The 144179-nt window shown below is 37.4% G+C and overlaps 1 protein-coding gene and 1 long non-coding RNA gene across 6 annotated transcripts; one reads left to right on the plus strand and one right to left on the minus strand.

The window, feature by feature from the left end:
• Nucleotides 1–253: 253 nt before the first annotated feature.
• Nucleotides 254–20543, minus strand: LOC121353342. Of its 5 annotated transcripts, XR_005955090.1 has the most exons (6): nt 20324–20543; nt 19110–19146; nt 11305–11396; nt 10130–10196; nt 3303–3405; nt 254–2523 (listed from the first exon to the last, which is right to left on the minus strand). It is a non-coding gene; the product is annotated as an uncharacterized LOC121353342 (long non-coding RNA). The 5 variants fall into 5 exon arrangements; XR_005955089.1 differs by having other exon boundaries at nt 254–3405; XR_005955092.1 differs by lacking the exons at nt 254–2523; nt 3303–3405 and adding an exon at nt 3842–4282.
• Nucleotides 20544–20600: 57 nt separating this feature from the next.
• On the plus strand, nt 20601–112777 carry TDRD3 (tudor domain containing 3). Its single transcript, XM_041466887.1, has 14 exons — nt 20601–20814; nt 62570–62654; nt 66407–66472; nt 69785–69945; nt 72016–72157; nt 77158–77229; nt 77707–77856; nt 78546–78686; nt 79626–79782; nt 80438–80563; nt 88631–89469; nt 91393–91518; nt 109011–109147; nt 112515–112777. The coding sequence occupies exons 1-13, from the start codon at nt 20774–20776 to the stop codon at nt 109128–109130; spliced, it is 2226 nt and encodes a 741-aa protein (XP_041322821.1). The 5' UTR covers nt 20601–20773; the 3' UTR covers nt 109131–109147; nt 112515–112777.
• The last annotated feature ends 31402 nt before the right edge of the window (nt 112778–144179 follow it).

Consider the following 144179-nt stretch of genomic DNA (forward strand, 5'->3'; position numbering starts at 1 on the left):
AGGCTTCCAGAACAGGAATGCTTACACTAAACTACACTTGTTTAAAAATACTAGCAACCTTCAGAGCAAGGACCAAAGCCTCCTCCCCATGTTCCAGCAGAATGCTCAGAACACTTCCTGTTTTAGCAGAAGAAGATTGGGCAGTTTGTGTTTTTTTCTTTTTGAATATGTTGTCTTCATAAGAACAGACATGTAAACTTTGAAAAGTTGTTTTATTTCTTTACCACTGACAGGATTATTTTTAACAGTTAAAAATAATAATGTAAGAAGAAATAACTGTATCACAGAATGATCAAAATAACTCTAACTGAAAAATATTCTATTTCTGTATGGCAAAATGGCTTTCTTATGACAAATCAGCATTGCTGTTTTGCTTGGGGATGTCACTTCTTAAGAAAAACATAACATTTAAATATAGAATGATTTACTTTTAAATTACAAACTGTATGTTTTAGCTTTAAATGAATGTGCAATAATCCTTCATTGCCTCACAAATATATTTTTGTTTTTCCTTCAGTTTGTAACTCATAAAATATAACATTTTGGAAATAACACTCTTCTTTTCTCTTACAGCTCTATAATAAGAAGAAGAGCAAGACACAATTCCACAGAGATATAGCTTGAGAAGTTAAGCAGTTTGAGACCTTTCAGATTGTTTTATTTTCCCCTGAAATTGATTTTGCAATCAGAAATGTCTTTGTTGTAATCTTGTTTATTTTTGAAAAATGTACATGGAATCCTATTTTCCTGAATATGGTGGAAAATAAGAAACAGGAGACACATCTTTCATCTGATAACATTTTACTCTGAATTCTCTTGTTTGGATTGCTCTCTGACTTAATTCTCTTGCTGTTTCCTGTGTTTTCCTTCTACACATGCACACACAGTAATTTCAACTCTGGTCATCTATTAACACTTAATCTGAACTTAGAATACAAGTCCTATGAGGAGCAGCTGAGGACTTTGGTTTTGCCTAGTTTGGAGTGAAGGAGGCTGAAAGGTGACCTCATTGCTCTCTGGAGCAGCTTCCTGCAGAGGGGAAGTGGAGAGGGATGTTCTGACCGCTTCTCCCTCTGACCCACTGATAGGACAGAAAGGAATAGTTTCAACCTGCACCACAGGAGGTTCAGACTGGATTAGGAAGCCTTTCCTCATAAGAGGGAGGTCAAACACTGGAACAGGCTTCCTAGAGAAGTGGTCCATGCTCTAAGCCTGTCAGTGTTTAAGAGGCATTTGTACAATGCCCTTAATAGCATGCTTTAACTTTTGGTCAGTCCTGACCTGGTCAGTCAGCTGGAATGGAACTCTGGATTATCCTATTCCAGGGTTCCATTGCTCTCTGCCATTAGTAAAACAGTCAGAAATTGTACTGCATCCTTGTTGGGCTTCAGTGAAATAGCTGGCCTTGCTAGCCACATAAGCTTTCTAAAATATCTGGTCCTGTATCAGCTCAAGACCTAAGAATTATAAGCCATTCAGCTTCATGCATAACAGCTGAATTGTGACAAAACATTAAATTTAAGCTTTTCGGTTGAGATATTTGCCTTCCTTTATGTTTTTATGGCACTTGGGGCAACCAATAAGATCAAGACTTGAGTGTGTACAATGCTGATTAATAACAAGTTATGTCGTGCCAAGTTTCAGAAAGAAAAGACTCTCACAGGCAAAAATGAGTTATTAAACATGAAATAAAAAGAAATGAGAGTACTCTAACTACAAATTCAGAACCTTTTTGAAGAAGCTCGTCTACAAACTTTAACTTCATTTTTAGCATTATGTTGAAATTTTTTGCTTCGGTTTGTAGCAATAGATGAGCCACTGTCATAAATATAGAGGAACTGTTTTTTAAAAAGAAATCTTATAAATGGCCACAGGCAATTTCAGAAGTATAATTCCCATCTGTTTTGATGAAAAACATCTTAGCAGATTTTCAGTTTCCAAGTATTTTTAATGCCATTCTGAAATTGGATAGAAGTTAGATTGAGTTGATTCTTCACTCAGAATAAAATTACAAATCTATAAGTACATTTTAGATCTGCTAGCTCAAATAATTAGGTGTCACAAGGCAAAACACAAGTCAGTGAGGAAGATGAGTTTTATGGATCAGATGTGTTCATAAGCTCTATGGGGGCAATCCACTTGACTGAACACTGCATGTGAATAAGATCCATTAGAAACACTTCCAGATACTGTAAATATATTTTGGAATTTTTAAAGGTACGTAATATTGATGTTGAAATGTCTAATTCCATTTGCAGTATTGTTTGAATTATACAGATACAGCTTATATTGGTTCCAAAGTTCAACCATACCACCTCTTACATACTGATTTCCAAATTTAAGAGCCCTGTTTATATTTGTCACTGATGTCTTGAATTGTCAGAATGCCAGTTGAAGCCATGTATGTATTCATGCTTGATTGGAGGAGATAATGGCAGAGAGTCTGAGCTTTAGAAAGAAAGAGGAAGGTACAGAAGGCTGCCTTGGCGCTGCTTGGCAAGTATGATGCTCCAGCAGGTACTCCTGGATAAGACATTAATGTCATTAGGGTTATGTATTCATATCTTGACAAATGCTACTTTGTGCATACATCTTACATGTAGGAAACTGTAAACATGTAGGAAGAACTGGAATTAGTTTTCAGATGTTATTTGGGGTAATTTGAATTAATTTCCAACCCTCTCTGTAATTAAAAATGAGAAATGAGGAAAACGACTAAGAATAACTTTTGAGAAATTAAAAAATTATAAGGCGTATATACATGTCTTTTTCTGGAATGTCCAGTTTTACCCACAAAGTGGCAGGAGAAATCTTTCATGTACCTAACTTGAGAACATGAAGTTACATGGCCATATTTTTCTAGAATTGTGACTTTTTGAATACTCTCATTTGATACAGATCAAATTAGAGACGCTACAAAGATGATACACTAGTATGGTAGATTAGCCATGGCTAACAATCTCCTACCCTGCTGCTTTCTCCCTGCTCCTCCTCAGTGGGACAGGATTAAAAAATAAGAAGAAAACAACCCATGGGTTAAGATGAGGACAAGGAGATTGCTCACCAATGGCTGTTGTGGGCAAAACAGACATGATTGAGAGAAAATTAGTTAATATTAACAATTAAAATAGAGTAGAATGATAAGAAAATTAAACAAAAACTAAAGCACTTTCCCACCACCCTCATACCCCCTTTTCTCAGTCTCCACATCATTATTTCATTCCAATCTTGCTTCTGCCCCTAGCCCGGTGCAGAAAGAATGGGGATTGCACCCAGGCCATAAGAGCTCCTCTTTCTCACACCTTCCTCCACTTAGATTTTCTCTGCTCCAGCATCTGCCCTTCCATGGACTGCAGTCCTTCAGGGTAAACTGCTTCTCCACAGACTCTTCAGGGGCTGCAGACTCTAAAGGGAATAAGATCTGAGGCTAATAGTTCTGCAAGGGTTTGAAGATAAAAACTCTCATATAACTTTTTATGTGAGCAAAGCTACAGATGGTGGTGCCATTTTGTGGCCATCTCCGTGGGTCTAGTTTTCAAGAGGGATATAATTTAATGGAGGTGGGAGAATTTTAACACATTGACTCACTGGTATAGTTGGCATTACTTATGGTGCTATGGTTTTATTTGCATACATGAAGTTTGTTCATTTGTTTTAAATAAATGAAGACAGAAATTATGGGCAATGAATGACTGTCTAACTCTAGTCTTGGGTAGACCTGTAACAAGGAAGGGTATTATGGAAACCCAGGAGGAAAGACACTTCTGCCTCTGAGAAAAGAAAATATGTTAAAAATTGGAAAAGGAGATGCTTACCAGCCAAAGGACTTACATAAATGCCCATGAGTAAACAGTTATTCACAGTCTCTAAAGATGGCCAATGCCAGAGCTCTGGAAGCACATGTTGTTCACATGTTGTGGGAGAGGATTTTTCTGCAAGATCAGCAATGGCCATTTGTTCAGTGTGGGATGGTTGTGACTATGCTGCTATTTTGTCTATCGACTTAGAAAAAGTTCAGTTTGGAGAAGTATTTTTACCAGTAATATGGTGGGACATAAGTGCCTAAGGATCAGAATCAGACTGAGATTTCTTTAGCTACAAGGAGAGATTGTATTTGTTGCTTGTCCATTCATTTCTTTTAATACATGATAGTGCCTCATGAAATCCATGCAATGGCCCTTGTGCAATATCAGTGTTATCCTTCCTTTCCTCTTTCAGAGTATGCAGGCATAACGTTGCCCCCACTGGGCACATGGCAAGGGATATCTTCTGTAGTTATATTCTACAAAAGAGAGGATGAGATGATATTGTAAGCTATCATCTGCCAGGTTGTAGAATTTAATTTGCAAGACCAAACTTCCACAATATTGTATTTATGTTGCAGTGCCATTTTCTGTTTAATAGAAACATTCAGAATGCTCCAGTTCCATCTGTTATAAATAGTGAAAGCTGATAAACACTCTGCAAACACAAGATGCAGCTTTGTGGCAAATTATGTTTAGTACAGCCCCCAAACATAAAGCAAGATTTATAATTTTTGCATTGCTCTTTTTTTCTTTTTTTTTTTTTTTAATTTACTCTACAGTAATTACTCCAGAGCTTTAAGTAGGTGCATAAATAACACTCAAAGTTTTACATTAAGTTATGGTGTGAGAAGATAGGGACAAGTATATGCGCACACACACACACACACACACACACACACACACATTTCTCACCTTCAGTTGTAATGCAGTTACAAGTCTTGTTATGGCTGCAGAGTCTTTGATAAAACTACTCGCAAATATATTTTTTATCATATCAATAGATTTGAAAGGCAAGTCCACACACTATTATGCATTGTATGGGAAAAACATCTCAGTTTTCAATTAAGAAAATGGAGATGAACCAGATGAGTAAGAATAGAATTGCAAAGGGCTCTGAGAGGAATAGCCAAAGATAAAACTACTGCTGTTCCCTGCTCCCAGAAGAAATTGTGTAACAACAGAGCGAGTGAGTCACTGAGTAAGACTGTTAGAATATGTGGGTGAGCTGTTGTAGCAAAAGAAGATTCCTGGTAATGCTATTTGGGTGTGATCACTTTATCATCTGCCAAGAATGAAAACCAAACTGTTATATACAGTTAAAGAAAAACTAACTTATAATGTGAAACATCTCACACAGTCTACAAAGACACTTGAAAAGACAGAGTTTAAGAAAGTTTATGTCTTCCTTTGCTCAGGCTGCATTCCAGCAGGTGGCTGATGCATCCTCTCAAAAAGTGGAAGAAAGATTTTTTCTTCGTTTTATTTTTGAAGCCAAGATATTTCAAAGAAATTAACTGGAGAAACCTCACTGCAGCCACTACTAGTCATTAAGACTAGTGAATATTTCATCTGCCGCAGAAAACATTTGTTTTTCCAGTCAAGTTGCCCAACTCTGACATAGCTGCCCTTTCCAGGACATATTCGCACCACTTAAAACTTCTGGCTGAGTGACCAGATGATCCTATAGACTGGACCTTTTGACAGCTGAGGTAAAACAGCTGCCTTTGGGAAGAGCAGTAAAAAGTTCAGAGATTAGTTTTACACATCCATCTCCTCAATTATAATTGATCTTGGAGTAACTAAATGGAGACATATTCTTTAAGGCAAGAAGTATATTTCAGAAAACAATTTTTTCCCAGGGTGGCATCTCTGTGCAAGACATTTCTTCCATATCCACAGCCTTAGCTGAGCAACACATACTGCACATGTATTCACAGTTTGATATTCTGTTTTCCCCACTGTTTGAAGTATTGACTTCTCCTGTCAATACAGGGACACGGCTTTGATGTGACCCTCAAACTGGAGAGGAAAACAGCAAAGAAAATGTGTATATTCACAATCTACTGGCCAGTGTAGTTGTTGTTTAAACCATTAACACGTTTCTCTCTTTTTCCTGCAATAGAGTATGTTTGGTTTCTGCAATAAAAGTGCAGCATTTTAGGAGTCACGTGAAGAGGGGAGATTTCCTTAACCCTTAATGTTTGTCTGTCAGTGCCCTAAGAAATTCAAGACCCTTGTGCCCAACCAGTCTGTCAGCATCCTGTTATGGGGACCCTTCACTGAGCAATCCTGCTGGATCTGAGGCTGGTTTGACTGACTTATTCAGGGACACACAGACACCATAATGGAGACTCCTCAGTGAGTCCTCCCCTCTGTTCCAGTGTTTCCCCTCTGCCAGTGATTGCCAGCACCCATGAAGGATTCACACCAACAGTTTACAGAATAATACACTTCATTAATATAAAACTGTGACAGGTTAAGGTTTGAGGATTGCCTGTGATGGCATTTGACTGCAGAGATATATTCAAAGCAATGCAGAGACAAACTCTAATCCCCAGTAAAAGTGTTCAGGTCACACAGAATGTGGTTCTTACCTGTCCCTATGAGTAAGAGGACAGGTTCAGCCCATCAACTGATGCCAACAGTTACTGTGGAGTCTACACTAACTTTTCCCCACTCTCAATGTATTTTTATAGTACTTCTTTGTGTTTTGGTGGAGTTTGAATAACTCTAGTCATACAGATGTTTGTTAGTGATTGGTAAAAAATCCCTTGCTTCACTCTTCAAGGTATAGTAAATAAAATTTAGATACTTGTTCTGTGAGAGGTGGTCATACCTTGTGGGCAGGTAGCTTTGGGATGGAGCTGTGTGTTGTATTTAATTATGCTGTAATGAACCAAGTTTATCTGAGGAGAATGAATTCTCCAGAGCTGCTGGCTTGGCAGCAAGACACCTTCTCCTCTCTCCCCTGACTGACAGCTGCTTTGGGGTTTATCAGCTGCAAAATGCCATCGAGTTCCCTTCCCTGTAAGGGTTTCCACTATGCTCCACCCTCCATTCCATCCCCCTCAGCAGGTGCTTATGGTTGCAAATTTGGTGTGTAGGGAATCTTGGTGGAATAGGTTTTGAGCATACTGATCATATTCCATCCAAGGAGTAGCAGCTGCACTTTGCCACATAATTTCTGTACCGTTACAACTTCTGTTAGGATGTGACTATAACTTCTCTGTTGCCTTTAATTTTACCCCCAGTCATCTTTCCATGTAAGGCATATCAAAGCAGAACATATAATCAGAAAGTGTCCTTAATCTGGAATACAGTAAAGTGTCAAGGAAAAAGATTTCTTTCAAACAGAAACCTACAAAAAACGCAGGCCACTTATCCCTCTGGCCATTATTTCTTTAAATTTTGGTTTGCATTCTTCTTATTCTTTCTTTGTGACCTTTCTCATAAGGACAGGCATTTTCTTATCTTCTTCTTCTTCTTCCTGGAGTTAAGTTAATTTAATTTACTGATCATATCAAAGGCCTTATTCTTATGTATGTGTATTTCACTGGATTAGTTTAACTGGGTGTAAAAGAATGTTAAGTAAAGATAATAGGATGATTCTTTTGAACACAACAGGTACAAATTAAGTTGTTAACTATATTATATACCTTGCATTGCTTATCATGTCTGATAAGCAAGCTCAATAACATTTAGCTTTGGCACAGCATGTAGCTTCATCAAGAACATTAGTCTTTGGACCAATTTTTAGTTGCAATGAAAAAACAAAAAAGAGGGCTGCTGATTCGAAATTGGTTTTGCGCATGGTTCTGCTTCTTCTCAATGATCTGCTCTACACCTGCTTTGGGGAAAGTCAGTGTTTTATGCAGGGGCTACTACTACATTGCTGGAAATTATGGCATGGTCTAGCATGAAGAACTTAAAGTTGTTTTGCAGGACTGTAATTCATGCTAGTTTATCATATCAGGCTGTGGTGTTAAGTGAAGTAGTTTAGTTCATGCAGGGGAGACACGGATGGCCAAGACAAGCACAGTGGATGGGTGGATGAGGTGGACATTCAGCTGTTGTCTGTTGAATAGCATTTTGTTTGTATGAACAAGCACCCTGACAAAAATCTCTGTTCCTGTCAAATACCATACAAGGTCTTGTGCAAAGAAAGGTCTGCACTTCCAGCCTAAATTACAGCATAGCTTCAGTTACACCACTGAGTTAGGCCAGCAGACCTAATTAATTAGTCATAGAGTTAGAGTCATGTAAACTGGAAAGAACCTTTCTCTGGAACAGATCTGCTCTGATTCACCCTTCAGAGTAGGTCTGGCAGGTTGATCGGAACACTCAGTTGAGCTTTGAGTATTTCTAAGGATGGTGGTTCCTAATGGTGGAGATACCTGTGGCTGCTTACCCTCAGTAGGAGTAATTGTTTTCTCCTCTTAATATTTCACCAGAAATTCCTCTTCCTCATGCTTTCACTCTGCACCTTCAAGGACAGTTCAGCTTCATCTTCCCTACATCCCCCAATGGGCTTTGTAGACAGTGACTTCCCAAGCCTGTTCCAGGCTAAACAAACTCAGTTCTTCTAAGCTTGTCCTCATAAGTCATGTACTTCAGGTTTTAATCACTGAGAGTAGATAAATGGTTTATCTAAATTTGTGCATTGAACACCGTATAGAGTTCATTCCTTGGAATTCAAGTCCTAGATATATAGCAAATTTATCTTTGTGTTCAGCAGACAAAGGAGCCAAAACAAATTACAAGATTTATCTTAGATGCATGTAAATTGGCAGGATAACCTAATATCTAAAGTGTCTGAATTAATTGCTGTGATCCTTAGATAAATTAACAAAGGTGCATTTCTATGCTTATATATGGCATTACTTCAGAGAGGAGTAAGGAATAACATTATTTTCTTCTGTCTAGTCTTTAAAAATATACACCAAATACTTTCAGTTTTTTCAGAATCTTTTTCAATTTGGTAAGGTTTGGAAATCCATACCTTAAAGCCAGAAGAAGTTAATGAGTTTTCATTTAATCAGTTTAGGCAACAGGAAAGTCAGGGGTTATTTGATTTGTTTGTACAGTGGGATGAGACAGATCAGAGAACTGTGGAATCAGTAAGACAACAAAAAAAAGTTTTGTAGCTGGAAGAAAAATTCAAGCTAATATAATGTACATCATTTTAGCATGATTTACAATCAAAGCAATTTACCTTGAGAATTAAGGAATTTAGCAATGTGAAGACTTTAAATTATGACTGAGTGTCTTTCTAAGAGACATTCTCCAGTCCAGTCAGAAATTATGGGTTAAGAATTACCAGGTGAAGTATTGTGACCTCTATTACGCAATAGCTCAGAGTAAACTGTCTGCATAGTTATTTCAAGTTTTAAGTCTGTGGACCTATAAAATGGAATCAATTATGTGCTCCAAGGTCAATCCCCAATGTCTTCCTAAACTGGAAGAAACCCTTTCCTTCTGTGTTCAGTACTGTCATCCTCTCCATTTTACAAATTTCTTATCACCTGCATTCATTATTGCAACATCTGTTCCAAAAGATGGATGTATTCTTTTGGTATAACAACTTGGGTTTTATCTCCTATTGCAATTAACTAGATTTATTTTAGGGCAGTTTCTGACCACTAAGCATAATGAAAATGAAACCCATTAAATAATCTTGGTGGATTAGAATCCTTAATAACATTTCACTTTCAGATCCTTTGAAATTACATGTTATTTCTCTAATCTACTGCATATGAAAATCTACAAAACAAACAAAACTGATACATATAGCTTCAAAAGAGAACAGTGTTCCAAATCTAGGAAATAATTTGTCTCTCTATTATTGGAGACTTGTGGAAGCAGAGAAACATTTAAATCACCCATAGAAAGCTCAAAGGGCAATTATGAGCTAAAACTTCTGCACTTCATCTTTCAGTTCCTAGTCAGAAAAGCATTAGGTTTCATTTTGACATGGTATTCTCTAGAAAGCCCTCTCTCCTCCTGCTTTGCAGGACTGGGCTCTTTGTTCCTGGAGCTGTTCCTTCACTGCTGGAGTACTGTACCATGTGCATTCTTCTACCTCCTTACACAACAGATAGCAGTAAGTCTCCAATCTATTATCCTAACCCACCCCCCGCCTTTTTTTTTTAAAAAAAAAAAAAAAAAGCACGGAAATAAGCTTTCCTTCAGTAAGTGATCCTTCCTCAGCTTTCCAAAAGCAACAACTAAGTTGAGAAACATAAAATAAATTGCATGCATGTTCTGTAGAAACCCTCCAAACAAATAAAACTGAGAGACACTTTATAGCAGTAATAATTTCTTACTTGCAAGTGTTTCAGAAGACTCCCACAGCAGCAGGTGTTAAGGAAGTATCCATCTGTTCTTGTTTCTCTGCACAGAAGTACATTGAATAGATAAGAGTTTCTAAATGTTCAGGGTTGTCATTAAAATGGGTTAGCTGTGATCGTCACTTAAGGCATTCCTGATATTGAAATTAAAATGAAGACAATCTCTGGTTCTGTTGCAATTTGAAAATGCGATCAATGGTTCCCTGAAGAAACATCCTGTCAACTGAGTGCTTTTTAAATGATCTTCTGAAAACCACTTCAGTATTCCTGTGACTGAACTGGAAATGCTGTATCAGCAACATTACTGTTCTCTGAAAATATGGATCAAACCCCAGCTGTTGCAGATATGTTAATTGATGAATAAAGTTAAGAGATCTGAAGCCTTTATACTACACTTGAAACTTATGTTTCTATTTAAATATTGAAGGCTTTTCAGCTTTCTCCTCCAAATGCAAAAAATTACTTGAGTCACTTCTAAGGAAGGCTTCAGAATCTCTAAACTTGAATGCTACAGTATAAAGACCAGAGGACTGAAGCTTCATCAACACAGCAGTGAAATCAGCATGAGAAAGGGGAGATGGCAAACAAGCTGTGAAAAACAACACATCACTTTTTCTGGAGTTCCTTTGGACAGAAAATATACTGGGCAATAGTATGAATGAATCTATGAAACAGCTATAAAACTTCTACACACTCCAAGGTGTTTTTATACCTTAAGGATTATATAAGCTACTACACTGTCCTATATTCATATCAGAAAACCGATCTTGGCAAGCAGTGTGAAAGTGTTAAGAATGAAAACTCCCTCTCTGTTCTTTCAGCATTGTACCCCACTCAACAGAAGGAAACAAAAGAAAGTTTTTGCATGTAATACACATAGCAATTACAATATCTTTATAATTAAAGCTAAAATAATACCAACTGAGGTATTACGGCTTTGCATTAGTTTGAGATTTGCAAAGTCTAGTAGCTTCCACCTAAGAAAATGCTAGCAGTACCTTGCTTGCCAAAGTTTGATCTGTTCATTATGTTTTGACTTTCTTTATTTCTCTGATGCTTTCTCCCCTCAAGAAGGCACATGCTTTAAGTCATTTTGCTATCTGTATGTGAATTACTTGGTCTGGATACTTGGTAGGCAAATATTCTCATACCTCGGTGGAGCAGTTCTGGTAGTCTCAACCACAACTGTTTACAGCTGAATCTATCTCCAAAGCTGCTGAATCTCAGCTTTGCAATCATCAGTCTAAAAAAAAAAAAAAAATCACACCTTTGCATTTCCCAAAAAATGCACTCAAACAAGTAATAGCTGGCCAGCCTTCAGCTGGCATGGGATCTTTCCAGATTTTTAGTCCAACCCTAAATGTAGTTATAAATATAAACTTTACATTGAATTTTTGTGATTTATGAATATTTTTTAATTCCTTGGTTGTTATCTTTACTGCAATTGTTGGATCTATAAAACTGTGAGTAGAGGAAAAAGGGTGTTTATTTTAGAAAATTGTTTGTTTGCAATGTTATAGCTGAAAAATGGTAAAATTTTGAGAACAGCATTGTTATTCAGAAAAAAAACCCCAACAAATGGCAAACAAGAAACAACCCACCCTACTACGATATGGACACCAGTGCATGTGATATACTAATTTGTTTGATGGAAAAGTATAGATTGTGTGCTAGGATTGCTTTGGCACTTGGCATCTTGCTAAGCCACCTGCCAGGTTAAGCCACTCTAATCACGTAACCATGGCAATACTGCTGGCGTCAGCGTGAAGAACTGATTTGTGCAGCCAGTAAGGACTGGGCACCTTAATGCGCTAACTGGAGCTGTTAGGAACTGTTTGGAAATAAATATGTAAAATAGGAATAAAAGGTTCTTTTAGATTGTTTAGTATTTTGCTTCAGGCAATATTTGTTAACAGCAGGCAGTCGTGTTTATCAGGCTAAGAGAACATGGTTGTGAGCACTGAAATAGATAACAAACTGCTGGTAAATAACTGCTGGTTGATTCTCCTCTGCTGCTTTGCTTTTTGTGCTTTGATGGGAAACAACAGTTTCAGTTTTAGCAGGAAGTGCTAGCCTATCCTTGTTCTCTGCTAAGGTAAACTGGCAACTTACAGCTGTAATCGCAGAAAATCTGAAAATAAGAGAAACCCAACAAATTCAAACATTCAAGAAATAGTCAAACCCCAAATTTGAATGTCTTAATTAGGTTCTATAAAGATGGTCAGAGAGTCGGTCAAAGTGTTGCTACCATGTATTACATCTCTTCTTCCTATCCCTCAGTTGTTTTCCAAATGCGTTTCCCACACACGTTTCCTGTCCCTCTCACATTTGCCTTTCATATGCCCCTCAGTTGTGTGTTTTCCTAACACCTTTAATTTGCAGCTACACTGCTCCACAAGTAATGGGTTTGTTTTGTTTTTTTTTTTTTTTTTCCAGAATGTTAGTGATCTGATGATATACTGTCTCCAGCATCAATGCTGGCTTAATTCATTTCTACCCCCATGTAAACAAGGTGCAGGACTGTAATGTGAATCAGACCAGAAAAGGAATCCACTTCAAAGTAAAAACTTCAGCATCCCTTCTCTCCAATTTCCCTTTTTTAGCCAGGTGCCTGGTTCACACAGCAGCCCCACAAGCATAAGCATATGTAAACATAATTAAAGGAATGCCTCAGTGAATTTTATAGAGGGTGGAACAGAGTACTGATTATTTCTGATTTTGTGTCCAGATGAGGGAAAAAGATAAACTCATAAAATCTGTATTCACTCTCCAAGCCAAAAGCCTCATTTGCAGGAGAAGAAAAAGGGAGTCCTTAGTGACCTCTCTACACATTTTTATGCTGTGTCTACTTCGGTTTGCTTACTAGTAGCATTACTTGATGTATTATTTTTGTGATAAATTATTTTCATTCACAGCATCTTATTTTACTGGTCTGAATCCCAGTTGACACAGGTAGCCCAAATTGTTGCTCTGTGCTGTGGCCCAGTTGTTGCCAATTTTTCTTCATTCTCTCAATTTTTTATGGTCCTCCTCCACAACTTTTTCTTCTAATCTCTCATTCCTCCATTTTTTCCCTTTTTGCTAATTTTTCATGGTGAGTGCCAGTTTTCAGTGGTTCACTAATCTGCCAAACAGCACTGTGCTTTCTGGAGTATATTTGTGTCCCTCAGACTGGCAACTGTTGGACTCTGTAAAGGACAGCTGCTTCATTAACACATATATTCACTTTTGTACTAAATCATGATTTTTTGTAGGCTGTGAAAAAAGTGAAGTTATGATTTTGTACTGAAATAAAGGAATGAAAACTTTTAAAACAACTGTGGCAAGCAGGAGCCCACTTGAGGATATGGGGCTATGAATCTTTTTTAGTCCCTGAAGCTCTTCACTTTGCTCTTATGGCCCCATTCCTGTATTGACTCCATTTGAAATGTCTTAGCTAGTTAGGATAAATATGCAAGCCAGGGAAGTTTCAAGTGTATTCCTGCAAATAGTGAGAAATTGTTCAGGGCTCTAGCATTTCTGTTTCTTTTCATCCTTCATCTTTGAGAACAGCAAAATTTAATCAAAAAGTTAGCTGAAACATAGTTGGAAAAAGAAGATGTTGCTTTTAATAACTTAAAATATGTAAGGCTGATTTAAGGATGATTCTGTAATTTTGTAATTTTCTTCATAATAATGCAGTTACTCAGAAAATAGGGCCCAGTTCTCTCTTGAAAGAAGATTAAAAACCTACCATGAAGATCAGATGATTCACATTCTTTTGGTTTGTTGTGTTTTGCTAATAGGCAGGAAAGAAGGAGCACAAAGGACAGAAAAAACAAAATCAACAGATACAGAAGAGATACATAAATAAATAAATAAGAATTAGAAAAGGAAGGAACTGAATCACTCATAAGTGAAGATCAGCAAACAGCATGCCCAGTTATTGCACTTTATTGTTAGAAGCATTGATTTTGCTGCTCCTTGGAAGTTCTTAAGAAATTTAGTTATCTGTCCAAACTGTACTGCTTTGGGCCTGCAGACTACAAGGGAAGAGCAGTAGTAGGCAGAAGCTGCCACATCTGAACAAGAAAGATGCCTAACACAGGATATTTTCACTGTCAGGAAATAATGAAGAAGCATTCTTGCCTGTTTAGTGGGTATTAAATCATGGATAGAAAGTCAACTGCTTATCTGGAGCCTGGCATAGATTTCCAATAACTCGATTTTCCTCAAGCATAAACATACGACAACACTTGAGGAAAACCACAGAGTGACTCTTTTATAATCCAAAAAGAATCTTTTTAGATTTCCATGAGAAAACAGCACTTATTTATTCAGTCTTTTTCTCTCACCTTGCAATTAAGTCAAGTGCTGACACAGATTACTGGGTAATTTATGCCCCAAACTGTTCAACAAAGATGATGCCTTCTAGTACTGTGGATATACAAAAGAAAACCTTTATGACTTTTAATAGCAAATCCAATTTATGGAATTCCTACACAGCCACATACACATGGTGTATAGGTAATAGGTAGTGCATGTAATAGGTGGTCATTGTAGTCACTGCTTTGCTGCACAGCTGTGCTCTCCAATCTAATCTGTGTTTATAGTTAAGGACATATCCTGTTTGTGTACTATGCAGGATAATGGTGTCTGTGCCCATGTGGCTCTGACAGGCTGATCTACAGCTTCCATTACCGTGGTGTTTGGGGTGTTGCTGTCCTACCCTAGAGAATTTGGCTTAGTTTTAACAGGGATGTCCATGTGGCTTGACAGGCAACACTATAATGTCCCACCCTGCAGGTTCTTAACACCCAGCTGAAAGCTCCCTGACACCGTGTGAGGTGTCCTCTTGCATGGCACTTACTCCACAAGGCCTTTAGCCTCCACACTAAAAGTGCTGTCCCTAACTTGTCTACTCACGTATAGGCCACAAATTCTCAGCATGCAGCCAGCCCCTCATGAGCAGCTCTGCCCAGCAGTGCTTGTAAGCACTGACCTTAATTTCACTGAGACAAGCTTTCAACTTGAAACCTGGGGGAAGCATGAGGGAAGCAGAGGCCTGCAGAGAGGACCACACATTCCCTGCCTGCTCTCTTCCTATTTGAGGGTGCTGTTCTGTCCTGTACATTGAGGGACTGTATGGCTGGCAGCTGGCCTCAGCAGTGTCTCCACTGTCAATGAGCTTTGTTCAGTTGCATCACATGTACTGATTTCAGACACCAGGCGACAGCCAATGGGCCACTAACTTCTCCATGTAACACCATGTTCATGGCTCTGGAATAGGAGCTCTCAGGAAGCAGCAAGCATGGGTTGTCCCACAATAGAAAGAAGCCAGGAGCTGAGGGCAATAGCAAGGCAGGTAAGGCAATGATCCCACCCAGGAGGGCACAATCCCACAGTACCTGAGCAGGTGCCATACTGGGGAGCAGGGTGAGGCAGTATTCAAGGTTACCAGACATGTCTGTAGTGGTGAAGCAGGTGAGAGGTCAAGTCAGCAAATCAACCCAGTGGTTCAGGATCAGCAAGGCACATGGACAGCACATGCAAACCAAAGACAAGTCTCAAGGATGGAAGCCTGAGCTTCAATGCAGCTCCCAAGCAAAGAGCAGGAGGCCCCCATGAGGCTTTCCATAGCTCCTCCTCACACAGCTCTGTCCCCAGCACCCTGATCCAAGGCTACAGCTGCACCATATCAGATCTGCAATGGAGGATGGGCAACCAAGCCCCAAGGAGTGGAGAAGAGGCTGCAGAGCCTCTTGGTGCACTCAAAACCCTGACAACAACAAGCTTATTTCCAGATTTTCATCCAATCCAGAAGGTATCAGTCTCTTAAAAGTAATCTTGTTAGAGACAAGGCACAGCTGTTCAGGGCCGGGATGTTTACTGCAGCCCAGTAAAGTCTGCAAAGCCATATGCTGTTTGATCCTCTGCTCCCTGGCTATTTACCAAGTCAGTGTCCAGAGGGGCAATAGGATGAGCTCTGCCAGAATGGCTGACAAACACCAGCCCTTCTGCTGGCCCATGAGGGGCCCTGAAAGCATCACAATTATATGGAATTACATTCTGCAGTACTTACTGAATCATCATACCCTAGTGATCATTGCAGTGGCTCATCTGCACTTTGAGGTCTGAACTGCTGAGATTTTGATAGGCAGCCATGCACAGAGCCAACAACAGCATCATTGTGTCATATATAAATGCCCCTATCCTGACAGCTACAGTGCCTCACCAAGTGTGATGCTGTCTTTTTGACTGACATAACGTGTGTGAACTATAACTTTAAGATGCCTGACACTTGGTGATTTGCACGAGAATGTGGGGAGTGTGGTCAAACTGAAGGGTTCCAGATGGAAAAAGTCAGGTGGCAAAATCAATTAGAATAGCCTGACAAAAATGTTAGCCTTGGCCTTTAGTGGAAATTGTCTCTCCTTGCAACACCATCTTAACTACAGTCTGTGGCTATAGGTGATGGTATTATGTCCAAGACTACAAAATCCTTTACCACTTCCGTGAAGGATATGTACTTGTTGTTTGTCTTTTCCTCCATCCTGCTCCCTTCCAAGTCTCTCTCCTTCCTCTCCCCCATGAAGAAAATCTTGACTTCTGTAATTTTCCCTTCTTCTCTTTAGTTTGTGGAAAGTCCATCTCTTCTCCAGCTGCCATGTAAGAAAGACTGAGTGCTGAGTACTATCCTTCAGATAAAACATACACAATATTTTAGCTGACATGCAACAATACATGTAGAAAAACTAATCCTTCTGACTGCAGTCAAATCAGTTCAGGACCCAGTCCATCACAGGACATGGAGAGGTAACCACTTTCCTTGAAACTCCAGCACACTCCTAGAAATACAGTGACTAGAAGGAAAGGCCTTTACATTCAGTGCCCAGTAACTTTCAGCTTCAGATCCAGGATAAGGATCATCTGCTTTTGTGTTCAGTAAGCAGGCCTGTTCCCTTCAGAAAATGTAATGAAGAAAGCATATTCTATGGAAGACAAAAATTAAAACCTTTCTGCTGCTGTGAGGATCTTCTATTAGACCTGGTCTTCAGGGTCTTCATCCCAATGTTGTTGCTTTCAGCACATCAGGCTGGGTTGAATGATGCCACAGCTCATGAGGAGTGTTACAGGTTTCTGCTCTTGCCTGTTTCTGGAAAGTGCGGTCAAAAGTTTCAGTTCCCCAGTTTTGTGAGCCTACTGCTAACCAAGAGGACTGAGCCTGGAACTGGCAGGAGATAAAGGGAGCAAGGAAGAATCAATCCAATGAATCAAGAAACCTGCAGGGCTGCTTGAAAAACTGGCTCTTGCTGTATTGTGCTGTGTGCTAGCTCTCTCTGTTAGAGCTGTCTCACCAGACATGCTCAAGTAGACCAATGCTTTCAGGTATTTAAAATTACAGAACATTGTGAAATAACCTCTTCTGGCATAGATTAAGTTGTCCCAGGGCATATGGGCAGCAGTCAAACAGAACTGCATTTTAGGCAGTTTGGAGAGAAGAAGTCCATGCGAATTTTGTAGACAGTGATGCACTGATTCATCCTGAGCAACAAGCATTTTCCAGAGAAAGCTCTGAAGGTACAGAGCCCTTGACAGGAGTGCAGGGGTTTAGGTCAGTCCCTGTACAGCCTGAGCTACTCTGGTGCTCATTACCTTCAGCAATGTCATTTATTTTAAAAGTGATCGATATAGAGAATATGCTCTAAGAATGTTTTATCACAAACAGCTGGTACAGAGAGTCTTATCTGTGGGTTTCTGACTGCCTGGCAGGCACTGCATCACCTTCTGTTTTACAGTGGAACTAATTGCTCACCTCGGTGCAGCACAGCCAACAGCAGCTACAATCGACAAAGCTCAGGCAGTGCCCTCTGTGAGCAGACAAACACCCACTAATGGGGACTTCTCCTGTACCAAAGGAGGCACATGTGAATACATATACACACACACACACATCTCAGCTTGCATATAATGAATTTGTTAGAGCAGAGGCCTGCAGACCTTTAAGAAGGACAGCACCTACATTTTCTTTATACTAGATGGCATTTAGTGCCATGAGGTGCAACAGCTAGCCCTATGCCAGTACAAACTGCTGGCATAATTGCCTGGTGATTTTAATGAAGATTTAAGTAAGCAAAACCTTCCATGTCTTAAACTAACACAAGGCAATGCATAAAGTCTATAATTCTCATTATCTTCTCCTAGGTCATACTCCATCCCTTACTAATTGGTTCTATGGGCATCCCATTTTGAGTTACAATGTTTACAACCTTTTCTTGCTAATCTAATGTGCAGACAGGTCAGACTCCAAATGCAAGGTGTTTTTATTCCCATTTCTTTTCCATAATAAGTTCTGAACTGAAACCACACTTATCCATTTTCCATGTCAATGGCTGCTACTGTTGCAAGACAGGTTTGACTTGGCCACTGATATTTCAGTGTGACTCCTCTGCTTTACGGTATTCCTCGTCACTAATTCAAGAGTTTCTTTGGTACAGACATACAGTAGGTCTGATTCAAGGCTCTTGGGTTAGTTAGTTCTCCTTGACATTATTCCTTTTGCAGATCATGTTCACCTGGAGCCTTGACATGACATAGGACTGCACAACCTCGGACAATCCACTTTCCCAATTAATAATGCTTCCTCTGCTAATTTTTTGTTGATGTTTAATGACCATCACAAGGATTAACACTTTCTTATGGCTATATTTATTATTTTGAGATTTTGCTGGCAGAAATCATATGTTAGTCTTGTATTTTCAAGCTGCCTTTTTTTTTTTTTTTTAGATTTTATTTTAGGTTTATGTTAAGACTCGTGACCAGGAAAGCTTCAAGGATATGCATAGCATTATGCATTGCTCAGCTGAACTTGAATAATATAGGTTTTGTTTCCTTCATCTGTGTCAACCTTTTAATAATTATCAGCTTAAAGATATACGTGCCTTCTTAAAATCAGCAGCCACATAGGACACCATACCTTCTTATGACAAAATCTTTGTCCTAGAGTATATAACCTATAGACACAAAAGAAAATATAATGAATGAGCAGCACAGAGTGTTATGTGCAAAAATCCCGAGTGATTTGTACTCAGTATAGCAAAGAGATGTTTTCAGGTGGATCAAACAATGAAACCAAAAAAAAAGCCAACCAAAAAACCCCCCCAACGAAAGCAAAATTGTAAGCTTTGACTCGAAGATGCTGCATAAAAACTGAAACATCTTAAGGATGAAAATAACCCAGGAGGAAAAGTCCACCTTTAATAGACAATCAAAGCAGGTAGACAAGTTTCAAAACCTCAGTGGTGAAAAAAACCATTTGGTATTGACAGGTTACAGAAGTAGCTGGATGTGATGCACTAATGCAAATGGTCAGTGTTTTCTGCAGAGCAGCTGACCTCACCTGCAGGCAGAAACCCTGAGCACCAAGGTCTTGATGAGCATTTTTTTTTTTAATTCCTGATCTGCTCATGTTCACCTTCTGGCCATTTCTCTGGATACTGGGAACACAGACTAAACAGGGGGACAGTGCTCTCACCTTACCCACCACTGGCACCCGAGGGCACTGGGCACTTGTAACAGCAATAATGAAATAGTGCTGTTCTGTTAAAGTATAATTCCCTTTAAAAAGGCAGATAAAAAAAATCCCCAAAACGTTCATATCGGTGCCCAGCATTTTAGAGCAAATAATTAAAGAAAAAACCCCAAACAACAAACTGCCAAATATAAAAGAAACACAGGAATGGTCTTTCACAAAGAATTGTTAACTTTGGGAAAGACTATTAACAACGAGCCCAATCATTAATGAGTGCTGCCAAGCCTACCACTAAACCATGCCCCTAAGGACCACATTACAGCTTTTCTGAACGCTGGCAGGACAGTGATTCCACCACTTCCCTGGGCAGCCTATTCTAATGCTTCACTCTTTCTGTGAAGAAGTTTTTCCTGATATCCCATCTAAACCTCCTGTGGCACAACTTGAGGCCGTTTTCTGACCATCTGCACTCGTCCTACCATTTGTGACTTGATAGAAGAGGCCGACCCCCACCTGGCAGTGGGCTCCTTTCAGGAAGGTGTCAAGAGCAGGAAGGTCCCCCTGAGCCTCCTCTTCTCCAGGCTAAACATCCCCAGCCCCATGCCCAGCCCCTCCTCATGTGACGTGCGCTCCAGACCCTTCTAAAAATCCCTCCTCACCCGCAACACGCGTTTTGAGGGCACGGAGGAGAGCCTTTTCCAGAACAACGCTGCTGTCAGTAATACTATTCATAGACGAAACGCGTTTAAACAAAGCCTTCCCCGACACTACACGGCGGCAGGGGCCGAGCCGCAGGAGCGGGGCCGGCGCCCCCCGGCTGCGCTGCCCTCACTCCTTCCCTTCCCCGCCATGGCGGCAGCAGCTTCCAGGCAGCCGCCGGTCGCGGGCTTTGTTCGTCTCTGCCTGCGCCGCCTCCGCCCCTTCCTTCCCTCCGCTCCCTCCCTCCCCCCTTCCCTCCCTCCCCCTGGCCGGCCCGAGCGCCCGGAGAGGCCCGCGGGGCGGGGGAACGAGCGGGCCCCGCGTCCCTCCTTCCCCTCCGAGCGAGTGCCGGGGGTCTCCGCAGCGCCCGCCGGCCTCGAGTGCTGCGGGCGAGCGGCGGGGGAGGCGCCATGGCCGACCGGGCGCGGGCGGCGCTCTCCGAGTCGGGCTGGTAAGTGGGGCCGAGCTCGGCCGCACCGCCGCCTCCGCCTCCGGGGGTAACTCCGAGCGGCGGGGCGGGGTGGGCAGTGCCCCGTGTTGGAGGCGTGCGGGGCGGGGGGGCGTCCCCGCCCCAGCTCCGCTCGGAGCCCGTCCGTGGCGGGCAGGGGGCTGTGCCGCTCCCGGTGCGCTCGGGGCCTGGCGCTGGCTCGCCCTGGAGAGGAGCTCCCGGCCCGTCCCGCTGGCTCTGCGGGGCGGGCCGGCGCCCCTATCCCGGGGCCGCCCCCGAGGTCCCTCGGGATCGGCGGCGGCTTCCCCGCCTGCCCCGGGACCGGCCTCGCCCGGAGGCCTGGTGCCCTCCCGTAGTGCTGGGGCTGTTAATGGCACTGTGCGCCCCTTCAGTAAGGGAGGCAAGATGAAAAAGTGGAGTTAAGGTAGGGTAAATGACCCGCACATGAGGCTTGAACTCGGGTACTTGTGTTTTCTACGGAGTCCCAGTCGTTGGGCACACAGTATCCATTTTGGAACAACGTGTTTCAACGAGTCGTGCTTTTCAAATACCTGCTGCAAGCTTATTTGCTAGCCTAGAGGTGAGGCTGCATTGTAGGAAGTCTTTGTTTTGTTTTGAGGCTTTTCCGTTTGTTTGTTTGATTGTTTTGTTGACGTGATTCACTTATTAGTCAATGCTGACTTTTTTCCATAACTACTTGGAAAGTCTTTCACCAAACCTAAAGTTTAGTGCTACTTGCTAAAGCACAAAGCAACATATGCAAAGTTATTTCCAGTGGCATGTTGAGGATATTTCTGTTTTACTGTTTACATTAGTGGTTGTCCTGGATTATGGTTTCATGTACGTCTAAGATGGAAAAGGTTAAAGTGGGTAGCCTGTGATTTAGAATAGAACAGGATAATTTATTTCAAAGGGACCTATGACAATCATCTAGTCAAGTCGCTGATGACTTCAGGTTTGACCAGATCTTGGTGTGTTATTAAGGACACTGGCCAAATGCCTCTTAAACATTTGACTGGCGGGACATTGACCTCAGTAAAGAAATGCTTTCTTATGTCCAGTTTGAACCCTTCCTGACACAGCTTTGAACCATCCCTCTTCATCCTATCACTGGATCCAGGCACAAAAGATCAGCACCTCCCTCTCCACTTCCCCCACTCAGGAGCCTGTAGAAAGAGGGCAATGAGTTTGCCCCTCAGCCTCCTATTCTCCCATGGAGACAAGCCAAGGTCTTCAGCTGCTCCTCACAGGACATGCCAACAGCTTTGTTGCCCTCCTTTGTATTTGAAGACTTTCACATAGTTTTCCAATTGTGTTCACTGTAGTCCAGGTAAGGCCACACCAGTGCTGAGTACAGGGGGATAATCACCCCCTTTAACCCCCTGGTAATTCTGTGTTTTTTGGGCCAGCTTTTGCTACTTTGTGGTAATAGTAACCAAACAGAGTAATTAGGTGTCCTTTTGGTATGCTTGTTGGATAAGTGTATCAAGATCCAGAAATACTGTTCAAAGTGGTTCTGGAGTGCACAATCCTGTGGCTCCTGGCTATTGCTGAAATGAAATAATCATAACTATTTCTGCTACTTTTTATAACATTAGCTTATTTAACGGGAATTTTGGACTGTGACTTGAAACTTGTCCGTATCCTCTTCTGTACTTAGACCTCTACAAAAATGCAAAAGTTTTCTGTAAAAGTAGTTTTATTTTCTTAGTTTGCTTTTCTTGCTGTCTATTGCCTATTCAAAATTTTTTCACAGTTTTCATCTCTTGAGTTGTTTTGCTGCCTTTTCAGCTGAAGCCATTGGTAAATGGCTTTCAGGTTTTTGGCAGTATAAATATGAGGTGCCTCTGAAACAATCTGTCCCTCTGCAGTGTTTGCTGCCCTCCTTGGGGGTATAGACTCTTGAATGGCTGTCAACACTCGTTATTCTTGCCGTTCTGTAGGGTGAGAGCCAGAGGCTGAAAGTTGAAGGGGCAAGCAAGGGCTCATTATCAGGTGCACTGGAATTGTGCCTTGACCTAGTTACATTGGGAAGGGTAGTATAAAGGAGAGAGGAATGAATATATATACTTCTGAGGAACGTGGAGTGGAAAAAGAAATAATGATTTGTAAATCTTGCTTAGCTGTGTTCATGCACTTTAAAAAAGAGTAGTAACCTGAACATCCATGTTTCTTACTGCTTGCTGTTGCTCTTACTTATGATTTTTCTCATATTATTAGATCTTAGAGTTATTTAGCACATCTGTGAGTGAGCCTTCAGTGGTGTTTAATGTAGTCTTATGTGTTGGATTGTAGTGGTGATTAAATAATTTTTTGTACCAAATTGGTGGTTACTGTTGCTGTCAACTGATGTCAGAATGATAAGTTTTCTAGTACAAAAGCAAAACTGAGTTTATGTGTTAAAATCTGTCCTCACTTAAACTGCAGAAGCACTGCATGGCACATCAAGTAAAAAAAAACCCGTTGTCCTTGCTTAGCTTAAAATCTGCTAGCTTGTAAAATACTGCCTGTACTGATTGGATTTTACAGTAAGCTTCTTAAACCTTACAAGGTTAGAGAGTTAAGGTAGACATTCATGTCAGTTTTTGCAGCTAGTGTTTACCTTTTATGCCTGAATAAAAAATAAAGTTATTTTTCAAGTAGAACAGTAATAAAGTGTAGATAATACTGAACAGTAATTATATATCTATTCCCCTCCTCCAACCAGGTGTTGTCAGAGTAATCTGTTACAAAATTGTCTCTGAATTTGTAATGTTTGCCTTCAGTATATCAATTACATTTTTGTCAGCTTCTGAAAGGTAAAGTAGCCCTGCCTAGTAAACATAACAGTGGTAGGTAAAGATGGGAGACTTTTTTTTCTTTTTTTATGGTGGTGTTTTACAAAAATTAGTAAAGGCCCCTGTAGTTTGGGTGCAGAATTGTAGTTTTTCTGAAGACAGATCCCTGCAGCTCTCATTGGAAGTCTGAATTTTTCGATGCTAGTTCTTCTTGTTACGCACTGCACTGTTCCTTGGAATGAGATATTGGCTCCAGCTAGGGGAGAGATAAGGTGTTTGTATTACGTGTCAGTGAAAAAGATATTCTGTCTTGGAACAGAAGTTCTGTATTAACTTTTTATTTAATTATCAAAACGTGAGGAAGGGCAAGTGGCAGAATTACCTTTTTGTATTGTTATAGTTACATTAATGAATTTCAGAACCAGTTTTTCAGTGTTCTTATTAAAATATGGGCCTTAATGGAGCATGAATTAGTGAATCCAGTTTTATTACTAGAAGTGAAGTCCAGAAGAACTGCTGAATACATCCCCTTATGTAAACAATGAGTTGTAAAGGACTTCTTACTGGCTTGCAACAGAATTTTTTGTGCTGTATTTTTTGGTTTGTTTTTAAATTTCCTGGGTGGCATTTCACAAGAGAGTATGACAAGCCAAGACCTCTACAGTGTTCCTAGATCTTTGCAGAGCTTGGGAATTTATTACATAGAAATGCCAACGTATTGTCAGAAATGAAAAATATGCTATGGCCTACAGCAGATTTAGCCTGTGGTTCACAGATCTCAGGTCTGGTGATTGATCTCTGTAGGAAAGCAAGAGGTGCAAACTGGATAAATAAAGATTTTTTTAGTACAGCTAAATGTATTTGCGAGTTCTTTGTCAACTAGTGGAGTTTTTTTTCATTGCACTGTGTGATGCCATAGAAATTAGTGACTCTATGGCAAAAAATACCATCTTGTAAAACATAATATGTTTTGAAGATTATGTAAACAAAGCTGTGACTATGAAAAATTATTGTTATGAAAAGAGATGAGGAGGAAATGGAATTGTACTAGTTGTTTGGAAACAAAAGAATAGTGCTTAACAGTCCCTGAGAAAACCTTTATATTAATGTCATCGTGGTTGTATATTCTTTGTAAGTGGAAAATATCAAGTTGATGTAGAACAGACTTTTAAACTGAGTTTTTGGTATTTCAGCAAGTGAGTGACGTGCTGCATATCGGCTAACTCTGGGTTTAAGATTGGTTTGTTCACATGTGTCCTCTTGTAGGACTAATCATCTGATATGATCCAAGCTCTAAAGCAAAAATAGGTGTGTGCCTGGAAACACAAGGAAGTTCTCAAAGGGATGAATCTAACACCACTTTCTAAGAGCACAGCAAGCATTTGGCAAAGTAGTCAATTCCAGAATTCTGCAAGATGATCTGCTTCTCCCTCATGTTTTTTTGCTATTCCAATAAAACATTTTTGGAAATCACAGCTGAAATTGGTTCCTGCATATTGGGCAAGCTCAGGCAGGAGACAAAATTTTCCTTAGACACAAGCATAACACACATCTTGTGTTTCACAGGAGAGATGCATCTGTTTTGAGATTCTTGAGACTTCTTTTGTGACGTGCAAAATCTTTGTGAAGTGTGGTTGGTACCATAAAATCTCAAAATACCAGTACAAACCAAAATGCCACATTGTTGCATTTTTTATTTGTTCAGGTGTATCCCTTACTGGCTGATCTGATCAGTTTGCATTCCTGCTGGGTCACCAGTAATGCGTAGTTAGAACCTGAATTCTTCATGTCATTTTCAATCTGGAGGAGTGCAAAAGGTCTAGCATTTTGCATTCTGTTAAGGGAAGCAACCCCAAGAAACTAATTCAGATGCTATTTTTTTCCTTCTTTTTAAAGAAGATGCCAGGTGTTTGAAAAATAACTGTTACTAGCTGGAATTGTTACAACTACGAGAAACAAATTTAGGGCTGTAATTAGAAGTTGAAAAAAAGAATGGTAAAATAAGGAGATTGAAAGAGGTGGGGGACAAACGTTTGGAACACTGCAGTTTGCAGAAGAGAAAACTGAAGTGGCTGAACTTGGTGAGGTTTACATAATCCGCAGACAGGACATAAAATGAAAGTAGATCTCTTACTCACCAAATCCTACACAGTTATTACTCACTGAATGCTGCAACGCTAGAATTGGAAAGCACTTACTGAAATCAGTAGCAGATTGGTTTAAAAGTGGGTGAAATTTTTGACTAAGGACCTCAATCAAAGCTTATTTGCTGAAGACAAATGGTTATACTGTGGGTTAGTATGGTTGGTTAAAAGATGAGAAACGAGGCAGATAAATGATTGCTTCATGTTGGAACAATGTTAGCAGTAGGTTTCTGCTAAGATTAAGGGGTTCAGTATATTAAAAAATATTCTTAAGGAGTGACAGTACTGTGGCAATGTAGTAGTTTGTTGATCTTTGGGGATTGGTAAAATCTGAACTAATTGGGTACTTGCAGCAAACTCTTCCAAAGCCATTGTCCAGTTCTTTCACATGCAAGTGTAGTTCAGTTCTGCCAAATAATGCTCATACAGGGGAATATAATGCAAACCTGTCTACACAGTGATAAGCTCTAAATTTGCTCCTGTTACATATATACATACATGAAAAGGGCAGTGGTCAGACAGCTCTTGGGAATTGTTCACAAAGAATTAAATCATTGTTCAGTCTTTATGTTCATCATCAGTGGTGTGTCAAAATCATTAACAGTGTGCATTAATGTAATCATCCCAGCACAGCAAGGGTTTAATAGATACTGAAAAAGTGGATGAGAGGTGTGGAAGATACTCTGTACTGGAAGATATTATGTGCTGAGAAATGGAACAATATTGGGAGAGATGATAGAGATCTATAAAATCCATAGTCATAAAAGAAATTACGAGTAGAAAGCAAGAGTAGCTGTTTTTGTTAGGACAAGAATTAGGCCACATGGTGAATGAACTTGCTACGTGATGAAAATTAGAGTAGCTTGTCAAGCAATGTGTAATTAAATTGTGTAACTTATTTGCCACATGATATTGTGGAGCAGAAAAAGTGTGAGTGAGTTAAAATTGTAATTAGGCAAAGCCAGGTAGGGATAGTTGCACTGAATACTGAACTCTACAGTAAAGTTGGACTACCGGCTCTAAAGTGGCTGATAGCCAGGAATTACTGTGGACACTTTATGTCTATATATTTGCTGTGGTTTGCATTCTTGTCTTGGATCATCTGCCTCTGGCCACCCTTGACAAAAATGGAACCGTGTTAGACAGCCCTAGACTGCATAAGCTAAAACATAATTTATGTTCTTATTTTTATATTGTTAGGTAAGTGTCCTCACAACGTAGTTCTAAAGAAAAGGATTTTCTCCTCTTGGTTGGAGATAAGGGAAGAGGGAGTGAGGATTTGGAGAGAAATCCTCCATCTCAGCTGTGATTTCCACTGCCTTGCTGCAGCTCACCCTTCTGGTTTTCATCAGTTGCTGGGAGAGACTCTCTCTGCATCTTTTAATGTGAGATCTCAAATCGATTTATGTACCGTCTTGGAGAACAGACTTCACCTGCTGGTTTCTCTGCTAGGAAGCTAAAGCACTAATATAAGATGTCCTTGATTTATAAAATTGTTGCAACTTAGACTGAAGTTGTTGCTACTGTGAAAAAAAAAAAAAAAGAGGAAAGAAAAAAGCTTACTCCCAACACATCTGAAGTTAAAGATCTTTAAATTGCTGCAGTTCTCTTTTTAACGCCTGCCTTTTCAGTGTCCTGACTTTTCTTGGTATAGTGTGTCTCACATTGATTCTTTCCAATCAATGTGTTCCCTGGAAATGTGTAGGTTTCCCATAGCTAGTCTCCTTTTCGGAGTTCTTGGAATTTTGAATGTACTGAGTCTTGTTTCTGAAGTTATTTACTTAGCATTGTAATTTGTAGGCTTAGCCTTCTTTATGGGATGCAAATTGTTAGGTTGACTCTGTGACATTCTAGTTTCCTTCTTTCTACCTCTTTTTGTGTTGGTGCTCTTTGAAGAACTCATATTAAACACTGCACATTATCTCCTGTCTGCTGAGTTTCATAAGACTTTCTATAAATTCTTCTAGTTTATATCATCACACAAGCAAGGTGATGGAGTGGAGCTTGTTACACAATTGAGATTTATTGTTCTGGCTTGATTTACCTCTTCCCTCAGAGCAATTTTTTTTCTCGGTGTAGTGTTAATGGGATTTTGGTAGGATTCTATCCTACCACCAATCAGATTTGAGGGAAGGATAGAATTAGTACCATGCTTGATTATTATTTGCCTTTCCCAGCAAACCCAAATGAACTTCCCAATGAAAGGGTGAATTAATAAAAACAGTTGTGTGTTTAAGAAGTCTAAAGTTTTCTGAAGGTCAGTGACTTACCATTTGAGCAAAAGTAGGTTGTTTTAAACTTACGTTTCCTGGTAATTTAAATTATTAGTCAGAAAGCCAGTGTCATCTAGAATGTGGAAATTTGAGGCATTTGGAGTAGATGTTGCATATAGATGAACCAGGTCTCAGGAGAAAGATCTTTGCAAAGACTTTTTGTTCTGAAATCATGTTATAAGACTCTTGAAACAGATTTTTTTTTTATCTCTTCCATTTCTGTGTGCTCACACTCCCCAGAAAGTGAGTACTTGAGCAGCAAGTTGGTGGGAGGGTAGCTGGTGATCTTGGAGTAAGGTACTCTTATCATTCATACCAATAACAGAGTGGGATTCATTAGGATTTTCTATGTGTATATTTTGTGTGTAACTGCTGGTTAAAATACAGCTTTATGTAAATAATACATGTGGAGTACATAGGAGTAAGAAGCTGTGCTGAAGTTTTAGTTAGAGAGAATTACACTTGGAAACATTGGATATTAAATATCCTATACATCAGTGTGTTTTTTTGTTTTGTTTTTGTTTTATTTTTTGTTTTGTTTTGGGTTTTTTTTTTTTTTTTTTTTTTTTTTGGTTTTTTTTTTTTTTTTGTTTGTTTGGTTTTTTTTTTCTGTGACTGTTGTAGCAATAAGATTAAAATAAATTTAAGACTGATTCTCCAAGCTATGGATATTGTTCATACTTTCAGGAATAGTACATTTTCTACTTCTTTAGAGCAAAAGGAGCATATTTAATTCCAGTAAGAGTCATTCTAATAGATCTGACAGGAAGAAGGAAAGGCTCTCTAGGGGATGAATAGTATATGCATGTTTCTAATCACTTTTTATGTACTTAATATAATGCATAGTCATGAGGTGTCAGATTTTAGGAGGACTGGACAGCTCTAGGACTGATGTACAACCTTTGAGCTTCTTTGCACATTTAAGGAAAAAGAAAGTGGTTTAAATAATCTTTGTACCACTGGTAAGTATTTGAAGCATGATGGGTGTTCTTGTAGTAGTGTCATTTTGAACCCTTGACTTTGGGAAATGTAGCTTAGGTTTTGGAAATGACAGTGATGGCATTAACTGACAGCAAGTGAAGACTTACTGGGGAACAGACTGCTGCGCTTGCTTCTTTGTGAGGGAGTGCTGTCTGGGGGTGGTGGTCAAGACTGGCTTTTTCTTCTTGTTTGTCTCCTAGTGCTCCAGGAACAGCTCGAGCTTCTAGTGCTGTGTCATATCCGAAAAAAAGCTGTTGAGGAAAGCCAGAGGAGAAAAAGCCATGTGTGTTAAGACAGCTTCAAGATACTCTCTGTGGCATGGCAGCTGTGTCTTTGGCATGGCCCCAGCCTTAGTATATTTGTGTTCGACTTAGCGCTTTAGGGTGGCTGCCAGCATTTTCTTGGGGAAATGTGAGTGAGAAAGTGTTCACAGCTTGTATCTGAGAAGAAAAGAAAAAAAGAATTTTAAGAATTTAGTTACATGAGCAAAATAAACCCTTCACAGTGGTGTGACTTTTGTATGCCAAATTACTGTGGCCTGTTGGCCTGTTATGGAGCAGCAAATCTTCTCAAGGAGCAGAAAGCCTGCAAGAGCTCTTGTCCAGCAGTTTCTGACTGCAGGGGCTGTTTCTAGCATCTGCTGTTTTACAGCAGTGCTGCTTGCTGGAAGCTTATCTTATCAAAGTTTGGAGTTAGTGAGGTTATCTTGGGCATATCTCTGTGTGTTACCTGGAAAAGTTTGACATTTTTGCATCACAGCTATTACTGTTAGATAAGAGTATGCCTGTGCTATCACTAAATCTCTTCTATTAAGTAGTTGTTAGAGACTCATGTTCACTGTTTTTTTTCAGTCTGCTGAAGTTTCACTGTGTTATATTCTTCTAATGTTGTAAAATACAATGTGTGATCTTAGTGTTTAAATACTTACAGATGCAAATTGGGATACAGCATTAAATCACAGACTAGAAGTGTGCATTATTCAGTACCCTTATGAAAGGCATCAATAATATTCTCCTGTTTAATGAGGATATGAAATCACTTAGCTCTGATATTGATGGCAGTGTACTGAATAGGCAAAATACATCTTTCAACAGGTGGGGTCATCTTGTTTCGTGGTATTGCTTCTTAGAATGATAGAAATGGAAATTACCTTTTTGTGGTTGTGTTTGAGTGTCCCAGGATGAGGGAAGAGATGAGAATATTGACTCCATGTTTCAGAAGGCTGATTTATTATATTATGACATTGTATTATATTAAAGTGCTATACTAAAACTATACTAAAAAGAATAGAAAGAAAGGATCCATCAGAAAACTAGAAAGGAAAGGAATGATAATAAAATCTTGTGACTGCTCACAGCCTTGACACGGGTGGCTGCTGCCATTGGTCATCAACTAAAAACAATTTCACATGCTGGGTAAACAATTCTCCAAATCACATTCCAAAGCAGCAAAACGTGGAGAAGCTGAAGCTTTCCAGCTTCTCAGGAGAAAAGATCCTGGCAAAAGGATTTTTCATAAAATATGTCTGTGACACTATTTATTATGAAAGCACATTTCTACTTCTTTTGGTTGATGTAGCTGTAATTTCTATTAGGTTCATTGTATAGTGGTAGTGCAGGAGACTTTAAAAGGCATCAGGGCAGTTAAGTTTACTCAGAGTTTCCAAGTACATAGTTTATTTTTTTACTTTTGTAACTGTGATGCTGTGTCCAAGACAGTTTTAAATACAAAGCAGAAGTGAACTTTAAACTACTTTTTAGAATTGTAATGCTAATGAACATTACATTTTTCCTGTTAGCACACTTTGTTATACAGTTGAAAGTACTAGCAAGTGTGAAGTTTTTGATTTAACTGTTATTTGGAGAAGAGTGGAAGGGGGAAAAACATCAGTGAAGGAGCTGAAGAGAAGGTGGGTGATTTTCAAGGGTCTCGTTCTGACTGTGCAGAGTAGTGATTTCTGAATGAGGCACACTTTGTGTTGAAGTAATGAGCTGCTAAGGAATGCGGAGAGGATCCTTATGTAAAAATATGATCCATCAAGCTGCTTTCATTGAAAACAGAATGTATAATGAGCACAGTCATGATTCTTGGTTTTAAAACTTATTTAAAGTTGTGTTTTTAAATTCAGATGTAAGGTTTGATACACAGTCATGTGTGTAATACACAGGTAGGTTTTGATAGAGTAGAGAATTGCAGTTCAGCTAGTTCAGCTGCAGTTCTGCCTTTTGGCAAATACTTGCCAAATACCTCTTCAATTTTTCACTTGAGTGCTGTCTACAATTTTTGATAAGAAATAACATCAGATTTGTTTGTAACTATGAAAATCAGAGTAAGTGAAGGAAGTGGATGCATCATTGCTTATACTTAATATTTTAAGATAAACAGGTTTGGTTTTGTTTAATAGTTAAATCATTCTTGAATATGTAGCATAAAATTATTTCAATCAATTTCTGTGTCATTAAATAGTACTAACAGTTTGTGGTAATCTCTTTGTTAATGGCCAAAAAAATCTCTCACTCTGAATTTGGTCTAAAAAATTTCAGGTGTACGTTTCAGAATTTAATTTTGAAGAATTGTCTAAAATAGAATTGCTATGGAATAGGCAAACGAAGAAACAAGAACTTGAAGGTTTTTATGCTTGAGGTTAAGTTTTGTAAATCCACTGAGTTTTCAGCCTTGATCAAATAACTGTTGCAGAAATTTGCAACTGATGTTCATTTATGATTTTGGACACTTAGGGAAAAAGATTCTCTATTCATGGTTTTGATATGGAAAAGATTTCATTCAAGAAGGCTGCTGATGGTTTACCAGTGTGTAATTTTCTCTGGGTTTGGGAATGGGGAAGAAAGGAAAGAGAATGTCTTTCTGAACACTACATTAATCTCTGTTCTGTTTTCTTAATTCATGTTTTAGTTCCTAACTAAACCATGCCACCATATGATCATAACATGATGAAATGGAAAAAGCTTAATTTAGTCTAGAAGAGTAAATGCTGTTATGCATTAGCTGTGGTCATATTTTCCTCATGCTGTTGTGCTAGAGATGAACTTAGTGCTTTGTAACTGCATAATTCTACTCCTAAGTGTCTTGCAGTATTTTTTCTCTGTTCAGAATAATTACTGTGTTTCGATGATGTTTGATTCTTATAATAATAACATAATTTTTATCTTTTAATAACAGTCATAACTGTCTGTCCCTCCCCCCCAAACTTACTGACAGAACAGAAAGTAATTTTCTGTCAGATGAAGCATTTCTGTGATTGACTTGGGAAGGAAAGGAAGTGAGAGCTTGAATTAGAGGATCATTCAAAAAAAGCAGGAGAATAAAGAACATGTGTTGTTCTCTGGTTACACATCATCTGTCTGGGAGGTTAGATGAATCTCGAATGCTAAAGCCCTTAACTTAAATCCTTTCTACTCTTGAGCCTGCAATGCCAAAATACTAAATTGAAAGTATTAATTAAACCAAAGAATATGAAAATAAATCTTTATAGTGAACTACTTCAGTACCTGATTTTTACCTATTACTTCAAAGAACATTTAGGTAAACAGTATGAAAAGGAATATAATTTGATGTCTTTCCATGGCAGATTTTTTTTACACTTTATTTATAGCAGTAGTAGTGAAAGGCAATGCATACTTTCTCTTGTGCAAAGTAGTCTTTAAATTTTTACTAACTTTGAAAAAATGTTTTCTCCATCACAGCTCTGTGGGCAGAACTATAAACAGTGTAATGAAATAACACAGTTCATTTTTAATGAAAGAATACAGTCAGGAGAAGTATGCGCCTGATAGCATGTTTAGACTGCAGTTATGGATGGTTAACTTGGTTTTGCAGTAGTTTGGATGATCACATTTTTTACAGTCCTGTACTGGGATTCAGGATGAGAATACTGTTGATAACATTCTGATGTTTTAGTTGTTGCCAAGCAGTGTTTGCATTGTCAGGGACTTTTCAGCTTCTCACTCCACCCTACCCGCAAGGAGGCTAGTGATCACAAGGAGTTGGGATGGGACACAGTCAGGACAGCTGACCCCAGTTGTCCCAAGGGATATTCCATACCATATGGCATGATGGTCAATATATGTACTAGGGGGAAAGCTGATCAGGGTCTGCTGCTTGGGAACTGGCTGGGCCTTGGCCCATAAGTGGCGAGCAACTGCATTGTGCTTCACTTATGTATATATTAATTATGAATATAATTTTTATTATTTTTCTTCCTTTTGTGTCCTATTAACCTACCTTTATTTCAACCCACAAATTTTACTTTTTTTTTTCCCCATCTCTTTTCCCCATTCCATGGGGGATGAAGGAATGAGGGAGAGGCTGTGTTGTGTTTAGCTACCTGTTGGTTAAATCACGACACTCCTTTTTTGGCACTCAGTATGGGACATAAGGGTTTTAAAAAGTGGAAGATCTGACTGGAGCACGTTGAAACAAATTTGTTGTAATTGTAGAGTTATAGAATGGCTTGGGTTGGAAGGGACCTTAATGATTACCTGCTTCCATCCAACCCCCTTACCACGGGCAGGGACACATTCCACTAGACTCTAGATTGGATCGCTCAAAACCACATCCATCCATCTTGAATGCTTGCAAGAATGAAGCATCCACAGCTTCTCTGCACAATCTCTTCCAGTGCCTCATCACAGTAAAATATTCTTTCTAATATTTCATCTTCATCTACCCTTGGTTTACAGTATTGATTTGTTTGTGTAGAGCTGTGTTGTGTATCGACAACACTTGCTTTAAATGTCTAAGTGTATATATGTATAAGCGTCTATATGTTGTACAAGTAACAATACTGTGCTGTTGATCACCTCTGGGGGCTGGGTTGAGGTTTTCCTTGTGCTGAATTTTGAAGCGCTGGCTCCCGGTAACATTGTAGTTGTGAGACTGCTGTGGTGCTTGTGCTTGCACTGCCGCCATCTCTGAGCTTCGGGAGCCATCTACGGGAGCCAGGAATAATTGCACTGTGCCCCTTTCCTCCTCAGACAGTTTTGGCTGCAGGGGAGACAGTCCTCCATCTTCCCCCTCCCTCCAGGCTAATTGCAGTAGCTCCGTGGAACTTTTAGTACCCTCGACATGTTCAAACCAGCGTGTTCCTATTGCTGTGTTTCCTGTATGTGTTTCAGGTCGTTCAGGTTGAAACAACTATTTAAGAATATGACACAGACATTTCCCCTGAGTTCAGGTAGCTGTGGGTGGTAGAAGGGTGTGTGGGATGGTACAGTGGTCACCTCTAAATTTTGCAATTTCACCCCAAACATGGGCAGGGAGTGTTTGGTTTTTTGGTGAGTGTGGTGTTTGCCTGTTGGATAAAATACAACACTGATGAACTACAACTTGGATATAACCTTTGGAATATCCCATAGGTGCAGTATTATTTTTTTAGTTTCAGGAATACATTAATTTCTGTTGCTGTAGAGCTTTTCAAATTAATTGTAAACAAGTCTTTGTGTGTCTTCTTTTACATTGCAAGAGTGCATGCCTTCATGCTGCTCACCTTTGAGTCACATTTAATATATATGCTATAAATCTAGTTTTAAAGGTCTGTAGAAATGGTTATTTTAACACAAAGTAGAATAAAAGTAAATAGGACACCTTTGAAGGGTTGAAAATACTGCTCTGTATCCAGAATTTTCTGTGCTGAGTTAAAATTGTGCAGTAATAGTAATAAGGATGTGTGTGTTTTAAGCATTGGTGACCACAGCTGTAACAGAAATTACTTTCTGCCTGGCATTTCAGTTTTAGTGTACTTCATTGTTTCAGTAGTGATCCTCATCTTTCATCCTTTTCTTCTAAGCAGATTGTAACTTCTTTTTTTGTTTGTGCCAGTTTTGATATGTAGGAGGGAGGGATGTGCGTTGGGTGTCTTGAAAAGCTAAGGTTTTTTTAGTTAGAGAACTTGAATTGATTCTCTAAGAGCAGTACCCACTATAGCAGCTATTCTTGGCATCTTTGTGTTGGTCATAAAATTCTGTTTAAAATGTTTCAACTGAAGGTATTTTCTTAGCATCTCGCTTTTTGAGTCAGCGAACACTGAGCATGTTAAGCTTTTATTATTTCTGAAATTAATGTGAAGTGTCTTGAAGTAGAAGTAGTCCAGGTCTTTGACACTGGTATAGAAGACATGCTTTAATAACAAAATTGCAATTAATAATGTTTCCAAGTTTCATTTTGTAGTTTTATGGTTCAGTGCTGCTTTTGTGTGGTAATAAAGTAAGATTTTACAGCTTGAATTGAGAAATATTAATAGCCTCCTTCATGAGTACAGTTGATAAGCTAAATAAGGTGATTAAAAATGATCAAATTTATACTTGGTCTACTAAAGATTGAGTCTTTTGTTATTTATATGTAAGAATATTCTGTTACATATTCCAGTCTCAATAAGCTAGCTGTTAAGTATTCTTGCTGGGAAAAAAAAATGTAGAAAATGTTCCTCTGAGAAAGTATTTTTGGAAATTTAGTATTATAAAGATGCCAGGTTTTGCTTTTTTTTCTCAATATATAATTAAAAAAAAAAAAAAGTTTACTTGGCCAGATTCTGAAGAGGCAATCCTAGTCCCAGGCCTTGCTCAGAGCAGGGCCAACTTAAGCCAGGTCACCTTGCTCAAGGTCTTGTCTAGTTGAGCTTTGAATATCTCCAAGGTGGCCTGCTCTAGTGCTTAGCCACTCTTTGGGAAAATTTTTCTCTCTATGTCCATTTGAGATTTCCCAGGTTTCAGCCTGTGTTTCTTGCACTATCTTATTTCACTTCACAGCGCACAGAATTGGCTTTGTCTCCTTAAACCATGTTCAGATGGTGGGCAGGGCAACAACTTCCTTCTTCTGTCTGCTCTTCTTTGGGATGAACAATGGTGCTCTTAGTGTCTCCTCCTACGAACATGGGCTGCAGCCTCCAAAACACCTCAGTGGCCTGTCTTCAGTTTGGGGATGTTCTCTCATAATGGGGAAACTGGACACAATACATTAGACATGGCTTTGTGCTATGGGGAGAGAAATAATGACATTTTTTGATTTGCTGACTAGAGTCATGCTGTTGCAACCCAGCAAGTCCTTAGAGTTTACCACTGTATGGGGACACTGGTTTGTGTTCAAATTGTTCTGCACCATGGACCCACAGAGCTGCTTTCTGTTCAGCTACTTCATAATCTCAGTGGTTGGAAACAGGAGTATGGCTTGGTTCTTATTGTTGAGCTCTGTGATGTTCCTTTTGGACAAGGAATTGCTGTGGTGGTACATCTTGCATAGTTGAATTTTTGCTAGCATCCTCTACTCTCTCCCCGCCACCCAAAAAAAAAAAAAAAATTCTGTTACTTTTCTTTTGATGAAAAGTTGTGCATCTATTTTAAACTTTAATGTGGTCATATTAATAAGGTTTCGACATGTTTATGCCAGCACAAGCTATGCTGATGTGTAGGAAAAAAAAATGTAATGTGCTTCTTCATTATAGAACATGTATTACACGGAAAGTCAGTACTCTATAATAACCATTACTAGAATGACTTTTTTTGGTCTGACTGCTACCTAAACTTCTGATTTCTCTAATTTCTGAACTGGAGTGTGTGGAGACCAGCACAAAAGAGCTCTTCATTTCAAGTGAAGTAGTATTTTGAGTTGACTTTGCTACAAGTCCAAGAAGCTTAAATCATTCTGTTCATGCACATCTTTCCTTGTTTAGTCTCTTTGGGGGATGATCTTCAGCTGTCCTTACTGTGTCAATCAAAGTTTCTGTCTGAGAACTGTCTCTAAGCAAGTGCAATAACTTATGTTTGTAGAGGAGCCTGAGAGTGTGACAAATGTGCATAAATGATGCCTCAGAATGTTTTCCCCATCTTTTAACTATTGGGGTTTTTTTTAGTGATTTCCTCATGCTTTCTTTCTAGTAAAGTTTTGATGAACTTCTTTTGCATGGATCTGTGCAGTGCTTTCTTGAACCCATGTTAAATTTTAGCAGCCACAGAATAGTGAATAACACCTTCGTATCCTATATGAAGCACCTTCTTCCCAAGTTTGCTCAATTTCCCACCTGCTAACTTAGGGATGGTGAGTAGCCAAAACCTTTTTATCTCCTTAATGTCATTTTCAACTGTATGGATATGTTAAATACCCTCTTTGGTCTTTTTCATGGTGAAGAAACTTGGTATTTATAGTCTTCAAAAGAAAGGTGTTCTGTTGATCTGCTTTGTTACTGTTGAGTAGAGAAGGGCAGACAGGAGGGAGAGCTTAAGAAAAGCAGATGAGGCAAAGGAGAAAGAAGATGATGAAGGGAGATACGTATTCCATCTCTGTCATTATAGAGGAGAGTACCACATGACTGAGAAAGCGTGATGTGATGCAGTTACGGTATTATTCAACTTCCTAGCCCTCAAAGAAAGTTAATTACCAGCTTATTAAATTAAATACAGTGCATGATAAATTACATGAAAGTTTCAAAATTACAAGTGTGTGGCCTTTGCATGGAACCTTTTAGCCTGTCACGTACTTGTGATTTTGGGTAGAAGAGTTGGGTGTAAGAGTGACAACAGTCATTTGCAGTTACGAGAGGTAGGACTCAGCTTGCACAGTTCTGTGAAAATTGGTGTCTGGATGTGGGTATATTCCTATGCAGAATGAAAAAGTTTAGCATTACCATGCCATCTCTCTATGAAGATGATATACCTGTTTTACTATTTGACAGATGGAGGGTGTCACCCGTTCCTACTTCTCAGCTGAGAGTTGAACATTGCTTGAGATATCTTATCTCTGCTGGTTCTTGCTTGCCCCTCAGCTCCCATTTTTCTACAGGATGAAGATGCATATTTCACTATGTACTTTTTAGCTTAATATTACTTCATAAATGTTGTGGCACAGACTTGATTTAATCATTTCTTAATCAGAATATTAGAACATAAACTTTGAAACTCTTGTATTGAAGGAAGTGAATAGTCCAGCTTGGAGTCATAGCATCATATGATTACTTGGCTCCATTGATGAAATGAAAAACAAGTAGAAAATAATCTTTTCAGAACTGTGGACATCCGAAAGTGTGGTTGTCTTCAAGCTCCTAATACTAAACTAATTATTGCAAACTTTCCCCTTTGACTTCCCCCATGATGGGGCTGCTGCACTGCCCTTGGTACACCCCAGCACCTATGTACAGTCATGCCTTCATTTCCTTCTTGTGGCCTGTCCTACCCCAGAACACATTTGGCTTCCTCTCACGTCCCTCTGCATTTGGCAAGCACCAGCCTGTGTTATGGCTGGTTTGGAACTAGGCGAGTGCTTCAATTGACCAGTTGATTGCTCCTGCTGGAGATGGATGAAAGCCAAGTTCTGTTTCCTTTTTCCACAATGCAACTGCTAATTTGTATGTCTTGCTCCTACCAGGCAGCTGATTTCTGGGAAACTTAGGGGAAACTTAGGTGTCTTTGAGATCTCTGTTTCTTTGTCAATTTTGGCTAAAATTGGCTTGCATGATTAGAATTCATCTGTGTGACATGGCTGCTGGACAAACTGCATAATATATAATCATTGTTTTTCTAAGACTAATTGAACTGCATTTAAAAAACTTGTGGATTTGGTCACTAAAACAAAAATGAATAAACTAGATTTCATGTGAAAAGGTTTATCTATTTAATCTTCAAAGTGTTTGCTTCTTCCAAATACTGAATACAAAAGGAGGGGAGAGAAATTTGGCAAAAGTGCCTGCCTCTGCCTTATGCTTTTAGTTTAACAGCTGGAGTGTTTCAGTCTAGGTAAAATGGATACCAGCTCAGGCCCTGGGGATTTGAGACATGTATTCTGCCTCCTGTGCTTTGTGAATCTGTAATACACGCTGTTGTGAATAGTCATTCCTCTTTGATGCCATTCCCCAATTTATATATAATCAAACTTTCTTCAGAGTTGCCTCAGGATCTCAGGCAAATTATGCCTTAGGCTTAGTGAGTCAGTCTGTGGGTTTGATTGTTTTTTTTTTCCTTTGTGTATATTTTAGCATTTAGAGCAAGTTCGACAGAAGGAAGTGACAAATGGTCAGATACCTAGCCCTGAAATTGTGAGGAGATGCTATGTTTATGCAGTGCTCTAAGATGAATTCTAATTTTTGTGCACGATGATATTTGGTGTTACAATTATCCACTGCAGTTATTCTTTGCTACGACAACTTGCAGCTGTGGTAAAATGTTTTTTAATCCCTTCATGCTTTCAGAAGCAGAAGCTAAGCTCTTCATTCAAGACAGGTTGAAAGTGACCGTTTTTTGAAATATTGAGGTAGATAAAATTTCAGCAGGTGCAGGAAGGATTTTATTAGAATTTGTCCAAAATGAAAATGGCTGAGAGGGATGATGTTCTCATATGATTTATTTTATAGAACATATATGGTTATTGGCAGATAATTATCCTGCAGAACAGAAGAGAATAATTTTTGAAGGGGACTGTCTTCATAAATTCAGCTGAACTTATCTTGATTTATTCAAAATAAGGAAGATTATGGTCCTGAGCATTACTTTTAAAATTTTACTTCTTCCTAACTCTCATGATGAGGTACCATAACTTGTCCTAAGTCCAAGTAGCTGTATTCTATTCTCCCTGGAAATCAGAATGCAGCAGTTGTGAATTTAACTTCTCTATTTATTCTGATGCATTACTTTTGCCCTCTAATACCTCCCTCAGCTGTCAGAGATCAAGAGCAGGTGTGTACTAAGGTTTTTAGCTCTTAATACATCAGATGAAAGTAGACTGGAATTTAACTATCTGTAAAACTTGTAAGAAAAACAGAACCTGAAGTAGTTGAGCAGAGTTGGGTGTGTATTAATGAAGGATGGCAGAATTGCTGGTAATTAGAAGTTTCAGTTAATCAGCTGTATGCGGAACAGATAACAAGAGCATGAGTCTCCTCTTAGAATGTTTTCACATTTGCTAACATATTAGATCCAGTCAAATAACCCTAAAGCAAAAAGGGAAAAAGGAAAAGGATTTTAAAAAAGCAGCTAGTTATCTGACCAAATGGCTGTCATACTAGTTACCTGTTCATGACAATAAAGACATGCCTCATGTTGCTCCATTTTTTCTGCGTATCCTTTCTGAACTCTGCTGAAAAGATGTCAGAGTGCAGAAAAATTGTCTTAGTTGAAGTAATGTTAAAAAAAAAAAAACAGAGACGAGTTTACTTATTGTGCTGTTTTCTTCTACTTTTGTTCCTCACCCTTATTTCTCCTCTATCATTATTTTTATCAGTGTCCTTTGCATGTCTGTGTACCAAAGTTTGCAGTTTTCAGTTGTATGAGGAATTTAAAGAGATGTTTTTGGTCAAGGGAAAGTTGGAGTGTATGAATGCTGCTCAGGGCTGGAGGTAAAAATCTCAAGCCTTAGTACCTGTGGAACACCACTCTGTATCCCAAGGCTTGCTCACAAATTACCCCATTTCACCTCACTGATAAAATAGGTGGAACTATGAATACACTTGTAGTTAGTTATGTAAGTTTTGATGATATATTGCAATTTTCCTATAGAAGGTAGAGCTGGAGTTGAGTTAATTCAGACCCATTAAAATTTTCAGAATTAGAAGCAGAATGTATGAATTTAATTCATGTCAAGAATACTTGGATGTGTACTATTGTGCAATTTTGTGAGGTAGGACTCTTCACAGTAAATTTTGTGATTGCAGTTGTTAGCACAGAGATCAGGAATTATCCAGTCTACCCATTAAGAAAACTTCAGAGGAGATACAGGTGTATGTGCAGATAGGCAAAATGTATAGCAAAGACTGGTGAACAACCAGATGGTGCCTGGTTGAGGAAGAAGTCTGTGAGTAAGGAGGGAAGTCTCTGATCAAATTTGTATGGGCAAAGCAACTTTATGAGATCAGCACTGTGGCTATGGCTATTTGACCAGTCTGCATGAAAGCCAAATTTTTTGTTGTCCAACCATTAACTTCTCTTAACTTCTCACTAGTAAGCAGAGTAATAGTATTGCCAAAGTGTAGGTAGTGACTTGATCTTTCAAAGAGTTATGAGTAATATCAAAGAAAAAGGAGCAAATTATGTTTGTGGAGAGGAATGGGAAAATGGTCTCATGAGAAGCATTTTTTAAAATTTTATTTTTGAGCAGACAATGTCTAGATCCTTAAATCAGTAAAGACAAAATAAATAGTTGACCATAAAGGGTAAGTATAGGCTGAGTGTACAGCAAGACAGAAGCCCTTACTGAGTTGTTTAATCAGGCATTCACGGCTTTTCAGTGGACTATAGAGAGGGAGGAGTGGGGTGCCTTCTGTTGAATCTCTTTGTGAATTATATTAAAAGTGTTCTCCTGTGTTCAGTGGGAATTAAAGAGCTCTGATGTATGACAAATATTTCTGAGGCTTTAAGGTCATGAACAAATTTTGTAGCATGCATAGCCAACTTCATGCCATGAAGAAAATAATTGAATAGTATGGGTCAGAACCGTCATTTAAAGGACATCTAGTCCATCCCCCCTGCCATGGGCAGGGACATCTTCAACTAGATCAAGTTGCTCAGAGCCTCATTCATGACTATGAATGTTTCAGGGATGGGGCATCTACCAACCTCTCTTGGCAACCTGTTCTAGTGTTTCCTCACCCTCACTGTAAAAAAATTGCTTCCTTATGTCTAGTTGTAATCCCACCTTCTTTTGCTTAAAACCATTACTCCTTGTCCTATCACAATAGGGCCTGCTTAAAAGCTTGTCCCTATGCTTTTTATTAGCCCTTTCACGTATCGAAAGGCTGCAATAAGGTTACCCTTCTCTTCTCCATTCTGAACAACCCCAGCTCTCTCAGCCTTTCCTCAGGTGCGATTCCATCCCTCTGATAATTTTTGTGTCCCTCCTTGGAATTGCTCCAGCAGGTCCACATCCTTCCAGTGCTTGGGACCCCATAGCTGGACGCAGCACTCCCGGTGGGGTCTCAGTAGAGCAGAGAGACACAATCACCTCCTTCAGCCTGCTGGTCCTGCTTCACTTGATGCAGCCTGGGATACCATTGGCTTTCTGGGCTCTGAACATATGTTGCCATCTCATGTCCAGCTTTTCATCCAGCAGCACCCCCAGATCCTTTCAGCAGGGCTGCTCTGTCTCTTCATTCACCTTCCTATACTGATACTGGGGGTTGCTCCAACCCAGGTGCAGGACCATACACTAGGCTTTGTTGAACCTCATGAGGTTCCCACAGGCTATTTTCTTGGGCTTGTCCCTCTGGATGGTGAGTTGACTGCAGTGTTCAGTTTGGTGTTGCCAGAAGAGAAAAATGGTAAGCCAGATGCCAAGGTGCTTTTCCTGAGTACACACAGTGAAGTGCTCTTTGTCTGCCTCCCTGTATGTGTTACTGAGTATCTCTGTAACAGTTCACTGACGCTGTCCTCATTTTCAGAGAGTGTCTGAGAAAAGACTGTTTTCCATCAGATAGGGAAGGTTAAGAAGTGAAAGACTGGGAATTCTGACTAGGAATTAAACCAGAGCAATGGAGAAAGCTGGAGTCAGGATTTTCAGACATGTGGTTTGCACATTCAGTGCACATCTCTAAATTCTTATCAGAATGATAACTACTGAGGCCAAAAAAACTGTTGGTGTTTCAAGCAGGGCATTCAAAGTTAAAGCTTGTCTTTTTGATACTTTTAACTAAAATCTAACTGTGCTTAATTCCATTTGTGAAAGATGATGGCATCTCCTCTTATGGAAGCCCTTGATGGCATGTTTATTATTTCATATTGTTCACTTGGATCCTGTGATCACAATATCCTTACCAAAAAAAAAAGTAGCAAAAAAAGAGCAAAAGACAAAAAAGTTCTAAGGGTGGCATAATATTTTATTTAGTGTGGACTACAAATAGTAGCTATTTAAGATAAGAGTTACAGCATATTATGGTACTGCCTGTGCCCGAAGTGATGTGAGTAAATACACAAAAATACTATTTATGAAACCTGTTTGACATTTAATGTTTATATTTTCTCTCTCTTGGTATTGTCTGTGTCTTTAATGTAATTTTTGTGTAGTAATACACAGGCTTTGAAAAGAACATGTAGTTTTTCAGTCTAACATCTTTGATAAAATTACTGAGAGCTTTATTTTCCTATTCCTGAATTCTCTATCTACATGTGAAACTATAGTTATAAAATCGACTTCAGAAACTGCTAGAGGCAGTGCAAAATGGAAGAATTTTTGTGGTGCACATAGGATGAAACAGAGTAGGAATTGTAAGATTTTGCATTATTGATGCTGTGAACTGCATACCATTTGTTGCAAGTTTGAGTCACACAAAATAGAAGTTTATGGGGGTGTCTGTTAAATGCAGAAATTTAAAGCAAGTTTTTAAAAAGCAGACACCTGAATTTGCAGACTTTCAGAGTCTCACAGTTACATGCATTATTTGCTTGTCAGGGGTTTCTTTTAATGTTGAGGTGGTCATTTACTTTTTGGTGTAAAAATGTTCTACACTGGACTGTGCAAGCAGTTTATGGCTATACCTGTGCTGTTGGCTGTTGTGGTGCTGCGTGTGCTCAGAGATGATGACTCCTAGAAGGACATCATGCAGTCATCCTGATGTACACTTTCTCCCTTCTGCATATTTCTGGAATTTGTGGCAGCAATTGGTGCTCTAGATATAAAAGTAATTCAGTGTTGGAAGTAGCCGTTTCCCTGAAATCATCCAGATCAATTTGTGTCATATTCCTGAGTCAAGAAGGTCAGACATTGAAGGGTGGTATAATGATGGATTAACTTCTTGGGCAAGTCCTCCTCTACAAGACTGACTGTAGTAGCTGTTTCTGTCTTCCTATTAGAGGAAAGAGGAGGAAGCACACATTTAGTTCCTCTTAAGAAGAACTTTTTCTTTGACATTCAGGAAACTAGGAGATTTCTTAGGTTTCTCAGAAGAGTTTGAATGTGTCTATACGTATTTTTAATTGCTGTTTATAAGGACAGAATTTTGTTTCCCCTAATGTCATGATTCTGCCTGTTTTGCAGAAGCTTTTTCTTTTCTGGCAATACTGAAAGCTCTTCTTGCAGTTGCATTCAAACACTAGGTAAATATTAGTCTGTGCATTTCAAAATGTGGTACTTGTACTCTTGTCTTGATGCCTGTTGTCAGAAATGTGTAGTCTTGGAGTTATGGTCCAACAGTAGACACAAGTTTAATTCTCTGTCCAAATTTAATTGCCTAAAATTTAGATGCCTGTGTTGAGCTGGTTACTCTTATATCTCCATTAAATTTACAGAAATAATTGCCTCCAGAAGGCCATTCATCTCTTTCTAAGCTAGGTGTCCAAGATAAGAAAGATAAATAGCTGTGGTGATTGCAAATGGGGCAGTGACTCATTCCGATTCAAATACCCAGCCTACCCTCTGCAGCGAGGGTCACTGAATCTCATCAGAACTGTTCACATGGCACTGGTTAGTTGCAGATTGCTTTTGCCTGTTTTTAACGGTGAAGGTTTTATTTTTCTCTAGATGTAATTTTTTTATATTTATGTATTTATGTATGCATGCTGGAGGTGTCCAAAGAGGAGGAATGAGTCTGGTGAAGGATCTCGGGTAAAAGTCTTAAGAGTGATTGAGAAAGCTGGGGTTGTTCAGCCTGGAGAGGGGGCTCAGGGGAGACCTCATCGCTCTCTACAACTTCCTGAAAGGTGGGGGTCAATCTCTTCTCCCAAGTAATGAGTTGTAGGACAAGAGGAAAAACCTCAGTTTCTTCCCAGGGGAGGTTTAGGATATTAGGAAAAAATTTCTTCACAGAAAGGGTGATTAAGACTTGGAGTAGGCTGCCCAGGAAAGAGGTTGAGTCTCCATCCCTGGAGGTTTTTAAAAGATACATAGATGTGGTACTCAGGGACATGTTTTAGTAGTGGACTTAGCAGTGTTTCATTAATAGTTGTACTTGATGGTTTTAAAAGTCTTTTCCAACTGAAACGATTCTGTACATTTTTATTTCTTTTTGGAGTGTAAGGCCTCTCTTTGTGCATTTGAAGCTCTGGATTTTTGGATGCATTCCTGTTGTTTGCCTCACCTGTGGTTTTGGAGGCTCAGTTCAGAGGGGCAGTGATAGTTCATAAAATGTTCCTTTTCATCTGAGCCATTTTTATAGTAGTATTTGTTTTCTAGGTTGGTTAGCCGTAGTTAAGATGGATACATGATACAGTCCAGTGATTTAATTTTTTTTTTTTTTTTTACTATAGTGCACAATATTAATTGGTTTTGCTTTTTAATTATGTTTTTAATTATGGCATCAAATGCAATATATCACTGTACATAAAATAAATGTGCTTTTCTGTGTGGCATTTCCTTGGAGGATGTGAAGGAAGGTAACAGACTAAGGATTGTGCTTTTGTGTACGTGATCTTTGCAGTATTTTTGAATACAAGGTGTAATAACTATGTTGCTTCAAATGTTTAGTTGTTGATTAAAAAAACTCCAAATTTGCTCATAAAAATATCCACCTTTTGTCTCTGAATGCTTCCCACCTCAAATTCAATTTTCCCTGCAGTACTTTTGTGAGGCAGAGATGTTGTTATCGCTCTTTTATGGATGGCAGCTGTGGCAGAGGCTTTGCTTTTCCATTGTGAGTGGAGTGGGCAGCGTGCCCATGTGAGCCAAGTGCCAGGTCCTGCTGGCGCGAGGGCTCTGCCGTGCTACCTGACGGGCAGGTGCCTAATGCTGGGTGAGGCTGAGGGCTGCCAGGTGTCACACAGCACCCTGGCCTGCTGCAAGCTGGTGCTGTCTCTCGTGCTACTACTAGGTACCTCCACAGACAGCTCTTTAACTTGAGCACATGAAGATTTCAAGGTCCTTGTTCCGGGAGTACCTTAATTTTTGGCATGTTTCTGTAATTTCTGAATACTTCAGTTCCCTGAGGAAGCTAAATCTTCAGTCTGAACTGCGATTTTTTATGTGACTTGTTGATTACGGTGAGCTGGAAAATAAATTTCTTTCTGAAGTAGAAAACTTTTAAAACTACAGCTATTTCTACAAAGAAAACGCATTTTACAAACATAGGCTCTTTTCATTTGTAAAAAGCATGTTAGCATTCTTTTGTGTTTAGACTTAAAGCATGACAGCTTGCTTATTGGGTTTGTCTGGCAAGGTTTTAGTAGCAGGGGGCTACAGGGGTGGCTTCTGTAAGAAGCTGCCAGAAGCTTCCCCCATGTGCATAGAGCCAATGTCAGCCGGCTCCAGGACACACCCAGTGCTGGCCGAAGCCGAGCCCGTCGGTGACAGTGGCAGCACCAGCATTCATCAGAGTTAGAGTAGGGGGGAAAATTACTGTGCCAGAGCAAATGCTCTCTGACTGAGCATTCTCACTCCAGAGAGAGGAGTGAGAATGTGTGACAGAAACAGCTCTCTAAGGTAGATACACATCAACACGGATGCAGTTATTCTCAATCAGCAGCTAAACTTTTAAACTTAAGATCTGTTGGGTGGTGGAGTGAGAGGTGTTGGGAAAGGGAATTTAGCATCCAGTAGGCAATGGGAGGAAGAGGTGGAAGCAGGGATACTCTTTCCTTGAACATTGTGACTGAGATTTTTAAGATGTATTATTTGATTTATGAAAAAGGTTTTTCTTGGTGTCAGGGAGTTTTGTTTATTTATTGTTTGAATTCCTTTTCTGATGTACTAGCTTAGTTTTGTCTAGGAAGTTTTTCTCAATACGCTGAGCCTCTCAGATGTGACTACTTCTACGCTTAGCGTGTCTTGGCTTTATGGATTGATAAATCTTCATGAATGCTGGGTCTATGGTAAAATCTAATCTATGGGTAAAATTGGAATACTCTGTTTTGCCATAGCATGATGTTATTTTCTACTTAGTAGAAGGAGATGAATATTAGTATATAGCTGCATATCTCTAGCAATGCAAAGCTGTTGAAGTATGCTGAAAATGAATTTGCGTTTAGTTTATACCCTTGCTGTTTTAGTAGGATGAGAATCGAAACAGACCTTTGCTCTAGCACAGCTTGGACTAATAAGTGAGCATTTTTCTTCATGGGTTGCAGCAGGGCAAGTTAGAACCAGCATATTTCATAAATCTTGATTAAAAAGCTTGACAAATGTATTTTAGAAGGTTGTGAAGTCCCTGTACTTCCAGTTAAAGCAGGCACCTCCTGGAAGTTTGCAGGGTCTAGGATTGGGGAAGTAGTGCTGAATTGCCTAACAAGCTTAGTGCTTGTACACGCTAAAGTATTTTTATTGCAGAAATATATTGCTTTGTTCAATGAAGGAAAGGAATGGATTTACCTTTTGTAGCTAAAGGTGGTTGTAGCTGCTTGAACTACCTGCAACCTGCTCTTTTGATGGCAAAAGCATACCATGTCTCTATAGAAAGGATTGTGACCACCACTGAGAGGTTCCTGATAATCTTTGCCCTGAATTTCACTACTACAGATAGACAGTTTCCTTTTTTTTTTTTTTTTCCCTGGGAAAGATATATTCATTCTTCTCTATTGTACTGGTACAGTCACCTGAATTAGTCATAGCAAAAATTTTGCTGTAAGATGCTGCCAGCAGCTACTTGGCTGCCATCCCACAACAAGAACAGACTGCATCCAAGCTCTGATGCCAAATCATGTGTAGGTTAACCTTTGTAACCCATCTCAAATCAACACGTGCTGTCTCTGGGGAATAAATCTGGTCTATTTATAGGAATACTCTGTCTGTATTCGATAGCTTGCATGCAAACTATGCAATTAAATCCTCTAGCAGTTGTTGCTGAGAGGTTTCCCCACTGTGAGGCAGTGTCTGTGAGAAAATACCCTTGTAGAAAGTAAATCCTTTTTTCACCTTAAGATTCCGCATGATTGAGTCACTGAATATGGAAGTATCAGTAAGGTGTCTGTCGCTGAAATAGTGTCATGTGCAGGAACAAGTTACAGTTCCTGTCTGTTCACTTTCATCTGGCATGTGACGTGAGTGGCAACACCTAAGTGAAAGATGTTGGGACCTGTGATCTGGGACGTCATGCGAGGAGAGGACTGTGTGAACACTGGCACTGTAAGGTGACATCAGTGAAACTTGAGACGCCATACTTGAATGCCAGCACTTAACACAGGGTAAAGCTCTGGCCATTAGCAATTAGCACAGAGGGAAAGTTTAAAAGGTGGTCTCCAAAATCTTGAGCAGTACGACAAATCTTTTGAGGCAAAGCTTGGTGAATGTTTTGTGTTGTGATTTTGGTTTTTTCCTTTCTGTAAACTTATATTAATTTGGGGTGAGACATATGCTTTTCTTTCCAAAAGATAATTCTTTATGTCCTCTTATATTAAAGAAGCATCAGAGGGAACAGGTTAAGACAGGGGTCTTAGTCTATGAAGTACTCTTCCTTTCTCATTTTCTGTCTTTGATCTATTCATCTGCATTATCTCCATCCAGGATAAAGTTAGAATTATGTGCCTGTAGTTGGGTAACAAGATTACCTCCAAAATGTCTGCTTTTTACTTTATGTAAAATTAAATGATTCACACTTCACACTTCTGTAAATGTGGCAGCAGAAGAACATTGTGAGAAAAGATTAGCAGGCTTCAGCTATTGTTACTGCTCCTTTAGTTTTTTTTCCCTGTAAAAATGAGAATCTTGAAACACTCAGACTAACATGGTGTTCTGTAAACAGTTTAATAATTTTCAGTGTTTTTATAGACAAACATAATAGGATGACAAGCAACTGCAAACAGAAATTTAAGAAACAAGGCAAGACAAGTCTTGACAAGGAAAAAAACAATGTTGTCTTGTTCATTTAATGAAGCTTTGGGTGGTTTTTTTTTAGGTACTTAAGAGAAAATGTAGTTTATATATAGCAGACACTGTTGCTTGTGAGATGGGGGATTACTTACATTATGAGATAATGTCTAACCTGAAGGGTTGCAAACACTTTAGGAGCAAGTCTTTAGAATTTAAAATTAACTTTGAAAAGGGTCTGGAATCGAAGAGAAACAAATATATTTCGGTAAGCTTAATGCAGATTTTTTTGTGGGTGTAGGTAGGAGTAGTCACCTGCATATCATAAGGGTTCATGAGAAGCAGTTCTGCAGGAAAATATTTTGAGGGTTCTTTTTTTATATTTTGTTATATATGTAGAGAGTATGATGAAGTATCATGCTGTTGAATGGGGTATAAAAAGCAGCTGTCCTGCTTGTTAGTTATGGTGTTTGTAAGATACATTAAAAGGTTCTTTCAGCCTGGTCAGTGCTGTAAGGCATTAGCTGGAGTTGGTGTCCAGTTTGGGTACAGCACTGCATGAAAGCTGTGTGGGTGGGGAGAAGGGGAGAAAAAGAAGTCTTAAGTAGAGAACTAGAAAAAAACATTACCTTCTAGGGAAAGGCGAAAGGATAGGGGTAATTTAGTTGAAAACGAGAAGCCTAAGAAATTCAAGAGTTCAAATATTTGAAAACTATAATCTCTTCTCATAGATGTCTATAATACTTGAAGGGTAGTAATGCTTGAGGTGTGGCCCAGGAATGTACATCTGATTTCTGCACCTAATTCTGCATCATCTTCTACAAAGTACCTTTGGATAAATTTATTTTGCTTGTATGATTAATGTGTGTCCATTTCTGAAAATAAAAATAGCATTGAGTAGATCAATTGCTATATAACTTAAAAGCTAGAACATAAATTCTGTATCTAAGAGTGTAATAATACTGCAGTGAGATGGAGAATGGTGTACTTTCAGGGAAATGTATTTATGTTGTGGAACTTCTCTCTCAGAATATTTTGAACTACCCACTTGAAAGCTGTCAGGTCATATCTTGGTTATAAAGCCCTGGCATCTTACATGCCTTCTTGCATATTATTATATAAGATCAGCTTTTTTTTTTTTTTTTTTCTGCAGTATTGCAGTTTAAGAATAAGAACTGTGTAAACCCATGGGAAAGAGGAAGATAGAAAAGGGAAATAAATAGAAATAAAAAACAGTGATTAACTCATAGATGTGTTTATGTTGGAACTGCTTTTCTTTTGTCTGAATTTTGATTTAGTTAATGGAATTTACTTTTTCCTGCCATTCTTTCATGTTTCAAATTTTTAAATGTTTCCTTTTGTTTTGGCAGAGAACTAGTTGTTGTCTTATGGTAGACTTGGCTTTCCTATGCAGTGGAATGCCAGAAGCATCACAGCCTCACTTTGTACCTTGTAATAATAATTTAGGATAAACACTATAATTGCTGTATTTACCTTCATTTTATAAGCTGGAAAAACACAGTTATAAATTACATTAATTTAGAAGGCAGTACCATTAGCTTGAGTGCAGGAGGAAAAGAGAAACAGTACTAAATTCATTTAAAAATGAAATAACCAAGGTGGTTCTGGAACTATGTATTGACAAATCTGTGCTTGTCAAGATGCAAGCCAGAATCTGACAGTAAGATAATGACTTAATTGTATGGTTTTATGCCCAACCAAGAGGGTTTTTGGTAATTTTTATGTCATCAGGCTACTGCTGGTAATACTTGATTACTTGATAACCTTACTTTCATCTTTCTCTGCATCCTAATTCTAATTTTGCCGTATTTTGTGCCTTGAGTAAGAGAACGGTTTCTGTGGATGACAGACTTGCATTGGGTCAAGTTTCTCAATGCTGACATCTGATTAGAGACATCAGAGATGGTGATGTTTGGGGTGCTGTGTGTCATCCAACAGCAGACTTCTATCATTTGGTTAATTAAGTGGTAGTGGTAACTTAGCTTGGGATGACTGATGGTGTTGGTAGACTGCAATGAACTGGTGTGTTCCTGCCAGGGACTGAGCAAAGTCACCTTAAAAGATCCAGCCAATTGAAATCTCCAAATATCAATTGCAAAATTGCATTCAGATTCTTAAAAGTCGTTTTTATAAGACTTAGAACTTGTAATTGGGACTCTTGGGGAAGAAGAGAACAAATCAATATTGGTAACAGAAAGACTCAATTCCCTACATTTATCTATGTGATAGTTTCTTACACATCTGGTTTAGTGTTGGAGGGATTACTGATTTTCCATGGCTTCCCAATTCATTCATTAGTTGATCAAAATACATGCTAAGTTTGCTGTACAGTAAATCACCAGTTCATTGTTTCTGTTGTGTATGCTGAGAGCTGGTCTTAGTTAATTCTTGTCTGGCTTTCTGTAAGAAGCTGAGGACTCTAATCTGTTGTATAATCAGCTTGGTTACACAGAGGCCACATGGGTATCAGCTGTTTGCTGTATGTCTTAAAAAGGTTTGTGAGCTGGCACACTACACTAGAAAAGAATTGTAACATTTGAAAGCATATGCATTGAACCTATGCTGAAGCAGCAGTGCAAAGAACACTTCTTGCTCTCAGAAGGATGGAAAGCCTACCACACAGAGTGTTAAATGTATTCTGAACTGGGATTTGGTGTATTTGTCTCTCTTTACCAGTATTAGCAACAGACTTTACATTTCTCTTGTAGTTAAATGTAGAATGTATATTTTAATTAGGTTATTTGTTAAAAGATCACCAGTTCTATTTTTTATAGACGCTAAACAGCTTTTGATCTAAGGTATGAAAAAACATACAAAAAAACCACTGACCTGAAGGGCCAACAACGTAACCTATGAAATTGTGCCAGAATTCCAGTAGATTTTAAACCAGTGGAAATAAAAATAAATGTAAGTATGTAAAGCCAGCATGGAAGTAAGAATAAAGTGTGTTAACCAAGGACAGCATAATTCAAGGATTTTTAAAACTAAGCCTATGTTTTTGCATCTTAAAATGTAATATGTTAAATGTAATATGTTCAAGGGTTGCAAATTGCATTGAGTTTTTGAAATATTCTAAGATATTTCTGAAAGTTGTCCTAATTAAAGTTTCTGCTCCAAGAAGGACTCTAGATTAGATCAGCTGTAGCTTTAGTTAGCTGTGTCTTGGAAGATGTCTGTGGATGGAGGTTCTGCAACTAGTCAGGAGAATCTGTGCTGCACAATGTGGTGGAAGTCTGTGTTAAAAATTAAGCAACATGAAATTTTATAATAGAAAGTTACATGAAGCAACACTGTTACTTAGTAATTATTTGAATTGCTTTGTTTTATAATGTTGTGTCTTGTATTATTTTCAAAACAGATCCTAGTATTCTTTATGATTTGGACTGAGGCATGACTTACTGTCCAGAATGACGACAAATTTTTCATTAATGATAATTAAATTAGAGCTCAGAACTGTACACATTGTGTGAGCTTTTTTTTCTTCTCGTTGTGCAGTGCTTTGTGTTTATTGATGTTGAAATTCACCTGACAGCTTATCCTATGGTCACAGAGAGCAGTAAGCTATAGATTTTTGCATAATCTAGAACTGTATAATCATCACCAATTACCACCTTGCTATCCAGTCCTTCGCCTTAAAATTTGTGGTATTCTGTGCGAACCAGAGGAATATATCCATTGTTAACTAATCCCCTGGAAGAGAGACCATTGTGTTCATACCCTTCCTTTCCCATGTTTTAGTATGTGAGAAAGGATTCTTCTCCCTTCTTGTGCCTTAATTAATTCTTTAAGAACTTTTGGTGAAGGGTATTGCCAAAGCTATTTCAGCAAGTCTTTCTACCCTCTCCTCCTTGCATCCTTCTGCTCTCCACTCATTCTGTTCATCTTTTAGAGAAGTCTAATAGCTGTGGGTGGGACATCTATCTGCCAGAAATATTGTCTTCCCCCTAAACCCCAAAAGGTTCTCATGTGGCTGCAAATTCTAGTCTTTGTTATGCTCATATGAGTTTGCTCATGTGTGTCTATGTAAATCCTAGGATTTCATGTAATCAATATGTCTGATGTTCTATTGTTTTCCATTCTTCTGGTAGAGGTGTTCATTTAAAACATGTCAGCAGTTCTGGATTTCGGCTGCTGTAGAGCTATTGGGTAAACACTTGCTGATCCCAGTGGGGTTTGCTGTCACTGCTGTGTATATTCTAAGGCATTTTATATTGTAGTATCAATTTGAGAAACATGCTTAGATACGTATTTGAATGAGAACTTTAGTTTGGAGAACTTCCAAATCTCTGTAGAGATTTAGTTTAGAAAGAATAATTAAGAAAAAAACCTGGAACAACCAAAAACCCAAAGAAAACCAACTTATATAGTATAACTGTTTTTTATCAGTCGTTTTGGCACTCATACATTTGTCATCCTTGTCACCTGTCAGGATTTTTCTATCTGCTTTGGAAAGTCTTTATTATTAACTTTTAGCAAATTAATCCTCCAGAATATTTTGTTCAGCCTTTCTTTTGACTTCTTTTTGTTTGGTTGATATAATTAACCTCTCTTTTGCCTTTGAAAAGCATCCTTTAATATTTTGGTTTTAAATATAAAATCCAGTACCTCTTTACTCTTTTGTCTATCAGTAATAATGGCCTTTGAATAAAGTTCTTTGGAAAGTCACAAAACCCTGAAACCATGTTTATTTCATCATGAAAAAAGAATTCCTTACTGTTTAAATATAATTTTTTATTATTATCAAAGTTTCTGATTTGTCCTGGGCTTTTGATGGTTTTTTGAGCTTGTTTAACCAACTCATTCACCCAGAGGTTCTGTATATAACTATATGGTGAAGTGAGAGCTATATACCTTTTTGATCTTCACCATAAAAGAGTGTGTAGCCACTGCAGCAGAATAGGGATCTCAGTTTGACTCAGTCACTCCTTGTCTTATATACATGGTGGTGAAATAAGTAACTCCCATGTCTGCATTCTAATGTGATTGATGACTATGGCTGCATTATGGAACTTGGTTGGTTACTTCCAGCAGAGAAAGTTATGCTCTGTGTCTGCTGTGTTAATGCAGGGCTCAAGAAGTGGAAATAAAGTAATGAGTGAGATGGGTAAAAGTTCCTTCTAGACTGATGCTAAGCTGGTGATTTCATCTTTTATTTGGGGGAAGTTGTTTGCTTTCTTCCTTTCAATCTCCTTCGTTCCCCACTTCCTAACTAGTGCTTTGGATCTTGCCATCTTTAATATGAAAAAAATTATAGTTTTTTGGATACATTTTGAATGTAAATTACCTGTCAAATTATTTATCAGTGGCTTTTGCAGTTTTTTTAAGTTGGAAAATTTAGTGGCTCTTTGCTTATGTAGTAGTTACATTTGCATATACTCACAGTGCTGCTAGTGCAATTTAAAACTATATCTCAAATAAGACCTAAAATTGCAGCAGTAGAGTTTTTAAAAACCTATCACATGTAGATTTGAGATCTCAATTTGTAGCTTTTTTCCTGACCTTCAGTGATTTCTCACACTGTTTAGAGATGCCAATGAAGAGATAAATATTACTCAGTGAAGTCCATCTAATTTGAGCTTTTTGAAAGCATAAGGAAGTAAACTTATTGTCTGTGCAGCACTTTCAGAGAGTGCCCTGCTTCATAGCTCCTTGTCAGTCCAAGACAGGCTTTTCCATGTGCATTTCTCGCTTGCCCAGTTATCTGCTTGTAGAAGAACTGTAGATGTCCTGAAACCGGCTTCTTGTAGACCTGTGTTGTGAGACATTCTCCAGTTTTAGGATTTCTGACTCTGGGTCAGGGCTTTGCAAGTGATTATTTTGAATTCTTTTGTTGGGAACCGGAATTTTAAAGGAAGGTTGATTCTGGTTTTCAGTTTTGTGTACATAGGTAAAGCACTTTGGTGAATGAAGTATATTGCATTTGTGAAAGAGCAAGTGGAGAGTGTGAGGTTTTTGATGGTGATGTTATTAGAGATGTGGTTGTAATGGTAAACAAGCTTTATGTTTTGTTCAAGAACCAAACTTTCCCTTTTTTTTTTTTAATTGTGAAATACTTGTTAAAGATGTGTTGCCAGTCTCATACTCTAAATATTCTCAGCAGTAGGAATTTTATAGAAGAAAATAGACTTAAAAAGAGCACACATCACTCTATGGGAGGTGTGATTGTAAAGACTTTACTTATGCAGCTGTTAAAGTGTCTTAAAATTCATGTTCTGTCTGCAACAACTTGATGCAGAGTACGCTTAAAACTTGCTTTCTGATACTTCATGTTTGGAACAGAGTAATTTCAGAGAGGCTGTGGGGGGAACCCCAAAATAATACAAGTTCTAGTAATTAAGAAGTGAAGGGTGGTGTGTGGGGTGGATGTAGAGAGGTGTGAGAGTGACTGACTGTCAGGCTAACCCAATAATAGAATTACAGTTCTCTTTGCATGTCAAGCATTTTAAAGATTAATGCTAAAACTATCACTGTTTATTCCAGATTTTGTATGACAATAGTCCTTGTCCTTTGGAAATGGATAAGAGGCTGGTTTGATAAAGGTGATTAAAAAAATCATAATAGAAATATGACTTGGAAGCCCATGAGGGATTGCTGGGGTGCTCTCTGCTTCTGACACCAAGCAGAAATGTCCTTACCACCAAATCCTGTCTCAGGACTTATTGACCCAGGGATAAGACAGCTCTCCTCTCCAGTGTTACTGTAGGAGAGACAGCAAAAGCTCCTTGTTAGGGAGAGCAGTTCCATAGTTCCATCTGGGCTCTTTGCCTTTCTGGTGTTGGTAGGAGGGCAAGGAAGTGGCTCCTCTCAAGATGGGGTAGGCTGGCTGAGGAGCAGGAGGTTCCAGAAGGAGAAGCACAGTGGGTGCTTGCGCTGGGCCTCACCGTCAGCGCTGGACTACTGTTGCTTATGCAGTGAAATAATATTTGTAGTGCTTGATATTGCATATGTTTAGAACTGTAGTGCTTCTAAGTTATTGGTCTTTATCCCATTCCTACTGAAAGTGTCAGGTAAAAGTAAGCCAGGAAGAAGCTAATGCACTGGTGGTGTTTAAGTGCTGCACTTTCGGTTTTGTTTTCATTTTGGTTTTTCTCCTTTTCTTTGGCACTGAGCGTTTGCTGTGCTTTCTTTAGGTCAGGATTTTACTGTCAAAATAGATTTTAGTGCTAATTAACTTGGATTTGATTTCTCACATTAAAAAAAAGGTGGGGGCAGTAATGACAGTCATTCTGCTTTTATTATATAACGTAAAAAAACACCAACCTTTTTTATTTGTTCTAAAAATACACTGACTTTCTTAGTTCATGTTTTTTATTGGAAGTCAAATGTCATAGACATCTGAGAGGGGTTTAGGCCTTAAGTTTTGTCAGCTAAACATCTGAGAACATGAGCTTGTGAATGTATATTTTATGAGTTCCTTTCTGGGGTTTCAGCTTGGCTTGAGTTGGAGACTGCACTTAAGGAAGCAGTGTATTCCCAGGAGTGAAAAATTAGGTAGCTGAGATGCAAGTTTAACTGCCTGGGGAACCAAGATGATGTAGTGGCTGTGCACCAGTTTTAGAAATGTCAGTAATATTTTAAAGATAGGCTTAAATACTTTGGTGCCTCTTCATCTACATGCTTACTGAGTTGGAACCAAAATTCTGTATTTCTCAGTGTGCTTTTTGGATTATTCAAATTGGCTTTTGCTAGCATAAGTGCACTTAAAACTTAGTGGATTTTTAATAGTGATACAATACAGTCCATTCGGTTATTTTAATATTTTGGGTTTGCATCTTTAAGGAGTGAAATAGAGTAACAGTTTAGATTAAGTTCCTGTAAGGCAATTATCAAAGTAGTTTGACTGTACTAGGAAGAATGGCTATGGATGGTTCACTGTCAAAACCTGAGTCTACGTGAAAACGTCTTCTGGGTCATGCTTGATTTGATACTATCATGCAAAACCTGGGCAAAGTACTCAGCTCAAACTTGAGATAAAGCTCCTTAAAACTGCAAAGCTGTGAGTGCCCAGGTCAGAGTTCAGAGTGTTGTTAACAAATTGAAAAAGTGGCAGGAAAACAAAAATACAGTTTATAGCAATAATCATTGGTGTATGTGCAAAACACAGAGGATGATATACCAAATGTATGAGACAAGAACAAGATGTAGAACATAAATCTTTAAATGCAATTGCAAAATGAAATGGCATTTCTTGGTGTGAGAATATTGATAGTAAAATTGCCAAGAATGCCACTTGAATCTAGGTTTGTCATTCCTTGCAGATGTTTGCCTTGTGGGTAAAGGAACAATTGACTCTAATTTTGCCCATTTAAAAGCTCAGAAGCTGAAGGGAAGAACAGTGTCAGTTGCTTCCCAGTAATAGTTACACAGGTTAAAGGATAAAGTTTATTGGCAATCTGATTTTTGTATTTGGATAATAATGTCTTAAAAATGTGGTTTGTTTTTCTTTTTTAAACAGCTGTAGTGGATAGCCCCTTAGTGAAATTTCTAACATTTAATGTAATTTCTTTACACAACTGAAATTCAGCAAAATACTTTGAAGCCCTATTAAGAGAACGCCCAAGTTTTTGAAATAGCTGGTGCGCAGTTTTTCTGTTACGGAACAACACTGACATCCAGTGGTGGTGTTGTCCTACTGCGGACTTTTAAGCTGCTCTTTGCTTAATTGCTTCAAGTGTTCTCTTTTCTATTGAGGTGTTATCGAGTAAGAAAAATTTGAAAGCTTTTTGCAATTTTTTTTCCTTTGAAAATTATACCGTTTTATGGCATGATTGTATAAGTCTGCTTCTGTAGCAAAGGTATGTAAGGAACATTCTGATTTTTGCATAAACACAATGAAAATAGCTATATAAAATTTGCTGTAAAACTCAAACATTGATTTGTGTGGCTGGCACTGAATTCGAAGTGGTAGTGCAGTTTGTGTTTGATAATATCACTGTGATTCTGGAAGAGTTGGGAATCTGAAATGGATAAACTTTATAGAACATATTTATTTATATTCATTTTCCTTTTTTGCTTCTTCCTGTAAAGAAAGCTTCTACTTAATAAGATGTTAATTCTAGATATGGTAGAAGAAAATCACAGAGTATTTATAGAAAAATGATGTGATAGAAAAAGGATGGAAGATTAAAGATTTGTGTTTATGCATGAACTGTTAATTACAAAGAGAGAAAATATGCTTTTCAAGAAAGCTGCTCATGACAAATAAATATTATTAGGAGAGTTGTTTACCTGGTGGATTTAATTAGAGAATAAGGCTCTCATTTAAAACCTTTCCATGTGTATGTGCATGTGTATACACGTGCGTGTTTGTCTGCAGATGAAGTGTTTGATCCAACAGGATAGAGCAGACAAAAAATGCATCTTGCTTTGATATTGCCAATTTCTTCAGTGTTTCAGACATAGGTAATAGAGTAGCAGTACAGAAATCTGTCTGTTCAGGCCACATCAGGTGTAATTTGTTCTTTATGAAGTAAAGCAGAACATAAAGTGAGATAAGTAGAGGCATAGGCAAGGTTGGTACTGTGGTTATATCCCATAGCAGTGGGAGATACTGAAAAGGAGAATGCACACCTATAATGTACAAAAGTGGTTATTAAATTGATGTTATACTTGATATGAAGGAGCAGTGGGAAAACAGCTCTGCCTGTCACTGATGTGTATTTTTGTGTATTACGAAGGAAGAATTACTGAAATCTGTTTTCTTAGAAGGTTGTTGAGAACATTTTGACAGAAAAATTGCAGATTTGGATTTATATGTGAATGGTTCATGTAGAAAATGCTGATTCATTACTAATGGTTTTGTTTTAATGTCTCATTTGAAGGTGGGAATGCAGGTACTTTCTAGGAGATGGTTTTTCTGACAAAAGCTGTTGCTAAGAGGATTGTACTGCTTCATGTCTCAGATGAATGGAGCTGGAGTGGGGGGAGGAATAGGTGGCATATCCCTCAGGTTTCAGCAAGCATAATGCAGAAGAATTACATTAGAAACATTTATTTTCCTTTCTCTTCTGATCTCCTTTCTCTTGAGAATGCTTCACAAATAACCATCTCAACCATTTGTGGAAGCTTTATGCCCATTTTGGTTGTAAACTGTGATTTTTTTTTTCTCTCTAATTTGTATTAATGTTCCAAGGCCACAGAATCCCTGTGTGACTCCAGCAGTATTACTTGCTAAAATTCCCTTGAAATCAATGTAGTTGTTTTCATAACTTCACTATGTAACTTTTAAGATTGTTTTGAAAGTTATAAGAAAGAAGTGTAGTGAATACTTTATTTCTTGGAAACTAAAGGTACTTTTAATGTGTCTTATTTGGTTACCTACCAGTCCTCGTAGTGGGAGGTTATGTTGTGGGGGATTTTTTGTGTCGCTGTAAGATGTCAGTGGTCAGCCAATGGCTTACTTTGGACTTCTTGGAGAGCTTTGTGGAGCTTGGCTGCTGCTCCTTATACTTCTTACCCATTTATTTTACCTTTTATTTATTTGCTGCTTCACATGAAGCAGAAGTGCTTAATTCTGAAATGTTTGTTTACAGTAGGAAAAAAGGGAGTTTGTTGATTGTGGCAGCAGCATTTCTGTGCCAGGTTATTCTCAGCGTCTCCTTGATTTATAAAGGAATTCTGGGGGAGACGGATTGGAATAGAGCTGTGGAGAGCAAGAATTGACAGACACTGCTTGTACAGCACCAGCACAGCCAGGTAGATCTTGGAAATTGGGAGACTTCTGGGCACTTCAGCAGTGTGATCTGATTCATGTCTGGTTTGGGATTGCTTCCAACAACTTGGCAATAGGAAATGTGTTGGATTAATGTAATAGGATCACACTGGAGGTCACCTTTTGTTATCTAAGGTCATGGTATTTTGCAAAATGGGCAGAACAGGTAATGCAGATGATGTGAGGCTCTTGAATGAATATAATAGAGACACGGAGCTGCAGGACTGTTCTCTTTGACTCCAGAGCAGGTCTTTACTGCTTTTGGTTTTGTTCAGGGTCAGGTTTATTTTTTTTCTCTTCCTTGATCTAATACAGAGAACAAAGAATTGAGTGGCCCTATGCTGTAAAGGTCCTACCTTCAGCATATCACATGCCTTCATTAAGAACAGATAGAAAAAGGGAATCTGATTCCTGCAGAGTCTGGAAAAAGCTCAGACTTGATAATCCTTATGTTGTTGGGGGAAGGATTATGCCATCTGAAGAGGTAGCTTTATCTATTTTAACTCCCTTTTCATACTTGAGTGAGGTATATGTATTTTTTTCTGTACAAATAAATTTATTTTAAAATAAATTTGATAAAAATACTTATTTTTATTTTCTTAAATAATTTGTGGGCCTATAGCAGGAAATACTCAAAGATAAAACTTAGTTCTTATAGGAGACTGTATAAACAGGAGAAAATAAAATAGTTTATTTAAAATAAGTTTATTTAAATTTGTTAAGAAAATATAAACATGTTTGGAGTACTTATTGCTATATGAAATATAGCAATATAAGAATGTTATTATGGCAAAATGGAAAAGACTGCCTTGATATACGCTGGTTTCAAGCTTCTGTTACAGCAGGAGAGATCTGTGCTTTGGCTGAATCTGGTGTACAGTTTCTCCTGCTTGCAATTTGCTTCTTGGCCAATTTCTGACCATTTTTAATTAAATCTGTAGTTTTGCATCCTGTTGCACAGAAGCAGCACCTGACACATTACTGGAAAGCTCTTTTTCCTCTGTTGAAGTTCTTTAGCAAAATTCTGCTGACAGAATTGTTGATTAGATCTTTTTTCCTTGAAAGTAATTTTGATCCTGATCTTTTGCATTTACCTAATTTATACTTTCATATAATAAGCATTTATAATAAACCAACCAACCAAATCCAAACTATAAAGTATCCCCCCTTACATTGATATTCACAGATTTTGTTTTTTTGAAAATTCTTAAAGCAACCAAATCAGTCAGGTTTTTGCTAAAAAGCTTTGATGTTTGCTTAAATCAACCTAACAGATGTCCTCAGTAGTATTTTATGATTGGTGTCTCTGTGAGGTTGGCAGAGATTTTGGTCAGATAGGCAATGTTTTTGCTAAGTGCTGTTGCTTAAATTAGCACAAATCAAAAATTAGTGGTCTATCTCCCATGAGGTTCTGTTTCAAAAGCTTTCCTAAATAATGAGACAAACTAAACTGAAAATTCATATGTAAATTTATACAAAGAAAGTTATAAACTGAAAATTTTGACTAAACCAGAGTGCTATTTTGACAGCTGTGATTCAGTCTTCTTCACTTTGAGGTGCAAAAGTAAAACATGACTCAGCAGTGAATTTTTGTAATAGCAGAATTAATCTTGTCCTATATAGAGAAAGTTTAATTGTAGGTCAGATTCTTGTTTACTCGTTCTTTAAAAATGTGTTTTTCTTGCTGGAAAATGGCAGCACTTTTGTTGAAGTACTCGGCTTAAATAACTCTGTAAGAGAATTGCAGTCCCTCTAGCTTTAGTAGAATGAAGAATGATTTCATTTGCATTTGGAGCAGTAAAAGAAAAATCCTTCCATGACTTCACCAACAGTCTAAAACTCAGCTTATGGATTTTGTACTCCCTCAGCCCCTGCTGTTCAACTTCTGTTCAGTTTTGTGCTGAAGATGGCAGAAGGCAAAGTTGTAGAGTTTGATACTGCTCTTTCTAGGAAGTCTGTTGGTGTAATTAAGCCACAGTTGAAGCCTCGAGAGCAGGATAGTGTGTTGGATGTATCTGTTTCCCCTGGCACAGAGTGGGAATGCTGTTCTGCTTTACCTTCTGACTCCAGCTAATGAGAGCTGCTAATGCACAGGAGTTGCATAAATCTTCCCATATCATAGTACTGAAGCTTAGAATTACTCAGCTGGGAAATCCTGTATTCCCATGCAAGGCAACACGTCTTGCTACCTTATTCTTCTCAAGCACTTGTCTTTTATTAAAAAAATAGGGTTGTTTCTTCTTCTGTTTCTATGTATATATATGGGGGTTTTTGCCATCTGAATTGTTTCATTATTGGCTTTTCTTCTTTTTGGCGATGGTGGGCTAGAGACTCAGGATTTGCTAGATTCCAGTGTCTGACATGAACAGATAAATCCCATCAAGTGTCTGGGTTAGAGCACAGCTGGAATCAGTAATTAGTCTTGGAACCATGGCAGGACTGAAAAGGGCAATGTTAAAGTCACCAGGGCTAGAATCAAAAAATTCTGTCAAATGTACTTCCCTTCAAATATTTTTGAATATTGTTTGTATGTTACACTGTGCATGTTATTTTCTTCAAAATGAAGTCTTTTTTGAAGCACCCGGGAATATTTATTTTTAGTATTTTTTAGTGTATGTTACTCTTTGTTTCTTAAATCATTATTTTATTATTTGGGAAAAGGTTATTTCTTGATGAGTAGTTATTTCAATGTTGAGGAGGAACTGTGTTTCAGACTGGGTGTCTATCAATTATGTAATGGTTGCTGTGATGTATTTGAATAAAATGAAGAGCTGTGAAGGAGAAGGCAAGTTGCCAGCTACATAAAATTGAAAACTGGAACTGCAAATGGCTTAGAGTAGGCAAAGTGAACAACTAATGTCACAATTTCTGATCACTCAAGTTAAAATTATCCTTTTTAAAAGTGCTTTTGAAGGTTAGACTAGGCCAGCACTTTAAAATGGATTCAGGTAATCAATTCAAAATTTAGTGTTCAAAACTTATTGTATACTTACATAATTTTTGCAGAAAGGTACTGATCCTGCATTACCACCGTCAGTGTAAGGAAACTACTTACATTAAGTTATTTTTCATGTATTTTTGCGTCTATGCTTCACCAGTACAAAAGATAGGAACTAAAGACAATCTCATAGACAGAAGAAATATTTGTCTCATTGATGCATCATGTGATATTCTATTTTTTTTCTTTAACAGGTGTCTTTCAGATGAAGGAATTGAAGCTTGCTTAAGTTCATCTGAAAAAGTTGATACAAATGATATTATCCTAGTTGCCCTTAATGTAAGTTATGGTAGTGAAAATGTTTTTTCTGAGAAATTATGCTAAAAATGATAGATGTAATGGCTCAAGTATAAGTTTGTGTGTCTAATTAAGTGTGCTATTGTCAGTGTGATTTATGTAAAGGAGAGACTTACCTCTCTCCTTGCCTGTATGAATTGTGAGTTTTATTTGGAAAGAACATCTATTCCAAATTGCAAAATGTATAGGACAAAAAATGAACAGATTTAGCAGTAGGAAAATATTTCTTTTGTTTATGAAATGTAAAACTAAAGTCAAACTACAAGCTGTAATATAACCAGAAGTGCTATGTAATGACATGAGTATGAAATTTTAGTATAAGTTTGTTGGGATGAATAAAGCACCCTTACTTTGACTTCTGGACATGATACTCCTTAAAGCACATTCAGACTACATATCCATTGTTGTCTAAATATTTATGTAACTGAAACCTGGGCTTTTTTCTTTACTATAGAAATCTGGATTAGTACTCATAATTTTTGCAAAAAATTAACAAGGAATGTACAAGATAGAACAACATCTTCAAAGCAATATATCATAACATTTTTGAGGATATGAGAAAAGTGTGCATGTGAATCCCTGTTTTTCAGAATTCTAGTACATAATTGTTGGTAAACATTAATAAGTCTGCTGCGTTTCTTAGTTCATATATTTGCTATTTTATTTTAACATTTTATTAAATCCATACTCAGATGTTTTAAGTGGTTTAATATAAACTGTACTTTATTTGGTTTAATATAAACTTTGTAATAACTATATGTAGTTTTAAGGGGGAAAACAATGTAGTCGAGTGCTTAAGAGAAAAGTATTCTTCCTTGATGAAATTAGAAATAATAAAATAATGAATTATGTGAAAGTTGTTGGGGATTATTTTGTCCACCCTCAAGATTTAATCACTAGATGGTTTAGATGATACTCTGAAAAAGAGGGTCCCCTCTGCTCCTTTCACTTATTCTTTAAAGCATGTCTTTAGTCACTCATATATGCAGGCACCAGTTCATGTAAGGAATATGAAAAGAATTAAAGCAAAATTATAATGCAAAGATGCAAAGAATGTAATACAAAACATACAGAAGGCAAGCATTTGATTCCTGGACCAGAGCAGCATGTCTGTATGTTTGAGAATGCATTGCTTCTTTATACAAAACCCAAATAGAGTATTTGTGAGTTGCTGGGTATTACCCTGCATGTAATCATATGCTGGAATGAGTACTGACATGATAATTTGTGACTGTGTTGGTATTTCAGGCTTATTTAATAAATAATAAAAATAAACCAGAAATGTTGCACAAGTACTCCAAAGCCAGAATGAATGGCTTATCACTTTTAATCATTAAGTCAGGGTTTTTTTGTAACTAGAAGATTAACTTGTCTGTTGAGTAAGTAGAGGGTAGCAGTGTGTCTTTAATGGCAGGATAACAATGAATTTATGTTCCACTTCTTACAAATTCTTCCTTGACTACTAGAGGCACCTTTCAGGCAGAAGAAATCCAGAACTCAGCTGACCTTTTTTACCTTTTTTGAATGTGTGTGTGTGAGCTGCTTAAATAAGCATGAAGTAGGCATAAATATATCTTCAGTACTTCAAATGTTTTTATTTTGCCTAAGAGCTTAAAAAGTATTTGTAAAAGTTGTCTGCCCTTCCCGCTACTCTGATGTGAAGCTGGAGATTTCAGCAAGGGCAAGTTCTACCTGAGCAACCCAGTAGCCTTCTGTGATGGGGTGACTGGATCAGTGGACAAGGGAAGGGCTACAGATGTCATTTATCTGGTCTTCTGTAAAGCCTTTGACACAGTCCCTGAGAATATTCTTCTTTCTAAGCTGGAGAAAGATGGATTTAATGAATGGACTGTTAGAAGCATAAGAAAGTAGTTGGACAGTCCCATCCAGAGGGTAGTGGTCAATGGCGCAGAGTCCCAATGGACATCAGTGATAAGTGGTGTCCCTCAGGGATCTGTATTGGGACCAGTGTCACTAAATATCTTCATTAATGACAGATGAAGGGTCCAAGTACACCCTCAGCAAATTTTCAGATGACATCAAGCTGAGTGGTGCAGTTGACACACCTGAAGGATAGGATGCTGTCCAGATGGACCTGGACAAGATTGGGAAGTGGGTGCATGGGAATGTCATGAGATTTAACAGGACCAAGTGCAAGGTGCTGCAGGTGGGTTGGGGCAAGCACCAGCATCAACACAGGCTGGGGGATGCACAGATGGAGAGCAGCCCTGCTGAGAAGGACTTGGAGGTCCTGGTGGATGAGAGGCTGGACATGACACAGCCATGTGCACTCACAGCCCACAACAGAAAGCCAAATGCGCCCTCAGCTGCAACCAAAGCAGTGTGGGCAGCAGGGTGAGGGAGGGGATTCTGCCCCTTTGCTCTGGTGAGACTCCACCTGCAATGCTGTACCAAGCTCTGGGGTCCCCAGTGCAGAAAGGACATGGACCTTTTATAGCAAGTCCAGAGGAGGGACACCAGGATGATCAGAGAAATGGACCAGCTCTCCAATGACTAAAGGCTTGGGATGGTTCAGCCTGAAAAAGAAAAGGTTTAGGGGTGACCTAATTGTGGCTTTCCAGTGCCTGAAGGAAGCTTATGAGAGAGATGGAGAGAGAAACTTTTTAAAGGGACATGTAGTGAAAGAACAAGGGGGAATGGCTTCAGTCTGAGAGTAGGTTTAGGCTGGATATTAAGAGGAAGTTCTTTACTATGTGGGTGGTGAGGCACTAGAATAGATTGCTCAGAGAAGTCATGGATGCCCCATCCCTGGAAGTGTTTAAGGGTGTGTTGGATGGGCTCTGAGCAATACTGTCTTAGTGGAAGGTGTACCCTGCCCATAGGAGGGGAGTTGTACCTTTCAACCCAAACCATCCCAGAATGATTCCATGGTACGGATATGGAACACACAGGAACCATTTATAGAAGCCTGTGTGCTATTCAGAGACACACAACTGACAGATGAGTTTCCCCAGTTGTGAAAAACTCAGATTTCCTCAGATTGAAAAACTGAATGTGCTTCCTTGTCATTACCTGGCTATCTTGTGTAACAGAGAGAGGATTGGGCATTTATTCCCTCTATATACTCAGTAAATATGCTAAAAGTGCATTCTTATGATTGTTTTCTAATTTGTAATTTACCAGTGTTTCTCACTGAAAACCAGAATAAATCAATTGTTTACAATGTTTCAGATACTAAAATACAGTCCTGCTCAGTTTTAGATCAGGGTGCCAGAACAGAAGACCGTTGACACATATTAATGGCAAAGTATTGTTCAAGTTCTTGTAATAATTACATTTAGCACATTGTCTTTTGAAAGAGTTGTTAATGATCATAATAAGTAAGGATTTGTGCATGTAAAAAGACAGGAACTAAAAACACTTTTCTCTAAGTGCCAGATGGAGAGCAAAGGTGGATGTTTTACCTCTATGAAACCTCACAGTTATGTTTAACCATTAAACATTGCACAGCCATTTGGTTTTGTTTATTTAAAAGCACTTTAATCAACATTGAAAATGTAATTAAAACAAGAATATAATTTAAAAAGCAAAAGGATTTCTTTTGTAAACTCTTGAGTTGAATTTTTTGTCACACAAAGGAGTGGATTTCTGTTGAATAAATAGTTGTAATTATGGAAAAAATGCTATTCTTATTCCTATGTTATGGGTTTTTTTTTTTTTTTTAAAGTGCATATTTTTAGTTAATATCGTCTTGTCTTCTGTAATCATTTCAGACAGATTTAAGAACGATTGGCAAGAAATTCCTCCCCAGTGACATCAATGGTGGAAAGGTGGAAAAGGTAGACAATATTTTTACTTCACTTTTCTGTATTCTGTGATTTCTGTGTTATGACAGCCTTCTGTGACACATTAGTCTGGTTTTGTCATTACTTCAGATACAAAACCCCCCAGTGTTTGAATCTATTATAGTGTAAAAATATGAACGTCAGCTCCATAAAAGAGGACTTTCTGGGTATTATTTCACAACTTTGAAATTATTAAATAAAAATCTGAACAATCCTGGCAACTTCATTTGTTGCTGAAAAGCCATTTAACTTGTTTGGTTTTGAAATTGTATCAGAATTTCATTTTTTCCCCTCATTATCCTGAGAGGACAACAAAGCAGGTCAGAAATAAATCGAAGTAGCAGTTTGATTCTGATGCACAGTGATATATGTTAATGCTGGGTTACTTGCCTACTGACATCCATGGCTATAGCTATGCACTTTATGTAATTTTCCTATGGCTATGTATCCCACAAGTCATGTGGATAAAACATATTAGATGGGCTAACACTTTGTGCTAGAGAAGAATATTACATTTGAAACTTGGGTGTGCTAGATTTTAATGCATCTTGTGTGTTTAGGTAAAAAATGAAATTTGTCTTCTTCTGTATACCCTTCCTGTTTTGTTCCTTACATGCGATTCAGGGAGTGGGTAGGTTAAGGAATTTTATTTTAAACCTAGTAGTGATTCTCACTTCAGTTCTTTACCCCTTCCTTCAAATATTGAGTCTATTACTGATGTGAAAGTCCTGGGGAGACATATTCCTTTACTGTTAAAATTCAAATAGTGGTAAGTTAAGGTGGGTTTGTTTTAAGAAAGCCACATTGATTGCTGAGGGAGGCTGCTAAGAGCTGTTTGGATTTGTTTATCTTGTTGTCTAAATGGAGTAGTCACTGCTGCAAGCACAGACTTCTACAAGAAAAAGCACAAACATTATTGCCATTTATGCAAAGCACACTTGAGAGAGAGTCCATTGCAGGATCATAGATATTAGCTAGGCAGCAGTCAGTGCATGCAGCATATTACTTAGCAAACTAACTTTATGGGAAGAGTTTTATTAACTTTATCTGTATTCACAGATCTTTAGAAAATTATTCAAAAAAAATCCCAAACCAGACACTTGCAAACCATTTCCTGGAGGGTGATAATCCTTCACATTTTGGGAAGAATTACACAGAAAAAACTCTGTTTGAGTAGGACTCCTATTTATAATTTTTACCTCAAGCTATTAGATAGTATGCTGAATCCTTGCTTTCTTAACTGTAATTTCCTTTTTTTTTTGAGTAAAATAAGGCGCATCTGACTCCTTAATCAGTGCTGCTGTTTAGCTTTCAATGTCTGAAAATACATTATGTTATAGAGCTACGTGTTAACAGAAAAATGTTTTCTTTAGGGAGAGGAACAACTTTTTAGTATAATCTCTCCACAGAATGTGGTAATTTGTTGTTCAGAAATGTTTCAGTGAAAAATAGAAATTTTATGTGCTACTATTCTTCTTCTCAGCCAAGACTAATATCAGTATTATTTATTTATATCTTGAGAACCTATGATGTATTTCTGTCTTGCATAGAAAATAACTTTATTTATTTATTTAAAAATAACTTTTTATGCCTATTTATATGCCTATTTTATTTATTTCCTATTGTATAATAGGAAAATAGTTGCATAAAAGCTGGGAGAATCCTAGTATGAAACATGGGTATTTGACCACTATAGATGGTTGTCTTCAACTTCAGTCATTAATACACAGAACTATTTCACTCATTCATTTAATATCTGTGTTTTCTATGGGTTAGAAAAAAATCAATATTACCAGCATTAACCACAAGATGGCCACATTTGCATAGGATTTGGGAAAACGGAATCCTTCCATTTCTGTCTAGATGACTATATGCCATAGAGATACATTAAGCATTTTTGAAGGAATTGAAGTGCAAAGAAGACTATAAAGTTACAACATATAATTTAATAGCTGTTAAATTTAAGGTGTTATTGGTTTTCTTTTGAGAACTTGTGTCATTACAAGGGAAACATTAACTGCAGAAGAAGCATTCAGAAAGGATTAAAGTTGTGATCTCAAGAGTTCCTTTCTGAGTACTAGCAAATTGATGGTAAGCAGTTGAAAACATAAGGTGCCAGCAATTTAATTCCTGTTAAAGGTTACTCATATGCTTCCTCATTTCTGTTTCATTTTTTGATTGTGGATTTTTGTTTCCTACAGCCTTTTACATTTTATTTTTTTCCAAATGATGATTGGATTTGTGGTTCCATTTAAAACTGATCTGCATTTAAAAAACCTTCCTTCAGTGAGAGTGATTGCTGCATCAGATCTTCTACTGCCACCATAGTAAAAATACTGTGCGCCTGATCACTTACTAATTAATTTCTCTTTTTTTATATATATACTTACCTACTGGTTATCTGCTCTTATTTTGTGTTCTTCTGGCTACCTATTCTGTTTCTTCAAGGTTAGAAGCTGATGAACTGTGCACTTTTTCATCTTTTTGCTGTCATTTAGGATCTAGAGATCAATTGAGCAACCACAGACATTTTTTTTTTCAGAGAAATTAAAATGACTTAGCTATAGCTGAAATGTGATAAATGGTTGAGATTATTGGTTTCGGCTTGGGTTTTTCAAGTGGATTTATTTTGCTTTATTTTGGGGGGTTTTGTTTGTGGTGGGGGTTTTTGGTTTTTTTTGTGGGGCTTTTGTTTGTTTTTGTTTGGTTGTTTTTTTGTTTGTTTTTTTTTTAGTTAAAATTTTTATTTTTTCTAACATAGAATTGTGGTGTGTCTAGTAGGGTATCCAGTTTTACATAATCAATAGACAAGTGATGTCCCTTCAGTTTGTTATGTTTGGATTGGACCATTGTTCAAAGAAACTGTGTTTCTAGTTGGTGTTTACAGAGTAGTGGTACTTGAAATTTCCTCTTGATCCAAAGAAAGAGTCTTCTCAGCTGTTTTGTTTTGTTCTTTAGAAGACTTTGTCAGTGACACCCTGCAGTGAAATCTTATCTGGACTCCATACTATGTTCAAAGTGACAGTATCTATGTTTTTGCTTATTTGCCTCCTCAGCTGTTTTCATTCACTTTTATTTTATAATCAGTATCTCAGAGATGTGTGAAGCATCACAACTGTTTCTCTGAAAAACCCATTTTTTTCATGTTTTTAGAACACAGAGTACATGAGTGATAGAAATTCAACATGACTGCCTGATCAAATTACACTTTTCTCTGCCTGGGGGCATGTGTTGATATGTCTAGATATTGCAGTGTGCTTGCTTAACAGTGCTAACAATTTTGTCTTTTCTGTTTGACTTATCTAGCTGGAAGGGCCATGTGTCCTGCAAATACAGAAAATTCGCAATGTTGCTGCACCAAAGGATAATGAAGAATCTCAGGCTGCTCCCAGAATGTTACGTTTACAGATGACTGATGGACACACAAGCTGCACAGCTATAGAATACAGTAGCATGTCAAAAATAAGGTGAACAGCTTTCTTTTCCATGTTCTCCTTTGATATGTAAATGTCCTTGAAATAATGGAAGTGTCCTTAGTAATTTATGAAAAGAAAAAAAATTGCTCGACAAAAGAGACTTCCTTTTGGATTTGTATGTAAAGGGGAAATTTAAATTCAGCATGCAAAGGTACATATTAATGTAATTTGTAGTTCTTTTTATGCTGAACTATGTAATGGAAGAAAGTGGATTTTTGCATCTACTGGGTTGTAGTTTCATAACACACAAACACAGCAAACTGGGGGTGTGTGTATACTTGGGTCAAATTCCCAATTTTTAGTAGTAGCAGATCTTTTGCCTTACCTTTGTAGCAGGAATGCCACAGGCTTGACACTTCTAAGCCAGTGCAACTAATGCTGCTTAACCATGGGCAGGTCTTTAACTTGGATATTTCTTCAGTTAAAAGTGAAGGGCAAGAGAGCTGATTACTGCTGAATATGGGGATGCCTTATGTGTTTGGTTATGGGGGTGCTAAAAACAGTCTCTGGTGTTTAGTCTGCAGAGTAATGGTGTGCTCTGCACTCTTCTTGTTCAGATAAATCTGGTTTAAAAAAAACCCTCCTTCTTGTGTCTTTCTTTGCTAGCTGCAAACAGCTAGGTATGGATATATGCTTAATTTTTGAATGTCATCTTCTACTGTTAAACTGTTCCTTTGGAACAGGGGCCAGCTTGCAGTTTAGAGTGCTGTCAGAACATGTAGTGATATTTTAATTTTAGTTTGAGCCAGCAGAACTTGGAATATTATATTCCAATGCAAATATAAAGACAGCAATAAAGGAAGGCAAACAGTCCTGTGTAAGTACACTCTAGATCAAAATGTTTGAAGATGAATACCCAGTACAAGACATAATTTGAAAGCTTTTTGATAAAATCTCAAAAGTGTTAGAGAACTAATCACTCTGGTAATGTTGTGAATGCTTCTTTTTACGTAACATTTAAAGATTTAATTTGTGTTATATATAATTTTTTCAGGTCTGATGTTAGACTATTAAACTGCAATGATATCGTGTTTCAGTACATAGTGTTACTTAAATAAAAATCATAATTTTCTTTTATATTATAGGTTTTTCATGACTATGGTTTCCATTTACCCCTTTCCCCTTGCCTAATTTTAATTTTTTTTTTCTGTATTTCTTTCATGTCTATTTTTTGATCTCCTTTTTTTGCCTTTATCAGAACAATCCAAAATCCATTAACATTGCTAAGGTTGAATGGCACTGGTACTGTAATTGGCTGACTCCATTATGAATTTTCCTCACCGTGTGGTTTGGGCCTGTGATTGCAACAGTAGCTCTAGCATATTTTAAAGAGATTATTGCCTCTCAGTTGAAAGGTTTTAACTGGCTGTGTCCTGTTTCTCACAAGAAGAAGCAGTTTCCAGATTGCACTGCTTGTCATATCGTTTGATTACACATTGGAAGTACATGATTCTTTTATGCTTCTGCTGTTGCTATTCCAAGGGTAGATTCACGTGAGAAGAAAAGGTGTCTCCATGTGGGAGCTGATGACAGAAAGAATTCATATGTTTTTAAGTTGTAGAGTAGTGAGAGAAGAAACACTATGAGATGCATGGTTTTTATGTTTATTCTAGTATACTCCTAACTCCTAGCAATGTGTAGAAAGGTTCCTTTCTGACCACTCTATGTGTCTACTGAGTTAAATGTCTAAAAAAAATATGACATGATTAACTATTTGGAAATCCACTCTTAACTGTAAATATGAAGAACCTGCCTCAAATCAGTTGTCTAAGAATATCATCTGCTAATCAAAACAAATCATAACCTTAGTTTGGTGTTACAAAATTGGATATTAACCAAACAGACAATTTGCCAGTGTTCATCTCTGTTAGAATCTGTTGTATAATGGATGGGAAGTATTTCAATAAAGCTGTTGAAAAGTACTGTGCTTTTTGATGCTAATTTTTTTATTATGGCATATATAAATGTTGGAATGACAATAAGAGTAGTTTTTTATATGTTTCTTTGTGACAGAATATTAATAAATCTATTTGAATTTTTTGACTTTGTTTCTACCTCTAGCCTGAACACTCCACCTGGAACAAAAATTAAGCTTTCAGGAATTGTTGAAGTGAGAAATGGATTCTTGCTGTTGGATGACAGCAACACAGCAGTTCTTGGAGGTGAAGTGGAGCATCTTATAGAAAAGTGGGAATTACAAAGGGTGAGGTAACACCACTGGAAATTCTTGTATTACAAGTTGCTATTACATTTAAACACGTCAAGCTTATTCTGTTGACTGTGAACTTTTGTATAATAAGCTTTTAGAACTGTACTCTCCAAATAGTTTTAGGGCTGCAGCCAAATGTATGCAAGTAGGTCTTATAGTATAATGTTGCAAATTAAAAAATTACAAGTGATCTTTGCATGGAAACTGATTCCTTTCTGCAGGGATTGAAAACATTAATCAAATATATTAAATTTATGTTGGTAAATAGTCATGGGTGGTTGCTTTCTTAAACAGTGTGTTTGGTGCCAAAATACTATGGAGTTCTGCCTTTTACAGTTACTTTCTGTAAGTCACTGTTAAAAAGACAGTTCTGTAGACTGTCTTTTTGAGGCAAAAATAATAGAATAAATATACAGAAAGCATTGAAGTTGGTAACCTTTGGAATGAGACCTGTACTCCAAATTCCATCAGTACTTTAGGTAAATTGTGGTTACAAAGTCAAATTGGAGGTTTAAAATTGTTCCAACAAGGCATAAATATGTGTAAGCTCCTTTACTTTGGTTTCTGTCCCAGTAAAACAAAAGTGGCTGCAGGAATATTTTTTCATACATTTTCTCACAAACAGGTGGAAGTTCCTAGGGCAGGAGTTGTGACTCTACTACCATTAGTCCTAAATACTTGCCAGATTAACTATTGCTACTACAGCCATGCATATCTCTGTATTTTTGCATCTGCATCTCTGAAACAGAGTAGCTGCTTATGAACATGATGGTTAGTTCTGTATGAAGTACTCATTTTATTGTTGTTCCTGCTAAGTTGGGCTCGGTAATTTTTAGCCTTCTTTGGTGTTTGGTTGAACTTAATAGATTCTGGCAAACTGAGCCAAAATTAATTTGAATTTTAGAGTTACGCACTCTACTAGATTCTGTTTGTCATCCTTCAGCCTTTATAGCTGAAAATAAGGGTTTTTTTTGAAACACAAAAGCATTCCTGGTTTTAAATGGAGCTTTCAAAATAAAGAAGGTTCTGGCAGAACCATCCCATTTTATGATTTTTATTCTTAGTATTAAGTCTTGTGAGTTCTCTCTTCAGTTAAAGAGGGTAGATGGGGCAGAAGAGAGAACATAGAGCTAACACTTTCTTAAAAATTCACAAGACAAGAATAGAACTGGTTTGCTCTCTTGGTGATATTTTGGACAGTCTGTTTTCATATTTCTTGTACCTGGACTTCAGCAGATAAATTTTGCTTTATACTTAATAATTGGTTTTTGAAATCAGTATTAAGAAATAACTTCGAACAGACTCTATTTACATAAATAAAAAAAGCAAAGCATTTAATAACCAAAGGCATGCTGCTGACTACAACTTTCAGCACTTGTTAGCCAGCTCTCTTGGCTGTATGCAATACATAAAACAGAGTGGTAGCTGTCACTGATTTGCTCTGGTAAGACACAGAAAGGTAGCTATTGCCTGCTGCTATTACCTCAGTGCTCTGGTTCTCAAACTTTTGGAGTTTGCCCAGAGTATTTTCTTTTTCTTGTTGACCAGCTCACAGCACATGCATGTGGCTGTGTCAGAAAAGCTGTGGGTGACAAGGAATCAATTTGGACAGGTGAACCATGACCACTGGAAATTGTAGTTCCAGTTCTATATCCAGACTGACAGGTAGACAGATAGGGCTCAAACAAATCTGTAAAAGCCAGATGCTACATGGTAACAGTTTCCCTATGAACTCACTCGATGCTTCTATACTGTTCAGAAGGGTTTGTAGAAGAGTACAGCTGACAAATAAGCATAACTGCTAAAATATCTGAGAGGTGATAAGGACATTGCCACTCCTTGTCTAGTCTTGTCATGGAAGCTTAAATAAAAATGCTGAATTGTGTTTGCATAAAAAGACATAAAACTTTTATTTGTGTAACTATTTCAAATTACTTTTTTTGAAGCTAATTTTTTAGTTTTCATGGCAGTTTTATATTTCCTCTCCACTAGGAGGTCTAAGATGTGTTAATTTGGCTTCCTCTGTAGATGATGAAATAAGAGGGTTTTATACTTAGCGTAAAATTAGTGTTATTAAGCCAAATAGCATGAAACTTTAGAATAAAAGCCATTTATTCTGTCTTAAGGTATTGCCCATGCACCTACTTGTCAGCTTCTACTTGTTCAATTGTATTACTGTTTTGTTTCATTCAGAGCAGTGTTTGAAATTGCTTTCAGGAGGAATCAAGTTTTATTACTAAAAGACTCATACAATGTAGCATATGTGGAATGAATGCAGAGAATGTGAGATTTGTTTTTCTAGACTATTTGGAAGTATCATGGACATCTTTAAGAAAAAATACAGTTCCAAATAATTATTGCTTTATGGTGTTCCTCATGTTCTGATGCTGATTTATGTTCCAAACATGAAGGATCAGTATGTGTATGATATTGCTGGTACTCTTCTTATGAGGGAAGAGTATTTTGTATTGCTATTAAACAAAACACCAGACAATATGTAAGTGAAGTCTGAAGCAAATCTGCTGAGATGATTGGTGAGACTGTTTGATGGGCTCTTAAATTTTTAACACTTAGAATTATAGATCATCTAAAAGTAAAGCTGTTTAGTATATGTCAAGATATTTCTGTTTCGGTGAAGGTGAGGCTAAATATTGAGATTACATTATGGGAAAAGGAAGTAGTTTTAGGTATACTTCAAAATACATGTATAAAGAAAGGCAAGGGTACAATAGTATGTAATATCTAGCAATCTCATATTGTAAACTGTAGTTTCTTAAGAGATTCTCTAGGAAATGTGTTTTTAATGTCATGATGCAAATAGAGCAAAAAGGATAAAAGAAGTACACTATATGTATTTATAACAAAGTTTATTGTAAATGATAGTTACTGCTGGGTTATGAGGAAATTTAATTATAAGTTAAAAAAATTGTGTGTGTTGCCAGTTTGCTTTTTATTCAGTGCTATGTGAAACTTGGTTTCTAAAGCAGCTGCTCTCACTTCTCAGCAGAGAGTGCTCCTTGAGAAGAAGGTTTCAGAGCATTAGAATTCTTTCATTATGGATAACAGTTTTATGCAATAAATTGTTGTGATTCAAAATTCATGTAGGTAAATGTTGGTAAATAGGCAGTCAGTTTATAAGGGCTTTTTTGCCATTTGCCCAATTGCACATTTGGGCACTAGATTGGAACAGTCTTTTTTGTCTATGTGATTTCTTGATTCTGATTTGGGAAAAAAAGAAAAGAGTGTAAATTCAGCTTGCTTTTCCTGATTATAGGACATGAAGAATTAATCCGAGTTTGAGTTCTTGTCTAGCCTATAATTACTTCTTTTAATTGTAATTTGATTAAGTATGGGAGTTCATTCCAAAATTGCCTGCATTTCTCTAGGTACAAACAAACAAGCAAACAAATAGAAACACCAGAATAAGTGCAGGGTTTATTGCACCTGCAGTGCCTGCTCTGGGGAAGTGAAGTGGCTTGACCGTGAAATCTTTGTTGTACTGTGCTGCTTCAGTTAATAGGTACAGGGAGTGTGAGCTTGCTGCAGTGATTAGCCCTTGGTTAGCTCGTATTTCTAAGGCAGCATTTTAAGTGAACTGGTTGAAACTAAAGCACAGAAATTTTATGATTTCTGCACTTCTAAGTGGTTTTTTTTTTAATAATTTATTGAATACTTTATCAGTGTTTTTTGCTCTAAGGTATGAGAAAAAGGGTTATTCTTTTTATTCAACCTTGAAAGGAATTAATAACTATAAATTATTTAGAAAGCAGTCTTTGACTCCTGAATAAAAGCAGTTAACTTGAAAGGAGTGGACCAAAAGTTTTAATTTGGGGATGTATTAGCTAAATTAATCTATTACTTAGTTTAAGAAATTCTCTGATAACATAGTGGCCCAAAGTATATTCATGTTTATACTCCATTTCTCACATGATGGATTTAAATCAATTCTACATCAGGGTAATAAATATATAGGTAAATGTCATTTATAGCCTTAAGTAATTAAGGCTGTCTCTGACAACAGAGAATGCATGTAGTCATGCATGAATGTCCGTTGGGGGAAAGGGACAGTGAGAAATGAAGCTGATAACAGAGATACATTATAGGAAATGCAATTTTGGTGCATTTTGTCAGCATTAAGGACCTGTTCTTTTTCTTCTTAGTAGGACAGCATTTTGTTTCCAGTAGTGGCAAAAAGGAGATTGTTTCTAGGGAGAGATCACAGTCTGAGCACTTATTCAGCCTTGACATACAGAATTGCTGTATTATCAGGGGATACAATTCTGATTAATCCTTTCTGTGTTTGCTTATGCATGGGATCATGAATTTCACATAATCGTTGATAATGGAGGTCATCTGGCTGAATCAATGCCACATACAGCAAATTGTCCAGGACAGTGTCCTGGCAGCTTTTGAGTATCTCTAAGGATGGGGACAGCCTCCCTGTCTCAGTCACCCTCACAGTGAAAAAAGTGTTTTGTGATGGAGGGTTTTCAGTTATATTTCAGTTTTTGCCCACTGTCTCTGTCATCTTACTGGGCACCACTGAAAAGAGCCTGTCTCTGTTGTGCAGATTGATAAGGCCCCCCTAAACCTTCCCTTCTCTAGGCTGAATTGGTTCAATCCCTTTTTAAAGGTGCTGTGTGCCTTTACAATCTCTGCTGGCTGCAATTTCATTGGACATTGTATGAAAAAAACATCTGCTGCCTGTTTTTGTTCTGCTTTGGTCTATTAGTGTAGATTTTGATGTATAACTGAATTTTCTACTTGTGTTCTATGTGCCTTAGTAATTTTGCAAAATTCCGTAATTTTCTTTGTTCCTCTGCCTCTCCTCCAACCCTCTTCTTAACCTAGGTGACCCAAGACTTAAAAATACTAATTTCTTTTCTGCTGAAAATACCCATCTTGCAAGTTTCATGTTCTTTCTGAAATAGAGACATTTATAATATAATCTGTTTTCTGTTTGCAATTTATTAATTATCAATTTTCTTTTACAGAGTTTGGCAAAACACAATAGGAGTAACATTGGAACAGAAGGTGGCCCTCCTCCTTTTGTACCTTTTGGGCAGGTATAGTGTACTTTTCTTTGTCACTTCATAAAAGTACCTGTATTATGATATCTATGTACCTTGTTCCAGTTAGGTAAAGGCTGTCAAAACACCTTAGGTCTTGGTAACTTGTGTATAAAAAATGTGCCTGTTAAAAAAAAACAAAAACTAAACTGTGTTAATCCTGTCTCTTTGTTGTGCCAGTTTCCAATAACATTTTTCCTCTCAATTTCAAACTTAACTTTATTTAGTGTATGGAGCCTTTGATTTTGCTGGTGAGATCGTGTAGGCACGTATGCAGCCCCTTCTTAAATGCCAAAGAATTTGGCAAGGATCAGCAAATTTCCAAGAGTCATTGTGATTGCATCATGATGTCTTGCTACATGATCATACTCTTTATCTGAGGGTCTGCTATGCTAATGGAATAAAACTTGGGTGGGTCTTTTTGCAAATGACAGCAGGCAGAAGAGTAATTAAACATTCCTTTTGCATTTTCAGAAATGTGCATCTTATGTGCAAGTGGATAGCAGAGATCTTGATCGCAGAAAGACTCTGCAAGTGACAAATACCGTAAAACCTGTTGCGGACAATGATGAATTCGAAAAGCAGAGAACAGCTGCTATTGCAGAAGTAGCAAAGAGCAAAGAGGTTAGAATGCATGTGTTGCAGCATTTTACTTACCGTGATTGATCTTTTCTTGTCAAGTATTTATCTCTTAAGTGACAAATGCTTTCTGATATTTGCCTGCGTATAATTCTACTCCCATATCTTTAAAAAGATGAATTAGGCTTAGAGTCCTTTTAAATTGATGGCTATGTTCTTATTTTAATAGAGCTAATAAATGTATTGTAATGTTTTATTGTAGATATGATTTTGCTACCACTACTAAAAAATGAGGGGTGTACAATTTTGCTAATAAGATTTAAGTAATAAATACAGGTTATCAATTTTCATCTGTTCTTTTTAATTCTCAAAACCCTCATGATTCACTGAACTCAGTCTGAAAAAAATAGCTAGGAAATTTAGTTCTAATGTGTCAGGTTTTTATGTTCTTCTTTAGTCTTCTTTTTGGTTTATTTATCAAAGTGCTTAGTAAGTTGTAACAGCTAGAATTATATACCCTTTTTACAACCTCATTTGGGCACAGGGGAAAAAAAATCCTGACTAATAAATTAATCTTTTTCTGTGTGTGTGTAAATTAATGCTTTATTTGCTGACCCAGAGCATAATCAAAAAAACTCAAAAAACCCACTTCAACAAAAGTTTCTGCTTTTTCTACTAGCTAAATATTTTCATTATTTCTGGTTGCTGAAATGTTATTTTGTCCTTATCTAAAGACCAAGACATTTGGAGGAGGTGGTGGTAGTAGCAGAAGCAATCTCAGTGTGAGCACTGGAGGGAATCGAAACAGGGAACTGTTCCAGAAAGAGAAGATAGCAAAACCAGAGGGGAAGAATGAAGGGGTCTACCGAGAACTGGTAAGATGGAAGACTTTAATGGAGTCTTGAATGTGTAAGATTAAAAACAAAACCCCAAATATGACAAGAAAAAGATCAAAATACCTTGAGGAATTATGACTTTCCTTTCAATTTATTTTGGGGTCTGCTTAGAATACTAATGGTGCTTTTGTACCTTACTGAGATAGCTATGAGTTTCACTGTGATTCTGAGCTAAACATTTATTCAGTAAAATTTAAGTGTGTATCTCAGAGTTAGATTACATTAGGCTTGGGATTTTGTGGGTTTTTTGTAGGGTCTTGGTATGGCTATTTTTGAGCCTGTTACATTCATGAATGTTACATTCATGGGGTTCCAGTTAAGAATGTTTTGGATGGCAGCTGTTGAACTAAATGGCCAATTGGTATGATTTTGGTGCAGTGCAATGTTATTTTCTGTATTTAATGCTTTGTGATTCCCATCTTGACTTTTTGACGTCATGCTCTATACAGTTTGGAATAACAGAGCCTGCATTTCTGCCCAAGTAAATTGTTTGCATTTCTTTGTTTTCTTCTGGAAAACCTCTAGCCAATTATGTTTTATCTATGTTTTAAGAAGTAACTGGGTTTTGCATTGTCTGCAAAAGTTGTGAAGGGGTTCAAAATGAAGCAGATGGCTAGTTTTGGTACCCATATTATTTTGAGATATTTCTTTTAGTTTTCTTATAGACCAGGAGAATTTGTGCTTGAAGAACTGTAGTAGTAGAACTGGAAACTAATTAATTAAAAATCATACTACTAAAAAACATCCCTTGTTTATCTGGTCCTTTTGAACTTACATGCAAAGATTTTATGTAAAACTAAAATATTAAAATAAACAAGAAATATTGTTTCAATTAAAAAGAAAAGAAAAATTAATGTAAAAGCTGGTGTGTTTATAGAGTGTTGTATTTATTACTTTTGTGTGTGCCTTTTATTTCAGGTTGATGAAAAGGCTCTAAAACACATCACAGAGATGGGTTTTAGCAAAGAAGCAGCAAGACAGGCACTTATGGATAACAGTAACAGCCTAGAGGCAGCATTAAATTTTCTTCTGAACAACAGTAAACAGAAACCCATTCAGGGACCACCACCTAGAGGTAAAGCTTGCAAAGAGATGCTTTAAAACTGTTTACAAGCCAAAGAATTTGTGTGTGGTGGATTACTAATGTAGTTATAGAAGGGCATATTTGCATGTTTTTTTCCTGCAAGTTAGAATGCATTGCAAACCTGAAAGCAAATCCCTAAGAAAGGTTTCTGTGTTATTATATTCTTGTAAAAATTTTTGAATTGGAAGATAGATGTTTAATTAGCCTTAAATGGGAAATGTATATTCTAGAATCACAGAAGAACATGAGTTGGAAGGGACATTGAAGATCATCTTGTTCCACCTCCCCCACACCCACCTCCCAGACAGAGAGGCCACCCACTAGACCAGGTTGCTTAGGGCCTCATCCATCCTGGCCTAGAACACTTCCAAGGACAGAGCATCCACTGCTTCTCTGGGCAACCTGTTCCAGTGCCTCATCACCCTCATAGTAAAGAAGTTTTTCATCACATCCAATCTCTCCAGTTTGTAGTTTAAAATCTCTTCAGTTTGTAGTTTAAAATTGTTCTGCCTTGTCCTATCACTGCCATTCTGTTACAGAATTTTTTAAAAACAGAAAATACAAACATTTTGTGAATCAAATGAAAGCATGTGTGTGCTTTTTAATTTTTTATTGCCCATTCACAAAAAGCCTTTAATGCTTACAGGTAAGGGGAAGGGCCGAGGCCGAATAAGACCTGAAGATGAAGAAGAGCTAGGAAATGCCAGACCATCTGCACCAAGCACACTGTTTGATTTCTTGGAATCCAAAATGGGTACTCTAACAGTAGAGGGTGAGTTACTGAAATTAATGTATCTGGAACAAATGTTGGATAGTGTAGGTATAATTATTTTTCCTAACTCTGTCATCGAAAAGTTGATTTCTAAACTTCCTCCACAGTCAGTCACTAAAAAAAAAGAGTGCTTGGAGAATTATTCCTCTCAAGAAAGGTCAAATAAGTTGCTCAGTGGTGGTTAGATGTCTAAAAGTCAGTAATTTGAAATAAAATGACATAAACCACAATTTGTTAATCTGACTGGATTCTTTCTGAATCATGAATCTTTATTTATGATATCATAAGTCTTCACTGTATTTATCAAAAATCAAAATATTCAAAGAAAACAACTTTTAAATACACCAGCATTCTGCATTAGCTGATAAAATTTTGTAAACTGGTCAGGTAATGAATATAACCACATTTTCAGAAAGCAGATAGAGGGAATGATATTTGAGATACTTCTTGACAACTCATTTTACTTACCAAAGATGCACTGGATTTTTTACAATGAGCAGAAATGAAAACAGTGGTAGTGTTTTTGGCTTACACTGCAAACATTGATTTTTCTTTGGATACATTTTGTGCTTTATTGAGATATTACAGGAGACTTTTATGTTTGTCTGAAAGACATTTAAAGGAAAAGAAATAATTCCTGTGGTTTATATAAATTTCTTATTGTCAGTGTTTTTGTAGTAAGTAGTAATAGTAGTTTATCAAGACTCGTGAAATGAGTGAATTGCTTTTTTAAAATGATACTACTGATTGCTTGGGGATACTTATATGATCCTTTGGATTTAGTGCATGTATGTAGACAATAAAGCATAGTGTTCTGTGAGTAAAAAACCAGATATATTTATTATATTTACTTCAGTTTACAATCTTCAATATTGTGTTTTAAAGATAAATACACATCACTTTTATGAGTTTTTTTCCTCTTAAATGAAAACAAAAAGATTCCATAAATGTCATAAGAAGAAAAACATAATTCCATTAAAACTTTTTAAAGGTTTTATACTCCTTGAGTTACTGAAGGTTCTGGCATATTCCCTAGCAGGACACACAGGGTTTTAGCTTTTATGTTTTTTATCACTATGTTGTTTTTTCTCATTTTATCTGAGTAATCAATATGTAATCCAATGTACTATTCCTGAACCATACTTTCCTGAAAAAAACCCAAACCCAACTTGTTAGCATTTTTGAGGAGTTCACAAAGCGTTCGGATTATTTGTGAAATTCTTTTCAATCTTTCTGCCTTGTTTTTCTGCAAAAAAAGTAGATGTTGTACTTTGTAAGGCTTTGAAGTGGTTGCGTAGTTTCATGTTCTTAGCTTTTCTTTTCCTTACTGAGTGTGTGTAGCCCATAGGATTGCATCTCGGTTTCTATGCCAGGTTTTAGTTTTGCTTGAAGCGTCTTTTAAATGAATATTTCAAGAAGTATGTAGGCATATGTATTTTTTACTTTCAAAAGTTATTTTTTCCTTGCCAAATTTGAGAAAAATTCTACAGTCTGATGAATTCAAACACATCCTTAAAATAATATATTGAAAGGTGATTTTCTGCCATTTTATTGCCTCTGCCTTTGAAAATCATTTCAGTTAGATTCTTAATTATTAGTTGTCTTAAGTTCCTTTCAAACTGAGATGGCAGGAGTTTTAAAAGTATTTGCTGAGTGATCTATCTGCAGTGACCATACTTAGCACTGTGTACTCTTCAGTCATGAAGTCTGCATCCAAATGTCTGCAGAAAACGGGATATACATATAACTAGTACCTCCTAAATTTAATTTGATCCTGTCATCTATAAGCAGTAGAGAAGCATTCTAATTCTAGTTTCACTTAGAATTAGAAAAGTATTGGTCAGAATCAAAAGGCACGTGGGACAAACTGATCAAAACAATTCAAATATGTAATGTTACCAAGCCAAGAATGTCTCTTCATTGATTTTCCTGCACAGTAATACACTAAGGAGCACACAGGCTGGTAGGTTTTCCTCCATTTATATTCACCAAACACTGTGCTATACTACGTATAAAAGAAGATAGATTGTTCTGCAGTATTTCTGGCACCTTACTGTCCTGTATGGTCTCTAAAATCTAGTATTGTATTTTAGGTATTAAGGAAGAAAGGGGTTTGTATAGGGACCGTGGTTTTGAATAAATGAGTTAAGTCCTGACTGTTACATGTTTGTGTATGACCGGGAGCAGATAATTACCTGGAATGGACATATTTATCATTATTGAAAGCATTAATGTCTATGCACTTCAGACAGAGTTAATTCCTTCTAAATGACTGGAAGTTGTTGTAAAATCCAAAAAACAAAACGCGGTTTTGCTGAAATCTTATGTGATCTGGGGAGAGAAAGTGTCTGAAAAAAGGAATTGTTTCTCTTTCCAAGTACACAAAAGATTGATTTGTGCATCCCTCCTTGTTTTTCTTATCTGCTGTTATATAATTGTCTAATTAACACCTGAAACCTTAGTAGTGTGGTGAATTTCTAAATTCACTTCTGTTGCTGAACAGGACCTGCAGAACTGTTGTTGAATTTTTTTTTTTATTTGGTACTTTTTCGTACTTGCATTTAGACCAAGTAGAAAAACATTTATGAGTTGAAATTTCTTTGTATTTTTTAGGAGGTACTTATATTCCTTTTAAAAGTTAAGACAGCACATTAAGTTTCTTGTTGTTTGATTTTTATTTTTTTTAAAGAAATACTTATTAGTTACAAGAAAACATAGTAGTGTTTTGCCCCATAAGTGATATCTTGTGATGTTTTTATGTTTTATCTCCTCTTTTCCATTAAGGAAATATTAAGTAATTACAGCTATCAAAAGTATTAAATACCTGACTCCATGATCTGCTAGCTCTTTAACTGTAAAACACAGCATACTTTAAACATACTTTATTTAAATGAAATGCAAAGAATTAAAGCAAACATATCCTTAACTTTAAACTGCATGTTTGTTTATTTATTTATTTAATTTATTGATTGATTTATTACTGTGAATAGTTGGTGACACCTACAAAAGTATTTCTGTGTTGAAATTAAGTAGTTTGAATCTTGGCAAGAGAAACCTCCTGACTGCAAGAGATAACACAAATAGCAGACAAAATTGCTTTCAGTTAGCTGCCTATGCTTTCACTTGGTTAATTTCTGCTACTGAACACAAAAGATTTTTTCCATTAATCTCCTTATTGTTTTCTTTTGTTATGAGGAACAACTCATCTATCTTTGCCAGCTTAAATAAGTAAACACAGGGAGTATCAGAGAGAATAAGATGATACCAAGAGCTCTGGCTGTAGTATTAATGAATAATGAACATTATTCTTTATCTAGTCCCAAATAAATTAAAGGTTTAAAATAAATTGGTAATGCAATAAATGTAATTAAAATATTTGTTTCATTTTGTGGTCACAAAATTTATTTGAATATCTGGGAGTAGGAGTGCTTGGAGGGGAAAAAAAGATTCTGACTTTTTGGAGTTAAAAGATATTTGTAACATTTGAAATCTGCCATGCAGTAGCCATGTTTCCAACAAGCATGGAATGCTATTGACAAGAGTTCCAAATTGAATAATAGTTATATTTCTTATTCAGCCTTTTTTCTAAAAATCAAACTTAAGACAGAGCTAATTGTGACTAACATGAAAATAACTTCTATTTGTTGTATTTGTATGTTAGCATTGGTGATATATGTTACAAGGCTTGTACTTTTATTTTGTCTTTAAATGTAAAAGGGACAAATATAGTACATTTCATACATTTTAAAGAATAATGAATTGTCAGTTTTTGTTTGAGTCCTTCAATCCAGTTAGTTAAAGTTTATAGTGAATACAATGCAGAATGTTTTGAATTTTTTTGTTCACTTCTTTATTATAACTCTTCTGAGCTTGTAATTGGTTTGTTTCAACAGAAACATGCACTCAGGTCCCTGTTCCTCAGTGTTGCTACATTTTAGAAAAAATTATATTGATATTTATTTAACTTGACAAAGCTCTTGGATAATGGGAATTTTACTTCATGACACGAAGTGTGTGCAAATGTATCACTAATTATCTTCTAATTTTTAAGTCTTTCGGCCAGTACAAGATAGAACATGCCCTGGAGGTAGCTGTCTCAAAGATATACTTCATACAGTTACATAAAAGTATTACTCAGTCTGAGAGGAGAAACCCAAAACATTGCCACCAGTGTGGGAAGGGCCATGGTCATTGAATTTAGCCACATTATTAAACATGGTACAATCCACAGGAGAGGACCACAGGAAGCCGTACTCTTTAAATTCCACTATGTATTGAGCAGTGCTTTGTAAATTGTGTTGGCTGGGATTTCCAAGTGCAGCAGGTCCTGCTGGTTCTTTGTAGTCAGGGAAATGTGATTGGTCCTGTAGGGTCCTCTTGCATCACCACATACAGAAGCCAAAATGAGTAATGTGAGTGAGTGAGTGAGTGTTCCATACTGACAAACACTACTTGTCATCTCAAAACTTCTGAGCAGATGATAAGAACCTTATAATTAATTTTTAAATGTATTTTTTCCAGACCATGTTCCCAAACCCCCTCTGGTTGCAAAAATGACGACTGGGCAAACCTATCCCACTGTTTGAGAGTAGCTTACTACATCTTCTTGTTAAATGCCAAATTAATATTTTTATAGCCCTGTAGGAGGCATTACTTTTCTGGGAACAGTTGCTAATGGTTTATTGGAGTTGGGGCAGGAAGTGGAAGCAGTTGTGGTAGACAACTTGTGAATGGGATCCCTTGATGCTTTTTTTGATCCCTGTTTCTCATAAAGAAACTTCAGAATCCCTTCATTTTTTTGGTGATCAAACCAGACAGCACAAATACACGAAGAGCCAGTATTATTCTCATCTCCTGGCTTTTTTTGTTGACTACTGTTGACAAAGTACCATTTACTGTTATTTGGCAATTTCCATTTGCGAGTGACTTGTGCTTGAATGTCAATCAGTTAGTTAATGTGTTCTGATCATTCAAGGCTGTTGTGTATGATGCAGTCCCCAGGGAAGCTTTTAGGACAAGAATTGCACCTCTGTAGAAAACATAAGTTTATGGGATTTTGCATACCTTAGGCTTAGACTAAAAAAACTCAGCTGTTTCATGTCAGCCTTTGTATGTCACAGAAAAGAGACCTAGAAGAAATAACTGTGTTCACTGTTTTGAAATTCTCTAGTCACTTTACCTGCTGTCTAACATGTAGTATTATTTTAACTTTCCACTGCTGTTTAAAAAAAAAAATCTGTAATAAAAGGATGCAACACAATTTCAATCAGCTTGTTGCTTTTATGTTACAATCACATTATGTTGTGTAGACAATAGCTAAAATTACTCCTTCTATGTGGTGAAATTGAATAGAAATTTCAGTAAACTTTTTTGAATTATAGAAGAATATGTTTTGATTTTTCCTTGAGGCTTTAACTAAACTGTAACTGCTTTGAATGCACTTGTGCTGCATAGAGTCCTTGTACCTTGTATGTACTAAGTACTGTCACTACCCATCTCAGCTCAGGAGATGTTTATTCATTTAGAAAAAGGGAAAAGGACAGCCCTTAAGAAGAAACATTTTGAGTTTAAGTCAAACCTAGGAAAGTATTACCATTCACAATCTAGTCATGAACCTATTCCTGTTATTTTTCTGTTGGAACAGTGACTTAATTTAATGTTACAGAATATTAAATAAGATGATTTATAGTGAGTTGTTAGATTTTTATACGCATTTTTCTGTAATGGTGTGTACAAGGGAGTAAACGTTCTCAGGGGTCATCGAACTGTTCAATCATTTCATGTGTAATTAACATTAGGATAGACCTAAGAGCTTAGGTTGGGCATGTGAAGAGTGGAAGCCTGAGCATTTTACAAGAAGAGACGAGGTATAAATTAAGAATGTTGTGAACAAAGACTGTTAATTAATTAATTTGGAAGTGAAATCTTTCTAGATGATAGGAAGTCTGTATGATTGGTATTATACAGAAGTGGAAGAGTATAATGAAGCTATTTAGTGAAAAGTTACAGATATAAAGTAAAGAAAAACAGTATTCTCATATCTCATTTGTAAAGAAGAAATAAGGAAGTACTTCTAACTTTAAAAGTGTTATTCTAACAGAACAAAATTAATTATACAAGATTTAAAGTCATCTTTACATTTTTAAAAATAAAATGCATATTTATACTCTTGTGTCTTTCTGAGTAGTATATATTTACATATTAATTCATTAAAATGTGATTGGTTTCATACTAATATATTATAGAGTAAGATGTATTTTTACCAAGATCGTGTTCAGGCTAAGCCTTATGTATGCTTATGCCATGTAAAAAAACAAAAGCACCAGGTCATTTTAGTAAAGCAAATGTGACTTTTATAAGTTATATGTAAAAATTGAGCTAGATTCTTATTGGGAAATTTAGTAAATTAAACTGACAAAAATTCTGTGAGCTACTACTAATCATGTGATGCTTGAAAGGGTTTTTATAAAAGAAAAATAAACCAGGTAAAATTTACATTTTATTTTTAACTTGCAATCTTGCATGTAGTTATGCAAGTTGATACATTTGCTGTCAGGTATCAGCGTTCATTGTTTGTAGTGGTAACATTCCTTTCAGTGGGAATGTGTGAGAGCCTGACTGCACAGTCCCACCACACCCATGCACATGCCAGGCTCATGGACACAAGCAAGAAAATGACACCTTTGCACCCACCCACATGGCACAAAATTGCTCATGAATCCCTTTAATGAATTCATGAAAACATGAATCCCTTTAATAGGTTTATGTTTTCCTTTTCCATCAGGTTTAAAGTCTGCTAGCAGATCTGATACCCAGCCACCAACACGCACACACCTATGTGGGTCTGTCCTGGCCAGGAGACCCCTGACCTGTGGTACCCACTTCACCTCTGCTCCAGCTTGTTGGCTGGTACAGCCTGGAGCTGGTAGGAGGGTTACATGAATGTACTTTATATAGCTTTGGCCACTGTGTGAGCCCAGACCTGGGGTCTCCCTGGCAGATGGCCTTCAAGACCCATGGTCTCTCCAGTGTTCATGGTTTCTCTTACTGTTCCTTGTTCCAGTTACCAGCTTATCCTATCTCAAATTTGCTAGTTTAAAAACATGTCCCCTCACATGCACAACAGAGAATGTAGAAAGAGAATTTAATAAGGAGATGGGACAGGTTACAGTGATCACATGCAGGACTGTATTGACCAGGAACCTACTTATTTGCAGCTCTCCTGTTTAATCTCATTTCTTCTTTATTTTCCCCTGGGTTCGTCTTCATTTCTCCCCTCCTTTTGCTCTTCACCTAAACAACCCATTACAAATTTCATGTTTGCCTAAAAAGCTCCTAATTCCATAAAAAGTTCCACAGATATTCACAGCTCCCTTCCTCTCCAGCAGGCCATAGCATGTTTACTCTCTATTTATATTCATGATAATCTTGTCTTTATTCTCATTGGTTAAGAGTTCTGGTTGAAGCTCTTAAAGGTGGCACTTGAGAAAGTCCTGTTACGGCTCACTGATCAGAGTGTCCAGATTCCTGGGCTTTGCTACTATTTTTGTTATCTACATTTTGCCAGCTCTGCTCATTTAATCACTTCTGATTCTTGTCTTTTCTCTTGAATAACTGTTAACAAGGTATGCTGAATAACTGTTAACAAGGTATTTTTACAGAAAGTTTTAATTCAGATTAGAAGTATTGCCTTTTCCTCCTCATTTTCCTCTCTCCTCCTTTCTCCATCTTGGAATTCTGTTTCTCTGTCTTAAAGGGGTCTTACTCAAGTGGGTTGTTGATGTCCATAGGGAGGAGCAAGTAATCTCCTGGAAATTTATGCCTGGCTTTTCTCTTGCTCACAGGGGCTTGGTTCTCAGTACAGCCCAGAGTAGTGTATATTTTCAGATAACTAGGAATTGCAGTTCAAATGTGTCTGGTAAATTCTCTGTGTGTACCATTCCATTTCCATGTCACAAAGGTGCATACATTTCTGAAGAATACTGTTCCTTTATCAAAGTCTGAAACAGTATTTATAAAATGTATTTGTGTGAAATATGTTAATTGAAATAATTTTTTTCTTTGTAGAACCAAAATTGCAATTTCAGCCAACACATCAAGTACAGCACAAAGTTATGAATACAGAACAGAATGGCATCAAAGAGAATCATTCAAGACACGTTTCTCGCAATGACATGAGACAACCGAGGAATGAGAAACCCCCTCGTTTTCAAAAGGATTTTCAGAATTCAAGGCAGGCTTTGGAAAGTGGTGGGTTACCAAGAAACAGAGGTCCTGAGAGGCACAGCTCTTTAGAACACTGGACAGATGAAAAAAATAAAAGTGACAGACATTATGCTAGAAATGATAGGTCAAAGGATGTGGGTTATCCCATAACCACTCACCAGAGTGATACTACTTTCAAAAAAAGGGATAACAACATGCAAAACAGAGTAGGAAAAGGAGTGTCTTTCTCAGAATTCAAGGAAAATTCTGCTGCTCAAGATGTGACAGACAACAATAACCAGAAACGTGGTAAAAGAGACAACCCAACACACAATTCCGAAAATTTTTGTGATAGGAAGGCACGAACAATAAGTAGTGAATCCTTTATGGTAAAACGTGAGCAACATTTTGGTGTTAGTAATGATTACCAAAATCCCAGTAGGACTGATAATTTTAATGCTGTACCAAATGGAGATACTGAGCATCATCAGAAAGGAAGACGAGTAGGACCTATCAAATCGTCAGGACCCACTGCGATCCCATCTTTTGATGATAAAATGTTGTATTACAACACCGGTCCCAAAAGGAGAACTGGGCCCATCAAACCAGAGAAAATACTGGAACCATCGAGTCACATGGAATATGGAAAAAGTTGGAGACCAGGGGATCAATGTTTTGCTCTTTATTGGGAAGACAACAAGGTATGCCTTTGCCAAATGAGAACTATCTCAAATTGTACCTCTGGTGTTCTCTTACTCATGCGTGGGAGATATTTCTCACACTACCACAGAGACATGGTCTTTGTTCATAGGTGTGCAGTGTGCTTCTTGCCTAGCTCCATGCTTTGTTTTTTATTTTATGACCTATGTCACTTACATTCACTGCACAAAACTTTTAAAGTCTCTAAATCAAGTCCTTGTTTCTGTCATGTACATGGGAGGTTAGGATGTCTTAAGCTCCTTACTGAAGCATTTGACTTAAGTGCCAAAAATTTGAAGGGATGAATGTATGGATCTAGGTGCCCATATTCTTTGCTGAGAAACAAAACCTGTGTGCTGTCTAGAATATCTGTAATGGTAGAGGTGTAATACCTTTTGCTGGAGCAAGTCAGCACACAACCTTTAGCAGCACAAAGAAAGAATAAAGTCTGCAGGAATGGGGCTGTAAAAAACCTGCCAGTTTTCTTTCAATCATTACAGAGCAGAAACGCAAAAGGCTTAATTTTGATTAGCACTTGTATGCTATTAGCTAAAGAATTTGTGGACAAATTAATATGCTGCATGATAGTTTTGTATTACTGCTTTTTTATAAGTTTAAATACTTTATTTTCAGCTCTTTTCCTCATTAATAAGATTTCTCCTGCAGCAGGACATTTTGCTTTCTTCTCCTTTGCTAAGAAAGTTTTACACTGTTCTCTTTGATTTGTTATCACCTGTTCTCTGCCACTCTTCGTGAATAGTTTTCCTTGGGTTTTCTGATGATCTGAGAACTACCTTAAATATTATTGTTCTTTAAGTATGTTTTATTCACACCTTTTTCTGCTTTTAAAGAATTTTTTGTTACGTTTACTGTATTATATTTATTAAAAGCATTTTCCTTTTTTTTGGGTCTGTATTAGCTCAGCAGCATAACTTGATTTTTTCTGTTTTTTGCTGGTATGACTAAAACCAATGATAAAACATGCAGGATTTTTGGCAGTGGCCACATATAGTCAGTTGACTCCATTAAATAGGGATATGTAGCTTGAGTTGATGGATTGGTGTGAAGTATAATGGCACATTACTGAATTGTTTCCTATTTTCAGAGTACTTGCATTACTCTGAAATGAGATCTTGAAATTTTTGAAATTACAAACCTTGCAAGATAAATACATATGACATAATCCCAGACTGTTACGTATTCAGCAGATTAGAAGGTGTGTTTTGGGCAGTGATTGGTTTCTTGGTAGTTTAAGTAAATGCTGCTACTCACTTCTAATACAATTCTGCAATGTGATGGTAAAATGCAGTACTGAGCTTAACCATGTTAGGAGGCAGTGATATTTTTTTGTGTTCAGTCAGATAAAAGTGATTGAATTCAAGAAAGCTATGTTTGCATAAATGTAAAAACCCCTAGTTTTGTGTTTAGAAAACAGACTCTATGAAGAGGCAGTTTTATCATATTTTCATAATATTTTATCATGTTCTGTTGTGTGATAAGATAGGTATGCTAGTACACACATACAAGCCATATCAGTATATGGCTGATAAGCACTTACAGATGTATATTTTAAGTAAACATCTTACTATAGCATTTCTCTGTATACAGCAGCATTTGTGCTAGTGATGAGTTTGTTCTGCTCTCAGGGAGATGAAAACAGATATTTTAAATGCTCAGTCTACTTAAATAGGCTGCCTGTCTTCTCAATGAGTATTCTAAATACGTTCTGCCATGTCCTTGGAGTCTGCCATGTGGAATTTTAAGATATCTGGTTTCATATCTGGTACAAATTTAAAACAAAATGTAATATTGACTAAGACTAAGTCTGTATACACATACACAGACATACAGACATATTTGAAAAAGAAGCTGTTAAGTATTTGTGGTATTTCTGGTTGTGACCTTTGAAAATTTCTCTTTTTAAGTTCTACCGGGCAGAAATTGAAGCTCTCCATTCTTCTGGGACAACTGCAGTTGTTAAATTCTGTGATTATGGAAATTATGAAGAGGTGCTTCTCAGCAACATCAGGCCTGTTCATGCAGACACATGGGTATGTGATAACAAATTGTATTAAAAAATATAAACTACATAGTCTGTACAAAATATGTAACTCTTAACTAATTAATGCCTACTCATGCAAAGAATGCTACCTACATGTGTAGAAAAATAGTTGCAAAGTACACGCACAAAATCTCTGATTTTACTTGTCTATATGAAACCTGATAGACATGTATTATGATGTGGTATTCTTCCTGTATAATAAATTTCAATTGTATTATTTGAAAATGAATAATTGATCTGTGAACCAAACAGTTTTATGCATGTTTTCTCTCTTAAAATTTGTTACTTACTTTATTCAACCCAATTTTTTGTTTTATTTCATGTACATTGTATGTCGTTCTGTAAGGGTTAGGAAACAGTCATTTAAAACATATGTTCTGAAGCTTTTCACTACATGTGTATGTATGACTAAAAATACACATCTGTATCCCTTTATTTTGTATCATAATTTTATTCTTGTTTCAATGATTTCTTCTTTGCCAAATATTGTAGTGGTCATGTATGCATCAAAATCTGTTTTATGAAGTTTAGAATGTATTAGCCTTATGGAAGCTGGAAATTTTAAAAGGCTATATTAGTGAATATCATGGAAGCAGAGATACATTTCAATTAAAAAAATATCAAGAATGCACAATTCTTTCCTGTTTACTCTTACTGTAAAAGGCTGCACAAAAAATTATACATCTGCATATTGATTCCTTAATGATGAGTTGACTGGGCTTATTTTAAGCTCTTACTTTTGGGTCATAGAACCATGTTACTACTGCTACAGAGGCTGAACATCAACTCCTGTTTCCCAGTGGTCTTTTAACATGTATTATTGACTGTAGCTCTCAGATGCCTCTGAGATGGCCTTTTTGTACTTAAAAACATACCTGAAACTCCTCCCAGCTGATGCATTGCTGTTTGTATGAAAATTTACCCTTTATCCTGCCTTCTTTTTGTCCTACTAGCTGACCTGTAAGATGCTAGTTATTTACTGTATGATTGTATTATTTTAACCCTTTTTCTGGGTTAATAATCAGACTTTTCTTCATTTGATTGCAGTTTTGAGGAGTGACTTTTATTTTACTTTAAACCACTGAATGTTAGCTCTCACAGTCTAAGAACTTGGCCTAGTATTAAAACTAAGTTGATCCTGATAGTGAGGTGCCATTTCCTGCTTGGTCCTAGTAGTGAGGTGGTCATTTTCCCTCTTCTGCCTCTTCTGCCTATGTCTGATCATGTGTTCTTCCTCATCCCTCTCCTCCCATGTTGGATTGTCAGTCATGTAGCCACAGGTTTGAAATGGAATGAAATGGACCACATTTTTGTTCCCCCAAATTGTCTTACTTTATTTCAGAGTTAGTTTGTTAAAGCTGACACAAGGGTGATTCTGACAGTAAGTACCATAGTCCTGACATCATGCTGTGTCCTGATTGAGTCACTGAGGCTTTCTCTGTTATTACTGTAGACAAAAGAGGAATTTCCAAGGACTTTCAGTCCATTCAAAAGTGAAAAATACCTTTCTCAAGGTTCTTTTTTCTCTCAAGGTAACCTAGTTGAATTACATAAATTTAAACAATGAAATTTCAGATCATTACAGTTACACAAGGTAAATGCCAATCAACATCTTCACAGTAAACATAATTTTAATGAGTTGTTTTCTGACAAATTGCTCTTTTGTTGCTCAAAGTTCCTTGCAGCTATAGGATATTTGCAGAAGAAAGTTGGTTAGGACCTACCTCTTCTTTATTTTTGGGTGCTAAGCATAATCCTCATTATGCATTTGCTGTTCTTAATCACCCATTGATACTCAGATTTGTCTTTTAAGCTGAACACTGTTGACCATTTTTCTTTGTCTCAGTGTTCTTATTGTAAAGAAATCTGGATAGCATGCACGAATGCAAAATAAAGTTATAATGCTGCTTAGTTCTTTGACTTAAGATTCAAGTAACTTGGGTGTATTTCCTATTTACAAGAGAACAAAACAGATTTTAAACTGACTTCAGTGATTACTTTTCTTTCACTGATCAGTGCTATTGGCCCCAAGGAGCATGTATTACTGGAAATATTATGCTGATTTTTATTTCAGTTGTTCCATGTAATTTCCAGAGAGCTAAGTAAAGTCCCTTTTGCAGGTGCTTTTGTCCATCAGTGCTGGTCACTTTTAAAACATCCTAGGGGCACCGGAGCAGGCAATTCCCAAAAGTCAGAAGTCAAGCAGGCGAGGCAGAATGCTGACTTGGCTGAACAACAATCTTGTCTTGGAAATATAGCAAAAAAAGGAAGGTGTATGCCCAGTGGAAGCAGGGTCAGGTGGCATGGGAGGAATACAGAGATGCTGCTTGCCGCTATAGAGAGAAAATTTATGCAGCTGAAACTCAATTGAAGCTGCCAGAAATGTGGGGAGCAATAAAAAAGAAGGTTTTTTCAAATATATTAATGGCAATAGGCAGTGTAAAAATAACATCAGTTCATTACAGGATGAGGATGGTCACCTCACAAACAGGGACAGGGACAAGGCAGAGGTGTTTAAGGCATTCTTTGCCTCCATCTTCAACATGGGTGATGGACCAAGGGTGTCTCAGTGCCCTGAGCTGGAGAACCATGACTGCTAGAATCAACTCACAGCTGACTGTGGAATTGTGTGGGATCTGCTCCTCCAGCTAGATCCCTACATATCTCTGGAGCCTGATGGGGTTCATCCAAGAATCATCAAAGAACTGGCTGATGTAATCACAAAACCTCTCTCAATGATTTTTGAGTAGTCTTGGGAATCTGGAGAGTTCCCAGCTGACTGGAAGCTGGTCAGCACTATCCCAATTTTCAAGAAGGTCAAGGAGAACCCTGGAAACTACAGACCTTTCAGTCTCACTTCAGTGTCTGGTAAAATAATGGAAAAGATTATTCTGGGAGGTATTGGAAAACACCTGGAGGACAATGCACTCATCAGTCACAGCCAGCACAGCTTTGTGTGGGGAGAGTCCTGCTTGTCAAACCTGATTTCCTTCTATAACAGGGCAGCCCACCTAGCTGGCCTAGGAAAGCCAGTTGTTGTAATTTTTTTGGACTTCAGTAAAGCTTTTGATGCTGTCTTTCACAGTACCCTCCTGGAGAAAGTGTCCAGTTCACATTATGTGGAGTGTGAGCAGCTGGCTTTCAGGTCAGGTGCAAAGAATTGTAGTGAACAGAGTGACATCAGAGTTTTGGTGACTGGTCACTAGTGGGGTTCTGCAGGCTTCATACTCAGCCCTGTGCTCTTCAACATCTTCATTTTACTTAGACATACAACTTAGACATAGGTCTCAAAGAAATAAGTTTGCCAATAACACCAAATTGGGAGGAGCTGTTGACTCCCTCGAGGGCAGAGATGCTCTTCAGAGAGACCCAGACAAATCAGAGAGCTGGGCCAAAACTCACCAAATGTATGAGGTTTAACAAGGGCGAGTGCTGGATTTTCCACCCTGGATGGGGCAATCCTGATTGTGTGTATACACTAGGTAATGAGAGGGTGGAAGCAGTGCTGCAGAAAGGGACCTGGGGGTCCTGTCAGTGGCAAGTTGAGTCATTACTGTGCCCTGGCAGCCAGGAGGGCCAGCCGTGTCCTGGGGGGCATCAGATACAGCATCATCAACCACTCAAAGGAGGGGATTGTCCTACTCTGCACTGGTGTGACCTCATCTTGAGTACTGGGGGCAATTTTGGACACCACAATATAGGAAAGACATTAAACTATTCAAGGGCATCTGAAGGAGGGCAGCAAGCATGGTGAAGGGCATTGAGGGGAAGCCATTTGGGGAACGGCTGAGGTAATTTGGTTTGTTCAGCCAGAAGGAGACTGAGGGCAGACCTCGTTGGTGTCTTCAACATCTTTATGAGGGGAAGGTACCTATCTCTTCACTCTTGTGACCAGTGAAGGACCCAAGGAAGTGGCATGAAATGGCATGAATCAGGGGAGGATATCAGGGAAAGATTTTACACCCAGAGAACACTAGAACAGGCTCTCCACAGCACTCTGAAGCCTGACAGAGTTCAAGAAGCATTTGCATAACGCACTCATGCACATGGTGTGATTCTTGGGATATCCTGTGGTGGGCCAGGAGTTGGATTCAATGATTATTGTTGGTCCTTTCCATTCAGTATATTCTGTGATTACACTATTCTTCATCTTTCTTAACTGTCTGCGCTGAAAACATGTGTGAGTTCTAATTCAGACTCCTTTTTGAAAGAGTTGCTGATACTGAGAGAAGATTTAGTGAACTCTATCAAGGCATAAATTTAGCCTATGTCTTAGAATTGATTATTCTTTATTGTTTGTTTCAGTATTGTTTGTTTAGTACTCATGTTGAATTTAATTTTTGTCCAACAAATACAAACCGATGAAAGTATACCACTGGGAGGAAGAAAAAAAAGCAAAGCAAAACATTGCTTGGCTAGTCACTTGAAAGAACAGCCAAAGTACCACAGAGACCTTATTTTGATGACATTACATATTATTTAAGCACCTCATCTTCTGGTCTGCTTTTGGCAACCTTTATAAGTGATTTTTGGTTTGTTTGGGATTTTTTTTGGTTTTTTTGCTTTGTTTTGTTTTCTCTTGTCTTAACTGTAGATCAACTTTGCCTCATATTCTCAGAATACATTGTGCTTACCACCTTAATGAAAAAAGTATAATAATTGATTGTGTACTGTCCATTACCCAGTTTGCTCAGAGTTCTTGTAAGTTTTCAGTCTGTCTGACACCTTACATGTAGCTATTTATTTTTCTGATGGCTAGAAGTAGAAGATAAAGCTGAGTTTTACATGAGGTAAACCAAAAAGGTAGTGGGGATTTTTTTTTCAATAATCACATACAATAGCAATATAAATACATTTAAGAACACTAGAACTGCTTACTTGTTTTTCTTAGTGCCTGAAAAATATGTCCTAGGTATGCAATTCATAGATATTTTTAATAATAAAACTGCATTTGGGTTCCACTATTCTAAAGTTCTTATAAGTGTCCTGTATGTAACACTACAATATTGTATTCTGTAGCAGGGGTCACTTAAAGTATTTTAATAAAACTAAAAAAAAAAAAAATCACTGAAATGCTATTGTAGAAGTAAGAACTGCTTGTTTTTATTTGTAAGCAATGTAAAATTATACTAACAACTGAAAAGCTTTGAAAGGACCTTCCTGAATCACTTAATAATTTGTTCTGTGGAAAAAAAAATAAAGTCAAGATAATACTTTAAACTCTAAGTCTTAATTTTATTCTCTATTTTGTAGGATGTTTTTCCCTTAATAAATTATGAAAATGTACAGTCTAAGTGTTTATCTTGTGACATTTTCCCCCAAAGGCAAGTAAGTCTTTGCTTTGTTTTCCATTCTCTATTTCTTTAGTAATGTCATAGGCTTTTTTCCACCCTATTTACACTACAATTACCTTTTTTTGTTTTCTACTGCTTTGTGAAGGAAATAAAGATTGTAGTCTTCCCTATGTATGTAGTTTCACTTACATAATGGCCTTAACTGCTTGTTCTCTAAACAAGCTGGAATTCTTATGGATTCTTTGTTTACAATTATTCTAATTCCTTAAGAATTCCAATTATGAAGTGAAGCCTAAGTTTAGCTTAGTTTCCTCTTCTTGCAATATCTTGCTCTGTATTTCTGCATAAAGATAAAACAAGGCAAAAATTATTATTAAGACATAAATATATATATTCCTGTTTTTTCTAGAGTTTGTTTATTCTGTGGAGACTGAAAATCCACTTTGCAGGTTTTCTCAACTCATTCCTCCAGTAAGGAATGAGCTGAGGAAGGAAAATAACAGGATTGCAGTTAATTCTTTCTGGTAGACAGTTCAGTGTTCAAGTTTGATAACATTGTGTCTTGTCACAGGCTTTAAGAGCTTCTGTGTCTGTTGAATTACCTTAAACTGTAATTCAGGGCTTGGTCATAGCTTTCCATTTCAGGTAAGTGAAGAGGTAAACTCCTCTTAGTTTTCTGAAGGTGTTTGAACTGCCCCCAGCAGTGTAAAGAGCAGTGCTGAAAACCACACAATGGTAAAGGTTTACAGCTGCTTCTTTAAGCTGGAGAAGACTTTTGCTTACCTGTTTTATGGAGGTGTTAAACCCTTCAAATGTTTTTATGACAGGCTAATAACTACTTGAAGAATTGGGTGCTGTTTCTTTATGGCTCTTAGGCCTGGATGCCCTTGGCAGAAGACTGTGGTCTTCTTGTGTTGTGTGTAAAGCAGGAAATCTTTCCCACTGAATAATTAAGTAGGTGCAGTAGATGAATGTGTCCTGGTTGGATCTCTTATATAGCTTCTGTCCTCATTCACTACACGAAAACCGAGGCTGGTAAAAGAGAATGGTACAGTCGACTTAATTAGTTCTAAGATTCCTGTAGGAAAAATGTCCCTGAGTATTGCATCAGAGAAAACTTTGGTGTCTTTAATTCTTTGGCTTCTGTACTGTTAGGAAAATCTTTAGAATAATTTTACAGTTTAAAATAATTCAGTGACTCGATTAATTAAATGAAGGATGAGTATTTTGGGCTACTCACCTTCCTGATTGATGGTGGACATTTGTTGAATTAATCTAAAACATTACTAGTGTGACTTTGGTTTCCACAAAGGCTATCTTTTGGCTTTAAGAAAGCACTTGAGATGTAGGAAGTAAGTTTGTTGGGATGTGCCTGAATTTCTGTCTTGTCAAGATGTGGTGATTTTCCAGTACTTACTAGGCTGAAAAATTGCTTTCCATAGTCTACCTTAAACTTTTTTTTTTCTTACCTGAGACTTTTTGTACTCACTGGAAATACTGCCTGAAATTCCATTGCATCTTTTACAGTACACCATCATACATGCCCTACACACAGTTAACCTTCAGGTTCTCTCAGGATAATTCTTTATGTAATTATTTATTTCCCCAGCCTTCTTTTAAGAGGAATTATTTTGAGACAAAGTTTTTGGAAACCGCTTGCCCTGATCAACTGCTAGTAAATGTTTTTCTTTAGCACCTTATCCTCTGAGAAGCTACATAGTTTTTGAGACTTTAACTTCTTGTATACATGTTGCAATATAAACAGAAAGTCACAATTTAGCTATTCCTCTGAAAGTTACTAGGCCACAGGTGAAACATGGTAACTGACATTGAAAGGTGGTTAAAGAATAGCATTTTTCTTTTTAATAAACTGAAAGGAGGTAAATTTCAATTGAGGAGGTAATTTTTACCAAGTGGGCATAAACCAGGGGCTTTCAATTTTTTTTTCATTAAGCATTGTAAAATAAATTTGAGTCTTCACCTTGAGCATTTAATATTCATCAGACTGTGAAATATTGTTACTAATAATTACCAGCTCTACAATTCAGATTAAAGACATACTCTTCTTGGGATTTACAATTATTGAAAGTAGTTGTGACAGTTAAAGCAGGACTCTTGGAACATTACACTGTTCTTCTCCTTCTCCTCTTGTTATTAATTGTAATTGCAAATTGCATATAATGACAATTCATTATTTGGAAACTGCATATGGGCGCCTTCCTTGGGTTACTTTGAGACTGTTCCTCACTAAATGTTTTCCTTTAAACTGAGTTGCAATTTTGTTTTAAGATAGCATGGCTTTATCTGCTTAGAGTATTGTTTTTGATCCTGCTCTAGTGTGATTAAAGTTCTTCAGAATCTCGTTTTGAGAATTCTGAAAGATTTTTTGCTTGGATTTCTGTGTATTGCCTGTTGAGATTGAATGTGTTGAGTAAAAGAAGTTAGTCATGTAAAAATATCTGGATTGTTCTTGCCATCACTGTTTCTCTCCTGATTTCCCTGTCTTCTTCACTTTCCCATGTTCTGAGTTTGTCCACATTTCATGGATTAATTCAAAGGATTTTAATTAAAGAGGAAATGAGAGGAATTGGTGTAGTATTCCTGACTGGTTGCTTACTAAGGTTGGTTTGGTATTGCAGAATAGAAGTGATGATGAATATAATCTGTGGGGTATGTGGGGTATGTGTGTGTGATTCCAAATCTTACTCATTCATATGTATACAGCACATGTTCAATAGTTGTGTTACTTAATGTACTGAAACTTCCTTATACAGGGATGGTTAATATCTGGAATGCTGGAGCATTATTCTTCCCTGTTTGATGGCCTGCAGGTGTTATCAGTGATAATATCTAGGAAAATAAGTCTTTTATAATATAAGAACTAAAAGTAGAAGTTTACCATGACAGCAGTTTTTTCCGGCAAGGTGATTTGTTTTTCTTCAACCCACTTTGCTGCAACCTCCTTCAAAGTAACTGTGGAGAGGGATAAGGTCTTCTCTCAGCCTCATTTTTTTACAGGCACAACTCCAGCTTCTTAGGCTGCTCCTCATTGGACTTGTGCTTCAGACCTTTCACCTGTTGCCTTTCTCTGCACATGCTCCAGCACCTCAATGTCTTTCTTGGAATGCAGGGCCCAGAACTTGACGAAGCACTCAAGGTGTGGCCTCTCCAGTGCCCAGTACAGGGGGACTGCTGTGGTCCTCCTGGCCACACTATTGCTCATGCAGGCCAGGATGCCATTGGCCTTCTTGGCCACCTGGCACACATTGGATCATGTTCAGCCACTATCAGCCAGCACCCCCAGGGCCTTTTTCACTGAGCAGCTTTCTAGCTACTCTGCTTTCAGCCTGTGGAGCTGCCTGGGGCTGTGGTGATCCATGTACAGGACCTGGCACTTGGCCTTGTTGAACCTCTTAAAATTTGCCTCAGCCCATTGATCCAGCCCATCCAGATCCTTTGTAGAGTCCTCCTACCCTCCAGCAGACCAATTCCCACTCAACTTGGGGTCATCTGCAGACTGACTGAGGGTGCACTTGATCCCCTTGACCAGATCACTGATAAATGTATAAAACAGAACTGGTCCCAGTACTGAGTCCTGGGGAAGACCACTTGTGACCAGCCACCAACTGTTCTATCCCGTAGCAGCATAAAAATTCCTAATATTTTTAAGCATATTTTGCTCATCATCATCTTTTGAACCTGTTGTAGAACTTGCAGGATGATATGGTCTAATTTTTAAAGTCATGATTATTAGCTAAAATGTAGATGCCGTTTGGAAAATTTTATTTTAAAATATAAAGTGTACAAGGTATAAGAAATGTAGAGGTCCTGACTTTCAAGTTAAGATACTCTCTTTTTTATGGGGCTATTCTGTGTTGTCTCATGGGCAGATTCTGTTTCAAGACTCTTTGAAATTGTTGCCTCCATGCACCACCTGTATGCAGTTTTGTTTTAGTTTTTAATTAGGCATGGTTTTATACATATTTCTTTTGAATTTTTCTGTATATTTATGGAAATAAATTTTGCCATGTTTAACTTGCTAATTTTTTTGTGTGCGGTCAGTCATTCACAAATCAATTCACATAGGTGTTTGTTTCCTAAATATACACCTCTGTGTGGACTTGGGGGATTTGTATGTCAAATTCTGTTGTGGGTGAGGTTGTGCACATGGCGTTCTTTTTCATGTAAAATGTGACCAAAACTCTCATATTCCCTGTTAAAATTTTGATCGTGATTTTGTGTCCTAACAGGAAAACATTAGATAATTTCTCATGGCATCACTGAGTGCTTTCTTTCTGAAATTTCTGTTGGCAGGACTTTCTGTTTACATGCTAAAACAGGTTCAGCAGTACAGCAGATATTTCCCCCTTCCTTCCACCCTTCTATGGACTTGTGTGGGTTTGCTCACAAGTGCGCTTTGTGCAGAGAAAATGAGTGTTGATTTTTTTCCCCCAGTCTATGCAAGTATGCTTTTTGCTATAGTTTAGGACTCAGTCTGTATTATCAGCCTGGCAAAAACATTTCCAGTTTGTGGCTTTTTTCTGGATGAATGGAGAAAACCTGATGTGTCCATTGGTTCTGTGCTTTTAGAAATTGAAAGTAAACCTTTAAATATTTAGTTTGATATTGATAGTGCTCAGTGAAGAAGCTTTTCACTGGTGAAAGGGATATGGTTTAAATATGTACTTGTAAGGAATTTTTAAAATTCATTGCTTTTTCCTGTATTGAGAACACAGTGACAGATTTGCAGGAAAGTACATCCATTTCCACACAAACTGCGCAGTATGAGTTGCATGTTTATTTCCATGAGTGCCAGAGGGAATGACTGCAAGTGTGAATAAACTGTTCAATACCCTTAAGGGGAACCAATAAGCCAGCAATATGTCTGCGGGATAATCATGCCCCAGGCTTACATTATTGTAGTTTTATGGAAATGTATTCGAAAAATTGTCTATTTAGAAAACGAGTAAGTGCTTTGTTTCCACAGTTGAAACAATGAAGTACAAAGAAATGTCTGATTCCAAGTTAACTGTTGTCGTTGCTTTTAGTTGTCTCAGATTAAGTATGTAATTCTTTTCCTTGCCCATCCATTTATTTTCCATTTCTTGATTTTTTTTCTGAAAAATTTACTAATTTTCCGCTGCTTTTTTTCTAGTGTTTATTACTTCATGTGAAACTCGGGATGTTTATGGTTTTAGCAGAATCATTTAAAAATTAGCTGGTTTTGAAACTCAGTTTCTTCATATTTTCAACAGACGAAACATGAGATAATTCTAATTAAAATTAATAGTGTATATTAAAATTTTTCAGTATTAACAAATAATTTTATTATAAATCTAGTATCTTTAATTGATGTGTAATAAGGCATTAGTTGAAAAATTGCTGGTCCTGAGAGAACTTTATAGAATTTTACAAAAACTGGCCATGAAAATACAAAATTTTCAGTGGTTTGTTTAATGAAATTCAACAGAAAATATTTATTATCATTAATTTATTTCAGATGCTAAAGAGAAGACTATTCAGGGAAGGGTCATCTTGAAGTTATTTATTTGGAACAGGGGAAAACAACAGTTATTATGGGATAGTTCCCTGCCATATAGTTTTACATATCATAGTTAGGAGCATATTTGCTTGTGGCCCATCTGTGTTCAGTGGAGAAAAAGACATACCCTCATAAGGATAATTTCCTTTTTCTAAGTGTAAATAAGGGTAACAATGGCTATATATTTTACTGTTTTTCTATTTATTTTTTAAATGCCATTACAGCAAGTTTGTTGTATGGTGGTCATTAGCTGTTGAAATTGACTGCTCTTGCATTAGGGAAATATTAACTGGTTTTCTCTCTTGGATAAAAGGTTTTGTACAGAGCTTATTTGTATGGTACATCAAAGTCTCATAGAACTTGAGAAGCAGTGAAGGAGAAAGACGTCACTAGTATAGTAGATTAAAACATTTTGTAAAGGGGTAGGAATTATTCTGGCTGCATATAGAATGGCAACAAACAGTAATTGTGTAGTTGCAGTTCAAAATCACAGGGTGTTTTTAGTAAATAATACAGTACCACAAAGCAACACAATTTTATCCATTTGAGAGCAATTAAATTTCCTAATATTTGCATGATACATTTGACATTTCCATTTCTGCCACTACTGTTTTACCTAATACATAATGTTACTGGAGTGAAGCTAGGGCTAGAAACTTCAACAAAGCTACTGATGCCTGAGACACATAAGTCAAACCAGAGTTACCTATGGAGGACTGTACATGCAGCCTTTATGGGTTTATACTCACGTATCTGTACTAGTTACCTAAGGCTTGCAAAGTCCTATATGCAGCGAGGTGCTTATTGGGTCATGAGGTTCAAGTAGGAGAAGAACTTGTATACCCTTTAGATCCTTTACAATTGCTTATCTTGCACGTTCTGTACAGACAGAAGATAAGGCAATTATAGGGCTGAGAGTTTATATTAATGATCTGATGTCAGTGAGGGGTCAGCTGTATACTGCAGATCAAGCCGTATAACCTCGAACCCCACTTGCTCTTCTCATCATAATTTAACTCAGGAATTTGCCCATAGGCCCAGTTTAATATAGATGTGTTGTGCACTGTGGGAAAAAAAGTGAGCATCTGCAGGCTTACAAAGGTTACTCTGGGAGAAGATTACTCTGTGAAAAGAACTGATATTTTAGGTAAGAAGCCTATCTTGCAAAGAAAATTGATGAAGAACAAATATGTTGAATTATTCTGTAATAGACACTTCAATAAAAAGTCAGTACTTGGTTAAGACCCTTGAAAAATCTCCCATTAGTCATACTTCCTCTTTTAGTTAATTTTTTTACACCTCATTTGATAGTAATTTTTGAAATTATGGCCTAAAGCCACTCTAAAGTTGTATAACAAACCCTTTTTTTCTCCCCACAAAATCCTGCTTTATTCTTAGTTATTACAGAATTCAAATAATCCACTTAAGTATTCAGATAAAGTAGAAGTTCCAGAGAATACTGTAAACACTTCAGCAAATTATTTTTTTTCCTTGCAAATATAGGATATATAATATATTGCATATAAAATAATTAAAAATTAATTACATGTAGCTATTTTTAGAATACTTATGAATTTTTCAATGTAGCTATAGTATGAATTTCCTCTGCTTTCTTTTTTTGATTCATCTGGATAATCTTGCAGTCTGTTTTTGATTGATCCAAGCACTGGTAAGTAGAAAATGGAAAAATCAAAACAAGTATTCAAGGAGCTCAACACTGGATGATTAGGCAGAAGAAGCAAAATCTGAGAAAGGAATTTAACCAAGAAAAAAGAGATCACTTGGTGTTTTAACAGCAGGAGACAGCTGTTGCCTGAAGAGTGGGCAGTGCAAAGAGGCATTAAATCTGGATCAGGAAATGGAATTTGAAATGCACATGAAAGACAAAGTCATTCTGCAAGGAAGCCAACACTCTCTTTGTACTGAATCAGCAAGTTCCCCATGCATTCAGTGTGTGGGTGAAGTTAAAACTACAGCTTAACTAAAACAGAGATTTGACACTACCTAAATGGAAAATATCTTCTGCTTTCTTTGCCTTCTGTCTCCTCTTTGTCCCACAGTCCCTGGCCCCACACTGCTTCTACATGCTGCTTCTTCATGCCTCCCTGCACAGGCTTGGGTGTTCATCCCTTAATAGCCCACAGAGAGCTATAATTGAAAAGCTTCGGCAGAAGGCCCCAGTGAATGGAGCAGAATTTTCTATCTGTAAGCAGTAATAGACAGAGGTAACTACTTCGTAAGTGGCAAAAGTGCAGGAGCTGATCAGCTGTGACTTGCGACTGCTTCCTAAATATATGTGGGCACAGCATTCAGCACAGCTTTTGTGTCAATGCGTAAGTTCTGTCTGGTTCTTTACTGTAATCCTTCTATTCATTCTCAGAAGTTATGTATGTATGAAGTATTCACTTCAAATGACTGTGTTTTAAAAATAAGTCTCTAACCAGTTCTTTTGAATGGAATGAAAGAAGTCTTGCAGTTGAAATTCAGAGAGAAAGCTTTTAATGAAGTATAAATTTACTCTACTCTAATATTGTTCATTTGATGAATAAGTTGATTGGTGAAGTATGTTAAATGTATGCTGGATTTATAACTGTTTTCTGCAGCTATGAAATCCATTGACCTTTTTGTGTAAAAGCAGGCTGGTAGTCACTTGTCTGCATGGAAGTTACTTGCTGATTCACTAAGCTCACCTGGTCAAATATGGTGGTGGTACAAGCTCTTCAGAGTATATGGGTACAAAATATAAGCACTGGCTGTGCATGTGCTCCCATTTTACCCTTCTTTAGTTGTTGCTGTTCTTATGAGATGGAAAAAAGCCATCAAAAGTTCCCACTTTTCTTATGAGATGGAAAAAAGCCATCAAAATTCCCGCTTTTCTTATGAGATGGAAAAAACCCATCAAAAGTAACAGCAGATTTTTACAGCAAAACTTTGAATGGAAGATGAATTTTCAAATTACTTATCCTTCCCTGTTTGTCCTCTTTTTTTAAATACCTAAAGAATGCTGGCATGTTCCATCCTCTCTCTCTTCATTTTAATCTGTTAGCGCAGAAATAATTCTTTGTGCGTTTCATTGTTTGCATTGTGAACCTTTCCTTGCTTTTTCCTATGGGTCTGCCAGTTTCTCCTGTCTTTAGCAGTTGTGCCTAGTGCTATCATTTAATCTCAGTGTTCCTAGTCCGAGGTGGGCATTGTGTAAGTACTAACAGAGTCCTTGATCCTAGAATTTTAGATAAATAATGAAAAACAAGCTGAAGTATGGAGATAATAAAATACATAAGTTTTTAGAGCAGTGTACTAACATAAAGCTTCTACTGATAATAGAAGGAGGATGAAGATGCTCTAAGAGAGTTTTGTGGTCACCTTTGCTTTATAAAATGTAATCTAGAGCTTATATAGATAAGAATAATTTAGTATGAGTCACAAGCAACTGATAAATTGAAAGCAAGCAGTGAGAAAGACTGGAAAAGTAGAGTTGACAGCAAGATGTGTGACCTAACTGCAGTAATTATGGAAGAAGTATAGACAGATAAAATTTTTTGGTTGAAAAACATTAAAAACAAGGAAGTGAACATAAGATACACATAGTTTTGCCTGCAAAGAGTGCATGCTGTTCCAGAAAAAGGCAGTTTTTAGTAGGGTAGGAGAAATTTTAAAATAAAGTGAGATAAAAGTCCATAAAATGGAATTACTTGTTTCTTTAAGGTAGTAACAATTTCCTTAAAATAGAAATAAGGATAAATAGGCTGTGCCTGTTTTACTTGAACAAGACTGAGAGTGAATGTAGGGAGGGTGTCCAGAGGAGGGGGCCAGGCTCTTCTCGGTGGTCCAGCCAATAGAATGAGAGGCAATGGGGAGAAACTGAAGCACAGGAAGTTCCACTTGAATATGAGGAATAACTTCATCATTGTGCAGGTGCCCGCACACAGGAACAGAGTGTCCAGAGAGGTTGTGGGCTCTCCCTCACTGGAGAAGTCAAGAACTGTCTGTACACAATCCTGTGCAGTGTGGTCTGAGATGACCCTGCCTGAGCAGGAGGCTGGAGCAGATGACCCCCAGTGGTCCTTTCCAACCTTTATCTGTTCTGTAATTCTGTGGAAATAAAATGGCAATAAATGGTGAAAGATCAGCAGTAGTGAATTGAAAGTCAATGATTAAGAAATTATGACAGAAAAGAAATTCAGTTACTTGTAAATTAAGAAATTTTTAATAACGATATGACTTGGCAAATTGTTATTTTGGAGAACATCAGATCCATTTGGGATCAGATGTGAATAGGTAAGATCCAAGAAATGACAATGTATCATCTGATGAGAAGATGGCAGAGTTTAACAGGACAGTCAGTAACTGTGTGGAGCCACTGTGCATAGAAAGGAATCAGGGAACACTTGAAAGGTGTTCTGTAACTCGTTTTTTATTACCATTTGCTGCATTGCTCACATCCACATTATTCAGAGCCTCAAGAAAGTGAATGTGATTTCACATTTCACTCTTGTCTATTGCAGTAAAATTTCTTAATTTTGCATGTGAAACTTTTCTTTCAGTGTGTAAAGACAATTACACCAAGCAATTACACCAAAATAGAAGTGTGTAAGACAAATACTGGTTTTAATTTGGCTTTCCTGAGTTCAAAGGATCAACAACATTAACTTTGAGATTTGATGAAGATTTGCTGCTGTAGAAATTTACTCTGATGTGCTTACCCTTGGAAAGAGGTTGGCTGTTACAGTTGAGATGGTATACACAGAACTATTTAATTTCTGTGCTATTTTCAGCTATTCATGTTTCTCAGAGTATACTGAAAGTTATACTCTGAAAAGGTATACTGAAAGGTATTTAGACCACTTCAGGCATTTAGCTTACTTTTTTACATTTGCTGCTAGTGCGATTTGCATTGTCAGTGATGGGAGATGATCTCATATACTAAGTTGAGTGTTTGAACTAGGGCTAGCAATTTTGCAAACTGTGTGAACTTTTGTGTTAGACATCTAATGCTCTATTGATTTTTTTCTGGATAATCAGTGTCTCTGAACCACTTTATGTGAGGGAATTTATAGTACTACAGGTGGTAAAAAAGTTCACTGAGAAAGGTTTTATGGCAGAACTCTGTTTCTCAGCCTTCAGCTACAGTAAAACTAAGAGATATAAATCATTTATGTTGTATTTAGTGCTGAAAATCTGTTTTCTTCCACAGTCATTTCAGGCTCTCTGTAGTAATGCTTAATCTGGAAATACAGCTGTGACCACAGATATGCCCTCTAAATAGGAGACCTTACCATGAGGAATGTGTTTGTTTGTAACTGTTACTTTAAAAATGCATGTTTATTCATATTCATGCTAATTCAGAAAGAGGTTTCTTGAGTAAGATCTCACTTTTCACAACAGAAAGAAACTTAAGCTGTAGGTTTTCCTTTCTGTTGCTTAAAGTGAAATATTTTACTGCTTTGACTTGCTTAATCTGTTATGTGCATGCCTCACTCTGGCAGTTCCTGGGTGCTGGAATTGTTGATAAACTTCTAATGAATCATTCAATGCTCTTGCTTTGTGTTGCTTTGTGTTCCTATGTTGTGAATAAAAGGGACTGAGAGCTACATATCCAGTACTTTTTCCCAAAAGCTGATTTCTTCCAGCAAGTTCCCATTAGACCTGGTGTCAGCTGCAGTATAAAGATATTAAAGAAATTAAATCAAACTTGTTTTTCTGAGACAGCATTTGACAATCATACTCATTCTTGGGAGCTTTTTTTGTTATTTCAGCCTATAATTTTTTCTTTGATATCAACTCTTAACAGTCTTAATTTTTACTCTCTCTTCAATGTGTACCACCTTCAGATATTCCACTAGATGAATGTTTTTCCATTCGATATTTCTTAACCAAAATAAATACGTAGTTATTTTAATCTTTGTAAATCATTCTCCAGTATCTTGATTGTTTTAAAATTTATTATTTTTTCACCTCTGAATTCTATATACTTTGTGAATATCTTTCTGGTATAAAGATGCCTAAGAGTAACTGAATATTGCAAAGACATTTACTTCCCCTCTCATTATCCAGAGCATGTATTTATTGTTGCTGCACATAGAAAATACATCTCTAAATTGTTCACTCTACTTGTAGGCTTTTATCATTATTACTGCATCATAGATTTTTATCTAATGTTTCAGATGTGTGTATTAAGCATGCATATGTTCCTTGTAATTCTATTTCCTAATTCTTTTATTTCATTCCACACACATTTGTGAACTCCTGAAAGTTGATATTTCTCTTGCTCTGGCAGGTTATTGAGGTTATTTTGCTTCTTGAGTTTGTTGCCTGTATGACTCTTGGAAAATAATTTTTATTTAATAGATATGATTTTTTTTCTTCCCTTCAAATGTTTGATAACTTCTGTTGCCCTGGGGATTGAGTTTTGAGATTTGCCAGCTTGATTTTGTTAGCTTTCCTAGGTCTGAAAAGCCAGCTTCCATCCCTCACTTATTTTAGTAAGTGGTTATCAGCACAGAAGAAGCAGTTGCTATGTGTGCATGGATTGACCCTTCCATGTAAATGTCTGTATGTTGTGTGTGTATGTATGTGTGCATATACCAACTCATGTATAATGCATTTTCTGCCTCTTTCATTTAAAACAATGCTATTTACCCACAGGAGGAGGAAGAAGAAACGTATGAGCAAACTCTAGAATTCCGCAGAGGAGGTGATGGTCAGCCACGACGGTCCACACGACCCACTCAACAATTTTATCAGCCCCCCCGAGCTAGAAACTGATTAATAAGAAAAGAAAGGTAAATATAAGGTACCAGTGCTTTATATATTGGTTTAGATTTCAAGACAAACAAATCTGAATTGTTCTATATTTTCCTTAGGGATATTGGTATATTTATGATAGAAGTTGGATATCTCTGTTTCTCTGAATTTTGTGTCTTAGGAGGGCTTAATATATCTGTGGGAAGAGGGAAAGCAATAAAACACTTCAACAAATAGCTTTTGGCTTTTTCTTTATGTCAAGACTCATATCATCTCAGCAAGCTTTTTCCTGGTGCTTTTTCACCTGAGAGCAGCAGCAAGATCCTCTGATTCACATACATTTGAAACAAGCTTATTTGAAACAAGCAGCTGCAGTCCCTGCTGAGCTCAGGACTGTCTAGCTCTGTCCAAGGTCCCATATTCTACTTTTTATAAGCCATTTATGTGAATAAATATCCTTTCTGTTGTTTTGCTTGCATGAGAAGGAGAAATATAAAATCTGTGAGTTCACCATTAAATAGGGAGGTGCACAGATGAAGAATATTTGTGATATTTTGAATCTTGAGGATATACTTGCACCTATATTTTATTAATTACCAGAAATTAAGGGATTATATATCATCCTTAGAAAAGACACCTGCTACATATATTAATACATTTTAAAAGGTCAGCCAGATTGAACAGTTACAGTAATTTCACTGAACAAATCTCATAAACTGTGCTGCTTTCATTTCACTGATTGACCTTCTAAATCCTTAATTTACAAAAGACGATCAAAAGTCTATCCTGAATAAAGAAAGCTTTGATAAGTCACATAATATTTGATGTACACCCACAGTGTGTCTTTATCTTGAATCTGATTTTCTTTTTACTAGCCAGTTTGTTTTTACCAATTTCTTTTTTGTTCTTTTCGTTACTGTAGTCCTCCACGTTTTGTTGTGTTTAACACATGCAGCTGATCTCTGCACCTTTTGGTATTTCTGACATGCAAAAACATGATTCTACTTTTTGGAGTATATCTTAAAATGTATTTTTCATTTATGCCAGTACTGGCAATTTAAGAGAGGTGATAATTGTTCTATTTTTGCCAATATAACTTGAATTTCTATTTTAAGTACTTGTATCACTATTAGTAAACATGTACTGAGACAGTTCATGCAGAAATTATTCTGGAATATGCACTGAGCAGAGTTTTTACCAGTACAGTTGGCCCTGAGCAGTGTCAAGGTGATCAATGAATGAGAGATGTGAAGTGTACACAGAAGTCAAAGCTAAGGAATTTTTTGGTTTCTTAGGTAATATTTTTGCTATTTCTCTAATTTTACAGTATAAATCTGGAAAACTACTTAGCTTTGGTCAGCCATGAGGCACCAGGGAGAGTGGTAGTAACTACTGTATCTCAAGAACAAGTTACTTGTTGGCAGATAAGGAACAACCTTTCTAAGGCACAGATGATTTTTTCTTGCAGGTGTTCCTATACTTTATTTTAAAGATTATAATGGGGTCCTGATTTAAGTAGACAGCAGATCTGGTATCAAAACTTACCTGGTACAGAAAATAAGCCTTCACAGCTTTTCCTTTCTATTGGGCTTTCCCAAAAATAAGTTGGTGTAATCAATTTGTCACTGGTTTTAAATGGAGGCAGAACATCAAACACAGTCCTTTTCTAAATTGTTTTCAGCTTACCTGGACTTGTACAACAATGTAGCTTTACTGTCTTTACATGTAAAAGTTCAGGAATATTAAATGTCACTTCCTAGAAGTGGATTTCTATATGGATTCTGCCTCCTTTTCATTTCTTAGATCTTTTGAGAGCATGGCATACTGTTCTTATTTCAAGTTTTTTATAACCTGTTAAATGAAAACAAGATTTACTGGGGAAGTTTTAAGGGATCCTGTAAGGCACAACTTTTTTTGCAGGATGCTTTACCTCTTCAACAGATCATTTATTAGAGACACCTTTACTTACTGAAAGGGAGTATCTCTCTGTTATGTTAAATAACTTAATGTCTTTTTCCTAAAGAGATGAAAAATCATTTATGATGATTATTTTATGTTATAAATTGGTAAATTCCACAGAATTTTAATGTTGTAGTTTGTAGCATTTAAAATTTCAAGGTATCTTGTTCTCAAAGGCAACTTAAACAATACAAAACCTGGAGTTTGCTGGCCATATTTGTATTCAGTAGGAGAGGGATGTAACAAAGATGAAGCATGAGGTCCATACAGTCAAAGTATCAATTCATACCCAAAACCTTTTAGATTTACCTGTATTATATCATTTGACAAGGAGGACTTAGTAAGGCAGTGGTGCAGAAATGAGGCTGTACTGCTTCTTGGATTAATGTTCAGCACACTCATTCAGGTGTTGAATTTGGGCATGCACATCTGGAATTAGTTATGCCAAATAATCAGTTCAAAATCTTTGTCTGTACTTCAAGGGGTTTTAAGTGGAAGAAGGTTCAAGATTTTAAAATTCTGAGTTGTTTTTTAAAAGTGGAATTTGGATCAATGGAGCTGTTCAGTCTGGGGAAGAGAAGTGTCTAAAGGGATCTTATTGCAATATTTCAGTATTTGAAAAGGGGGCTTCTAAAAAAGATGGAGAGGAGCAAACACTGCAGATTTGCACTATGTCTTGACCTGGTGATTTTTATGAAGACAGATAGATAAAGTAGAAGTATGGGATAGTCAGTACCTCACTGTGGTTGCAGTTGACCTAGACATTTATTAATATCCAGCAGTGTGAGGTGGAGAACACTAAGTCAGCATTTTAAGTCAGTCAGAAGGAATTTTATGTGGGTATGAGTCAAACACTAGGTTTAACGGGTCTGTAAAATAAGAAAATCGTCCTAGAGAGTCAAGATACAAGAATTAGAATCTAACAATAATAAAAATACATCCTGAGGTTACATTTCCTATGTAGAATGTCTTAATAGTCTGAAATCGAAGCAGAGCAAATAATCAGAAATGAGTGTTTTGAAGGGTCAGACCTTTTGGAGATTGAAAGAATCTGTGAGTGTATACCTGTAAGTGCTTGATCCTTACATGCTTTTTGGGTATTCCTTTACTCCATGACAGAACTAATCAACACCTTGTCACATTTGCTATAAAATCTGTATTGAAGTCCTTAACAATGGAGAAATTGTGGTTTTGTGAGAGAGAAGTCTTAACCAGCAAGTGTTCTTTGTATTAGACCGATCATATTTATTGCATTGAAGTGCAGCCTTCCGATTTTTATTCTTTTAAAGAATTGTGTCTCTGTAAGTACTGAAAAGCAAATATTCAGTCTTTTGGAGGAAGAAAATGAAGGGACAGTGAAGCCTGTGTTGCACAGAGCCTAGGGACAGGGGGTACTTGTGGTTTCTTGAGTGCCAATACTTTTTGTCCTTATCTGTTGTATTTTAGTTTTTTTCATTTAGAAATCTTCTTGGAGTCGGGGGGAATTCACTGGCAGCTCCCAACTTGCTGAACACTTCTTCTAGAAGAAATTCTGAGGTTTTCCAAGCAGCAGGATGGAACAAAGAAAGCTCATGTGAGCAGAAGGAATTTGGACCTGATGCCACAGGACTTTTTTAAAGTTCTTAGTTAAATGAAGCTGAATACTTTTTACATATGAAAGAGGCAAATTGTCATTGCTACCATCAATAAAACCACAGTGCACTATTCTATTCTTTGCCTTGTATTCTTTTTACTGAGCCTCCATTGTTAGTTAACATAATAATGTATCATGATTTTTTTCTTAATTTTGAACTGATTTTACTTCCAATATTGCTTCTAGTAAAGTAAAATTAAAACAAGTTTTCTCAAAAGCTGACAGGGTTGAGTATTTAATTTAGATTTTTGGTTAGCATTAGTGAAACATGTTAAAAAAATTCAGCTAATTGTACAGTAAAATTCTGAATAGGCTTTTGACTATGTTTTTTGTGTTTATTTTCCAAAGTTGCTGAAAGACAAATTACAGATTTGCTTATTATGTTTTTTGTGATCTGTGACCAGAGGGTCAAAGGGGAGAAAGAAAGAAAATGATCAGTTTCAATAGTAATTTTCTAAATAATTTGAGGTAAATATTTTCTTTATAGGAATATTTATATTAAAGAAATAGAAACATTTCTAAAAGGTACAGAAAAGTCATTTAAACAAAAAATACTGAGAGATGAACATTGGTATTTTAGGCATAAGTGTGTGTATAAATGCACACGTGTGAGCTGTTGGATAGTAGATACTAACTTTCTTGTAATTTTAAACTACGCTTTCTCTGCTTCATATTACTATAATTTTATTGAATTGTCATTGATGTTTGAACTAATTTTATGTCAAACTACTTTTCATTCTAAGCTGTATCTTTGAATCTTATGTGATTATGACAAATAGTTGAAATTTCACTATTTCTTTAGCTGAGAAGCACTCAAAATCTAGGTAACCTGCAAATTCCTTCTAAGTTTTATGCTGATCATTTAAGACTGAAATAGCACATATGTTTTGAGATAGTTTTGTAAAGATAGAATTATACCTGAGAGATGTATTGATGGTATAAATTGTACAGTTAATTCTGCTGAATTTCTCTCTGAGTGCTCATACAAAACTGTTTGAATAGAACCTTGTTTATTTGAATGATAAGAAGTTTTATATTAAGGATGTAATTGAATGTATCTGCAGTACAGAATGTGGATTATTGTCTGAATGCAGTCAAATCTTACCAAGCACATAAATTTTTACAGAATAGTAAGCAACCAAATGTTTTGCTGTCTTAACGGATCCTAAGCAGCTTATTCATAATTATGATGAACCTTACTAATAATTCTGAAGAATTCTGGAAGTTATAAACATGAGCTGTACAATGGTAAAGTTCCTCACTGTCAACTAATAGGCAATTAGTTTTATGAAGTTAGATTTACATTAGAAAACACTTTCCAAATAGTATGAAACATCCTGATCAGTTCTGCTAAATTGTACCAGCAACTAAATAAACTGTAGATCTAATACATTGCATGTTGGATACTTTACTTCCAGAATTATTGCTAAGACCACTGACAGCAGCTATTCAGCTTCATTAAGAAATGCAGCCATCACATCGTTTTAAAGAGCAGTTTTGACTTTCCTTTGCAAAGAGGATGTGCATTAAACAAGCCCTACAATCAGTGTCCCAAAGCAACTTCTGAAATTAAAATAAGTTTTATTTTCTTTTGAGCTTTCATTCTTGCTGTGAACTAAAACATAAAATAAAGAAAACTATGGTCTGATTTAGTGAACTTTAAAAAATAATGCCTAGTTATGAAATTTTAAGACTACAAATACAAAACAGCATTCCTCTCTAGTGGCTGTGGCCTTCTGAGATTATGACATGTATGTGCAGCTGTAGGCAAATGAAATATCCTTGAGAATGTTGTTTTCCTTTGTGAAACAGTAAAGACCATTTCCTGATCTTTTTACTGGGGCTGTGGATCTAGAAAGCCAGAGTAAGCAAACATCTCTAGAGACTTCTTGAAAACTCATGTAGTCTTTGTATATTTTATGATTATTTTCTGCTTTGGCTTCCATTGAAATAATATATGCTGAAAGTTCTGCCTTTCAGGATCTGAAAAACTGTTGTTTGAATAGTTAAAAACTTATTGCATCAACCTGTTTTGAAAAGCAAGAATTTGTATATTCATGCTTTTTGATTCCTGTATCTAGAAACAACATGACAATAAACTAGGTAGGTATATGAATTACATTCTTGATTTGCATAGCCCAACAAAACCAAAAATACAATAATTTGCCAGTCATACTGTAGTAAATTTTGCATGCACAAGAACATTAATTTATTTAGCTTTTGTGTTCAGAAGAAATTACTGTGTCTAGATAGATCTTCAAAACTGATGTTAAAATTAACTTCCAGTTCATCAAAAGCAACAGCAAAAGCAAGCTCCTGAACTTGATGTGGCCACATCTGTGTTTAAAGGGAAAAAGGTGATAAGGGGCACTGGATCCTGGTCATGCACACTATTTATTTATTAGCTTGATTTGTGGTTCTGTATTGCTGTGTTCTTGGCTAGCTGTTGCTAAGACAAACCTGTTACAGAGGAAGTTTGCCCTTTGTAAGGTGGGCATGAGCCAACCTGTGCTTCTTGACCTGTGAACCAGTAGGTCTCTGGTTCATGGCTTTCCTTTGCTAGGATTATAGATTGAGAATTTCTGTGCTAAAATTAGGAGTGCAATTCAAGTGAGGTGTTTTGCCTTGGACTTGTGTATAACATCTTTACCAAATGAAAAAAAAAAATCAGAATTTCTTGTTTAAATTATTCTAAAGGTTATATGCCAAGTTGGTAATACTATCTTTGACTAGGATTTTTTTTCTCCTTTATATTCTTGAGAGATAAAATAATTTTGAAACAAAAAGTGGAAATGATGTGGTTTTATCTTACAGGTTTTCAGAATTTTGTATTAAAATCTGATTGAAATTGTCATGTCTGCATTTAAAATTCTTCCTTGGTCTAACATCTTCTGATAGATACACACATGCATATTTTAATATAGCTTTTCATCACTAGCAGGTACTTTCTTTTTAAGTCTTTGGCAACAACTGTGCAAAGCATTTTGAGGATTGCTTGTCAAGGTCACTTTTCCAAGAAACACTGCTGGAATTTTCTCTGCAGAATCACTTGGCTTGAGCCTTATGCAGATGAAACTTGTTGGAATATGGCTTTCCAAGGCAGTATTAACAACACATATTTTCATTGGGATGCAAAATGTTGATATCAAAGGAAAGACAAATCTTTTCTGTAAGATGTACTTGGCATTAGATACATGAAGATTTAGTGTGAGGTAAATCTGAGGGAATATTTGCAAAAGAGCTCCCAAAGAGCCAAAGTAGCTAACGAATATTAGTAGCTGAAATAATCCGGTAGTATGGGGTGTAAAGTCCCTTTTTAGCATTATGTTGGAAGGAGCTTCATACAGAAGAATCTCCAGTGCTTTTATGCAGACACAGGAATAGATCATTTGGAGTGATTGTCTATATATGCATTCTTGAAGAACAGTTCTATTTCAGTTGTCTTTTCATCACATGACTTGATCCAACTCTAGTAAAATGCTGTAACTTTCTTGAGAGTAATGTAAGCCTGAATAATGAATGACCAACGGCACAGCTAAGTTCAGTTTAGCTTTCTGCTTGCTATACAACTATTGGTGCATTCTCTTGGGTTTGTTTTTTTTTTTTTTTTTTTTTTTTTTTGTTTTTTTTTTTTTTTTATGGAACATTTTTGAGCGACTTACTGTAGGAGAGCAGCTAAACCATGGAAGGTACTCCAAACTTGTAGGCACTGGCCTTCTCATAGCATGGTATGCATGTGAAAAGCTTTGTGGTGCTATCCTTAAAAACAATGGTAAAGACTGATAATTACTCTTATTTTCAGTATATATTTCATATTACCTTCCTTATGTTGGCCTGTTCTGGCTTTAAATTTCAATTTTGTTCTGAGAATGATTCAAAATAATGTAAGGGAATATAAATTATATCAATACTTAATTTTCCCACAAGATTGAGAGGCCGTAAAAAGTCAGTTTCCATGCAAGCACATAGGCTGTTGATGGACAAAATTATGTCCTGGAAATTATGATGTTATGAGTGAAACCAAAATCTAGTATATATTGAAAAAAAATCTTACATGTATTCAAGTAAACAGGAACTGTGGGGAGGAAAATTATTAGGCGTATAAGACCAACAGAGAACTGTAGATTGTGTAAAAAAAATTTGGCAGCTGCTTCTGTGGAAGTTGTTTATAGTCATTTCATAGTGCCTTGCAATTTTTCATGCAACTTGACTATTTCTGTCATAAAATGAATGCATAGGTAAATTTTGTGCAGAAGATACATTAATGTAATTTTCAGACAGTTTAGTTTGTCATGGGATCTTGAATGCTTTGCATTTATACCATGTGTTTCTAAACTGCAAAGGTTAAAGGAAATAAATAATATTTTATATTTGTTTTATAGTCAAAATAGTCCCAGGCATATTTTGTTAGTCATTTGATGAATGGCTGTGACTCCGCTAAAACAGTTATAATCTAAATTGACTGTGCACAGATTTAAGTCTCAATCTAACTCTATTTGTGCTGAATATTTTTCTGTAGGTATTTTGCAAAGGAACTTGTTTACAATAATAATAAAAGTGAAAAGCAGAATAAAGAAGGAATGCTTATCATTTTGATAGGCCATGAAGGAATCCATGGGGTTTTGTTCACTGGGGGACTAAAATAGCATATACAAAGCCCATGTTCCATGTACTATTTGAATGCAAAATAGGTTTCTTCAAAATTGATATTTTACATTTTTTTCCTCAGTCTGCTAAGTAAAAATTATTTTAGCCCAGTGTAATACATGGGATAAGACAGGTGATCTACGCTGACATTTCACTGCTCTTGATCACTGCTCACAATCTTGTGATCAAATGCTCCTAATAATAGATATTCTTGATGGCTGGGTACTAAGTGTGGTTTTTATTTCAATTTGTTGCATTAAAATGTTTATCAAAACTTGAATTAACTTTGTACATGGCAAAGATGAGACATGCTGTATTGACTTCTATTGCAAGTAGGAGCTACAACTCAGTTTCAGTGTACTTCAGCTGCAGAAATGGCAATAGAATTCGGTTGTGCTGCTCCATTTTGTTAGTTGCGTTAACTTTTATCTCTCATTTTCATAAAGAAAACAAATTCTTACGGCTGTACATAAACTACTGAAATGGAGTGAGTTTAAAACAAGAAGATGATGCCTATTATATGTTTAGAAAGAAAGAGAAAATTGCAAGAATTGTGAAATGTGAAAACTTGCCATGCATATCGCCAAGAACCTTTATGCTCTGTGTATGTAGAATTGGGCAATTTTTTCCAAAATAATGAAGATCTGAACAATTCCTGTATAGAATAATTGTATTTGAAAACAGTTTATTCCTGTATTTCAGTCTCTGTATCCTGTGAAGAAACCTAGCTTTCATTGCCTCTGGCACTTTATCTTTCTCACAGCACTTTGCAAGAAGCCAGGCAGTGATTGGAAGTATCAGATGAATATTGATACAGAAGTTAAGATACTGATGTTGGTGTGTGAGTTCCTCCAAACTTAATGTGAGAAGCTGTACCCTGGAAAATGTGAAAGAAACTGTGACACTGTGGTTAAATAGGTGTAAAAGGTGAATGTTGTATCATTAATGCATCATTAATGTGTTGCAAAGTTGTGCACACTTGAACAAGGACAAGACAGGTGGAAAAATAACTTCAAAGGATGATACAGTAGCATTTTTTTCCCAATAGAGTTTGCCATGGGCTGAAAAGTACTTAGCATCTTGAAATGCATATACTAATGGGCAGAATGTACAGTATTTGTAGAAAGAATCTCAGATTTAAGATGGTTTGAGTTTGTCATCCATATCACCACCATTTTTTTGACTTCCCTGTTTTTCAGTAATGTGATTTTTTTTGAGGCAGGTGTTAAGAAAGTCTTTAACACTGTTTGCCTGACATGCTGGTGAGATGCTCTTGCTTTCTAGTAGGCTAATAAAACCAGTCTGCCACTAGATTATTTATTTTCTCTTTTCATTGTGGTAAGAGTTAGCGTTAGCAGTAGCTATATATTATTGCCACCTTGATAAAATTGGAGACCACTCTTTTAGTATGGGCAGACCATGTAGTCTCTTTTGGATGAAGTGTGGGTCTTATGCTGAAGGCCAGGCAATCTGTATAACTGAATTTTTGTGCTCATCTGACCAAAGCCTTGACATCTCCTCCTGTAATTTTTCTACCACCTGCAGTGGAGAAAACATTCATGAATGATGAGTCATACTCTTTCTTTGTTATGTGCAATTATGGTCTATTTAGGCAACAAGTTCCCATGGAACCCTCTCAAGAAAATGTGTGTCTGAAGTGTTTGGGCCACTATGTTCATTTGGGCCATTTCTGCTCTGCAATCTGTAAGCTGTTAACTGCTTCATTTAGTAATTTTTTTTTACTTTTCCCTAAGTAATGTAACACCTACAACTTTAGCCTAGTGTAGTACAGAATACTAATGATACTTGGTTTAGATTTTGTATGTTGGTTTTTTTCATGACAAAAAATCTACTGTTTCACAGGGAAAATATTCTGCTTTGGGATGGACTGGGCAGGAGTAATGCTACTGTGTACTTTCGTCTCAGATCCTTTCATCAAAGGTTGCTTATCACTGCTATTTAGCATTTTAATATTATATTTTTAAGGCAATTTTCACTTTGATCACATAGGATGTAGACTTTTATCCAGATATATTTTCAGCATAGCAAATAGCCCTCTCCTGAGTCCTTTGCATATGAGGTTTTTTGTTAAGTTTTTTTTTTTATGGGCATTGATTAACTTATCCCTTTGATAAGGTTCCTTAGCTCTTGGAAGCACTTAGCTCTAATTCCCTATTACTTCTATTACCAGATTGTTCCAGAATTTAAGTCCCTAGAAGGCTAAAAATCTTCTAATTATAGCCTAAAAATATTCAATTATACACACTTGTGCTTGTGTCACTGTTGACCTTCACATGATGAGAGCTCTCATCTGACCCTTGAGGTATTTTTCTGGACTGTGTTGAGTGCTGGTGTGGAAGAAAATTATTCTGTGAATCATGCTCAATATCCATTTGCAGTGTGGTAGCACACTGTCGCAGCATGTTCTGTGATTTACATGGTCCTTCATGCTTATAATGCATGCAGCAATTTCTATTCACTTGTATATATCTTCACTGAATTTATTAATTCTTTGAACATATAGTCTTGTGTGCTCTTCTTCTAGTGGGCACAGAAGAAGACTCTGTAGTGCTACAGCAGATTAGATGGGACCTCAGGAAATGCATGTCTAGGTCAACCTCCTACTCACAACCATGTCAGCTGTAAGATCAAATAGGGCTCATTGCTCAGGGCTTCAATCAGTCAGGCCTCAGAACCATTCAGGCACGTGGAGGCACAGCTTTCTGTGCAACCTGCTCCAATGTTTGACTCGCTGTCCTCAGGGGAAAGAATCTTTCCTTTCCATACATGAGTCTGTCTTACTTCAGTGTGTGGTGGTTGCCTTTTGTCCCCCTGCTGTGCACTGCTGTGGAAAGCCTGGCTCTATCCTGATAAATCTCCCTGTGGGAGATAGGTTTCCCAACAGCTCTCTTCTCTAGGCTGAACAGGCCCCTTCTCTGACCACGGCAGTAGCCCTCCACTAAACTCTTTCTGAGTTATTGATGTCTTCCCTGTATTTTCAAACCCAAAATTGTATGTGGTATTCTAGTGGGGTCTGATGAGACCTGAGTAAAGGAGGATGATATCCTTTATCTATTGTCTGTGCTTCTCTTGATACAGCTCAGAATACTGTTGGCCTCCCTTGCTGCCAGAGATACCAGTGACTCATGTTCAACTTAGTGTCTACCGCTGTCCACAGGTCTTTTTGTCATAGAGTACAATTGAAAGGGGTTCCTCCTTGCCAGGTATTGGACCTTTTATTTGTCCTTTTTTTGGTGAGATTCCTGTCAGCCCATTCCTCCAGCCCGTCTAGGTCCATCCAAATGGTAGCCCTGTCTTTGAGCATATAATTTTGTTCTCTCAGCCCGCCTCCAGTTTGGTTGCCTCCAGCGAACTTTAACAGCAACCACTTCACTGCCTCTTTCAGGTCACTGATGAAGATGTTGAATGGGACAGATTCCAGGGCAGTCCCCTGTGGTACTGCTGTTTTTTGTGGCATCCAGGCCAGTAGGTTTGTTGTCCTCCTGCAGACGCATAGCATATCAGCACTCAGTGACCAGAGATAGCAAAGGAACAGTGGTAGGACAAAGCTTGGTTGATGTTCTAACAAGAGGTAATCAAGTAGTTGGGGCTCAGTCTGTAATAATGTGTGCTACAGAAGGCAAGTGAAACCTTTGCTCAGTATGGCAGATCTGCAGTAAGGCTCTGTGGCAGGGACTACCTGTTACCACACTATGTGCTACTTTCTATTCTAATTACAGTTACTCTGTCAATCTTTTTTTCCTACCTTAAAATGTCTTGTCTTCTTGTAAAATATTAGCAGTATCCAAACTCAGGCTATTTTAAAAATTATTCAAAGTAAGGGAAGATAAGTGTGTAATTGTGATGGAAAGAATTACTTGGATTGTTCAGTCTCTAAGCCTGGCTGATCTTGCTGCTACTGTGAATTTGCTCTGACATGTTTTTAAAGTACTCTGACTCATACTGCATGTATGCCAGGTGGCTGTCACTCAACAGAAGAATATGGTGCTCTGCTGGCAAATATTGGAGTTCTGTGTCAATCTGCTGAATGTTTCTTGATGAGGTGTTGACCTGAGTGGTGGTTAAACTCCACTTTGAAAGAGTGAGCACACCTGATATGCAAACTTGGATGGTAGCAACTGAGCCTAGGGTAGAAGAGGCTACTTATTCTGTTGTTGATGTTGTCAGTATGAAGCAACTTTTTAAATCCTAAATATACTCTTTGGAATGGTTTGAAGTAGGGCAGGGAAGACATGCAGTGACGGGGATATGTAATGTGATGTGGTACAACCCAGAAGCAAAGTACTCTAGTGCTGTCAGGATAAAATCTCTCAACTAACTACTTTTTTTTTTTCCAATGTGGAATAGAAATGAGTGTCTTGGACAATGTCAGGACCAGGGGTAGCCTTGGGCACAAGTTTAACAAAGTCTGATGTGCATTGACTTGGCAGCAGAGAAGCTGGGCTAATTTGTCTATTCCCAGCAGTGGGACCTGAGGAGCAGGGAGCTCCAAACTGCCTCCAAAGAAAGTTGAAACTGTACAAATCATGAGGGTAGGCATATCCTGAAGTACCCATTTAATGAAAAATAAATGTTTGTTTCCTCCAGGATTTGCTCTCAATGGGTATGTTTTATTGCCAACAGTTACTAGCAGGCACTGTAACATATATATCTGTTTATCGCAAAACTTGGAATAGACTGTGCTGGTCACAGGGTAATCTCAAAGATTGGAATATATAATTTTTTTATTAGTTTACCACATCACTTTGAGTACATCTCTTACTCTCTATTTGCCTGTGGCCTGCAGAATTGAAGCATTACCTGAAGATTTATGTGAGAATAAACTTTTAAGAGCCTACATTTATTGAACCTTTTCTAGTCCAGTTCCTCCAGCTGCTTATTTGAGTGTTCCAGATATGAAAGTTGTTAGCATATTTAAAACTTTACTTTGCTTGGAGGTTTATACTGTGTGTTCATTTATTGTGAGCTATGATATGCTGTGAAGAGAAATAACCCAAAATACTGTCTGAAAGTCAACATCTATATGGGTTTAATTGAAGGAATTATGAAGGAAAGACCTCAGCTGTGCTTGGCAAGTTCAAAAATTACTTCCAGTTTATCTAATGCCACATAATATGAAATGAACAAGATCAAATTATAATGCTATGGTTCACTGGGCGCCTTTGATTAAGATCATTGTTCATTCACCTAAGAGCTGTCATTTAATACTTATATTGTTGGAGAAATGCACAACTTGGGGCCTAGTGCTGCTTACCTTTCAAAAGAAGAGCTATTTCTAGAACATAGTTCCCTATGAATATCTTAGCATAGGTAAACATGAGCCTGGACTACATTGAAATATATTCTCTGCCTAAAAACCTTTTCCTTCCTGAGTAGTTATATTGGTAGAAATCCTCCTACTGCAAAATCTTATCATAATTTCAAGAGTCATTTCAGATTACGGTAGTGTAAACACTGTGACTGTACCAGTGTAGCCAAATCAGAGTTGTGTGCTTGTGACATGTGTCTGTGTCCTGTCATATCAGCACAGGGGTCTGCTCTTGTGTTGGGTGATGTTTGAAAGAGGCTGGCTCACCAGCTTTAGGGAGCAGTAGGAGATACCCATTCCCAGGTGGTGCCTCTGCCCTGTGGGAAGACAAGGCTTTTTACTACTCTGCAACACAGACAATTCCTTTGAATTCCTGTAAGTCCTAAAGACTTTTTTTTTTCATAGTGCAGGAAAACTGCAGTATTAGGCTATATCATACTGTGATAGAAAAAAAACATACCAAAAAGTATGTCACAATTGCAAATAAACATCTGTCTCAAACATCTGTCTCAAAAACAGTTTATGAACTCTGCAAATACATTGTTGAAATCATCACTTCTTACATGACAATAAAACTTTTGCTTTCAGAATAACATTTCCTTGGGATCATGGGTTCTAGCATCAGTTTTAACACTGATTATGCTCTGGTTTCATACCTTTGGTTTTGAATTGTGGCTTCTCTGATATTCTTTTTGGGTAATTCTGATGTTCACTATGATTTATAGGATAATTTCTTCTTCCTGGGGCATAAGATTTCTCTTCCTGCTGATATCCCTAAATTTCAGCCTTAGATCTGTTAAAGATAGTTGAAATTTGGGTTTGTCCAGGATATACAGAAATGTGGATTAGAAATTTTCATATCTATATAGTAAGAAATTCTGAAAGGAGATCTGAATGACTTTTGTATTCCTCAGCTTAAGAGAGGTCAACTTGAATGACAGGAAGCTCATGGAATTTGTATGTTGATCTTGATTAGTGCAAAGCTCGCATTTCTATGGTGTAAGATAGATTAGCAGATAAAAGATAGATAACTTTTTTCCTAAAGCAAGCAGAGAAACAAATCAACCCCCCAAAACCCAAAATGAAACTACACCAATTTCCTGCAATGTCCTTTTGTGGCTTCTCCTTGCTTTTTTGACTTTTAAAATATATGTGCTAATAAAGCATTTGAAATTACCTTTCTGTTTGTGCTGTGCTTAAAACACAGTAAAAATGTGTCACTGATTATGAATGTTGATAGATTCACTATATAAGCTTATAAAACCAGAAATATTTTACTTCTGATCTTTTACTTACAAAACGACTGCTCATATGAGAAGCACTGTATGAGAATTTATTTTTAAATATTTAATTAGGAAGTGCTTAATCTAAACCTACAACACTCCTTTCTTTTTCCCCCAAGATACATGGAAAATTGACAAAATGTTCCTCATTCTAGTCCATATTTTGAGGGGTAGAAGAAAAGAAAGGGGTAGTCATGTTCATTTGGACAGAAAGCACTTAGAGTCAGGCAAATACACAGGTTTTGCCTCAGACTTCTCAACACAGTGTGCTTCACATTTCCATCTTTGAGGGAAAGGGGAATTAATGGACTTTCTAAGGTCAGTACAAAATTTATCGCAATTCTTCAACAGTATTTGTGTTGAGAATATCTAAGCTGCTGTCTCTGATGTGTGTTCTTCAAAGTGCTTATGTTGATTACTTGGATTTTCAGCACCTCTTCACAGTTTTGTTATTCTCTGGTAATTACTTTGAGAAACATCCAGGCAATCTTTCAAACTGAATCCCTTCAGTTCTAAATTAAAAATGTCTAAATCAAAGTTTCTCAGATTGTGCAGAAATTTAGGAATACAACTTGTTCATTAGGGGTAATTTCAAGCAGATGCTACTTACAGCGATGGAGAGGAATATGTCTGGCAGCTGCAATTTCCTTTTTGCCTCAGATGATTTGTTTCTCTAATGGCTTTGTAAAGCCATTTCACTTCTAGAAAAAACTTCTTTCAAATGGAAGGTACAGAAACATGAAAAAAAATTCAATTAGTTTTATTTCCGATTTCAGTTATATTTGCCTTTTTTAATAAATGCAATATGTTATGTCTCTGTCCATACTGGCTAAAATTGCATTGCAGTGTGCCCATGATTCAGTCTGTAGCCTTGGTGTGTTTGTGTCTATTGCTGTATTAGAATGCTCCTCCCAAATCCTTGTGTATTCTGTGGTTTATGGCTCATCTAAAAGTAGTCATTGTCATCATTGCACCAGTTAAAATACAGTAGTTGCCTTTTTTAATTGGCTTCTATTTCAAGGACATTTTATGTCCTTTGCCATCATTAATAAGGAGATTGTTGTTGATTAACAACAAATTTAACAGTAGCAAATTAACAGTTTCTTTGGAAATGTGAGATAGAAACACTGATCTACAGAGCATAACTACAAGGCTACCTTGAGGGCCATCCCTTCTTCCTCCCTGCCTTCTATCCCAGGGATACAAAATTAATAGTGCAAGCCAGCATTTTGGATATTCTGGCAACAAAGAAACAATCCTCAAAACATCCACATGGAGCTTATTTGTTGCAGGGTATACAGTTTTGGGGAGAAGACCTTGATTTTTCACAGGGAAGTTTTAGCATAAGTTGTTACTGACTGAGTGAAGCCCTTGAACTTCCAAACAGTGTTCTGTGAATTGCCACGTGGAAGCAACTCTGGCAATGTGGTTGGCATTCGCTGCCCAGCCAGGGGCCATGTAAATGCATGGTGGTTTGTGACAGCTGGTGTTAGTACAGCCCTTACTCAACAGCGGGTTGTGTTTGAAGGCTGTGCATTCCCTGGCTGTTCCTCTTGCAGGGCAGAAGGTCCTAGTGGATGGCCACAAGGCAGCTCTTGCAAGAGATTTCTGGGAATTTCCTGCTTTGCACTCTCCATGTTTATGTCACTGGACTTGTTAGTCTGAATGCTCAGAGGAAGCAGTGGAGGCTGACTGGCTATGCAGAGTGGTTTACCCTCCTAAAGTGATGTACCTTACTGTGAAAGGAAAGACTGGAGCAGGGAGCAGTAATGGACAAAATGGCAGCACATGAATAAATACATGTGATAGAATGCCTTTATGTCCAGCTGAGATGTATACTACTGTGTTGGGGTGTCAGTTTGAGTGGTCAATATTTTCATAGGACATTTTATTTTCCTTGCTGGTTTTTTTTTTTTTTTTAACACTGATTCTATTTGTGAAGTGATTTAAAGAGAGTTTAATTGAATGTAATTGCTAGTTGGTTTTTCAATCCTGTATTTAAGATTGTTCTCTTTTCTAGTAATAGAGCAGTAAGTCTTACTGTGAGTGTGTTTATTTTGCTTTGGTATTATTAGTTCCAGGAACCAGATATAGTTTAGATAATTTGCAGGTTTTCTGTTACACAGAATTTTGACTTTCTCTATATTCCTTCTCTTTCTGTTCTTAGAAGATATTTCTTGCAGAACATTGCAGAAGTTTGTGGTTAAATGGATTGCAAGGTTGATATATATTTGTCCTATTTCCATTTTTATTGCACAAGGAATCTATTAATCTGTATTTTTATTGGTTTATAAAATAGAGTGAAATTCAGCTACAAAGGACTGCTTTTCCCATTGTCTCTCTTGTTTTCATATAAAAATTGTTTCTTTGTTCCAATTTTCTTTTATATTGCAGGAAAAACCTTGCCTTTTGTTTAATACAAGTTTTCTTGTCTGCATTTGAAGGGAGATAATTTAATAAATTTTGGAGTTAGAATCAAGTCACGCAAATGGAATTGAGTAATCCTGAGAGAAGATTTGCTAAGTTGATTGTATTAATGTGGCTATCCAAGTTGCTATGAGTTTCCAGACATTTAATTAGTACCTCTGGCAGCACACTCTTTTCAGCTTTAGGTATCGTTTTCTGCTCTTCAAAATATCTGTAGCAACTTCAGTGCTTAAGAGGTGAAGCTCAGCTCCATCTCCTCTCTTTCTCACCAGGGTTCTGCCTTTGCAGATAATTTGATTTCTTTTTGGAAACACAACCCTTTGGGGGGCAGGGCAACCAGCAGGTATATAAATCTGCACACGGCAATGCTTGTTAGTCTGGGGAGCACAGCATACAGAGTTCTGTGGTTAGAACAGAAAATTGAGATGTAAAGTTTCATTTGGATCACCCTGCTGCCAAATGTACCATTGTGTTTCCTCCACGGAGCAACACAATTTGAAAACTACTTGGCTTCATCCTGTGCTGGTGCCTTCAGTAGCAAGTTGTTGTAGGGTTTTGTGTGTAAGGGTCACGTGTACACAGAGACAGTGAAAAAAAAGACACTTACTGTGGAACTTAGTTTGAATGGTACATAAACATTGATATCTATGGGGTTTAGGGTGGCAGATGTGCAGGTCACGATCCAATTTCTAATGTACCACACACAGAGATCACATTATTAATATATTTGGAGTTTAATTTGATAGAAAATAAAATACATGAATGTACGAAGAATGTACAAAAAATTACATCAGATAGGAGTAATATTCCCAGGAATTCCTGTGAACAAAAGTCCCCCAGAGCTGGGAGATGATGCCATTACAATTTAAAGAGCTTTATAACAATGATGACTACTAAAGGCAGAAGTTTCTAAAAGCATTAGGAAAAAAGAAGTAGGGTGAAGTCTGTGTGTGAGAGGGAGGTTCACTTTCTCATACGAATAAAGTGAGGATTACACATGTCCTTAATGTCTGTTTGTGAGTATAGTCAAGGTTCCTGGTGCTGGGCTTGGACTGCTTGCTTTCAATCCTTTCTTCTTTTCTTCTGCTTCTCCCTCTCCCGACCCTTTTGCTATGTGCAAACTTTATGTGAAAACCCCCTGATTCTTGTGGAGCCTTGTTGGATTTACCTGTGATAGAAAAGGACTCTGAACCTACAAGCTGTGTTTGGGGCAGTACCAGAAAAGTATAAAGGACAGTCCTGGGTTGAATCAGGAGAGTGGTATATGGCTTCTTCCCTTTGCAGGGGAAAAAATTGGAGGTTTTCCATTGTCTGGGAAATTTTTTCCAGGGCTGAATCATCAAGAGCTACCAGCTCTTGCCATCTCCTTCTATGTACTGGCAGTTGTCCACAGACTGAGGCTATAGCATCATGCCTGAAAGGAGAATTGCGTGATCGTGCCTTCCCATTCCAGGTCCATCGCTGGTATTGCCATTCCTGGGCTAACACAGACAGCATCCATTTGAATACAGAAGCCGATACAGATTTGATACAGAAGCCGATGAGATTGACTCTGATCAAGTCCATCTACTCTTCTTTAGTGCTAACAGTTGCTGGCTGAACATGCCCTTAGACATGGCTGGGCAGAACCTCAGTGTGTAACCTGCAGATCTGATCTTCTGTGAGTCACTGAACTGGGTGCAAGCCAGGGGCTCGGTGTTGTTGCTGGTTGGTTGGGGATTTTTGTTGGGTTTGTTTGTTTGTTTTCTTCCTTTGGATGTGCAGCAGGACAGCTCTGTTCCAGGTATAATTTTCCAGATTGTCAAGTTTTCCAATTCTAATGGAGAAATGAGGACAGATTGAATGTAATTATGGCAAATAGTAATGAGTGGAACAGCCTGTTGCAGAGGAAAGTGCATTCCTGTTGAATTACTCAGAAATTTATTAAGAGTAGGGTGATGATGGAGAGGAAATTGTTATAGGTCTGTTCCTCACAGGGATGACAGAAAGGAATTAGTATTATGGAAAAGAGTATATGACTCCATTGTGTGAGTCTCGGAAAGGGGTGTGGCTCTGCTGACTGACAAACAGGTTCAGCTGATAACAGTCAGCCCAGAAGAACAAAGTTTCAGTTTAGAAGTTTCAGAGTTCTCCACATTAGGTGAGGAAAGCTTTGGATAAAACAATCCTTGACTTCAGAGGGGCTATAGTCAAGAAAGGGGATTTGCAGGGCTTTGTTTGGTCATTTGAAGCAGAGCAGTGTGCCCTTGTTGTGCAGGTGTCTGGTGTTATCCTGGGCTGCCAGCAGGTCAAGGGAGGTGATCCTGCCCCTGTGCTGAGTACAAAGAGGCCACACCTGAGTGCTCCATTCTGCTGTGGCTCCCACGTGCAATACCAGTGTGGATGCACTGGGGAGAGGGCAGGCAAGGGCAAGAAGCTGATGAAGGGACTGGAATAACTCACATATGAGGAAAAGCTGAGAGAGCTGTGACTGTTGAGCCTGGAATAGAAAAGGCTCAGGAGGATCTTACCACTGTATACCTGCAGGGAGGATGCAAACAGGATGTGGCCAGGCTCTTTTCAGTGGTGCCAAGTGACAGAACCAGAGGCAATGGGCACAAACTGAAGCACAGGAGGCTCCCTCTGAACATCTGGAAATATAAGGATGACTGATCACTAGCACAGATTGTCCAGGGAAGTTGTGGAGTCTCCATCCTTGGAGATATTCAAAAGCTTCCTGGACCATGTCCTGGTCAGCCAGCTCTAGGTGGCTCTGATTGAGTAGGGATGTTGGGCCAGATGACTTCCAGAGGTCCCTTTCAACCTCAACTACTCTGTAATTCTGTGATTTTGTGAAAAGAGAGTTATTTTCTTTGAAGATGTGATTGGTAGAAATGCCCTTTTTTCCCTTCTTCTTCTCTCTCCCCACCCCACCCCAGCCTTTGTTAGAGTGGGGAAAAAAACCCCAAACTTGAAACTTTTCTTACTCTCATGGTTAATAGGAAACAGAACCAGTTTATACAGACTAAAATGCAATCAAAGTGGCCAGAGTAATGAATAATGAGTGTGTGATGACAGGAACAGCAGCAGCTCTTGTCCTATGTAACAATTATAGCAGCAGTTCTTGTTCTGCCTAACAGCTCCTGGGAAAGGGAGACCTTAAGTGGGTGCAAGGACACAGGAATCTGCAATACATGGGAGAGTGTTCACAGCAGTGGATAAATTAAAATCTTCCTGCTGTGATATCTATAACTAGCCCTGAAATGGATTATCCATTTAGGGATACATCATTAACTAATGAGAAGCATGAGAGTCCTAAGACTATATAACTATTCTAGTTTGGTTTGAATTAAGATAAGAAGCCTTTTTGAAAGCTGGAGGTGATTAAGTACAAGGTAACTATGTCTTGGATTTTAGCCAGGCAGGAAAGACTAAGGAGTTACTAAGGAGAGCTCCTGCACCTCTGAAGATAGAGGTAAGTTTTCTCTGAAAGAGATACAAGTGACCTTAGAACAACTGACCTTAAAAAATCCCTCTGGGTGTTCCCAAAGGGAATCTGGAATGAGATTGTTACAGTTGGATGCTGAGCCTAAGGATGGCAGCAGTAGTGATAGAAATTCAGCTGAAACTACCTACACAACAGACCACCAGAAGTCTCCAGACTCTAAGGCATTTTACTTGTAGGAAGGGAAATTTTTACACATTTGAGACAGAATAATAGAAATCCTTTAAAAATCAAGGAAAATGTCTGGAATTGCTGAATAACCTGAATAAGCCTATAAAAATAGGCTTAAATGACAATAGATTGAGAGTATAGATGTCTGAAACTTATTTGACAAATTTCAATCCTCCATTTAGGAAAGAAAAAAAGAGTTTTCAACAAGGAATCAGTCTCAGGTTCAAATTCAGCCTCTCATGTTTGGGCAAAAACTGCATTTATCTTCCAGCTGTTCTGTATTCTGTGTTCCATTTCTCAGAGAGGGCTTAATTCTCCATTGAACTATCCCTGAAACTGTTCTTGCTTGGGGGTACTCACCCCTATATTTTTTATTTCTTGTGTTGGAATTTAGAAGAACTGAAGAACTGCTTTTTGTGGGTTTGTTTTGTTTTGTTTGTTTATTTTTAAGAAAGATCCACTCAGCTGAATGATGCCTAAGTAGTTATCTTCTGGGCTAGGAGAAATACACAGTTGCTGAATCTGAGCTCTCTTTCCTCTTTACTGTTAGTCTGAAAGTGAAGAGCAATTCATTACTCTTTGCCTGTCTCTACACAGGCCTTTTCATTTTTTGTCTTTGTTACCTATGGACTGAAGACAACTAGAGAAGGCAAAGCAGAAGCTGTGCTGCTGGCTGTGGGCAGCTGCCTGCAACCCTTGGAGTGACCATTGAGCTGTTCTCTTGTGCAGGGCTCTCTGGCTAAACTGGAAAATAACCTTCCCAGGCTGCAAGTAAGGCCCATGCAGACCCTCCATCTGATTTAGAGTTCAGGAGAGTTTTTGTGAGAAGCTGATTTTAATTGCCTAATAATTTGAACATGGACATAGTGATTCCTGTGTCATTGGGTCATTAACTGAATGCAACAACAAATTAATATAAATTGGTTATGAATACATGGAGGCAGAAAATTAGAAGTTACCTAAATTATCTTTGAAAAATACTCTTCTCAAGTTCTTTCTGAACCCTGCAAAATTTGCCAAGGACTACCACAGACCCCCAAATGTCTTGAAGGTTATGGATACACTTAATCTTGATTCTACAACTTAACACTACAGTCTATTGTGCTGTTATTATCTCAGGAGTCTTCTAGCTACTCTCCCTTCCTAAAAAAGCAGTGGCTTTCAGCTTCAAGGTCTGCACAATTCAGTATAACCCTGATAGCTATTCCGTCTCCATCCCTTGTCTTGATTCAGCTGAAGCCCTGGATGTCAGATGAGGACATAGTAACCATAGCCTTGTTTCTGCCAGCACCTTCTTTCATCCTAGCCATGTTGGTCTTGGAGGACCTAATGTTTTTGTACTCCAGGTGTCCAATTTCTAACCCCAATTTTATTTAATTCTAGGTAGACTACTGGCTAGATCATCTCTCCTATTACGCAGACCCCTGACTGCTCCCTGGCCCAGATAACAATGTGTCAGAAGTTTAGCTTTCCCCTTATTGTTCCAAACAGAAATTCTACTCACAACTCTGACCATAACCTGAATATCCTGATTTTGTAAGTCGGTTCCTTGAGTGCAATTACTGTGACTGGAGAGACTAATCTGTCCCAGAATTACTTGTCCCTGTTGGTTCTGTAAATCATTTTAGCTCTGTGTACTGCGGGTGATTGACTAAGAGCTGGATTTCTTCCATTCCAGCCTTATAAAAAACTAAGCTCAGACAATCTCATGTTTTCTTGGTGAGGATCAGGGTAAAAACCATTATTATCAAAAATCAGGTATTCTCTATTCTCTCTGATGTGTATATCTTACCAATCCATAACAGATTCTCCCTATCCCAAGCTATTAGAATTTCTGTGTAAGGCTAGAGTTAGAATTATGAATTATATTAGGTAGTTATAACCATGGAGGTATACAATGGTTTGGGTGGAAAGGACCTTAAACGTCCTCTAAATCCAACCCCCCTGCCATGCGTGGGGACCTTCCATGAGACCAGGTTGCTCAAAGCCCAATCCAGCCTGGCCTTGAACACTTCCAGGAATGGGGCAGGGAGAAGGAAAATGTACATGGGCTCCTCTGGCTGCACTGAAGGTGTGAGACTTTGGACTTAAGAGTTTCAGATCAGACCCCAGGGCTTCTTTCTTCACAGCAATGTAGGCTTCACCTCTGTATAAATGTTCAGATGTGCACACAACTTCCAGCTTCTTCAGAGTATAGATGTATGTGTACACTTTTTTTTTTTGTGAACCGGAAGATGTGTGAATCTTCACTGTAGGGGTAAGGAAGGAGGAAACACACCTATAACACACCTATTTCATGGAGAGTAGGAAAGGACTTATCCGAGGAACTCACTCTTACTTGGGACCATGGTGGGCTGGAAGTTTGATCTACTCAGAATGCCAGAATAGGGGGCATACAACCTGTCTTGTTATACCTGGGAGGGACAAAAACCAGTGTAATTGTTTAACAGTCAGGGTTGAGATTAAGTTTAGGGATACCAGGTTCTGAAGTGATTGATTTATTGGTGGATTTTGCAAGTTTTGCAGGGGTAAGGTGGAATTGTGTTCTGGTAAGGCAGAGTTAACTCTGGGATGTTGTTATAAGATGAGGATTATGTTTGGGTTGGGAACAGCATGGCATAAAACATGGCACAAAACCTCCTGTCTGCTGAAATGCTGAGGGAGAGGTGGACATTAAAGAGAGGTGAACTGAAATCAGATAGGAAAATGAAATCAAAGTATTTTGGATTTGCATGTGTCACTTCAGCTCAATTTACGTATTTCCTTAAAACTAAATTACCACCATAAGGGTATTTTACAATTAACAGTCCTTGTGAACTTAACCAACCATCTGTAAATGGATGCAGAGGTCATATGCAAGCCACACAAAACACACTGAATTTCTCCACTCTTGGTGTGGTAGAAGCTTTAGAATAATGCCTGTTTTGAAAAAAAAAAAAACATAATTGAGTTTTTCCTGCATCCTTTATGCAAGAGAAAAACAAAGACAAGTTTGAAAGAATGAAATAGAAGCCTTAATAAAATTCATGTGGAGACTGAGAAAAAGCTCAGGTAGGTTGCTCCAGGGATGGATTTTGCCTGTTCTACAATGAATGGTGACTTTTCTACCTCTGCTTTGCTTCCTCTGAAAGAACTGTGCAATTTTTTTTTTCTTCCCATGGTGTGTAGTCTATATAATATGATTACATTTCATCATACAATGAAATTCCACATTGTTATAATTTCATTCTCATGTAGTTTGTTTTTTAATCATATCCCTTTACCTTTTCTAAATCAATATCCAATCACTGTTGCTTCAGGGGAAAAAATAGCAATTCATTAAGGCTTGCCTGAAAGAAGAGTATGAGCTTTATCTCAGTAATGTGCATGACAAAGTTTAATGAATCATTTAAATATTTTTCATTATTTGCCACCTCTTACACAATGGAAATATAATTTTGCAAGGTAGCAGGACTAAACCAGAAAACCCATTTATAAAATAATTCTTACAGGGCTTCCTGTCTAAACAGGTAATTTTCCCATTCTTGAGGGGGTCAACCTTACTGATGTTAATTTAGCAATCATGGTTTTTTCATGGTTTGAACCAGTCCTTTTCAGTTCTTGTGTAAGAGAATGTCTCAGTCTTCTGAACTATCACAACTGTTGAAATAGTGGTGTTTGGCTTTATCCTCATGTTTTCTGTGCATAAATGCATGTTTTCGTCTATCCAATGGGAGAAGGATTTTTCCTTCTATAGTCAAGGTGGTCCCAGTGTCCTTCAAGTAGTACACAGGTAAGGGATGGGGGCAATGGACACAAGCTGCATCAAGCAAAATCTTAATTGACATTAGGGAAAAAAATCATAGGCAATCAGGTATTGGAAGATGTTGCCTCAAGAAAGTGTGGAAGATGTTTGAAAACACTCTGAACTCAATTGGATAAGGCCCTGAGCTACTTTATCTAATGGCAAAGATTCCCCTGTTGCGTGGTCAGACCAGATGACCTTCTTAGGTCCCTTTTAAGTTAAATTAGCATATGATAGTCACCAAGAAGTAATCAGATGCCTGTGCTGACTAAGAACTGACCTTATCAGGCAGTGCTGTCCCTATTTCAGTCAGCAAATTACTTTACCTGATAAAAAGTGCAGCATTTTCTAAGTCTAGAGCTGTTACCTGTAGCATAGTGAGGCTGTCAAAGTTGATGTAAGTGTATCTGTATCTCCTTAGTCATTGCCAATAACGTGCAAATTAGTGTCTTTATCCTACCACATCTGGTTTTTGCAACTTGCTGGGGAAGGAACTGATAAGGATGGTAATTTTTTTTCAGCTGGATGAATCTAGGCTGTACTGTCACATATTTGTAGGAATAAACAGGGGAGATTCAGCCTGAGACTAGTGAAAATCTCAGTCCTTCAGCTTATGAAAATACCAAAGAATTCAGTAAAGCCTCCTTGCCAGAGTTTCCCTCTACTTTTGAAATTGCCTTTTTCACATGGCAATTTTTTATCTAGTAGTGGAACCCAGGTTAGCAACAGGGATGATTCATGTCTTCTGGGCATTTTCCACAAAGTTTAGTTCAATCTTCTAAAAGACAAGAAAAATAAGAAGACTGGAGACTTTGACTGTAGCAGCCAAGGCCATTTCACATACATGTTTGCAGAAATAAAATTATAAGGCTTCAGGGATCAGTATGACAAAATATAAAATTATGTGCATTGGTACACATTTCCATTTAAAACTAGGAATAATTTTAAAAAATGAAACTAAGCGGAAATAAAATAGTAGTGAGTTGATCACTCTATGCTGTAAGTTCTTGAAGCATAGCCTAATGTGTAAGCAACCATAACCTTCAGGGAAAAGAAATAAGGCACCCAAGGCTTTCTTGCCCTTGTCTGGGTTTTGTGGTTTGGCAGTGGGGAGAAGCTGTAGAGAGACAATCTTGTAAGCTGAGGCATTTATTTTTAGTTTTATATGAGGCATTTGCTAATGGCAAAATGTCCTTGAGGTTAGGAAGAGGGGTTTTTTTCCTTGGCACAGAGAAGTTTCTGCATTCCAATTTTGTTGTGATATGCTCTTTCCAATTAATAATAAAGCATTTTGAGAGGAAACAAGGGAAAGCAAGGAGACTGGGGAGGCCAAGTTATTAACCTAGTGTTATTTCGCCCTTATGAGCAACAATTATAGTCTTGAGCACACAGGTACCATTAAGTTTATCCCTTAGACCACAGCCAATTCCTTTCTACTACAGATTTACTCTCATATAAACTCTGTGAGTTCAAATTATTTCAAAACCCAAAAACTTGCAGAAAGTGTTGCTAGGATGACCAGGGAATGGAGACTCACTCCTTCAGAACAAGTTAAAAGAAGCAGGTTTGTTCAGGCAGCAAGAAAAGGTCTGACTGAGTAGTAGAAGTATATCCAGGGTAAAAGCTAGGCATCAAGAGTTAGAAAAGAATGGTAAAAGGTGGGTCAGATGTATTCATTTTTCCATGGGTAAAGCTAGATTAGACTCTAGAAGAAGGTTCCTGGCCTTCAGAAAGGCATAGGCTTGAGATGAATTTGCTGAAGGTGAAATAGCTTGGTTGACTCTGTGAGAAGACACTGACCTTGATTCAGTAGGTCCTGCTAATCCATATCCAGGGGAATTACAGAAGGGTATGGAGCTGTATGTGACTTTTCTTACATCTCTCCAGAATCTTTTGCAGTTTAAAGAAGTTTCAGTCACTATGAGAAATTTTTCTTGCCTTTGATACACGGATGATTATTTGTTCTGCAGGGAATGTGATTTAAGCAGTAAAATGCCATTCACAGGTGATACAAAATGCAAAATTATATTTTGCTTTGACAGAAAGCTTTTCAGGAGGTTCATTTAACTAAATCAGTCATTGTCTCTAGACCTAAGATAATTTCCTGTTTTTTTCCTGAAAATTCCAAATTACTTTTAAAGTATTTTAACAATATAGAGACAATTCTATTGGTCAGTCTCACTGAGTCTGAGCTTGTGTAAGTTTCTGAGCTTGTAATTTTTGTTATCTTCTTTTCCTTCTTGCCTCCTGGCCTTTTAATAGGAAAATATGTTTCCATGGATGTACTATTAGAATGACTTTTTTTACTTTTAAGCTAATTTTGAATTGATGAATGTGGTCATATCACTGTTTATCTTGCAGTAGCTTTTCCTGGCATGTAGCTTGCTACCTTGTGATTAATTTCTTTATCTCCTGGGATGCAAATATGCATTTGTGAACTTGGTGTTGAAAACCTGTCACAAACTTGATCTTTCTTCTGCTTTCTAATCCTTTATTAAGCATATTGACATATTGTTAGTAGGGATGACAGCCTCCTGTTGAATAGCCAGCAACAGCACTGACTCTGCCATTATATTTATTTATGAGACATCACAGTACATGGAATCATCACTTTGTTCACTGAAATCTTTGTAAATTAGGAGGAATTGATCTCTTTCCATGCAGAGAAATTGTACCATTCTCATTCTGTTTCAGAGAGAATTTGGCTCAGAAGTAGGTAGGGGTGACCTCCAAAGTTTGAAGAAAATTAGTAGGTGAACTTGGTATGTTTTTAAAGGACTTCAAGAGTATATTAAACACACCAGGGCAGATTCTCAGCTGGTATAAATTACTATCACTCCACTGAAGTGGGTATAGCAAAAGCAGTTTAACCAACTGACAGTCTCTCAGGTGTGCCTTTCTTTCTTGTTTTGCTGCTGATTTTGAAATGAGAGGACTCCAAGTGAACCTTTGGACCAAATTATTCTGTTGGGGTTGGAGCAGGTCACAGATAAAATAAGAGTACAGATCAAATCCAAGCTTTTTCCACATGAGTTACACCCTAATCATGGCTTCATGCATTCTCAGAATTTGATTCCCTGCAGCCTTTCTCCTGCTTCTGCCTGACCCTGATCTGGAATTAAATTGTTATCAGAGTCACTGTAGCATATGTCGTATTACTGTGTATATCAAATAAAAATTGGAAACTTGGCATATTCAAGCCTGGGAATAATCTGGTCTACCACAGAGCACTTTCTGAGAGCCAGCAGTTCATCCAGTGAAAGCACCAGCATCTCCCAAATGCTCCTACAAACAGGACTACATCTTAATATTGATAAAGCAGTGAAGTATTAAGGCAACATATGCTGTAACTGTGCAGTCTGCAAGTGAGTTAACTCCTTCTAAGAGTCCTGATCAGATTTCCTGATGATGAAGCAATGTTGTGCTTTGTCAGATGACTGCCTCCTCATTATTCAACACATCATTGTGGGGTTTGTGGCATGCTTTGTTATGTTTGAAACATAAAGATGAGGACTTTTTTTCTTAGAAGAGAAACCAACAAAACCAAGCAAAATTATTTTTGTCTTTGCTGGAAAACATTTTAAAAATGATGGTGCCAACCATTCAAGTTTAAGTCTTAATTATATGGATTCTGGCAAAACTGTTCTATTTGCCAAAAAAAGGTGACGTTTGGATAAATTAATTTAGCTTCTAGAATTTTTTTTTAAAGTAAGTTCATGCTTTAATTTTTTTTTTTCCATGTAAATAGTTTATAAAACTTAAATACACACCTGACTTAGTACCCTGTTTCTCCACTTAGTGTGAGAAATGTTTCAGTGGGCGTAGTTCTGTGTTTGCAGCAGGGCAGGCTGAACCTCAGGTGTGTGGTGAACTGCTTCCTTCTGGTAATTGCATTTTGTAGGGGCAGGGAAGCTCTATCTACAGACCCCACAACAGGTGAAGCCAAAATATCATTCAGGAGCATGTGGCAACATGATTTCACCAGTCCTGCCGAATTTTGGGAGGAAAGATGTAGAAATTCCAGGTTGGTCCTTAAAGACCCAAACCCCTCAATGCCCCATCTCCCTTCCTTGATTACACATACATGGCAGGTATGTTCAGTAGTGTAATGAAGTTAAATGTTTTTAATTTTTAGCCACAGTTCAATGGTGGGTTTTGCCCCAGGGACACAGAGTCTACGTGTGTGCACATGCTTGTTTCCTGCTGGGTCTGATAGCAGAAAAGGCTTAGTTCCCTTCCTGCTCAAGCAGAGAGGTTACTCTGCAAAATGAATCAGACAGTTTTTATTGTGAGATTAATGTAAGAATTAACTATTCAGTGTGAACTCCTTTTTAGAAAATGCTTTTTTTTAACCTTAATTTCTGTTTAAAATACTCTTATATTAGAATATAATATTTCATTAGAAGTGTTTACTCTATGTATTAAAGTACTCTTCTATTAAAGTGAGAAGCTATACTGTATAACCATCAATAATAGCTATTAATTATTCTGTAAACTAAAGCTATGGGCAGGAATGTTGTGAGCATGTGTTGAGAATATTATAAGAAATAGAGACTTCATGTTATACAATGAAGTAATGCTCTTTTTTTCTCTGTAAATTGATTTTTTTTTAAATTTCCTTGGGGTTTGGTTTAGTTTAGAAGAGATAATTGTATAAATATGATTTTTAATGTATTCTAGTTTCATAAATTGATACAATGATGATGTAACCCTTCATTTTGCACAAGTTAGTTTTATTGACATCAGTGAAAGAAATTCTTTATTCTTTCTCTGTAATTATTGTGATTACACTATTTTATTTTTTCTGTATTGTGAGCGTTTAGGCACTGAACAGCTTGTTTCAACCTTTGAAAATTTAAGCCTTAATGAAATATTTAGGTACAACCAGTTTTAGTTCTTGCTGAATGGAAAATAATGAAAGTGCAGAACAAAGCTGTATTTTCTTTCTGACTTCCTATTAATTAGTCTTTGCCTTCTTTTTGAAACACCAATGTTCTGCCTATTTGCTCTTAGAATTCAACAACATTTTCAGTGCTTTGCAAAAAATTGCAAACTGAGACAGGCCTAGATTCTTCATAGTTTTTGCATTTTAGAAATATAGCATTAAGGAATAATTTAAGACGTTTTTCTCCTTTGTAAATCACGCAATTTAAACTACAACAGAGGTTTTCTTCTGTTGACACCTGAATATACTTGTACTTTATGTTGAAATCAAGAGGATGTCTGCGTGAGGGCTGAGCATTAAAAGTATTGTGATGTACACTAGTGGAAAGGTTTATATTCTGAAGTGACTAAAGAACCTGGAGATCAAACTGAAATCTGTGGAATTATAGGAGAAAATCTTAGGAAAACTGCATGCCTTCAAACACCTGAAAAGCAAGCCATCTCAGATTCTGTTTCTTTGACCTGGTTTGTCCTTGGATATTTAGACACAAACACCCTTCCCAAAGTCAGCATGAGGCAACATGAAATTGAGTGGGACCAAATTGAGCAGTCAGAAGTATGAAATTTGCCCTGAGATAAAGTATCCTTATAGGAGTGCTCCTCCCATGGGCTGTGGACACTGTAAATTTACCTGGTAATGCCAGCTGACTGAAACTGTCCCTTGGTATTTCTTGTGGAGGCTTCCCTTGTTGCTGGAGATCTCTCTTGTGGCTTAGGATCTCAATTTAGGCTTCACTAAGACCCCTGAAACAGGAAGGATAAGAGTTGATCAATGCTGATCAATGTTGGCATTAATCCACAGGCACTTCTAGCAAAAAAGTTCTGTTTTCTCTGATGCTGTTCTGACTCATTACAGTTAATGGCCTTTCCTGAGAAATGCAGCAGTGGTTATGAAGAAATGAGGCGAGGCCTCAGAAATGAGCCAGAGGAGAGCTGGCTGGCTGTGCTTTGAAACTTCTGTAGTATTTACATAGTTACACACGTATGCAGCCTGTCTTCTTCTGCTCTGGGTGATTTTATTTTTAAAACCCGTCCTACGCAGCTGCTTCTCTGTCCTTCAGCACTGAGCAGGGGTTCTGGCCTCGCTCTGCAGCAGATCACACAGTGGCTTAACCCCATGGCAGACCAAGGACTTGAACTTGAGCTTGTGCTCCTCCAACCAGGAGAAGAGGAGACTGAGAGGAGACCTCATCACATTCTGCAGCCTCCTCTTGAGGGGAAGAGGAGGGGCAGACACTGATCCCTGCTCTGTGAGAAGAGTGACCACTCACTGGACCCAAGGGACTGGTGGCCTGAAGCTGTGTCAGTGGAGGTTGATGCTGGATGTTAGTAAAAGGTTCTTCATCGAGATGGTGTTTGGGCCCTGGAACAGGCTTCCCATGGATTGGTCACAGCACCAAGCCTTGACAGAGACAAGAAGCATTTGGACAATGCTCTCAGGCACGTGGTGACACTTGGGGATGGTGCTGTGCAGGGTAGGGAGTTGGAATCGATGATCCTTGTGGGTCCCTTCCAACTCAGCACATTCTGTGATTCTGTGATCTGTATGGCAATGCGCTTTCCACCAAGTTTGAGCCAGAGGCACTGGAGAAATGGAGAAATCGCTATGATGACTGTATCCCACTGGAGGGCTCCCCTGCACTTGCAGTAATCCTCCTCTGTAATGGCTATCTCACTTCTAGGGCTGTCTCTTCTCTGCAGTGCAGTGCATTGCAGAGCTGCTCCCCTGCAGCACAAGAAATAGGCTTAGAGATGGGTGTGTGGGTGTGTGTGCATGCAAGACTCACTCCTGAACTCTGTGGGTATTTTTAATCACTGCCCTCAGTATTGCTATCGAGAAACTGATGTGCTAAATCACCTCAGAATTTAGTATTACTCGTATTTTGAATTTTGTGTTGATTCCTCAGTGAGGTTGGCTAAATATCTTCTCTGCTTCTTAACTGATTACAGCTTTAGAATGGCAGTTATTCTGGAATTGTTCCCTTTATTGTACTTCAGTTTTTAAGAGAAGCCTTCAGTACAATCCAACTACTTAGAAGTACTCCAAAAGGAAAAAGTACTCCAAAGTGGCCACATAGCTACACTTGAAGTTGACTGCTTTGCTCTTTCTTTGTTGTTTTGCTTTAATTCCATTTAAAGTTAAAATAAAATCATTGTTCAATGTAATTTATGAACAGCTTTTAATTTTCTGTTGAGATTTCAGGTAGTTGTTGAGTCTGGAGGAGTCAAGTGCTTTAGAAGGATACTCTAACTAGAAAGCTTCAGTGATCTCACAGAAAAGTGTATGAAAGTGAGTTAGTGATCTGTTTTGTGTGTAGCAATGCAATAGCTTTCTACAGTTCTCCATTTAGTCTGAAATTAGTTAGATGAGGCAGGATGTGTTGGGAAAAAAATCAGTAATTATAAGTGAACTTTTGTTACTATTGTAACAACTGCTCTTAAAAGTGTTAATTATTGGCAATTTAATTTCTTTAAAAATACGTTATTTTCAGACTGGGTTTTATACTAGCTTACCTTGAAATTTAGCTAATGTGCCCAGTTACTTTTGGATTTATGATTGTCTTTCCTGCATCAGTGACACAGTGTTTCAAAAGTCTCAAATTTTTAGTTCGATGCAAAAATTCATTTCTTCAAGAAAGTCCTTAGGTCATCTTTGGTCTTGTCTTTTAGAGATCACCTGAGCCTGTCTTACTGACTGTTAGATGATGGACAAGACTTCTGGGGCTGTTGACTCTAAATCATGATTCTGTCCCACGGAAGTTCACTACTATGCTTTGCCTGTATTTACCGAGAAATAAGCTTTCAAATGCATCTTTTTAATCACAGTGACAATTTCTTCTAAGCCATCTTGCTGCTACGTCTTGCTTCTTACTCCATAAAGCAATTTTGTGTTGCCCTTTCCTTTCCCCAGCCCACTACAAATGTTGAGGCTTATTCTGGGATTTAAAAATAATTACCCTTCTTAAGGTATTTGAGTATTACCTGAGAGGGGCTTCAAATCATAATTTAAAAAAATCTCCACTTGTACAAAGAATTGTTCAGCTGTGAGGAAAATTATTATTGGTGAAACTCCCCTTTTCAGCCAAGTTCTTAACCAAGGGATATTGAGTGAGTTCATGTGAATGAATTTTTCTTCATCCTTCTTAATGCTCTACTGATATTATTTACTTCCAATTTGTCCTGGTGAAGGAAAATATGCACAACAAAGTACAGTAAAGTTATCAAAATATTTAATGTTCTTCACTTAAAGAGGGAACAGCCTAGAGAACCATTCCTAATTACTCTGAGCATGGAGATATTAAGATTGTGCATTAAATTGAAGGCAATTTTAGCACAATGATGAGTATCATCCGAGGATATTGGAACACTTTTTTGGTTCATATATCCTATGTGCTTTGTAATTTCCATTTTATCCTAGTAGTCCACTAGAAATGCAAGAGCTCATGTTGACTCTTTACAGTTGGAGAAGAGTACCTGTGTTGTCTGAGAACTGTTAAAATTCACATTGCAATAAATGTACCAGGATTCTTTTCCATTAGAGACATTGCGGTGTCAGTGAAGTGTAACATACAGAACAATAATAAATAGATTGTGCAGTTTACAGTTTCTAAGCTGCACAAAATGTTAGGTCTACAAATATATTTTAAAAGACACACCAGCAAATACTTAAAAATAATTGCAAATTCTTCAGTGATGTAGACACATAAATGAAGGAATTTTGCTGAGGCAATTATAGTGTCTCCTGCTGCTCTGCCAAAGTTATTAGCACCATATGTGAGACCTCCCAGTGTTTGCAGTAACTGGAGATTTAAGGTTTAGAACTTGGAGGTGTGGGGAAAAGATGTTGTAAATAACTGCACAGGTTTCAAATCTGGCAGGATGACTCTGGTGCTTTAATACTGCTGTCCTTGTCCAGGAGCATTTGCCACTCTCTATCAAAGCTTTGGGATGGCTTGTCTTTGTGAGTACTGTAGGAATGTACTGTAGTCAAAACATTCAGGTGAATGCTTCTAAATGTGCTTGCTGACTAAAGACATGTACTTTTCAGAGCTTAAACTATTCTGTGTGTCCTCCCAACAGTTGATGGTGTCACTTAATTTACAGAGCAAAGTGGAGAATAAGTCTTTCAATGTTAGAAGCTATCCTTGCATCATCTTTTGTTTTCTCTAAAAGGCTGAATTTGTTGCCTGTGGTCTTTGAACATCTCATGATACCATTCTTTAGAGGGACAGTAAGGCATCTTCTTTGGGACCACACAGGCAGTGAACACACAGCTGGAAACTGAACATTCCTTGCCCCCATCCCTATGTTACATTCTTTTCCCTGCTGGCAAGAGTACCATGTATATACATAAGTAAAGAAATCCTGGTAAGCTATTTAAATCCAATTATCTGTGACATTTAAGCTTACATATATTTCTCTGAAATTAAGAAGGTATTCAGAAATGTGCATTATTTTATAAAGATGTTTGTTCTTTATATGTCTAAATTTCTCCTTTTTTATTTTTGAAAAAATGTGATTCAAATGTTGATTATGTCAAGAAACATTTTTGCATTTTCTAGTTATGAATTGGATGATGAGACTACTGGAAGAGTTTCTCTGCAAAAGTGAAAATATGAGTTTTCCTTGAAATTTTGCTTCAATGGTTATTAAAAATTAAGCAAAATATACATCTGTGTTTATCCATAGATTATTACTCATCTTTTAATGAGAGAGCTAATTAAAAAAATTAGGGAATTATTATCTTATATGATCTACCTAGACGGAATGCTTGAAACATGCCTCTTTTGTATGGAGTGGCTTCATGGGTCCTTCCTGTTTCCTTCATATGAGTTATGATATGGGAACTGGAGTGTGACCCTATCCAAAGCTTGTGGGTATTTGGATCTCCATTTACATCTTAGGACTGTCGATTTTACCTGAAGATGGTTGTTGCTTCTTTAGAGGACATAGAATTAGATACTTAGATGAGTTCAAAGTGTACTGAGTTCAGCCTGTGTGTGCAGGCAGAATCTGACCATGTGGATGCAGATGTCAAAGTACTTTTGCTCCTACCTTGTAATTCTGAACTGGGGATGAATGAAAATTACTCTGATGGATGACTGATCAGACTGATCATGTTTCTCTGAGTAGATTTTGTCTTGTTCACTAACATTTTAGCTCTTAATAGGTTCTGATACTGTAAAAAAAATTCTTATCAGAGTTTCATTTTATAGGAATACATGGTTACATCTCCATTTATTTTTTGACATTGTTAGAGCAGAGAGTTGGTCCAACTGTGACTCTATCAGCTGTAAACAGTGCTCTTTGCCTTTGGCCAAATTTTAGTCTCCTAATGTTTTCACTTTGCCTGGAGTGAGTCACTGTGACAAACAAATCCCTGAAAATAAGAACATATAATGGCAAAGC

The sequence above is a fragment of the Pyrgilauda ruficollis genome, unplaced genomic scaffold, assembly GCF_017590135.1.
Source record: "Pyrgilauda ruficollis isolate IOZ18807 unplaced genomic scaffold, ASM1759013v1 scaffold20, whole genome shotgun sequence".
NCBI lineage: Eukaryota > Metazoa > Chordata > Aves > Passeriformes > Passeridae > Pyrgilauda > Pyrgilauda ruficollis.

Excerpts from the sequence above, each read along its gene's own strand:
- TDRD3 (XM_041466887.1), top strand. The coding sequence starts at position 20,774 with ATGGCCGACCGGGCGCGGGCGGCGCTCTCCGAGTCGGGCTG. Across the intron at positions 77,230-77,706 it reads CTTTTGTACCTTTTGGGCAG|AAATGTGCATCTTATGTGCA; the intron begins GTATAGTGTACT and ends TTGCATTTTCAG. Across the intron at positions 89,470-91,392 it reads TTTATTGGGAAGACAACAAG|TTCTACCGGGCAGAAATTGA; the intron begins GTATGCCTTTGC and ends TCTCTTTTTAAG.